Source organism: Hippocampus bargibanti, linkage group LG05, assembly GCF_051943395.1.
Source record: "Hippocampus bargibanti isolate YZ-2025 linkage group LG05, ASM5194339v1, whole genome shotgun sequence".
Lineage (NCBI taxonomy): Eukaryota > Metazoa > Chordata > Actinopteri > Syngnathiformes > Syngnathidae > Hippocampus > Hippocampus bargibanti.
Window position 1 is genome coordinate 10585664 of NC_142738.1, and position 144179 is coordinate 10729842.

At 40.2% G+C, this 144179-nt stretch overlaps 8 protein-coding genes across 10 annotated transcripts in view; 5 read left to right on the top strand and 3 right to left on the bottom strand.

Annotated features, from left to right (window-relative positions):
• Positions 1-6040, top strand: part of LOC148897876 (CD81 antigen-like) — a 17002-nt gene extending 10962 nt beyond the window's left edge. Inside the window, exons 3-8 of the mRNA XM_088997032.1 lie at positions 2797-2894; positions 3828-3902; positions 3984-4097; positions 4398-4496; positions 5381-5464; positions 5549-6040. Of these exons, the coding sequence (XP_088853158.1) occupies positions 2797-2894; positions 3828-3902; positions 3984-4097; positions 4398-4496; positions 5381-5464; positions 5549-5611 (533 nt within the window). The 3' untranslated portion in view covers positions 5612-6040. The remainder of the gene's footprint in view (positions 1-2796; positions 2895-3827; positions 3903-3983; positions 4098-4397; positions 4497-5380; positions 5465-5548) is intronic.
• Positions 6041-9778: 3738 nt separating this feature from the next.
• Positions 9779-36481, top strand: LOC148897877 (plakophilin-3-like). Of its 2 annotated transcripts, XM_088996418.1 has the most exons (14): positions 9779-9934; positions 13219-13396; positions 20224-20315; positions 20712-21433; positions 22377-22500; positions 23976-24180; positions 24966-25140; positions 26573-26690; positions 26773-26937; positions 27727-27909; positions 27999-28152; positions 31600-31795; positions 31939-32026; positions 35540-36481. In XM_088996418.1, exons 1-14 carry the CDS (start codon positions 9932-9934, stop codon positions 35579-35581), a joined length of 2445 nt encoding a protein of 814 aa, XP_088852544.1. In that variant the 5' UTR covers positions 9779-9931; the 3' UTR covers positions 35582-36481. The 2 variants fall into 2 exon arrangements, with proteins under 2 accessions (XP_088852544.1, XP_088852543.1); XM_088996417.1 differs by lacking the exon at positions 9779-9934 and having other exon boundaries at positions 13110-13396.
• On the bottom strand, positions 35895-46702 carry sigirr (single immunoglobulin and toll-interleukin 1 receptor (TIR) domain). Its single transcript, XM_088996419.1, has 10 exons — positions 46500-46702; positions 44901-45176; positions 43945-44152; positions 43736-43863; positions 42439-42579; positions 42226-42369; positions 40792-40894; positions 40555-40705; positions 40261-40438; positions 35895-38130 (listed from the first exon to the last, which is right to left on the bottom strand). Exons 1-10 carry the CDS (start codon positions 46567-46569, stop codon positions 37958-37960), a joined length of 1572 nt encoding a protein of 523 aa, XP_088852545.1. The 5' UTR covers positions 46570-46702; the 3' UTR covers positions 35895-37957.
• A 223-nt stretch (positions 46703-46925) lies between these two features.
• On the bottom strand, positions 46926-70732 carry LOC148897879 (anoctamin-9). 2 transcript variants are annotated; one of them, XM_088996864.1, is made up of 24 exons: positions 70367-70732; positions 68270-68344; positions 67749-67871; positions 66669-66805; positions 65873-65922; positions 65735-65793; positions 63060-63139; positions 61347-61481; positions 61161-61254; positions 61020-61080; positions 59484-59566; positions 59277-59381; positions 58151-58315; positions 58028-58064; positions 55476-55587; positions 55344-55401; positions 55169-55266; positions 54879-55075; positions 54645-54797; positions 51009-51156; positions 50792-50914; positions 50527-50620; positions 50031-50143; positions 46926-48527 (listed from the first exon to the last, which is right to left on the bottom strand). In XM_088996864.1, exons 1-24 carry the CDS (start codon positions 70385-70387, stop codon positions 48503-48505), a joined length of 2346 nt encoding a protein of 781 aa, XP_088852990.1. In that variant the 5' UTR covers positions 70388-70732; the 3' UTR covers positions 46926-48502. The 2 variants fall into 2 exon arrangements, with proteins under 2 accessions (XP_088852990.1, XP_088852989.1); XM_088996863.1 differs by having other exon boundaries at positions 67749-67877.
• Positions 70733-75528: 4796 nt separating this feature from the next.
• Positions 75529-103594, top strand: ano5a (anoctamin 5a). Its single transcript, XM_088996422.1, has 20 exons — positions 75529-75836; positions 78809-78870; positions 89064-89165; positions 90618-90689; positions 90762-91046; positions 91187-91306; positions 91428-91543; positions 91619-91753; positions 91843-91948; positions 92063-92123; positions 92869-93020; positions 94478-94555; positions 95366-95588; positions 95711-95889; positions 95973-96070; positions 96157-96287; positions 99834-100039; positions 100273-100466; positions 100628-100733; positions 102295-103594. The coding sequence occupies exons 1-20, from the start codon at positions 75773-75775 to the stop codon at positions 102517-102519; spliced, it is 2715 nt and encodes a 904-aa protein (XP_088852548.1). The 5' UTR covers positions 75529-75772; the 3' UTR covers positions 102520-103594.
• Positions 103595-110585: 6991 nt separating this feature from the next.
• On the top strand, positions 110586-128396 carry slc17a6a (solute carrier family 17 member 6a). Its single transcript, XM_088996423.1, has 12 exons — positions 110586-111025; positions 112129-112384; positions 112516-112634; positions 118496-118610; positions 121218-121305; positions 121489-121575; positions 124358-124500; positions 124590-124739; positions 125053-125185; positions 125267-125377; positions 126948-127075; positions 127708-128396. Exons 1-12 carry the CDS (start codon positions 110937-110939, stop codon positions 128035-128037), a joined length of 1749 nt encoding a protein of 582 aa, XP_088852549.1. The 5' UTR covers positions 110586-110936; the 3' UTR covers positions 128038-128396.
• An 8584-nt stretch (positions 128397-136980) lies between these two features.
• On the bottom strand, positions 136981-138354 carry fancf (FA complementation group F). Its single transcript, XM_088996424.1, has one exon. It carries the CDS (start codon positions 138352-138354, stop codon positions 137275-137277), a length of 1080 nt encoding a protein of 359 aa, XP_088852550.1. The 3' UTR covers positions 136981-137274.
• Positions 138355-138375: 21 nt separating this feature from the next.
• Positions 138376-144179, top strand: part of gas2a (growth arrest specific 2a) — a 26614-nt gene continuing 20810 nt past the window's right edge. The window contains exons 1-2 of the mRNA XM_088996426.1: positions 138376-138512; positions 139097-139231. The gene's annotated coding sequence lies outside the window, so the exon portion shown is untranslated. The remainder of the gene's footprint in view (positions 138513-139096; positions 139232-144179) is intronic.

Genomic DNA, 144179 nt, shown 5'->3' on the forward strand with positions numbered 1-144179 from the left:
ATCGATATATCCGATATCGATATAACGAGACTTTACTGTAATTCCTAAATTATATAGCTCGGGAGTTATATGAGCTCGAAATGAGGGTGGCTGTCCAAAATACAATGCGATATTGGTTTATATAGCGCTTTAACAACAGCTGAAGCTGGAATAAAGCGCTAACATGGTAAAGGGGGACATGCTGCCCCCTTGTGGAAAATAAAAAAACATGGCCAGAGGCCAAGGCCAGTGCTTTATCGGCACCTAAGCATGAAAAAAAAAAAAAAAAAAAAAAACAAATTCGGGAATGGCGCTCGATGTCATATTTTCAATTCCCAAATAAATTTGTGAATGGCAGTGAATGAGTTAATTGGGATAGTTAGTTTAAACGAATTGGGACACAGAATATATGACTACAAAGAAATTGTCTGCTGAGCTCTCCTATCATTCTTCATCTTATCAATACATCGTATCCAATTAATTGCATTCAATCTTATCGGTCTGGGGAAGGCGCCTAATTTGATAATTACCATATTTTCTGGTGTATAAGGCGCACCCAAAAGCCTTAATTTTCTTCCAAAGTTGACCCTGCGCCTTATACGCAGGTACGCCTTATTTGTGAAGTAATATTGAGCCACAACAGGTCTCGCAACTAAGATCAGCAGGCACACCTACATTTCGGCTACACGTCGTGCGTAACCCCACCGTCTACTGTAGCGCATTATGCCTTATATTTGGAAAACTTTTATATATTTATATATTATATTTGGATAACTATTTTCATTCATTGGCGGTGCGCCGCATAGTCCGGTGCGCCTATGTGTAAAAAGTTTGAAAATACACCACCACCTTATACACCGGAAAATGCAGTAATTCATTTAAGATTAATCAACAAATTGTTGAAACTTCACATCCAGAAATGTCAATTTGTAAACAATTTATGACCTGCAATTGACATCGATGCACCACATCCTGCTAATAACTCGATTTGTACCCTTTCCTGACGACTCTTTTACTTTTGTGTTCATTCCCATTCTACCTTATTACTATATAATTAACCAAATTATTTTAAGCACCTTAGATGGACAAGTGACTGAAGCTCTCACTAGTATGTGTTCTCATCCACTTTCACTGTAATATGTCTCTGTCAGGAAGGCCCTTGGAGAGAGGATGACTCTTTTTAATGATTAATCCTTGTCATAGATCAACAGATAATCCTTGGAAGACTGGAACCAATGCAAAAGACTGCAGGGACTTGACTTCGCAGCCTTTTTTTGTAAATAGTGGATGAGAGGAGAACAAGAGAGACATACAAGTGGGGCTTTTAGTGTTTTCTCACACCCTTACCCCGAACCCCACCCTCTATAGAAGTTACACAGAGAGACACAAAATAAATGAACTTCCCCGGTGCCATCTCAATGGCCTTCAAACCTCAAAGGGTGTTGTCATAGTAATGGAAGGCAGCGGCCGCTTTTGCCACATTGCTGGGTTACCAAGCCTGGTAGCTAAGTTCGCTAACCCCCACCCTAAAAAAAACAACAAGAAAACCCAGGATCATGAAAAAAGAGGAAGAGTTTCGAAAGAGGACTGATGGAGGTATATGGAAGGTTTGTACGTGTGCTGTTTGTGAGATTTTGCAGAGAAACTGAATCTGTCTATCTCTTTTTCGATCGCTGTCAGGATGCATTATTATGGAGGTTATTTTTCCAAAGCGTATGCCTAAAAGGATTTCATTCCTCGGGTGACGTTTCAGTGGAGGGCGAGAAAAGATGAAGGTCAAAAGGCCCTTAAAATTGATGAGTACTCTGATATGCTGTTGAATCTGCTGAACACTTTTTTGTGCCCTGAATCTTGCTTTTACCTCATGAATTATGATGTGTTGTCAGTGCATTTGGTATATAGCATTGAGATGAGTTTTTATTTTATTTTAAAAATACAATGGCAGCCCTGAGCAATGAAGTTTTTCCATTGCCAACCCCCCTCCACTTCTAACAATATGAAAGCTCAGAAAAAAGAACACATTAAAATGATGAGAGAAAACCTGAAGAAATATAAATATCTGAAAAGTAACATTTTAACGACAATTTAAAATCCACTATGAATTCGAGTGTGGCAGTAGTAATAGTCTAAATGCAAAGAACCAGGCATCAACTATTGTGCAGTGAAAAGATGCTGTGTGTTGCAGCACGTTTAGCTATTTGTTTCCATTTCTTTTGTACATTGGATTATTAGTAGTAGAGGTCATCGATTGGTGTGAATTCAGATGAGGTAAGCTCAAGCCCCCAATGACACTAAACAGGAAAAATAGTAGACAATAGTGGACGTATACTGTTATTTGTATTCACTAAATTTGTCTTGCTGCAAGACCACCTGTATTTTTCTGCCATACAAATCTGAGAATTTTATTGTCATAATCACTAGAGAATGGCAAGAAAGATTTTTATCTCTTATATACCGAGATGTGTTTATCTTTGCCGTGCTCAAGTCTCCTGTGCACGATGGATAAGGGAGGAGGTGAAAGGTCAGAGGGGTTTATTGTGCCGAGGGTCACTGAATGTGTCTGGAAGGCACTTCCTGACCCGAAGCTTTGCCCCCAACACGGGATCTGGGAGCTGTTTGTCTCCAGAATGTCAATAATAATGTGTCACCCAGGAGGGACCACGAAGGATATTCAGGAAGTCCATTACCAAAAAGTGCGTGGATAAATGAATAGGGAACATAAATGTTTTCCGTTGTTTTTGCTGCCCCCTGGTGGCGCTGGTAAAAAAAAAACATTGTCTTGTTTATTAACTCATGTTGATGTGTGTGTTTTGGCAGGTGTCTACATACTGATAGCTGTAGGCGCAGTGATGATGTTGGTGGGCTTCCTTGGCTGTTACGGTGCCATTCAGGAATCTCAGTGCCTTTTGGGAACGGTGAGAATAACATTGATTTTTACAAAATACAAATCACACTATAACGGAACAAAGCTTCTTGGGTTAAGCAATTAAGAATCCATATTATTCGTTTCCCTAGTCGGGCTCGTCTCTCTCTACTTGATTAGTGGACATTCCCCACATTTCAAAGAAAGTAACGTGTTGGTCGCTACGGTTTATCGATGTCCTATTTTTTCCGGTCACAACTTGCTCACTCACGTAACAAAAGGAAAACACTACAATGTAACGGGAGCACACCTGGGGTTTTGTTTTCTGAGAGCAAGAATTTTATAATATCCGACGATCTGTATGACAATGAAGGCGTCTGTGATTTTTGATTGGATGATTGAGTTGAAGGGGCGTGGTCAGGGATCTAGGAAAAACAACAGGAGCGTGTCTAAGCTAAACGGTTCATAAGTTTAAATAAATAAGTTTAAATGGCCTGGTGTCAAAATACGGTGTCTCAATAATAATATGTCAATATTTGTCAATAATAAACTCTTATTATTGTCGACGAAGGCCCGGTTAATATTCGCTGTTTTAAAATCTACTTTTTTAGGACACATCTTCAGGCATACATTTTGTTTTGCATTTTAAGGTCTTATAAAGCGTCTTTGAGTGCGATGAAAAGCGCTTTCAAATTAAATGTATTATTATTATTATTATTATTATTATGAACATGTTGCAAAACATGGGAAAGATAAACTAACCCCCGATCCCACCAAAAAATGCACTGAGCTTCTGATGATTTTTGCTGATTTGACGCTGCATTGTCACAGACAAGATCAAGCCAACAAAGAAACAGATCAAGACAAAGTAATGTACATCTGTCAAATGTTCTGACTGTAAAAACATACACATTGGGAAGGCCTTTGTCTCTTTTGTGTCGTCAATGAAAACTGTTGGATTGAAAATCTTTTTTTGTTGTTGCAGTTTTTCTTCTTTTTGGTCATCCTCTTTGCCTGTGAAGTGGCTGCAGCCATCTGGGGTTTTATGAACAGAGACACAGTGAGGACACCCAGCTACATTTGCAACAGTTGGCTATCGTATTAGTGATTCTGATTGACAATAACAACAAGTCGCTTGCAGATCTCCAAGGAATTGATCAACTTCTATGACTCAGCATACATCAAGGCTGTGGATGTTTCAGGCTCTCCCAGTAAAGACGCTGCAATTAAAGTTCTGGATGTTTTTCACACCACGGTTAGTCTAACAAAAGTTTGGTTTTATCTCTTGATAACTGCAATACTAAGTTTATGAGATACACAAATAAACAAAAGCAAGAAATGCATGTATTCGATCAGCTTTAAGAGACAACAATGTATTTATTTTTTGCTGTTGTTGTGAAGTGCGAACCTTGCTTGGCTACGGAGTAGGGACAAACCACAGAGAAAATACAACTTTAGTACCGGATGGAATCACGCAATTGTACCTAATTTTGTATCAAATTTGAGTGAATTTTAAAGAATATGTTGTGATTTGTGTTCTTGGCCTTGGCTTCAGCTCGACTGTTGCGGTAAAGGAGACGACACGGCACTCTTCAAGCAAGTTGTCGGCACTTTGTGTCCCAGAAAGTCTCCAGAAGATTTTCTGAAGTCTCAGGTAGTGAATGTTTCCATATTCTGTATCAATCATACAGAATCAGAATCAGAATCAGAATACCTTTATTCGTCCCGCAATGGGGAAATTTGCAGTCCACAGCAGCAATTGAAGAGGGATGGGGTTGGGGTGGGAGTGAAAGGATAGAAAACAAGATATTCTAAGCATAACAAAATAAAAATGTCAACTGTATACTGTGCAAATGTAGATGTGCAAAAACCGTTCTATAAACAAGACTGTACATAGTGCAGAATCAAGAGATGCATTTAGATATATTGCAACAACCCATATTTACAAGTGTCCAGTTTTTTTTTGTTTTTTGTTTTTTTTTTTGTTTTTTTTTTTTTCACATGTGATCATTGGGAATTGTGAAGCCTGACAGCAGTCGGTAGGAACGAGCGGCGGTACAATGACATTTGCATAGCGTTACTACCCTGTCTTGTAATCTAATTTTGCTCGACATACCTTAGCCCTTGTTTTTAACATGATTTATATTGCGTACATTATAATGTCACCGTTCTCTGTTAGTATTAATCGACACTGGGGATGCATTCATACCAGTATCAATGCCAATACTGCATACCGTGTACATCTGTGTAAGCTCTCAGTCGTACAGGAGTGGTCCATCGGTGAAAAGGTTTCTTCAGCCGTCATCTGTACTTCTTTGAAGGTGTCGGACATTTCGCTTCTCATCCAAGAGGCTTTGTCAGCGAACTAAAATTTTAGGCAATTAATGTCTGAATCCTACCTTTTACGCCAACAGAGTGTAGCGGGTTCAAGTTTATTTTATGATGAATAGTGGACCCACCCATAAAGGCCCTTCAGATTCATGTATTTGAGGTTTAAAATAAATACTAATTCTGATTTGATTTTTCTTCCCCAAACAGAGCTGTCACGACAAACTGATCGAGCTCTTTTCCGAGAAGCTTTATCTGATTGGTCTGGCCGCATTAGTGGTGGCCGTCATCATGGTGAGCTCACCCCCACTGCCGTCTCCCTGCATTCCAACGCAAAAGTAATGTGAGTCAAATGGGATTTTTCTTTGTTTCTGTTAGATCTTTGAGATGATCTTCACCATGGTGCTTTGCTGCGGGATCCATAACGCCCCAGTTTACTGAGCCCATCCAGTGATGAGCACCGTGACTCATTGATGGACTTACATTTTTTTTTTTTTTGCTGTTTCTCCTCTTTCCTATGACTAGAACACAGCATGGTGGATAGATCTGCTATCATTTTATTTTATACAAAAAATATATATAATTAGGATATTTTCTATTTATCATAGGGCATAACCACAACTTGCTAAATCTAAACTGTGTATATACAGTATTCTGTGGAATAGTTTACTGAATTCATGCCATTTTTATGGATGTATAAATTGTACATATGCACGTCTCATGTTGATTACGAGAGGCCATGTTTGATTGTGACATGTTGTGTTATACGATTGGACCAGCAGGGGTTCAACAGTCACTTGCGACTCTACTCTTATCACGCTTGCAGTGTTTTCTCAGTCAACTATGTTGAATAAACAATCTTCGTGCTGATGATGTGTGCAGATTGTTTGTCTTCTGTACCACAATGTGTGGGGTTTAAAGGACAACCGACACCATTTTTTTGTTTCCTAACTAACATCAGAAAAACTTTTTACAGCATCTAAAATACCCAAAACACGCAGGCTGATATTTTAGTTCAATGAAAAACACAAATAAAAATGATTTAAAGTGTCTCAAAACTCCTTCAAAATGAGCTCAGAAAGATTCAGTTTCAAAAGGTCCCGCCCCCTTGTTCGTGACGTCACGCCAAGATGCCTTGCCTTGCTCGAGAATCAAAACAATGGTTTCAGATTCGGAGAAGATGCTTTCTTGTTACTCATCCAGTTATCAATATGATTCAAATAGTTGCGAAGAGGAAAGCATACATGTTTGCAATCGATTAAAGAAGTCCTGTGTTATTTTGAGGGGTCTGGACTGAAATGTAGCGTCGCAGAAAATGCACAAGATGGCGCCCAAGCTCTGTTGGAAATGGGCTCATTTGTCTGCTGGGAATTTGTGTCAGCTAGTATCAAATAGTAGTCTTGGTGCAACACACAACGATTCACCATCGTGTTATTTATGTGTTTTCCTTTTAATTTCGCCATCTACACGAAGTTTTCTGACCAAACAAAGTACACAAAACGCATTGTGTGTCGCTTTCTCGGTCAGTGACGATACCTACCGTGACGTCACGGTAGGTATCGTCACCAACTCAAAAACAAGACATCCTGAATATTCAGTGCGAGTCTTAAAACGTAAAATATAGATATATGCGGTGGAATCTTTGTAAAATACGCTCAGTAGAAGTCATTTTACAAATTATGGACACAACTTGTCCGGAGGCATCGGTTGTCCTTTAATGGTAAGGATAGTCGCTTTAGTTCTAATGGTTCAGAATATTTACCTCCCTCTGTGCCATTTCCTCATTCTTTCCTTGCTTGCATTGTCCAGGTACTCTAAAAACAAGAGATGTGAAGCAGTCACTGCATGAAGATGAACTCATTAGCATTCTCAGGGAAAAACAAAAACTAATTTATCTCTGCAAGCAACTGGTTACTCGAAGTTGGTGTAATCCCTTACATCACCACGAGGAGGCAGACTTATCAACAGCTCTTCTCGAAATGATTACGCACCGTACGCTTCCCGTGACATCCAGAACTCAACCGACTTGTATTTCTGGCACAGACACACCCAGTTGACTTTTCTCGTCACTGAAACTCGCTGATGATGTCACACGTTCGAGTCTCTGCTGTGCACATGCACAGATAGACCCTCGGGGTGTTTCGGCATTTCCCCTGTGCCAAATGCTTCAACTACTTTCCCCCTTAGTTTATTAATATTTTGAAAAAGAAACTGCCTTCAACTTGCCACCAAAGGTGTTTTGACCATCGGATGGCTATTTATTTGTCCCTCGCTGTGCAGTCCAAACAACCCTTAGCCTTTTGAAACAGGGTACGCCGACTTTTGTATATCACTATAGATTCCATGCCATTTGCATTCTATCTTTATTTTATTTCTTTTTTTTAATTTAAGGTCGACCTATTTTATACTATTACTGAACTACAATAACATTAATAATGACTCTAAGCAACAACGACCTGGCCCTCTCCGTAACACGCAGGCAACGTCGACATAAGCCATCCTGTCGCCAGTTTATTCGCACTTTCAAAATAAAATAAAAGCAATGCAGTATAAACGTGTACCATTTTTAACATTCATCTGATTTCAGTTAAGCAAATACAATGGATGGGCAAGTGCACTCAATGTAATCATGGTGCAGAAGTTAATCTCATATTTCCCGTTATTGATCCTATCAGATCATATTCCCAGTATTATATGGGACAATGACGCCATATACTGTACTGTATTGTACATATACTACTGTAATGACCACGCTGGTCAGCAGAGGTCACCGCTGCATCTATTCCAAAATCTAAATAGTGCAGTACTTTTACCTGGATACTTTTCATAGTTAATAAACCCGCAGACAAAATGTTGAATTCTGGCTGAGAAAAGAAAATGCTAAGTTTCATTCAATATGAAACTGCTCACAATATCTGTGTCATTCAAATATTGTTGAAAATGTTGTGTGATATTTGGCAATATCTTCCTGACTAAAAATACTATGTTTGTGGTTTGATCCTTGTACTCTCTTGAAGCAAAAACACAATGTTATTATTTGTTGACACTGCTGTTCATAGTAATGCTCTTCCAGAGAATTGTCTGGCTGTGGGATGAGAGAGGATTACTACTACCTTATGATTTGCAAACGGAGAGCAGTTGCCTGGCGACCGTTGCAGATGTCAGGTTTTTACTGTTTGGTGCCAAGAAAAGTCCTCCCACATTTACCTGAGCTCCCCTACTTAAAAATAACTCCAACTTTTGTAATAAATCAGATCACAGTCATGGGGAGCTGGCTGCCAGAGATCATTCTTTTGAAACGATTACGTACTTTTACTTACTCGAAACGTAATTATTTTTATGTATAATCCCATGAATATTCCACACAAATATAAGAACTACGAATACGTGCTGTCGAAATATAGGCTGTTTCAGTTCTGTATACTTCTGCACACTAGATGGCAGTGTATGCCACGCAAGCAGATATGTAGATTTGACACAAAGAAGAACATCATGACAAAGCTGCATTGCTGTATTTGTTTTTGCCGAACAGAACATATTCCTTTATTACTTAATCTTTTTCTATGTCTAGTTTTGTAGCCGTTGAGGAAGGAACACACACGACTGAATGTGGAGACGTGTTTATTCCAACGGATAACAAGTGGACCTAACTCAAACAGCAAATGCAGTCAAATGCAGTCAAATGCAGTCAAACCCGCCCCCTCCCATACACCTGCTGGGTGAGATGCCTGGCCCTAGTGCCGCCATAGTTTGATATTTTTTTTTTTTTTACATTTTTCTGGCTCTAACTTTTAACATGGTGCATCGATGCTCTGTCAGGCGTTAGCATTGGGCATTAGCATTAAGCTAGCTCTCGTTTTATCGTACTTTTTCCCCTTTACATTTACTGAGGACATTTCCTGTATCGTCCACACTTACAAAGCGTGCTCACCAAGGACATAATGGTAATATAGTTCGGTATATAACAGGCTGTTGTGTAATGTTGTAATACTGTAGTGTTTTTTCTGAATATAAAGTTTGTCATATACATCTGTTGATCGACACTTATACCTGCGGTGCGTCACTTGTCCGGCGACAGATAGACAGTCGGATCGATCTTAAGAGAACCGACTTTGTGCAGACAGTTTTCGCCGCAAGTATACGAGCAGCTTGCAAAACAAGCTCATCACTCTTTCTCACCAATCGCGTTCTCCTGTTAACCCCAAACACGCCTCAGTTTGAGTAACCTAAAGTGACGAGATCGAGCTCGGTGAATTCCTGTCACTCACTCACTACATCTGAATGGAACATAAATCAGCTGAAAAGTGTTGTCCTGAGTCATTACTTGGATTGGTTTGGATTGGATTTGCCTTTATTAGTCTCGCAGTGGAGAAATTTACATCACAAATGGAACACCCTTCCCTCCCCAGGACTATAAATAAAAACCTCAGCATTCAGCAGAAACGAGCCTGAATCCCACCTGATTTATAAAAGACTTCCCATGTCTCGTAGGGAAGCGTCAAATTCATTTGGATCTCACTTCTCCTTTCTGTCACTGCACACTCCCCTGTGGTGTTCCGTTAACACACCCCACCGTGCTGTCGGTGACTCATCTTTTGTCTACAGGCCTGTCTAGTATTTACACGCAGCCAGAATTGAATTTTTTTTAGGGCGGTGACAGTTGACACAAACTCAACAATTAACATTTTGAAACATAACACATCTGATCACCCGCTTGAAAGAAGGTGCAACGCATTCGCAATCAGCTGAGCCTCAATAAGAATGGTAGGTCAGCTTTTAATCAATGAGCACCTACATCGGAATATGAATATCTATGTGTGTGTTTTGATTGCTGGGAATAATTGTTTTTCCCCCCTTTGTGATTTGAGAAAATGAATGCACACAATACATTTCTCCATTCGGCAATCTAAATGACTCTATTTTTTAAAAATATATGGTATTACATTTTTTTAATGTAGGATTATTAATCATATCTTACTAAATAATTATAAGTCATTGATTGCACCTTACATGGTGCTTTTATGCCTTTTTGATCTTTGTCGGCCATCATTAAGTCAATACTGGATCTGTCAGTTTTAATGAACACCTACAAATGACTTTCAGTTACTAGCACTTTTTTTACTGATGGATCGGGTGAAATTGCATGCTGCCATGTGGACTTGGTTTATCAAATATTGACAACTCAATTTTTTTCGGTCTACAATTTTTGTCAAAGGTGAAATTGAGTGAGTGAATTGACGTGTTTTGTAGAATTGTGATATTCCAAGCCGGCGCACAACTATTCAGGCATATGCAAACTTGCTCTTTGCTTGCTGTTTCGAACACTGACTCATCGTAACACACTCCAGATAAACGGTGGGTGTGGAGTCACCTAACGACTGCCACACCTTGTACCCTTTTGCTATTCACACGTCAGTTCAAATCCAAATTTGAAATCTGCAAAAATATATTGACATGAACCGCTACAGTTTTTGTCATGTACGTGCAGTATTTTGTACAGTCCGTGGAATATTTCAGACAGTAGTGAGAATCAAAGTGGATTGTACTGTGTTTAATCCACACATATGTCAATAAAAACAAGTAGACTTGGAAATATTTATAAAAGCAAAGCATCCTGGTGTTTGTTGATCAGAACTTTGAGGATGTAAAATTCACATGGGACTAATTTGAAAAGCCTGTTTGGCAGGAAAGTGGCTACTTCCTCACCTCCCCCCCACCCACACACATGCAAACACACAGACACAAAGTGTATCAAGCAAGCCACAATCCAACAATTGTTCCAAAACATATTAATTACAATTTGTCAAGGAGAATGGTGTAAAGAATTGAAATAGTCAATTGAATGTGATGTTTCCTTAAATAATCATGATCATGATGACGTCAATGTGTGCATTCCTACTGTGTGGATTCTTCATGACATGCATCCTGTCTATCCTTAAAACAAAAGTCGAGCAAGCAAGTTGCATTGATGACTATTCAGGATGGATAGTGTGGTGTGTCTAGTGGGCAAACCTTTTTGCTCATTTGATTTCGAATTTAGACAAACGGGCCAAGTAGTCATTGAAGAGGTTGTATTTTTTTTTTATTAATAATGAACCAATCATTTGATCCAATGAATACACAATTCAATACAATACATGATTTATATAGCGCTTTAACAACAGCTGAAGTTGGAACAAAGCGCCTAACACGGACAGTGATCATATACAGGAAATACACTTCATCCATATTTTCATTAATATTAAAGGACAACCGACACCATTTTTTTGTTTCCCAACTGACATCAGAAAACAGCAATAAAAATGACTTAAAACTACTTCAAAACGACCCCGGAAATGGTGAGTTTCAGAAGGTCCCGCCCCCTTGTTCGTGACGTCACGCCAGGACGTCTTGCCTTGCTCTAGAATCAAAACAATGGCTTCAGATTCGGAGAAGATGCTTTCTTGGTACTCATCCAGTTATGAATATGATTCAAATAGTTCTGAAGAGGAAAGCATAAATGTTTGAAATCGATTCCCAGAAAAATCACAAGTTGGCGCCCAAGCTCTGTTGGAAATGGGCTGATTTGTCTGCTGGGAATTTGTGTCACCTAGTATCAAATAGTAGTCTTGGTGCAACACACAATGATTCACCATCACGTTATTTATGTGTCAACACGGATCAACACGAAGTTTTCAGACCAAACAAAGTACCCAAAATTCATTGTGTGTCGCCTTCTCAGTCAGGGGCGTTCCAGACGTGACTGCACATCAGGCATTGTCGCCAACTTGAAAACAAGACTTTCTGAATATTCAGCGCAAGTCTTAAACGCAAAATATAGCTATATGACGTGGAATCTTTGTAAAATGCACTCAGTACAAGTCATTTGAAGTGATTTTACAAATTATGCACACAAGTTGTCCGGAGGCGTCGGTTGCTCTTTAAAAAAATCTATTTTGTGAAATATATGAATTTGAAACATTCAACACTGTTTCCCACCTTGATGGTTGGATGCAAAGTTGTTATTTTGTTGTATGAACACGATCACATGGGTACACGTACATTTTGTTTTTTAGTGGATGATATTTTTTCTGACGCCATGTCGCTAGCATAGATAAATGAACAAATACACAGAAAATGTTGGAAATAGATTTTTTTTAACAATTGATTGAAACTGGATAGTTTGGTTCTAACCAGCTTAACCCTCATATTATATTTAAAAAAAATCACATTGATTATGTTGTGTTAATTTTATCCATATGTAAAAATCCACATAACACAGTCAAATAACAATAGGTGACGTCAGCAAAAAAATATTTCCGAGATGTTATAAACATATTTGAAAAGAGAGACAACACATTTTCTATCCCATTGGGATATTTTAGAACTGTTTTGAAGAAAAGGAAAGGATATCAAGTGCTTTAGTCAACACAAAAATTGAAAACGGTAAAATTGACCCCATAACATAATGAGTGTTAAAAAAAGCACCCTATGAAAGAGAGAGATAAAATAATCTCTGTATTAAAAAAAACAATAATATGGTTGCTACTTTTCAGCAATAAATTTATCCTGGTTTTATTGCCGGTTTAGATATCTTACCCGGCAAAGTGAGGCAACTTACCCCGAGAGTGGGGCAACATGTTACAAACTGCATATTTAATCAATCATGAATGAATACAAATAGTTGATCTTTCATCTTGTACACATTTTAATTATTTATGACGTGTTGATTCCAAGAAATATATAAAAGTGTAAAAAGTGTGACATCAACCCCGGTCTCTCCTACTTTTGTCACCACTCTACGTATGTTGTCAAAGCTGTGATGTTATAGAAGCGTGGCACTCACCTGTTTGCGTACGTGCGTACGTGTGTTCGTACGTGCGTGTCAGGTAAGTGCACTCCTCGGTGCTGTGTGCTATAGCTCCGCCCCCTCCTAGTGTACCTCGGTCGAGTCGGGGAGCCTCAGTGCGCCTCCGCTGCCTCATTTTGCCAGCACCGCGCCAGGACGCGCTACTTTCTCTAACATGAGCACCGTGGCCTCTGAGAATGTCTTTCTGTCCGCCCTCCAGCCCAACAACTCGGTCACTACCTACGGCCTCCCGGCCGAGATCCATCTCGGAGGCGGCACCTCGAGCTCGGACGAGGTGTCGAGGGTTCGCCGGGTCCAGCAGCAGGTTCAAATGCGGCTGGCCGAGAAGTCCACTCTTCCGCGTCACAATGGCTCCGCTACTACCTCCGCCATGTCAGGTAAGACAACAACTAGTTCTCGCAAATTTACTGATTTTAATTAAAGCGTTAAAATGTCCACCTACCGGGAGATGTTTTTGTTTTTATTTTTAAACCCGTGTTGGAACGAACCGCAAAAAATGCTTGCAACAGGTGCCTAGCTGTTTTGTGCGAAACTGCTTACCGATAAAATAAAGTCAGATAAATCAATAACATACACAAAGAAATAGCATATGGCAGTCATAATTGTTTGTTTTTGAATACAATCAGTGTATCATTAGATGAGACACATAAGTGGAAAAAAGACAAATGTGTGTCTCTGTGTGAAGACGGTGAGGTAAACACAACTTGTATCTGCATGTTTTTCCCTTCAAATTATAAACGTTTCTTGGCTCTAGCCCCACCCAATGAAACCTTTTTCCTTATCCATAAACCAGCCTGAACACAATCATGAACCCATGTTACATAAACAACTCTATAAAGTAATTGATTTAGTCAATGTGGTTATATTATCATAATTAGAGTCACATCAATTTCATTTGCTGTATATTTGAGCCTAAATTACAACCCAATTTATTAACTGTCTTTCAAATGTGAAAAATATCCCTGATCAGTTAATAAATTTGTCTCAAGGAATATGGCGTTTACATACTATTTCGCAGATACTTAGAGGAGGAAATGGAAATAGATTAAAATAACATGCACTGTGATTTATCAAGATTGCGTCTGTTTTTAATAAGTTTCCATCGAAGGGGCAAAGTTAAAGAAATCAACATTTATTGAAAAATGGAATCACTTTCAAAATTCCAAACATATTATTACACAACGAAATATTCAAGCTCAATAATACCTACTTGTGTTAAATTCCGCCAAATCATAGTTGGATTGTCCTGACCGCGCGTTCAACAAACTCCTCACTGACGCCCTTACACGCACAAACAAAACACGTGTAAGCACACAAACATAAATGCAGTTGAAATTTGCATACTCGGCACGGCAGCCAATCAGAAGCCTGCTTCTTTCTTCCGGACTTTCGCAAGCGTTATAAAGTCGTGGATTTTCCAAAATAGATGCACAGAACCTGACCAGAAGAAAGATTCAAAAGAAGCTAACAACATATGTGACGCTAAAAAACGTAAATTTACATTAAACCGTGACTGTAAAGTGACTTATGAAAGGGGCTTAAAGAAGCAATGCAAACGTTGCATTGTGCACCGCAATGACAATCGACTACTGCAGCAAAATCTACAGCCATGCACATTTACCGTAAATTCAGCAAGGTAGCATTTGTAGTAGGTGCATTCTTGATTTTATAAAAAACTTTATACTTTGTTACAATGTTTTTTTTATGTGATTAGTTGTCTCTTTGTGCTTCAAGTTGTGAAAAAGGGGACAGGCAACTTTTCAGTTATCTGCTGTGTTGTTCGCTAACTTTTTGTCATGAGTTTTAGACACTGTTTGTACTATAATTTGGGCAAATTCGGCGGGCCGGATTAAAAAGCCTAACGGGCCGTATGTGGCCCGCGGGCCGTAGTTTGCCCATAGCTGCTCTAGCCACACCCAATGAAACCTTTTTCCTTATCCATAAACCAGCCTGAACACAATCATGAACCCATGTTACATAAACAACTCTATAAAGTAATTGATTTAGTCAATGTGGTTATATTATCATAATTAGAGTCACATCAATTTCATTTGCTGTATATTTGAGCCTAAATTACAAAGATTTAAAAATATGGATGAATAAACGAGTTTGACACCTCCCATCATAGAAGAAACCTAGCACACCAGAGACTTTAATAAATGTACAATTACAACATTTGGTACAGAGTGATATTTTACTCAACTAAAAAAGAACAAGTTGGTCTAATTTCATAAAATATCAATTGCTTTCCATAATCAGGGAAGAAATGGAAATGTCTCCTAAAAGCCCAATTTCAGAAGGCGTTTGACAGTGTCTACTTTGCATAAAATGTTGACTAAAAACGGAATGTGTGTGTTCAGGTTGTCTGTAGGCTGTTGCCACTCCAACCAGTTTCACGCAACCTACTGCTTTAGAAGGGTTAATGTGTAACAGGCTGGAACAAGTGTTGCTTTCATGGACGTTCCTGTGATAGCGGAGGTGAAAGTCTGGCTTTGGCTAAGGGTACGAGTTTGTGCTCAGACGCTAGAGGCGACAGTGTGACAGAGGGATGGACAAAGAGACACCTCGAAGGTGACAGTTTTATGGGCACCAGAAGTTGTTGATTAATGGGTACGCATGAGATGTCAAGAATCTTGTGCATGGTCACGTCATAACAGGGTGGTTACATAAACTGGGGGACTCCAATAGGGAAGTGCAAGATCATGAGTAGACTTCGCTAAACTGTGTATGATTTGTTCTATTTTGAATTGATAATCGGCAAAAATGTTATTTGGCATCTGAAGAATGAAAAGTTGACTCATTATTTTGTGATTTGTTTATTTCAACTGATGTAAACAATTCTCAATTTTTTTTTGTATTTTAATTGTATGCCCAGATCAAAAAATAACATGGAAAAAAGAGTCACAAGGCTGAATTGAGGTTATTGTGGTTTTCGAAATCAAACAAGATAACTAAAATTGAAAACAAAATATTTTCGGAGACAAAATAAAAGAGCTGACACAACATTTTCCATTGATAAAAGTAAATATAAAAGCACAGCTAAAATGTCCTTTGATTTCATGTTTGTCAGTGAGTTTCAGACATGATTTTTACAATTACGGTAAATTTTAAATGACTTTTTTTTCCATTTTATCCCCAATACTCCATAATCCGCATTCACAACAAAAAATATTTAATACTAGAAGTAATCAAAACTAAAACAAAGTATTTTCAGCACTATGAGCCGCACCTAAAAGAAAATATTTTTTGAAAAGGTGACCACGCGCCTCATAATCCGGTGCGCCTTATGTATGGGAAATGTTTTAAAATATGTCATTCATTGAAGGTGCCCCTTATAATGCGGTGCACCTTATGTATGGAAAAGGTTTTTAAAAATATGCCTTATATTCCTTTCATCACTTTGCTGCTGTGAAATGTAAATTTCTCCACTGTGAGACTAATAAAGGCATATCCAATCCATCCAATATTGCGCCTTATATTCCGGAAAACACAGTATATTGGGAAAATAACAAAAACCCACCCTAAAAACTAACTGAATATGGGGGTCGGGGTTAAAATGAAATCAAAACGATTATAATCACAAATCCAAAACTTTTATGACCCTGTACTGGATTAGACTTTGCTTCAGGTTTTTTTTTTGTCAATTAAATTTCCTATATCCAATGATCGAGAGCCATCGGTACTCTGTTTCGGTGAGTTCTCGGTATCAGTCTGTAAAAGAACTGGTATCGAAGGTCCTGAAAGATCACATAACTTTACCAATTGAGACTGGAAAGTTATCATTTCACATTTTTTTCGTTGATTATTTCATTCGTTCACATTCCGTCATTTGTTGCCTTCTGACCAAGAACGTCTGTTCTGCTCATGACGCTCTTTAAATTATTGGTTGTCCAACAATAGCTGAAGTTTCATCAGCCCTGCGGGCAACGACTGTGCGATGTCTTTGTGTACACTCGGAATATCTTCCTATTGACTGGAATGCAGCAGCTTGTTATATCTTCTTTTCTTCTGTTTTTGGTTAAAGCTGTTTCACTGGGTCAACTTTGAACTACTTTTTACTGCTCGATGCCAACCTGGCAACTCCGCACGGACGGCCTCTTCCAGTCACAGGTTGAGCAAATCATGCATCCACATTTGCAACGTGGACAAGATACAGCACATGTAAGCGGTGGCTGAGGAGACGCCTGTTCCGAAGAAAATAGGAGCGCGTGTGTTCAAAATAGGAATTTACAAGGAAAGTCCTCCCCTGCTTCCTGTACAGCAGTACAAGCTTCCTGTAAATATCAGTGTCCGAAGGAGGCTGCGTGCGGCATCCGTCATTGACGAGGGGAAGAAATGAAATATGAAATAAGTTTGAAATCGTGACTCGGTGCAATTTGTGTGCGCTGTCTCAGGCGTGCTTGGGCGTTGCCTGGGCAGGGGGCGGTTGTCATTCTTGTCTTTGCAGACCGGTTTGTCATGTGTTTGTATGCGTGTCCACTTGGCGTCACGCATGAAGCGACTCCGCATTTCACTTTTGTTCTCTGGTAACGAATCTAACTGACATATTTGGTCTGGACAAAAAGACGATAGGAAATGTCCCTGCGCAGCATTAACTCATTCGCTGCCATTCCCGAATTTATTCGGGTTTTGGATTTTCTTAGGGGTGCCGATAAAGCGCTGGTCAGACCTCTGGCAATGTTTTTTCCCTTCTATGAGGGGGCAGCATTTGCCTTTTGTCCATGTTATCGCTCTGTTACAGATGCAACTGTTGTTATATAATGTATATGTATGTATTGTCTAGTATTTTGTACAGCTGCCCCATTTCAAGGTCATATAACTCCAGGCACATATAATGTAGGAATTAACTATTTTTTTCTGATGAAAGAAAATAATCTAAGGTTTCTTATGCTGCATTGAATGTTTATGTAGTGCTAAAACTCAATATTCTGTGGGTCCTGCAATTCAAGTGACAATGACAAAAACCCTGGCACTGTAGTCGACACATTTTTGTACGTCTGGCACTGAATGCGTTAATGTTCTCATCCACCATGTAAATTCAGCCCAAATTAAACAGGGTTAAATACAAGTTAAATAATAATGATAATAATAATAATAATAATAATAATAATAATAATAATAATACATTTCATTTATAAGCGCCAAGTCACAGGATACCCCAAAGGTGACTTGAAAAAAAAAACTCTTGGAGGTTTCTGCTCCCTCTTACGGTTTCAAATGTGTAACTGTAAAGTATTTGGGAGCCTTTCACCACAAGTGAAGTTCTTCAATGCCAAAAAAAAACCCAAGCAGTCATGTCTTTATGAATCTTCCTTTGTGCATCAGGAGACAAAAGGGCCTCATATTCATTGATTGAGAGGTGTGTCCCAAGTCTTTTGTCAGTAAGTAGCATGCCCTCAAGGTGTTCGTGACAGCTGAATATTGCAGAACTAAATAGAATAGCACCTCTTTACAGTACCATGGAGGCTTTGCTATCCTCTATTGACCCATTTCTTTTGAACACAGAGCTGTTTTGTGTTGTGGAAAAAAAGACTGCTGAGAAAGCTGTGGGAGAGTGTTTGTGTTTTAGTTGTAAACTGTAAACAAATGTCAGAGCGATAAAGTTTTTGACTACCGCGCATGCACTTGAATCTTCAGGGATGGTGCTAAAGCCCCCTTATCATCAGGATTGCGGTATTTCTTGTTTTTATATGGATTCTGGCACACTGAAGTGGAGTCCTGACTGGATAAAAAGACTGCAACGCAAACAGTTTAGTAACTAACGACTCTCAAAGTAGGTCAATAAACTTTCACTTTGATACGTGGTTAATTTGCCTTTATTTTCGCCTGAGTCAAAACTATCAAGCCAAAACATGGATGTAGAATAAATTGCATATAGTTTATTGGATTTGATTGGATCTACCTTTATTAGTCTCACAGTGGAGAATTTTACATTTCACAGCAGTAAAGTTATGAAAGGAAGACGAAAGGAAAGAAAGAAGTAGAAAAACAAAATACAGGAGCTGCTGGAAAGGCAGCCACTCTCTCAGCGCTAGAAGTCTAAAGAACCACAGAAGAAAAGTTTATTGCTATGCAGATTGATGAATTGTTTTTGTTTGTTAAAAAAATGACACATGACGAGGGCCGTGAAAAATAAGTCACTGCATATAAACTCCTTCACTGCCAGACGTTGTGCAAAAATGTGTCCACTCCAGTGCCAGGGTTTTTGTTATTGTCACTCGAATTCCAGGACCCACAGAATATTAAGTTTTAGGACTACATAAACATTCAATGTAGCATAAGAAACCTTACACTCTGTTCTTTTATCAGAAAAAAAGTGTTAATTCCTAAATTATATGGGCCTGGAGTTATATGAGCTTCAAATGGAGGGCAGCTGTCCAAAATCAATGCAATACATATTGCTTTATATAGCGCTTTAACAACAGCTAAAGCTGGAACAAAGCGTTAACATGGAAAAAAGGGAAATGCTGCCCCCTGTGGGAAGGAAAACCATTGCTAGAGGCCATGTCCAGCGCTTTATCGTCACTCAAACAAGAAAAAGCAAAACCCAAACAAATTCAGGAATGGCGCTCTACATCATATTTTCAATTCCCCAAAAAAATCGTAAATGGCAGTGAATGACTTAAATCAGTTATAATGTGAAAAAAAAACCTCAAAGTTGTTTAGCCTTACTGCTGAGTCGGTATTACACATAGAGAAATGTAAAAAGAAAATGCATGAGTCCATTTTTTTATCCACAACCTCCTTTGACCTCTGAGTGGCCTCTGCAGAAAGAACGAGCTGAGTCATTTTTGATTTGCCTTACTACCCAAAAAAACGTGTGGAAGTTCTTCTGAACCGAAAGAGTGATGATGGTAAAGTTAAGTGCGTGGGAGAGCGCATTTTGGGAAAGGCCTTCCTTCTGTTGTTTTTGTTGTGTTTCTGCCTTGACCAATTGGAGAGCACTTTCATTGTGCTTTGTTGTCACAAAACGTTTCGCAGCAACCAAAAAGGGTGACAATGTCATCCTTAGTTTTAAGTCATAAATACGTATGTTTCAAATAGAAATGTGAAATGTCTTGTTCTCCATTTCCTTCTTCATCCATGTGCAAAGTTTTGGTGGAAGATTTAAGAAGCATGTCAAGTGGGTGCCATGCGCTCCTAGAACTGACATCACTGTGATACTGCATTACTGATTTGTTAATCATATTTGTTTTCCTTCCAGACTACGGTGGGTCTTCCACCATGAAATACCAGACGTACAATCCAGGTTACAGCTCCAAGTCATCCTACATGTTCTCAGGATCCAGGACAATGGTGAGTATTTCGCCCCTGGCTTGTCATCGTCTATTTTGGCATGGGTGAGCCATCCCTTTCCTGGCACGTGTGATATTTCACAGAGCGCCGTGAAAGAATCAATCCAGGGATTTCAAATCCAACCTCTAGATTCCAACTTCTTTTTCAAGAAGCTCACCGGGTTTGTTTGTCTTATCTCAATGCTGACCGGAAAATTTTGAGTATATTGAAGGTGTGACTCATTAATAACCTCTGCCTCATGGTTGTCACATCCCTTTACGATATTGGGAAACCGTTTATGATTCCCCTGCGTTGAGTGACGAATGCGCACTCTCCCATACATGCAGCGCACAGATCAGAATAAGTGACACTCCCTCATTGCTAAAGTCCGACATTTGCTCTCTGCTTCATCTCCAGGCGCCGCAGATCTCGCAGAGGTCTGGCTTTAGCTCGCTATCGGCCGGCCCAGACATGGCCCAGTACTCCAGGGTCAGCGTCGGCGGGGGACGCGGCGGCGGCGGTTATTACCGGGAAGATGTCCACATGGGCAATTATCAAGGCCACCAACCCGAAGTCGTCTCCTTGCATGCTATGAGACAGCAGACCATGCCGGCCAACGCCTGGATGGTGGACGGCAGCGACGGAGCCAGCATGGCCTCCGACCGCGACGCCGGCTTCAGCCGCCACTACGTTCAAAGCAACGGCTACACCGGCCAAGTCAGGCAAGCGGCGGGAACCATGACCTTTCCGGGGTCCATGCGTCGATCCCACAGCGGCACTATCCCACGTGGCCCGGAAATGGACATGGGGATGGTCCAGCAATGTTCCTACAAAGGCCCGGCGTACCGCACCATCAGCAGGATTAACAACCGAAACCGCATGAGCATGGGCTCTATGTCGGGGACCCTGCAGCGTCAGATGTCAACCGCGTCCAGCATGTTCGGAGGGGGAGTCGATAAGGTGGACTCGGGCTTCATCGGGCCAGGAATGTCCTCTGCTTCTCAGGGGAATCTAACCATGCAGCGGCGTCAAAGCACCATGTCCCGGGCCATGTCTGTCAAAAGCATGCAGAGCGTGGGCCGAGGAGTCGACATCTTCAACGGTCAAATGGGGATCGGAAGCATGGGAAACCTCAACGGGTAAGACGCTCGCTGTCGTTTATTACCATTCTTTCTGAAATTCTCATTTGTGAAGGTGTAAACGTTGTTCTACCTTTGAATTTTCTCCTGGTGGGGTTTTGTTGGGTACAAGACTGGATACAATTTTACACTGCGGTGATCACAGACTAATAATCCAAATTTGGACCAGTACTAAACTGTACTCTGTGGATGCTAACCGTGAGCAAATATGTTGTGGTTCCATCGTATCACGGGAATGCATTTGCAGATCTAAAAATGTTTTATGTTTTTTTTTAATGTTTGAGCAAGTAACAAATTGTGCAATCTTTTTTTTCCCCCATTTTTATGGAGTAACCTCTCAGCCAAAATGAGCCATTACCACGCTGGTTAGCCATGTTACCCGCCTCGACTCGATTGTGGCTATTTATTTTTTTATTCCAAGACTTTTTTTATATTAATATGTTGGTTGATTGTATTTCTCTCAAAAACTAGAAATAGTGAAGTTACTTCTTTGCCCTTTTCAGTTCTGCAATGTTCCATCAAAGTGGAAATAAAGTTGATGTTAGCAAAGCTAGTCAGCCATGTTTCTTTATATATAGATAAACATGGCTAACTATGTATTAGCCATATATTGATATACAGTATATATATTGTTTTTTTCTGGTGTGGGTTTTGTAATACTGTGAGTTAAGCGCGATGGATTGTGACCTGGCTTCATAGCTGTACGACTGGTTCTGGGTGCGGTAGCTCGCTTTTCACACATCCCACACAGTTCGGTTAGCCAAGTGGCTTTTGCAGACGTCTGTGAGATTTAGTAGCAATTCATCACACTAAACCAGGCAATAAGAAAACCCCAACATCTCTCCTGAGATTAATGTCACTTAACTGTTGTTAAAAAAAAGTTGTTTTATTTGTGCAACAACAGCTACTGTCTTGTCAAAGTTCCCCTGTATTTCTTGGTCAGGATCGAAACGTTGGACATGGCCAGAGCTGTCCAGTACCTGAGAGAACCGGACCCCGATTTGCAGGTCCTGGGTGCCGCTTACATTCAACACGAGTGTTATAACGACAGCGACGCTAAAAATGAGGTATGACAAACAGATGAGCCTCGTGGTTTGGAATGACTTTGGTTAATTTATGTAAAACATATTTTCGATGAACTCGAACCACAAACATTTATTTGGGCCCCATCGTGTTGGAAGTTTTTACTGGGAGCCTTCCATATATGACTGTTGTTGTCATTCTGGGTTATGTCTTAACAGTCAACATGAAGGTGTCAAATGGCAAACATACTTGGTGAAGCGAGAAATCATTTTTGAGCAGCGTCTGAGGTCCGCAATGTTAACGTTTAAAATAAATGGTTGGAGGTATTTCATTTCCTCGCTACTAATTTTTGCCCTTTCATCATTGAGATTTAAAAATGTATTTTAATTTCAGTAAATACTTCTACAGTCAATTTATTTTAATGCTTCAAACCTCTGCATCAGATACTGAAATACAACTCTCTCAAAGAGGACATGTTTTGGCATGTGAGGAAGGTATTTTGGAAGTCACCACTTTTATTGACTGTCGACATTCTGAGCCTACAGCTTAAACTGAATCTATCAGTCCGTGCTTTTTGTGTTTTTTTGTTCTTGAAAGTTTCCCTCCCCTTTTTTTGTAACATTAACCATGCTTAAATATGAAGTATTTAAAAACAACCAAATGTTCTGCAAATAGCTCGTCTTTGTTTTTGAAAGCATGAATGGAACAAAAAAAGCAAATCTTGTATTTGTTCTATACATTTTTGAACATAAATGACCAATTAATTGATTGTCAGATTTTTCTTTTTTCTGCCAAAGACGGGAAATGGCATCAGCCTCAAAATAAATTCATAAACAAATAAATAGATGCATAAATAAACACATAAATACATAAACAAACAAATACATAAACAGAGAAATAAACAAACAAATAAATAAACACATAAATAAATACATGCAGTAATAAATATAGATAAATATATAAACAAATAATTACAAAAACAAATACATAAATAAACAAATAAATAAAAACATAAATAGATACATACATAGACACATAAATAAACTGAAAAATAATTAAACTGATAAATAAATGAATAAATACATACATGCATACATACATACATACATACATACATACATACATACATACATACATACATACACACACATACATACATACATACATGCACGCGCACACACACGCACACACACACACGCACACACACATACACACACACATACATACATAAATAAACAAGTACATAAATACATAAATAAATTGAAAAATAAAGTGAAAAATAAACTGAAAAAATATAAATACATACATAAATAAAGGAATCAATAAATAACCATAAAAATAAAAACACAAATAAACACACAAATGAATAAAGAAATGAATAATTACATAAATATATTTACATGCGCTGGGGCCTAATTTTTACATATGTCGGGAATTTCAATATTTGAAGAACACAAATCTAGTTTTATTTCAGAAAATGACATGACAGTAACCCAAATTCCTGTCACCTGGTTTCAAGGTTCGCCAATCCAAAGGCATCAGCGAGCTGGTGAAGCTGTTCAACTCCGAGAATCAGGAAGTGCAGCGCTATGCCACCGGCGCCACGCGCAACCTCATCTATGAGAACATGGACAACAAGGTGGCCCTGATCGAGGAGGGCGGCATCCCACAGCTGGTGGAGGCACTCAAGGAGCATGACGACGAACTCCGAAAGAACATCACCGGTAGGAATTCACAGTCGGAGCGTGATGTGACATGCAGAGCTTAACTTGTTCAGTTATTTTTTTGGGGAGGGGGGCTCTTCTTCTCCAATTTGAACTCAAGTGAAGTAACCTGATATCTTGGATTCTTACAAACCAAGCCAGCGGATCCCTTCAGTACTGATTTTACAAGGAGCGAATTTAAGAGTCTGTCACTTAAAAGCAAATATGGCCTTCACCTCACCAAGAAGCATGTGAGGACATTTTCTCTCGCTGTGCGCTGCCAGCATACCTGCCACTCCCATTTATGGCCTTTTCACTTTTTTTGACGTGTACATAAGCTTAGTCAGTAAGACAACAGTGAAATGATTGCAACTGCGCTTGATTTCTCTGCCGGGCTTAATTCTTTGTCATCGCATGGATTAGATGTTCCTTTTTAAAGCCCTCATGGACTCAAAGTCAAATGCAGTCTTAGGCCCTGTTTTCTGTGACAAATGAAAAATCGATTTTCTCCTGCATTATAAAGCTTTTTCTTGACACTTTGAACATCCTCTCTATTGTGAGGCCCTAGACTGTTGTATTGATATGTGATTGATTGCACACGAAGGCATGAGATGGTTTGACGGGCTTTAATTCACAACCGCTATCTTCCGAGTTCGCTTGAATGTCTCAACTTCAAAATAAAAGCTCCTGGTGGAATTTGGAGTTGAACTAAATGTTATCCTCTGTCAAAAGAAAAAAAAATGGATCAAGCTGCAAAGTTCCGTAACATGAGCTCAAGCGCATTTGCTACCCGTGTGTTGGTGCAGGTATCTTGTGGAACCTTTCATCCAAAGACACTCTGAAGGAGAAACTGGCTCGAGAGGCTCTTCCGGATCTGACTGATAAGATTCTCATTCCTCTTTCGGGCAGCGAGGGCTCGGAAGGCATCAGGCAGTCGGCCTCCGAGGCAGAAATCTTCTACAACACTACCGGCTGCCTCAGGTATGTCACACTCGATATTTGTTTTGGTTTGTTTGGGATTTTTTTTTCTTTGAAAACGCGACTTCTGGCAAGCGATACAAGCGCACTTGTATCATTCATTGGGTTGCAAAAGTCTCGCGGCATTTGCAAGCCCTGCAATTATTTTAGTTCCGTTGTTTGTACGGCAAACTGGGTGTTGAAACGTTTCAGTGCTGCTTTCATTTATCTGATCTGTAGACATACAAAGGAGTATTAATGTCTCTGTAAAATGAAAATATGCTAGTATAAAGACATAAAATAGTGGGAATAAAGTTGTGTAGTTTTCATGTGACTGAAAGAAGTAAAGGGAAAATTTTGAATACCATTCAAAAGTAATATCCCTAAATACCCATTGAAAGCTTTCCTTATTAATAAGGATTTTTTTTAACTTCACAATACATATTGTGTCATTTTTTTTCCATCTCTCACGGAATAAATATTGCTTTCTATTAAAAAATTACGATTTTGAAATCTACACTAAAAATATGTTCAAAATAATACAAAAAAGTAATCAAAATTAACAAACCTGTTAAAAATTCTAAATCAACAGAAGTTAATTTATGAATGAAGTACAAAACGAACTGACAAAATGGGACGTGAACCTGACCTGAGAGGCACTAATGATCACACTGTTTGTCGTACTGCATTGTTATTGCCCCAAAGAATCTAAAAAGCATTTTTGTTAATGAAATAAAATAAAAAACAAAAATGTGTTAAAAAAACCAAAAGTAAAACTACATCTTGTGAAAAAAAGAGCAAATTACAGTGAAATGGGCTTCATTTTTGTCTTTGTCAATTACCTGTGTATAAGGCGCACCCAAAAGCCTTGATTTTCTTCAACATATGACCCTGCACCTTATACGCATGTACACCTTATATGTGTACTAATATTGAGCCACAATAGGCCCCCTGTAGAAGAAGTAGTGCGTAACCCGGCATCTACTGTAGCACCTTATAATGTGGTGTGCCTTATATTTTGAAAACTTGTATATATTTATATATTATATTTGGAAAACCTTTTTTTCATTCATTCACTTTGAGTCCGGTTGCACCTTATATATGGAAAGTTTTAAAAGACACCATTCATTGGGGGTGTGCCTTAAACAATCCGGTATTATAATACATGAGATTTCAGTTTGCTTCAATTTTATTTTTTCGGTATTGCTGAAGCTACACAAAGAGTGTGTTTGAGAATTATAGTTTATTACACAAAATTTAAGTGACACTTTTTTTAAATATATATATATAATGCACTTATGCCAAATAACTACTGCAAATATATTTTAAGAAACTACCAAAACGATACAACAGTACAAGCTAAACTAAAATGGAGCATAAAAAAATGTATGAAAACTCTGTTAAAGAGTAGCCTGTATCTCTTTTCATTATACCCTCTCCCTTTTGCATTTGGTAGGAATCTGAGCTCAGTGAATGAAAAGACTCGTCAGCAGATGAGACAAACTCACGGGCTGGTGGACTCTTTGGTGAGCTACATCAAGGCCTCGCTGGAGGAGAACAAGGCGGAGGACAAGGCGAGTGCACCACTCACAACCACTTCGGCCCTTCGTGGTCTGCATTTCTTGATATGTGTGTATCTCTGTCTCTCTCTCTCAGGGGGTGGAAAATGCAGTGTGTGTCTTGAGGAACCTCTCCTACCAGCTGTACAGCGAGATGCCGCCCTCGGCTCTGCTTCGCCTGGAGGGGCCGAGCCGAGCTGAAGCCTCTGGGAAGGGCGAGGCCATCGGCTGCTTCACACCTCAGAGCAAGAAGGCCAACAATGTACGCTCATGTGACTCTTTTGGATTTCAAAAAATGCCATGTAACCAGCAGAGCCTACAGGAAAACCATTTAATTTACCAACCAAATCGCTACTTTGTCTTGCTAATATTACCAGTAAAGGATGCAATTCTCAACAGTTTGTGTGGAAAAAAAAATATTGGATTGGATTAACCTTTATTAGTCTCGCAGTGGATACATTTACATTTCACAGCAGCAAAGTCATGAAAGTAATAGGAAAGGAAAGGAAGAAGTAGAAAAACAATACAGGAGCTGCTGGGAAGGCAGCCACTCTTGCGGCGCCATCTTGAAATCAAAAGAACAAAAAAACTAAATAACAAATAATATGACAACACAAAGACATTCACTTTCTGAACCCTTTGTTGTATGAAGCAGTCTAGATGAAAGAGGAGAGGCTCAAAGCGTCCTTTTCACCAGTGGATCAGGGACGTCATGGTGGAATGTGCACATCTGCTACAAACTACATGTTGAAAGCAAACACAAAGCTGTAGCATCGATTGACCAAAAGAGATTGTCTCACATCTCCTGTTCCACGTTAATCCACTTCAATTCCAAGCCGCGAGAGTTCCACAAAAAAAAAAATATACATATATATATATATATATATGTATATGTATATGTATATGTATATATATGTATGTCAGTTAGGAAACAAAAAATTGTGTCGGTTGTCCTTAAAGAGAGAAAGCACTTTATAAATTCTGGCCTTATTATGGGTATTGCAACTTTTTTCTTGTAATGTTCATGTTTGGTTTCTTCCTTTGGCCACAGAGCAGGAACCAGGACCTGTCCACGTTCACCGAGGTGGCCCGCGTGCCAAAGGGGATGGAGTGGCTTTGGCACCCTCAAATCGTGGCCTTGTACAACCGCGTGCTGCAGCAGTGTGAGATCAACTCAACCACGCGGGAGGCGGCGGCGGGAGCGCTTCAGAACATTACGGCCGGCGACAAGCGGGTCAGCGCTCGGGCGCCGAAAGACAACCGACCTCGTTTGAATGTTGTAACTTTTGACTCATCGAAGCCAACTGTCTGATTTTGTCTCAGTGGGCGTCAGTGCTGAGCCGCGTGGCCATGGACCAGGAGCGCATGTTGCCAGTTCTGCTGGACCTGTTCCGCACCAACAACGATCTGGAGCTCCGTTCCATCACGGGCTTCCTACGAAATTTGTCCCGCCACGCCAAGGATAAGAATCACATGGGTGAGCCTTTCTCTCACTATTTATCCCTGGTGATAATTCCGAGGATTATCTTTGTGCAAAAATGTGTCCACTCCAGTGCCAGGGTTTTTGTCATTTTCACTCAAATTGAGTTTCAGGACTACATAAACATTCAATACAGCGTTAGAAACCATAGACTCTCTTCTTTCATCAGAAAAAAAAGTTAATTCCTGAGTTCTGTAGGTATCTAAGCTTGAAATGTGGGCAGCTATACAAAATACAATACAATAAAATACATATTGATTAATATGGCGCTTTAACAACAGCTTAAGCTGGAACAAAGCATTAACATGGACTAAAGACAAATGCTGCCCCCTCGTGGAAGGGAAAAAACATCGCCAGAGGTCTGACCAGCGCTTTATCAACACCCCCGCAAGAAAAAACAAAACCCTAACAAATTCGGGAATGCCGCTCAACGTCACACTTTTCAATTCCAGAATAAATTTGGGAATGGCAGCGAATGAGTTAATAGGTATAAAATGATCATATCTTCTTCTTTTCCTTTCGGCTTTTCCCTATAAGGGGTCGCCACAGCAAATCAGTGTCCTCCATCTTTAGAGGTTTGATCCGCATGTTTGTTTTGGCCAAGCTTTTATGTCGGATGCCCTTCCTGACACAACCCTCTGTATTTATCCGGGCTTGGGACCGGCACAAGAAGACTTATGTCCCTTTGTGGCTACAGAACAAGCAACTTGCTCAGTAAAAGGCTCCCAAACACAAAATGGTCATTGTCACAATCAGCATTAAAAATAAAATGTGAAGACGAATCCAATTGAAATCAGATAGTCCTGCAGTCTGAAATCAGCCAAGATCTGCCAAAGAGAGAGAACTGAACATGCTGTCCCAAGTCTTTTGCTATGGAAATTGCCTTAAAATTCAAACTATAAGAACACTAAGCAGAGAGTGCAGTGTTAATGCAGACTGTGGTTGGTACGCAATGTTAGGTTTAAATGTGCACTGTTGCACTCACAATAAGTTAAGCTTAGCCACAACGAAACACTCGTGTCACGCTTGCAACTAGGGCAAAAATTGAAATTAACAGACGGGATTGCGAAGTAATTCCTCTTACTCACTGTCACTGACTCCAACATACGGCAACACTTGTGGCACTTTACGACATTGTGTCTTAGAATTTATTGTAGTACGCGATGTGGTCATCTACGCTATGCTTGTAGGCCGTAGGGTGTGGAAATACTGAACCAAACATGAGACCAATTTCACAGTCATTTCCAAAAGTAGAAACAGTGAAACAGGCAACTGCTTCATTTTTTTGAAGCCTTGCTACATGGCTCAGCATAATTTTTTTGTGATAGAACATACGGTAGACTTTAATTCGAATTTCATACAAAAAGTACAAAAAGTATCAGCAAATTAGAGTTTGAAAGCCTGGATTATTGGCAAAACTATCATCACGCTGAACTGTGTAAAGAGTAATCGATGCAAATTGACACTCTGAAAGGGTAATTCATCAATAAAAAAAAATTAGTAAGTACAAATTGGTCAAATCTTGGATTGCCATTCCAAGTGTAATTGCACATTCGAGACGATGGAAGCTCGTGTTTCTCCATCATTCCACTCATCTCCAATTTTTGTTCTATTTTCTTCTCGCATCCACCAAGTTACTTACAGTGATACCTTGGCTTACGAACTTAATTGGTTCCCAGACAGAGTGTGTAAACCGAAAAGTGTGTATCCCAAAAATTAATTTCCCATAGGATACCATTAAAATGAAAATAATCCGTTCCCAGGTCACCATAAAACAAAATTTTCTACTTTCTAATTTTCTAAGCCTTAAAGGACAACCGACGCCTCCGGTGTTCTGTTTAGCTGGGTTAATAGCTTTTTGCATCAAGTGTACAGATGGCTTGTGCCTGATTGCTGGGATATTTTAACATTGCAGTCTACACTCTGCCTTTGAACTATCAAAGTTGAAACTCTCTCACTGTCGTTTGCCTGTCTCTTCAATGTTTAAACCACCTCCCCTCACTGCTGCATTCTTGACCAATCACGTGGCTTTAACCGAAGACTGGGGGTGGGAATAGAGGACAAAAAAAGTCATCAGCCATTATCTTTTTGGATAACGGCTTCACTCTTTCTCTATCTGTAAACCCCAACCCCCGTCACTGCTGTGTTCTTGACCAATCACGTGGCTTTAACTGAAAACTGGGGGCGGGGAATAGTGGACAAAAACAGTCTTCTGCCATTTTGTTGTTAGAAGAACGGGCTCGTTCGCGAACGACACATCACTCTTTGAGGCAGCTCCGTGTGTATCCCGAAAAATAGTTTGTAAGGCAAGGTAAAATTTTCACAAATTTAACGTTCGTAAACCGAAAAGTTCGTAAGCCAAGAGGTTCATAAACCGAGGTATCACTGTATTTGAAGCCACCAATGTCGGGTTCAATTGCTTGCTTATTGTTGAAGCAGTTTAAGGAAACCTTAACCGTGTGTCTGCCCCCAGGTCTATCTTGCTAGCTATAGCTAGCGACCTAGATAATCAGCTGTATCTACCAAGCTAGATAGCTGACTAGCTAGCTATCTATTTGCTATGTATTTTCTATCTGTTAGTTATCTAGCTCATTAGCTATCTATTAGTTATCTAGCTATTTGCTATATAGCTAGCTACATATCTAACCTTTTGCTAGCTATTATATATATAGCTAGCTAGAGAGTTAGCTATCTAGCTGGCTATCAATTACCGTAGTTATCTACCTTGCTATCTATCTAGCTAGCTGTCTTTTTGCTATCTATTGGTTATATAGCTCGTTAGCTATCTATTAGCTATCTAGTTAGCTATTAGCTATATAGCTAACTTTTTGCTAGCTCTCTAACTAGCTATTAGCTATATAGCTAGCTAGAGAGATAGCTAGAGATCTGGCTATCTATTAGTTATCTAACTCGCCAGCTATCTAGGTAGCTATCTTTTCGCTATATAACTGCTGGCTATCTAGCTGTTAGCTATCCATTAGCTAGCTAGCTTTCTATTTGAGTTACTTCTGAGTTTAGTGTCCACTGTAGCTGTGGCTGCCGCTGCTCACCCACAGAAAAACTGATCCTGTGACTGTAACGTGACCTTGAGAGTTTTGAAAGGCGCTTATAAGTGAAATGTATTATTATTAAGAAGCGTGAATTGGATTGGAAATCTGTATCGTGTGAGTGTAAAATCATTGTCAGTGGCCTATGTCTTATTAGAATTGTTTGCTAAACAGTGTTCTTGTATTTCCTAAGTAAAAGACTAAACAACCAGTGAATAGACCTTGCCTATTTTGCCAACATGCTCCAATAATATTTTTTGTGTGTCTTGTCATTATTATTTCCACCTCTTATATCATTAATCTTGTTTGTGGTTTGATGCATCACGTATGAGTGTGAGGAATCATTGCTGACTCCCACTGGAAACTTGTGTCCATAAAACATTATTGTTCTTGACAGCCACAAAGGTAGTAAACAACCTGGTGACCAAGCTGCCCGTCGACGGCTACCAGAAGGAGCCTTCCAGTGACGTGGTGGTCAACATCTGCGGTGTTCTCAACAACTTGGTGACTTGCAGCTCGGTGGCCGCAAGAGACGTGTGTTTTTTTGACGGCCTGCCCAAACTGGTCGCCATCAAGAACACCAATGACTCCAGGTGAGGTCACAGTCAGTCCAACTGGCTGCGCAAAAAAGAGCACTGACATTCCATTTCCATTTGTGATGGACAAGAATGTTGAATAGACAAGTTTTGATATGTGCCATATGTGGTTTGTTACATTTGTTTTTGTTTTTTTGCAGTTCTGGAAAGATGAAAGCAGCCAAAGCAGCAGCCACAGTGCTCAGTAACATGTTCCAGTACAAGAAACTGCACAAAGACTACAAAAATGTATGGAAACTCTCTTTATCCACGTCTTATTTTATCACAAAAATTATGTTGAGTGAAACCCCAGTTGGACTTTGTCTAGCTAAACACACAAACCAAAATGAATGGCGCACTTTGTATATTTCAATCCAAGATGTACAGTGATACTTGGCTTAAAAAAAAAAAGAATTTTAGTGCCAATTCTCTGAAACATCAAACCACCCAAACATATAACTAATAACCAAATTCTGATTGTTTCTATACCAATCTTTCCCAAATACAGTGATACCTTGGCTTACGAACGTCTGTGTAAGCTCTCAGTCGTACAGGAGTGGTCCATCGATGAGAAGGTTTCTTCAGCCGTCATCTGTACAAAAGTGACTTTTGTACAGATGACGGCTGAAGAAACCTTCTCATCCTTGGCTTACGAACTTAATTGGTTCCCAGACAGTGTGTAAGGCGAAAAGTGTGTATCCTAAAAAATAATTTCCCATAGGGAACCATTGAAATGAGAACAATCCGTTCCCAGGTCCCCATAAAACATAATTTTCTACTTTCTAATTATATTATATAATTATAATAAATGTGCTATGGTATTATAATTAAAGAAATACACTGTACTGTATAATAAAGTAGTTTTATTTAACTTTGTGGTGGCCGTTGATGGTTTGATGGAATGGAGTGTCCCGTTTCCTCAGCATTAAACACTTGATGAGGAACGTAACCTTCTTCTTTCACCATCTTGAGGAATGATCCCTTGTAGGTGCTTTCGCTGTGATCATTTTATATAGTTCCTCATCAATTGTGTTCTGTTTAGCTGGGTTGATAGCTTTTTGCATCAAGTGTACAGATGGCTTGTGCGGGTTCTTTGTGGAGCCTGATTGATTGGATATTTTAACCTTGCAGTCTACACTCTGCCTTTGAACGATCAAAGTTGAAACTCACTCACTGTCGTCTGCCTGTCTCTTTAATGTTGAAACCACCTCCCCTCACTGCTGCGTTCTTGACCAATCACATGGCTTTAACCGAAGACTGGGGGCGGGGAATAGAGGACAAAAACAGTCATTTTGTTGTTAGAAGAACGGGCTCGTTCGCGAACGACACATCACTCATTGAGGCAGCTTCGTGTACAAAAATAGTTTGTATGCCAAGGTAAAATTTCCATAAATGTAACGTTCGTAAACTGAAAAGTTTGTAAGCCAAGGGGTTTGTCAACCGAGGTATCACTGTACTTTGTTTTGGAAACATTACGCTAATGCTAGAAGTCAATGTAAAATCCCATTGATCGGCTAGTAGAAAATTACCATTGACTTCAACGAATGGTAGTCGCTAAAAATGGTCAATTTTCACACACGAATGCATGAAGACCAAGTAATATAACAACTAGTCAAAGGCATATATTCATCAGAGTCTTTGAAAAACTATTTTATGTCTTGATATTACAGCAAACATGCTTTTTTCCTCCCCGCCACTCTTTGTCATATAATATGCCTATGTGGCACCACACTGCCCCTTGGAGCCCAAGTGCACCTCACAGGAGCAGGATTTAATATAAACTAATGATTTTTGGTATTATTTTCCTTTTTTATGTTTTACTTTTATATATATGTTTTATGTTTAATATAAAGTTAAGATTTGGTTGTTAAAGACCAAGATTTGAAATCTAAGTATAATCGTATTTCTTAATCTGGATTTTTTTTTTTTCATTCAAAAATAATTGTCAGATTTTTTGGTACTACTTAACTCATTCACTGCCAGACGTTGAATTCCAGGACCCACAGCATATTGAGTTTTAGGACTACATAAACATTCAATGCAGCGTAAGAAACCTTAGACTCTCTTCTTTCATCAGAAATAAAGTTAATTCCTAAATTATATAGGTCCGGAGTTATATGAGCTTGAAATGAGGGTGGCTGTCCAAAATACAATGCAATACATATTGGTTTATATAGCACTTGAAGCTGGAACAAAGCACTAACATGGAGAAAAGGAAATGCTGCCCCCCTTGTGAAAGGGGAAAAACATCGCCAGAGGCCATGGCCAGCGCTTTATCGGCACACAAATATGAGAAAAAAACCCGAACAAATTTGAGAATGGCGCTCGACATCATATTTTCACTTCCCGAATAAATTCGTGAATGAGTTAAAGACCAAGATTTGAAATCCACAAGTAATCGTGTTTCTTAATCCGGATTTTTTTCATTCAAAAAATAATTGTCTTTTTTTTCATAATCGATTAACCATATTTGAAGATAGTCCAGATATTGACTTTTATTCACTGTATTATTATGGCCACACCGCTCTTAAATTCAAAAACACGATTGGGGAAAACCCCTCGTGGCAATTGACTTGGAATGCGCCTTCATGGCTCCTTACCCATATTGACAACAGGAGGGTGAGGCAGGGTTTTCAGTGTAGGTCAGAAGTTGCTCATTTCAGAGACACTTGTTCCCAAACTGTACATTTTCAACCACTTTCAGTCACACATACACGTGCGTATCACCAGTGTTTGAAATAACGTCTGCCCGGAGGCCCGGGGCATACAACTTTTACGTCGGGCGTACAACTTTCAAAACGTCTCGGCCCGGATGGCCGACAACTTCTTCAAGAAAAATATAAAAAAAAAAATCAAACGTTTGTTCTATTCAATAAAGCAAAAGCTATAAGCAAACCACTAAAAACCACGTGGACTCCTCTTTCTAAGCGCCTTTCACAACTCTGAAATAAACTTTACAGTCACGGTATAGTCCGAAGCACGACACAGGCTTCTGTTTGGCTGCCGTACCGAGTATGCAAATTGCTAAGAACGTTCGTATGGCAATTTGCATACTCGGCACAGCAGCCAATCAGAAAGCCTGTTTCATGCTTCGGACTATACCGTGACTGTAAAGTGTACTTGAGAGCTTAGAAAGAAGAGTCCACCTGGCTTTTAGCAGACAATGTAACGCAAACATTGCATTGTGCACCATGACGACAAACGACAACTGGAGCAAAATCTTCAGCAAGCGATATTTACCATAAATCGAGCAAGGGTGCATTTGTGGTCGGTACTTCCTTAATTTAAAAAAATCATTGATACTTCGCAACAATGTTTTATTTTTTATTTTTTTTGCGATTAGTCATCTTATTGTGTTTCAAGTTGTGAAAAATGGGGCAGGCAACTTTATGGCCGGGCAGGCAACTTTTCAGAGTTGTCTGCCCTGGTGTCCGCTAACTTTTTATCATGAGTTTCAGACACTGGTATCACCTTCTGCAGCTTCCGATGTGCCCTACGCAACGGGTGCGGCATTTAAGCTTATGTGCAAATGAACAAGTCTTGACAGCACTAAAATGCCTGCGCTCAAATAAAATCTGCGCTGTCTTGTCGAAAAATAGAGTCGCATAATTTGATATACTTCATCCAAAGGCGGCGCCGTGTCAAGAATGATTTACGTCCCGACTACATCAAGGAATACCCGCGCAATCCGTTTGGCATATGCACAACTATTTGCAAGCATACCCCAATAACTCCCTTGCTATGTTTTGTTCAACATTACAGAAAGGCTTTACGAGACCAGACTTTGCAGACACGGCCATCTAAACAAAAAGGAAGGAAGGAAGGAAACATCAAGTAGAAGTTTACTTCTACTGTGCTGAGCGATCCTGCACGCCAATGGTGGAAGAGAGTGTCGCTCCTTTCTCCTATTCCAACATAGTCCAGGCTCCCTTTTTTTATCTGCCATGAAGTTTGTGATAAGAACGCGCTCCGTGGATGTCAGCCAAGGAGGAGTCGAGTATGCTGATTACTGTTAAGCAAATGTGAGCACTATATTTTAGTGTAGGGATGTTTTCTACAAGCCGATGTGAAAACAGTGTGAAACCATGATGACTTTTTAACCAACGTCTTATTTGTATATATTGCTTTAAGTTCTTTTTTTTTTTTTAAAAAGCATGTTTTATATACTGTAACCAAGGACTTTCTCATCATGCTGTCATTAGATATTTGGCTTGTCACTCACATTTTAAAAAAATATTGATGAATGAGAATCTATTGTAACTGAAAATATTAGAGATGCATTATGCTTTTTTTTTTGCTTGAGAAAGTTTGGGACATTGGTGTGCCTCGAAATGGTTGTTTCTTTTATTTAGTCAAGTATGCTATGCTACAAATGTAGGGTAATCTGTCATATTGTCTGGATGATGCTATTTTTTAAAAGGTGCGCGTGCGTGTGTGATTGAGAAACCATGCATGCGCTAAAGAATGCAGGAAGGTTTTCATGCGTATTTGTTTAGTCGCAGGTTTTTATCTTTTGTAAATGATCCATCTTATAGTTTGACACCTGTCAAGATATGGAGTCTTTGATACATTTGTTGTAAAAATGACCTGTCAACTTGTCAGGCCCTTTCAGCTCTGGTAACTGACGTCTGTTATACTGAAAATAAAAGTCAATTTGCTGTTCTGAGTACCATTTTGATTTAATAAAGAAATAGATCTGCCGAATGAGGTGTGTTTTTTTTTAGTTGGGGCTGTAATAAGCCTAAACGTCAGCCACTCCCTGTTTACATATTTTCTCTTGCTGAGACACGAACTATTCCAGCCCTACCCTGCCTCACCCTGCTTTCGGGCTCTCACTTCAACGTGGCTCGAAATGACTCGAAGAGCACAAGAAGGCAAACAGCCATTCTATTTTTAATCTAACCGTGCGGTCAATGGGGTCAAAGGTTGTGTTTATATCCCAAACTGGAGCTGAGCTCTGCAGCCTTATTCAGGATTTTTTGGACTGCTTTGCACTTTTGCTGCAGGCTGTCAATGTTTTTCTTATCTGTTATGAGTCTGCCCTCTGCTGGCTACAAAGTAACATCTTCAATTACAGTGAGACCTCAACATACGAACTTAATTGGTTCCCAGACAGAGTGTGTAAGGCGAAGTGTGTATCTCAAAAAAAAAAAAAAATCCCTCAGGAAACCATTAAAGTGGGAATAATCCATTCCCGGGTTTCCATAAAATTTACTTTTCAACTAAACTACACAAAACATACCTTATTCTATGTATAATAAATGTGCTATTGTATTGTAATGAAAGAAATACACTTCATTGTATCATAAAGTCACTTTATTTACATTTGTGATGGTCATTGATGGCTTGATGGAATGGCGTTGGAGGTCGAAGGGAATTGCTGTTTGGAAAGAGAGGCGCATTACATGAGGACTGTAATTAAAGAAATAAACTGTGCTGTAAAATAAAGTTTTATTTACGTTTTTGATGGTCGTTGATGACTTATGGAAGGAGAGTCACCTTCCATAAGGACTGTTGGTAACTTAACCTCTGTCGTGTGCTTCCGCCGAAGATCACTCCGCCAGCCGTGGTGGGTGTGTATTATGAAAATAGTGCTTATTATAAGTTTTAATTTTCATAAATTTGACGTTTGTAAGACAAAAAGTTTGTAAGTTGAGGTCTCACTGTACTGTCAATGAAAATTGTATTTTCAATACAGTATTTCCATCCACTTGTGAATTTTATGATCTGCTTATCCATCACGAGGGTCGCAAGATGTGTGTGAGCCTATCCCAGCTGTCTTCCGGAAGTCGGCGGGAGACACCCTGAACCGTTTGTCAGCCAATCACAAGGCACAAAGACCAACAACTTGCAATCACGCTTCGGGACAATTAATAGTGTTCCATTAACCTGCCATGTGTGATTTTGGAATGCGGGACAAAACTGGAATACCCGGGGAAAACCCACACGGGCAGGGGGAAGAACATTCAAACTCCACACAGGAAATCTGGAGCTGGATTCAAACCCTTAGTCCTCGACACTGTGAGGCCGATGTACAAATCAATCGAATTCATAAAATACAAACACGGCTTTTGAAACATCAAGTTACTAAATTTAAAGTAACATGAGGCCCATTTAGATTGAACCAGCGCACAAAAACATGACATACTAAAAGCACCGCTTGACTCTTGAAAATTGGGTTCAAATGTCCTCTTTTGTGACCAGGCAATAAAAATCAGAGCGTGCTCCATAGTTGCGTGCTCCCAGGTCTGACACGTCTATGTCGGGGTTTTTGGGTTGTCGCTCACTGCTGGATACAACGGGGAGGACCGGGGCCTTAGAGGTCATAGCTTTGTACACGGGGAGCCGCACGCCTACAAGACAATGAAACGTGACAATGAATCAATGAATGACAAGAAGATGACAATGACTATATATACAGTAAAGTCTCGTTATATCGATATCGGTTATATCGATAGTCCCGCTTATTACGATACTATTTCTATGCACGCAAGGAGAAAATTACATGCGCGCAGGGTCGGATATATCGATAGTCCCGGTTATATCGATATTTTACGGACTCCAGAGAATATCGATATAACGAGACTTTACTGTATATACAGTAAAGTCTCGTTATATCGATACTCAAGGGAGTCCGAAAAAATATCGATATAACCGGGACTATCGATATATCCGATCCTGCGCCGAACTGCATTAAACAAAAGCCGCTAAAAGAGGGCAGCCAAGCGCCATATAAGAAACGGAGCTGGCCATTAGCTCCCTTTTTTTTTGGGAGATGTTCCCCCAATGTTGCCTCAAAATGGCACATATAATTCTTTAATGATTGTAAACATGTATGCTTTAATCTTCAGAACTACAGTGTATTTGAAACATATTCATAACTGGATGTGTAACAAGAAAGCATATTATCCGAATCTGAAGCCATTGTTTGGATTCACAAGCAATGCAAGACGTCTTGGCGTGAAGTCATTTTCATTTGCATTTGAATAAAAAGTGACATCGGCTGTCCTTTAATACACAGTATGGAATGTTAATAATTTTCAAAATCATCGCGCTTCAGCAGACAAAACAAGAAACATTGTTGCAAAAAACGATTGCATTCATATACAGTACAGTGGGCATGTACATAACACAACAGGGAAACTGCAACGCTTACATCTTACTGTATTATGTATACAATTTTAAAAAGTCATCAATCTTCTTCTGCTTCCCATTTTTACCTTTTAACGCAAACATTTCAATCTCGTCTGCTACACACGAGCTAGCGTCTGAAAATGAAAATGGCTCTGCTACACGGGTGCTGGGCACGTAACCAAGTCACCTGACCAAGTCGACCAATGGCGCTACTGATGGCGTGACACGTAACCAAGACACGTGACCAAGGTGACCAATGGCGCGACCGATGGCGTGTCACGTGACAAAGTCACACGGCCAAGTCGACCAATAGCGCGACCGATGGCGGCTCATGTGAACAAGTCGACCAATGGCGCGACCGATGGCGGCTCACGTAACAAGACACGTGACCAAGTTGACCAATGGCGCGACGGATATATTGATGTAAACAACAAAAATGGCCGGCGGGGGATGAAAAGGAGCACCGTAATAACCGGATTATCGTAACAACCGGGTATCGTACTAAATGGTACTAATTATACTTAAAAAAACTAGAAATGTGCAAGGGAAATGAAAATAATATCGTAATAAGCGGTACTATCGATATAACCGATATCGATATAACGAGACTTTACTGTGTGTGTGTATATATATATATATATATATATATATATATGTATGTATATATTTCTGCATTTCTTGATTGATATGCCTTCTTTAAAGGACAACCGACACCATTTTTTGTTTCCCAACTGACATCAGAAAAACGTTTCATAGCATCTAAAATACCCAAAACACGCAGGCTAATATTTTTCGTCAACTGCAAAACAGTGTCCAGTGTCCTAAAACTACTTCAAAATGACCTCGGAGATGGAGAGTTTCAAAAGGTCCCGCCCCCTTGTTCGTGAAGTCACGCCAGGACGTCTTGCATTGATCTAGACTCAAAACAATGGCTTCAGATTCGGAGAAGATGCTTTCTTGTTACACATCCAGTTATAAATATGATTCAAATAATTCTGAAGAGGAAAGCATAAATGTTTGCAATCGATTAAAGAAGTCCTTCCGGATCAATTCGAGCCGTCAATGTAGCACCCAGAAAATGCAGAAGATGGCGCCCAAGCTGCGTTGGAACTGGGCTTTCTTTCGCTATTTTAACAGAAGAATGTCATATGTGGCGCGGATCACGTAGCAATATGCGCTAATGGTAATAGACTTGCGCTGTTGCTGACGCAGTGGAGTTCCAAAGTTGCGCCAGTGGCTGTCAAAATGCGTCAATGTCGCAAAGGCACGGCCCAGATGCATCCCCGCGAACCGTAACCCAAAATATTCAAAATGCTCCCACCATCTTATACAATGTAAAAGGCTCTTACCGAGGTCTCCAGCAGGGTCCGTGTCAGAGCGGCAGTCTAGATAGTCAAGGTCAAGGGTCAGCATGGGGTCTTCGTCATCCTGGAGGACCGTCTGGGGGTCTCCCTTCGGCTGGCTGCGGAAAACAACCCTGCGAGGCATGGCTAAGGACAACTCCTTCCAAAACGCCGAGGAGGGAGTCTGCGGACAGGACGACAGAGGCGCTACGACGTGGAACGCGTTTGGACTAAAATGATCTCATTGTGTGTGATGTGTCATCCCGTGATGATTTTTTTCACATATTTGTGTCTTCTTACCACAGAGTTGCGCCTCCATGTGAGTAAGGTGAGCGAGTGTTGCCGCTCACTGAGCTGCTGTCTAATTTCAGGCCTCATGCGCGTGAGCTGCCCTTCCAGCATGATGACGATGGGCCGCCGGCACAACTCCAACAGGTGCAGCAGGCCCCGCCTGACAAAAAACAACACATTGATGATGTCATGCGTGATGCATGATCGACAGGACAGCTCTGTTTTTTTTTTGTGGGGATATCTGACCTAAAGTCGCCGGTGCACCAGTCCTGCTCCAGGTAGGCGTGAGACAGCAACACGATGAGACGTCGGGAGCGACTCATGTTCATCAAAAGCTCTGCCGAAGGTTCTTGAGACGCAGTTGCAATGATGGCATTTTATTGTGACTTTTGGTTCAGCCAGCGATCATATTGTCAGACAGACTCCATTTATGTCGTCAAGGACCAGGTCGCTTTCAATATAATGTTTTCCTCTTCATCATTTAAATTGAAACACACATTTTATGCTGGGCAATTTTTGTCATATATTTACATTTTCGTGATAATTTTCAATATCCAAATGGAGAATGTATCCCCCCCCAAAAAAATTAATATTTGATAAGAGGGCAAATATTTTTTCACAGCAGCACCGGAATTCAACGTCACAACGCCCCCCCCCCCTTTCAGTATTATTTATTTACATATTTATTTATGCATCTATTTATTTATGTGGTAATTTATTTATCAATGTTTATTCACTTATTCACATATTTATTTCTTAGGTTTTACTTATTCATTATTATGTTCGTTTATTCATTTATTTATGCGCTTATTTATTCATCCATGTATTTATGTGGTAATTTATTTATCTATTTGTTTATTCATTTATTCATATTTATTTGTGTATTTATTTATGATCTTTATTCATTAATGTGTTATTTATTCATTCATTTATTTATCTATTTATTTATTTATGTGGTTATGTATCCATTTATTTATTTACTTATTCGTATATTTATGTATTTATGTTTTATTCATTTATTCATTTATCATTAAATAATTAACACATTACTTAATCAATTTGTTATCATGTATTTATTTGTTTATTCATTTATTTATTCATTTAGTCATTCATTCATTTATATATTTATTTATGTATTTATTTATCTATTTCGTAAATTTACGTATTCATATATTGATTTATTCATTCATTTATATATTTATGGATTTATTTATCTATTTTGTAGATTCGCGTATAAGACACTGATTTGCTGTGCCGACCCCTTGAAGGAAAATGCCGAAAGGAAAAGAAGAAGACGTATTCATATATTGATTTATTCGTTCATAGATTTATTCATTCATTCATTCGTTCGTTTATTTACTTATTTATTTATTCAATCATTTATGTGGTTATTTATTCACCTATTTGTTTATTCACATATGTATTTATTTATTATTAACGTCTATCAATTGATTTATTTATTATTTTTATTTTTTTATTGACGTGGCTATGTATTTATCTTAGTTTATTCACCTTTTCATATATTTATTTATGTTTAATTAATTTATTTATTTATGTGGTTATTTATTTACCTATTTGTTTATTCATGTATTCACATATTTATTAATTATTAAATAATTAACTGATTAATTCATTCATTTATTAATTTATTCAATAACATGAGTTGAAATCTGGTCTTACCTGAAGCAGGCATGATGTTGTTTTCGTTGAGATGCACTTTGTATGCATGTTTATTCTCCAGGTGAGGTTTCAGAATAAAGTTGACAAACTTCCTGTCATAGTCGTTGTTCACGTAGGAGATGTAGGCGTCGTACAACTTGCCATCTGACCAAAACACAAAGCAAGCGGCTAGGTGTCAACGTCCTCACGTGCGAGCAACTCTTTTGCACTCACCACCCATCTCGTAGTCTCCGTAAGAGTCGCGATACCACAGTTTGATGTTCAGGTGACACTTGGAGTAGATGATCGCGGCGACAGCCAGAAAGAGGAGGACGACAAAGGCTGCCGTGACGGCAGCAGTGTGGCTTGGGTTGTCTGTTAGTTTGGGAGGAAAAAATAAACAGATATTAAGCCTTTCGTGCACCCATAACCCCATAACATGATAAGATATCCACTGTAGTAACCGCTGTCCTTGGAAGGTTTAAATCACATGTGTCAAAGTCAAGGCCCGCGGGCCAAATCCGGCCCGCCACATCAATTTTTTCGGCTCGCGAAGGCAAATCAAACTTGTTAAATTCCATGATGATTGCTAAAATCTGAGCCAAAATGTCATATTTTTGGATGTCAACCACAATAAAAGTCATTATTCTTGACTTCAGATTTGAAAACGAGTTATTCATTAATTTGCTGTGTGCTCTATATGTAATATTTGAAGGGATTTAAACATTCTAATTTGTTCCCCAAATTCATAACGGCCCTCGAGAGGAAACCATAACTACAATGTGGCCCGCGGCAAAAAATGACTTTGACACCCCTGGTTTAAATAGTTGAATATGAATGATGATTAGCAGACTAACATTTCCTCTCGTCTTTCATCTAAAACTGCTTCATGTAATAAAGTGTTTGTCTTGTACTCGAAAAGTCGTTAAGATTGCACAACTGCCCATGTTTTGATGTTCCTGTTGTGTTTATTATTTTGCTTTGTGTTGACAATTATGTGAAGCGCTTCGTTACAGCTGCATCTGTTGTGAAAGCGCTACATAAAATAGGATTTATTGGATTGTCTGCCTGTCTTTATACACACTCACATGAGTGGAGTAAGTTTGTGTTATTTCTGGGTTGAGTGAACACTGGCGCGAATGGCTGCCGCTGCTCACCCACAGGAAAAAAAAAAATTGTATCCCGTAACTGTGAAGTGTCCTTGAGAGTTTTGAAAGGCGTTTAGAAATAAAATGTATTATTATTATTGTTGTTGTTGTAGTTGTTATTGTTGTTATTTTTGTTATTGTTGTTGTAGTAGTTGTAGTTATTATTACTATTACCATTATAAAATCAGTGCATTTTTAAAAAGCTTTGGATTCAATCCTACTTCATACTGAATTGTATAGTAATGGTCGCAAAAGTAGTCATCACAGCCATGAAAAGTCATTAAAATACCTGAAACTGATGAAAGCGGTGCGTTGAAATTCGAGGCAAGCGATATGTTGAGAGACTAAACTATGAAACCTGAGGATCACGATTATGTTTTTACTTGATTTCTGAAGGTTGAAGTCAGACGAAGAGTCTCTCACTGTGCAGCTGTACAGTCCAAAGTCTTCCAGGGCGTCAAGATGGACCGCCAGCACGCTGCTCACCACCAGCTGGTCCCCGGCTTGAAACCTAGCAAGAACAACAACCAAAATAAAAAATGGTCGTGATCTTTTTGGTCTCACACGGCATCTGAGAGTTGCTTCCAATTACCACAAAGACGTGTTTTGCAAAAGCAGCGAGTCTTTGCTCAAGGGATGGCCGTCTTTTGTCCACCGCAGCGAGGCGTCACATTGTTTATCAGTCGGGTCCCAGGAAAGCAGGACGGTGCAATTCAGATATACGATGGTTCCCACTTTCCCCCAGGTGGTGCTTAGAACTTCATTAGATGAGAACTCTGGATCCATGGAGCACTTGGATGCTGTGGAAAGACACCCAGAGACTATTTGGAGCGAAATTTGACACATTAATTATTGAATGACATCGCACGTACGGTTTAAGGATTTTGAAGAATTAACTAGTTACATTTGCTAATATTGCATTTGACATTTAATAAATCGGATGTACCTGTATCTTGTTTTGTATCTTTTCACCCCCACCCCCTTTCAAATTGCTGCTGTGCACTGCAGATTTCCCCATTGTGGGACGATTAAAGGCGTTGTGATTCTGATAGAACATAATCAGTCGGGACAAAAGAAGTAATCAGTTTAGCCTCAGGGAATCGTCCACTGCTCCCCCCAACCTTAGAGCAGGGACCGATCAAAGCAGAGGTCTGGCACCGCCACCTCTGTCCATTTGGGATATATATATATATATATATATATATATATATATATATATATATGAGCTATATATATAAATATATATATTATATATATATATATATATATATAGGGCCTGAGCTACCAGCAAATGTTAGTTTGCTGACGAAGCGTCTTGGATGAGGAGCAAAACGTCAAAAAACCTTCAAAGAAGTACAGATGACGGCTGAAGAAACTTTTTCATCGATAAAGTCATCATATATTAATTCTCATATATTAAATGATGACTTTATCAAGGTCTGCTTCACATTTTTTTTACAAACTCAAACAATAAATTAATCTATATGCGCAATTGTGTTGTATTTTTTTCATCCCTAATCACAGATGAGCAACATTAGGAACGCTTACCTTTAACTACAAGGCGCACAGTGAATGAAGCAGTATTGTTGCCAGGCTGCAAACAGGTGTAATTGCCTCCAGCGTCTACAGAGATGTTTGCAAACTCAAGGTAGTCACTCCCCCGCTGGGCACCAAACAGCTGGCAATCTTTCAGCCAAGTGAGCTGAGGCTGAGGGTCACCCTGGACGTGAGGAATTGACAGCAAGGAGCAGTTGAGCCGGTATGGTGGCTCCTGCTGCCCCGCATAGAGTACTTCTTCCTCAAAATGGTCTTCATCAACACAAGCTTCATGTTGATTAGCAAACACAGGAGAGAGTTACACACTGTCTTTCCTTCAGGCAGATACAGCAGTTCATTTTTATGTCATTATTACGTCATGTTTTTTCCGTTAAGTGCAATTAGATATGAGAGTGTTTTTGGCTTTTTTTCGACAAACTTTAGTTTTTGATAGTTTTAGTCGTTTTAAAAGCAGTTCAAAAAAGGTTAGTTATAATTATAAGATTTATTAAAACTGAAGAAGATCTATCATAAAAATAAAGAGATGAAACACAACAAATGAAATAATGTACAGGTAATAAATAGACAGGATAGTCATACTGATGTCATCAAATCGGAATATTCACTAGCAGACGTGCAAACGTGTCCACTCCATTGTCAGTTGAATTCCAGGACCCACAGAATATTGAGTTTTAGGACTACATCAACATTCCAATACAGCGTTAGAAACGTTACTCTCTTCTTTCATCAGAAAGAAAGGGTTAATTCCTAAATTATATGGGCCTGGAGTTATATAAGCTGGAAATGAGGGTGGCTGTCCAAAATACATTGCAATACATACATATTGCTTTATATAGCGCTTAAACAACAGCTGAAGCTGGAACAAAGCACTAACGTGGAAAAAGGGAAATGCTGCCCCAGAGGCCATGGCCAGCGCTTTATCGGCACACAAGCATGAAAAAAACAAAACCGGAAATGGCGCTCTACATCATAATTTCAATTCCCGGATAAATTGTGAATAGCAGGGAATGAGTAAACAATCAACCCTGAACTGCATATTAAGTCACAAAAAGGGATGTGTCACAATTTGAATATTTTAAAAATCATTCTGCTTTAGTATTATTTCATTAATTAGCCATAAAAAAACGTAAAATATTTTCTGTTGTGACATTCATGCAGTCAGAAGACATTGCAGCTGCTTTGAAATGTCACTGATTGCGGACCAGTTGGACAAGCTATGTTGCGCATGCGCAATTTCATCAAGCGATAGAGCCCAAATGCTCCAAATTACCGGCACGACTTGCCTTGACTGATTTCCCATAGATATTGTTTTGTTAAGGTCCTTTTCTGCTTTCTGTTCGGCAATTCACACACTAAATGTTAGTCAACCGCGTCCAAAGTCCGGATCTTGTCCACTTGTTGCCTGGCAACAACATGTGACTGCGAGACAACGAGCTTGACCCCGCGTACATGAATGATTCAACCCAAAAGGCGCAAATGACTTTAAATGGTGAACGTCGACATAAATAATACACTGAATGGCACTATACACGAAAATCTCTCCCAACTTCAACTGCGGCAAGCAAAATGTGTGATTTATGGCATCCTTACCAGGCGAGACGACAGAGTTAATCCACGAAAACGAGGTCACCAAAATAAAGGCGTTAAAAAAGGTTCTCATGTCGTCCCCTTTTCGGGAACTATTAAAATGTAAATATTTAGATTTCAGCCGTTTGTTTGTTACAGTGTGGTTTTTGCAGTAAACGTGTACGCAAGTACACTGGGCAGCCCTCGGACACCAGCACCTGGAGAGACATGGGAACTTCTTCCTATTGGCCGTGTCTTGTCACGTGGTCTTATCACCTGCTTTCCATAATAGGAAGTACTTTACGCACTCAAATGAAAAGGACACTTACATGGAATTTTTTTTCACACATTACAATAAGTCAGAGGTGTAAAAAGTACTCATGCATACGCTTTATCCAAGAAAATAATTTGTTTTATTAATTTATAGAACCCCTGGGGGTCCAGGTAAAAAAGCCAATGACACATCACTCTCACTCAACACAGTAAAGCAAACTTGGCAAAGTGTATAAATTAGACCCAAACTCAACGAAGTTTCTTTTTCTCAGACAAAAAAACAAAGTAAGCTGTTTCATGGGTTCGCCATACCACTTGTCATCAAAAGGTGACAGCTTTGTTGTAAAGCACACTTTTAGCCTCGGGAGCAATGAACATGAACAGGACTAGATGCTATGCATATGATTTTGAAAGTCATTTCACGTCCTTTTTCCGCTTCTGCTGAAGACGGAGGGCAGCCATATTGTGTTGCCACCGTTACTGAAAACTTGTGGCGGCACAAGTCCTGTGCCGCCACAAACTGTCACCCCCGAGCTGAAAACACTGTAATGTTATTAGTGCATGGTTTAAAATACATTCCCATATGGAGTAATGAGAGCTTCAACTTCACTCTTTGTATTGACAATAGAAATTATGAGTAGCCATTTTTTTTAAAACTTGATGGACTTTGCCTTCACAGATCTGACAATGTGTGGGTCGAACTGTTGAGTCACATTCACAGATAAACCTCACATCCTGACAGCTGAAATGTACATTTAGAGCTTGTACCAGACTTACTAGTATAACACTGTACAGTATGTTGCAGTGTTGCATTTTGAGGTGACATTAAAAAAAATGCATGCATGATAAGCTTCAATCCATATAAAGCGTAATTTGAACTGATTTTAATATATTGTTAATTGAGCTCTTACAATGATCGTTCTTCATTAACTTGTCACACAACCACAGCGTGGCAACAAATCACACATTATTTTAACCAATGACACAAACATTTATTCATTGTTCAGATGTCTGCCTTTCATTTGTTTATTGGACTGTTGCAGAGAAAGAAGTGTAGGCTGCTTACTAGATTCAAGTGCCCGGCATAACCAGAAGGCTTTTAATTAGGTCCGGGTCAGAAAGAGTTTCTATTCCAATAACACTGACAAGCAACTCTAAACATTGTTTTTTTATATAAAAACTCCAGGCAGAAGTAGAACATGCATTTGTTGTCAAAAATGTCCTTTGGAATCAACAATGGTCAAACTCAAGACAATCTTCTATTTCTGTGAGGATATGACATTTTCTGTAATTCATTATAAAACATGACGGTGCAAAACATTTCAAAGCCCTCTGTCAGTCTCTCGGCAATAATGGTGATTTTACCACAACGCTTTTCACGATATAAGGCAACATTGTCATACAATCAGTACAGACTGTACACCCAAAGTATAAATTATCATCAGATGAGGGCCACAAATGAGTCACACATTAATTCGAGAAAAAGAAAAAACATTCAGTGCAGAATAATGAAATACCAATCATGTCATTGAAGACAACAGCAAAATGAGTGACTGTACACGGTCTAAGAATATGTCCGTTCGTTTCATATGTGGGGAAACCACATCTCCATTATATCGATAGACAGTCGGAGCCCTCTATCAGAACACTTCGAGTTGATGAATGGCTTGGAAGTCGAGCCAACTCTAGTGTTGGGGACACTTTCAACGCACAAGGCAACACTGGGTTCACATTCTGTTTGCGCCAGCAACATGTCAGCGTTGGCTTTCTTCGAATGACCTGCGGAGAATTCAAGTGAACTTTACTTTAAGAGTCCCGGTCAGGGAAATGGTTGATGTTGACAAGTTTTCCAGCAAAAATATGGACAAAACAGATCAAGCGAGGTGAATGCCAGGTTCTGTCACAAATTGACACTATTTCATTTCTCAAAACAACAAACTCAAACATGTGTTTGTTCAAAGTTAACCGTTTCTCTCTCACTATTGACAATTTGACCGTTTCTCCCTCCCATCAGGTGAAAAGCCTAGGTGTCATTCTCGACAGCACACTATCTTTCCACTCCCATATAAATAACTCAACCCGGTCTGCGTACTTCCACCTACGCAATATCAATCGTCTTCGCCCATCTCTCACTCCTCACGCCACTGCTATCCTCGTTCAGTCTTGTCACCTCCCGGTTTGACTATTGCAATTCACTTCTCTTTGGTGTCCCTCTGAAACTTCTCCACAAACATCAACTCGTCCAGAATTCTTCAGCTCGGATCATCACCAGAACCTCATCCTTTCACCACATCACCCCCGTCCTCCAAGAGTTCCACTGGCTCCCAGTGAAACATAGAATCAACTTTTAAATTCTTCTTTATAAATTTAAAGCTATCGATAACCTTGCCCCCCCCCCCATACCTATCTGACCTTCTTCAAATTTCTATTCCCTCTCGTTCCCTCAGATCCTCTTCCTCCCTCCGCCTCTGTGTGCCCCTCCTACCCGTCTCAGCACGATGAGTGACAGAACCTTCAGCTGCTCTGCCCCCAAACTTTGGAACTTACTTTCTCCCAACATTCGTAACATCGATTCTCTTCCCACCTTCAAGTCCCATCTCAAAACCCACCTATTTAAAATTGCATTTTCTGTGTAGCTCTCTCTCTTGTTTCTATTTATAATTGTATTTTATTTATTGCATTGTATTTGTCATTATATTTTATTTATTATATTACCTATGCTTGTCTGTGACTGTAAAGTGTCCTTGAGAGCTTTGAAAAGCTTTAAAATGTAATGTATTATTATTATTATGCTATGCTTAATTTTATGCTTAGAATATCTTGTTTATGCTTAGAATATCTTGTTTTCTATCCTTTCACTCCCACCCCAACCCCATCCCTCCTCAATTGCTGCTGTGGACTGCAAATTTCCCCATTGCGGGACGAATAAAGGTATTCTGATTCTGATTCTGATATTATTATTATTATTATTATTAGTAGTAGTAGTAGTATTAGTACTATTAGTAGTAGTAGTAGTGCGGATCAAACCTCTCAAGATGGAGGACACTGATTTGCTGTGGCGCCCCCTTGATGGGAAAAGCCGAAAGGAAAAGAAGAGTAGTAGCAGTAGTAGTAGTAGTAGTAGTAGTATTTATTATTATTATGATGTAGTCAACTAATATTTTAATTTCCCGGAGGAACTTTCATTAAAATTTGAAAAATCCGCAATCCTGGAAAAATCTGGTGTGTTTTTATCTCTGTTTAAAACAAAACCCAAGAGAACCCGTCACTGCAAACTCTCACCTGAGCTCTTCTTTTAGTCTTTTGAGTTTATCAAAGAGACTGTCGTTCTTGACACGCATGGGGGCGGCAGGTACGAACCAGGCTGCGATAAATTTGCATATGACCACGATATGCTGCAAGTAGAAACATCAGTTTCTCAAGGGATGACGATATGATTCACCGTATTTCATACATGTTAAGTTTCAGATATCATAAATAGGGAGATTTTCGAACTCACGACTCTGTGGTGTGTGTTAAAATAATGTGAGTATTAGACATGTAAATTAGAAGTACATAAAACACAAAAATATTTTCATTGTTGAATTATACATTCAATTATTATAAAAATGTATTTTGTTCTTTACATTTTATTTTTTTCACATTACAAATGAACTGTCTGTATTGTGCCAATAGTTGCTTTATAAAGCGAGTATTGTGGTCAAAATCGGGAGTCTTCCGAGCAAATCGTGAGACGTAACATGTATGCCATATTTGGTCGCATTGAACTGAATCTTACCTCAAACAGGATAACAAATGCAAAGCGCACGGCTAAAATGAGCCAGAACTGTGGCTTAAGATCGTAGTCATTGCTGTCTCTGTAGTCTTTATAGCTGTGAAGAGGAGGGCTCATGTTACCTTATGTATCAATTTATTTTTTTGTGTGTTTGAGAATAAAAGCAAGCAAGAAAAAGGTATCTTGGAGAATATGTTTGCTCAATCTGTGATAACGGCTAAGGTATTGAATCGTCCATTCGTTAAATAAGTGAAAAATGTGAACTGACCTGCAGAAAGAGACATTCATTCCATTTGGAGTCACCATCTGAAGAGAGGAAAACTCATTGCGGATTTCCAGGTTATCCAAGGACACAGTGGAGAGAGTATTATTGATGTAGCCAACCATACAACTTGGGAGAAAGAGAAATTGGACAAATGACAATTTATAGTACAGGGCAGACCTGAATTCAGATATTTTCTTGAAGAACGATAAGCCATGCTCACTCGATATCGGTGGCCGTGGCGTTGGCGCAAGGTCCGTAGTGGTAACGGTAGACCAGTCGAGGGATAAAGTCTGAGGAGATGCCGATGACCAGCCCGTTTGCAATGACGGCTAAGACCCCGATCGCCTCCAACAAATCAATCCACACACCTGAGAAGCAAACATTTGAACAAGTACATAACATATCTCAGCAACATTTAAGGATCAACTTCCATGAGAGTACAGTGATACCTTGGCTTACAAACTTAATTGGTTCCCAGACAGAGTGTGTAAGGCGAAAAGTGTGTATCCCAAAAAATAATTTCCCATTGGAAACCATTAAAATAAGAATAATCCGTTCCAGGTCCCCATAAAACATCATTTTCTACTTTCTAATTTTCTAAGCCTTAAAACTACACAAAATATACCGTATTCTACGTATAATAAATGTGCTATGGTATTATAAAGAAATAAACTGTACTGTATAATAGTCATAGTCATTTTATTTACCTTTGTGATGGTTGTTGATGACTTGATGCAATGGAGTGGCCGGTTTCATCAGCATTAAACACTTGACGAGGAACGTAACCTTCTTCTTTTACCATCTTGAGGAATGATCCCTTGTTGGTGCTTTCTCTGTGATAATTTTATCTAGTTCCTCATCAATTGTGTTCTATTTAGCTGGGTTGATAGCTTTTTCTATCAAGTGTACAGGTGGCTTGTGCTGGTTGTTTGTGGAACCTAATTGATGGGATATTTTAACCTTGCAGTCTACACTTTGCCTTTGAAATATCAAGGTTGAAACTCTCACACTGTCGTCTGCCTGTCTCTAATGTTTAAACCACCACCCCTCACTGCTGCGTTCTTGACCAATCACGTGGCTTTAACCGAAGACTGGGGGCGGGGAATAGAGGACAAAAACAGTCGGCTGCCAGTTAGTTGTTAGAAGAACGGGTTCGTTCGCGAACGACGCATCACTCATTGAGGCAGCTCCGTGTACGGAAAGAGTTCGTATGCCAAGGTAAACTTCGTATGCCAAGGTAAATTTTTCATAAATTTAATGTTCGGAAACCGAAAAGTTTGTAATCCAAGGGGTTCGTAAACCGAGGTATCACTGTATTTTGATTTTGACCCATGTCGTTTTAGCTATGGCCACTAGGCGGTCCATTGAGCAAAACGGCATTTGTGTTGTAGTGTACGTACTTATCTTCAGAGGTTCTCAAACTTTTGACACTAAGTAGGACAAAAATATATACTAAGCACAAAACTGAAAGTGGAACTCATTACATAACCGGAAAACAAAGTGGTTCCCCACCCTAGAAAAGTTTCTAAGTTTATATTCTTAGTCTTACTTCCTTTCACGTGTCAAACAATAATAATAAACAGACCGTTTGACTTTACAATTGGTTATATCGGAAATAGCAAATGAGGCATTATAGATTTCAATGAAAAAAATGTGCCACATTCTGAAATGTGTTCTTTTGTTTGACAAAGATTTTATTTAGTTTAGCACTGTAAGGGAAAGAAGAAGATTGTAAGGGACTACTACTACTAACAAAAAATGCGTCAGAGGCAAAGATTTGGCCCAGTGAACACATTTCCAGCGTTAAAGTTGTTTAATGCCACTCACAACGAAATTTTATGTCAAAATACACTTTAAACAGAAAAAAATGCATTTTGAAAACAGCTACATGAACCTGGAATTCACACCACACACCTATTTTTAACTCATTCACCGCCATTCGCAAATTGAAAATATGACGTAGAGTGCCATTCCCGAATTTGTTCGGGTTTTGTTTTTTTCTTGCTTGTGTGCCGATAAAGCTCAAGCCATTGCCTCTGGCAATGTTTTTCCCTTCAACAAGGGTTAGCGCTTTGTTCCAGCTTCAGCTGTTGTTAAAGCCTTATATAAATCAATATGTATGTATTGTATTGTGTGCAGCCGCCCCCATTTCAAGCTCAGATACCTCCAGACTCACATAATTTAGAAATTAACTATTTTTTTCTGATTAAAGAAGAGAGTCTAAGGTTTATTACACGGCATTGAATGTTTATGTAGTCCTAAAACTCAATAGTCTTTGGGTCCTGGAATTCGAGTGACAATGACAAAAAGCCTGGCACCAGAGTGGACACATTTTCGCACGTCTGGCGGTGAATGAGTTAATATGCTTATATTTACAGTAAAGTCTCGTTATATCGATATCGGTTATATCGATAGTACCGCTTATTACGATACTATTTTCATTTCCCTTGCACATTTCTAGTCTTTTTATGTATAATTAGTACCGTTTAGTACGATACCCGGTTATTACAATAATCCGGTTATTACGGTGCTCCTTTTCATCCCCCGCCGGCCATTTTTGTTGTTTATATCGATATATCCGTCGCGCCATTGGTCAACTTGGTCACGTGTCTTGTTACGTGAGCCGCCATCGGTCGAGCCATTGGTCGACTTGGTCACATGAGCCGCCATCGGTCGCGCTATTGGTCGACTTGGCCGTGTGACTTTGTCACGTGACACGCCATCGGTCGCGCCATTGGTCAACTTGGTCACGTGTCTTGGTTACGTGTCACGCCATCAGTCGCGCCATTGGTCGACTTGGTCAGGTGACTTGGTTACGTGCCCAGCACCCGTGTAGCAGAGCCATTTTCATTTTCAGACGCTAGCTCGTGTGTAGCAGACGAGATTGAAGTGTTTGTGTTAAAAGGTAAAAATGGGAAGCAGAAGAAGATTGATGACTTTTTAAAATTGTATACATAATACAGTAAGATGTAAGCGTTGCAGTTTCCCTGTTGTGTTATGTACATGCCCACTGTACTGTATATGAATGCAATCGTTTTTTGCAACAATGTTTCTTGTTTTGTCTGCTGAAGCGCGATGATTTTGAAAATTATTAACATTCCATACTGTGTATTAAAGGACAGCCGATGTCACTTTTTATTCAAACGCAAATAAAAATGACTTCACGCCAAGACGTCTTGTATTGCTTGTGAATCCAAACAATGGCTTCAGATTCGGATAATATGCTTTCTTGTTACACATCCAGTTATGAATATGTTTCAAATACACTGTAGTTCTGAAGATTAAAGCATACATGTTTACAATCATTAAAGAATTATATGTGCCATTTTGAGGCAACATTGGGGGAACATGTCTCACCCCCAAAAAAAATGGAGCTAATGGCCAGCTCCGTTTCTTATATGGCGCTTGGCTGCCCTCTTTTGGCGGCTTTTGTTTAATGCAGTTCGGCGCAGGATCGGATATATCGATAGTCCCGGTTATATCTATATTTTTTCGGACTCCCTTGAATATCGATATAACGAGACTTTACTGTATATTATAAATATTATATATTTTATATTTATATAGTTGTGTCTTCTACTTCCTCCCTTTCATGATTGTGCTTCTTCTTCTCCATTGTGAGACATATAAAGGTTATCCTATCTTAATTAGCATAATGTTAATCATCATGTAAAATACAATAGACAAGCTAAGAGATAACATCTCTCGACCAGTACTAACATTTTAAAGAACAATAAATAATTTAACAAAATGTATTATATGTCTTGATAAAGTGAAAATGCTCTCAAATGGCTGGCAGTGAATGTGATGAAAAAAAAACGGTGAGCTCTCGTTTCTCCACCCGTGTCGCACTCACCGATATCATTGGTCTTCTTGGGAATCAGTCTGCGCTCGAGGGTGACCATCTTGATGGCATCCAGGCGAATCTCAATGATGTTATTGATGAGGGCCAGCAGCGGTGCGAGAGGAAATGCTGCCACAAAGATGGTGGTGAAGCTGAACTGGATCACTTGCATGGAGGGGGGAAAAGAAATCATTCGAGGAAAGCAGCCAGGTAACCTTTTTCTTTTTAATTTCAGACTCGACTAACCCATTTCTAGGAACTCTTTGAAGAGGCTGAACGAATCCACATCATTGAGGCGGTAGTTGTTCAGCCAGTCTCGCAGTTTGCAGTTATCGCACAGCTCAGCCCCGTGTTTTGCCTGAGATTCTTCTTTTAGGTAGCAGTGGGCGCATTTTCTCTGAAGCTTATGAGTCCTTCTCCTCTTTAGCCACTTGCCAAACCACCTTACGTCAACAGGAGGAAAGACGGACTGTTTTCGATACATCATTGGGAGAGCATGAAGTCTTATGATGGCTATGCAACTGCAGCGTACGTACGGGCCGGTGAACTCAAAGACATTGCTTATGGTTTGCTTCAGCACCATTATGATGGCCATTTGGATAAAGAGGTCCGTGAGACATCCGCTGGGGTGACACTGGATGGATGGATGGATTAAAAACAATAACAATAACAATATACAAACGAAATGATGGTCGCATCGCGCTGAATCACCTCTTCTAACCTCCATTTACTGGCAATCCGCACATAATGACCAGGATGACCATTTATCCTGGCGGGTCAAAATCGTGTTGTGAACATTGGTCATGGGAAATATGCTTTTCAACAAATTGTGGAGATTCTTACCTGCCGAGAAAAAAGGCTACGTAGAAAAGTGAGGAGAAATAGGTGAAGAATTGGAAGGTGAACATCTTGACGGTGAAACTCCTCTCTGTGGTAGCGAATGATCTGGTTTTCTCTGCCACAGAAACAATTCTTATTAGCAACTCGGTTCATCCTCTTGGGAAGTTCACCGCATGTGCTTATTTCCTGCTTCTTGACGCAGCGCCCACCGGGCGTCTCTACAGTCTGTACGAGAATGCCAGTGAGCTGTCCATTAAAAATCAATAAACAATGGCGACGAGTTTTGCGTAGTACTCGGAAAATAACGACGTCAGCGGTGTCAAACTTATTTTTGGCACGGGCCATATTGTATGTAGTTACAGTTTGCATTGGAGGGCCATTATGACTTTTGAAAAACCATGTACCAGTAAATATTTAATCACCTTGACATAATACATATACAGCTTACAACAAATTGATGAACACTCATAATAATAGTTTGAAAATCAAAAGTCAAGAATAATGACTGTTATTGTGGATTACATATGACAATTTGAAGTTTTGGTTTTGGAACTCGACATGCTTGATTTGCCTTTGCGGGCCAAATAAAATGATGTGGCGAACCGGATCTGGCCCCCGGGACTTGAATTTGACACCATTGCAATATTTCATCCATGGAATGTATTAAATTGCAAATGTTCCTAAAATGTGTGCCGTACACACTGTATTTCTGCCTTGATGGTGGACGGCTGTCTCACCGTATTCAACCCTTAAATGCATTTTTCGACTGTACGTGAAATCTTTTGTGCCTTTGTTGGGTCATACCATGCAACGGCAATTCATATTTTGAATCAGGGCTTGAGACTTGCTTGTGAAATGATGTGAGATCACAGTGCAGAACTGTAGATACCTCCCCCCCCACACCTGTTCTATGTATTCACGGAGTCATGTGGGGCTGGGGTTAATAGAAAATCGGCATGACAAGCCAAATTTTTACTATTGCTGGATTCAGTCCGGGCCACAGAGGATTGTGTCAGGAAGGGCATCCGACATAAAAGCTTGGCCAAAACAAACATGCGGATCAAACATCTAAAGATGGAGGACAGTAATGTGCTGTGGCGACCCCGTCAAGGGAAAAACCGAAAGGAAAAACGAAGAAGTCCGGGCCACCCGGCCGAATTTCAAAAGGATTAAGCATGGTCGTGAACTTGTAGTTTTCTGCTGTGTTAAGAGTTCTATAATTTCCGCTAACAGCTAAGTTTGTTGTTGTTTTGGAATTAGTTAAATGGGGAAATGAATCTTTGTTGTGGTAATAGCTGCAAAACGAGCAGTTAAATATTCGTCAACATAAAGTCAGTAGGCTGCGTGGTGCCTGGATTACAATGAGGGTGACACTCCAAGCTCATCAATTTTCAATTCATCCAAATTTCAAAAAGAAATTACCAGAGTGAAAAATATTTGGTGTTTTTGAATGACCAGCGCCATGTTGAGATTTTCGGCAAAAAATACACTCATTCACAAAACAATTCTATCACAATTATAATGAGCAGTTCTAATTGGATTCAGAACACTTGAAACAAAGCCACCACTGTGATTTAACAAGATTTTTTAAAAAAGTCATAGATAATGAGGCTTGAATTTCGTCATAGCCAAGGTGTCATCTCTAGTCTGCTTCAGCCCCAAACAAAGTTGGGCATCTTTTGAAGTACACAATGAGCTTCCTTTTTAGAGGTCACCTGTTGTTTCACGTGACCTATATGTTGTGGCCCAGTTCCGAAGTTCACGGTGAGTTAGTCATCTAATTGTTTGTTTCTGACCACACCTCGATGTCAAAACGTCACGTTGCTCACGGGCTCTCGTAAATGAATAAATATATAAATTCTTGGTCAAATCTATTTTCACATACATGATTTATTTTCACATACAGGTACACTGGATTAAAAAAAAGTTTGTTTGCCGCATGGTTCTTCCAAATGTGGGCCACGCATTCAGGTGACAAGTTGCAAGTGTTTCTTTCCTGTTTGACTGACAGGCACTCTACGTGGGCAGGAATTGATTTTCTAACAGATAGAGTGGAGCATTTTCCACATTCAAAACCGGACTGATGACTTTACAGTTCCATCAGGCTTAGTTTAAGTCCATCGCTCGCAAATCGTTTATAATATAATATATATTGCCATTGTTTTTGTTTTGCTGGCCGCTCTTGTTTTGCTCAATGCACGAATGCGTGTGAACCGAATTTGGCTCCCCTGCAGCTGTTCAAACCAGTCTGGACTGTCAATCAAATAAACAACTTTTCATGTCCTGAATACAATTATTTGTGAAAACCATACAATAACAAATATGACAGGGCAAAACATGGTGCGTAATGATTTGTTACAGCCATACAATTTGTTTTTACAAGTCACAAGAGCAACAGGAACTTAGCAAATATTAAAACATTTACCGGAGTAGCGGGATTACTTAAAAATAAATAAATAAATGAATAAAAGGACGGTGACTCAAGACTTTTGCACAGTCCCATAAACTCAATTTCTAGCAGCACGACTATTATTTGGACCTAAAGATTCACATACCTAATTCGCAGAGTTTCATAGCCACGCTCCTGTTGACCTGCAACCACACAAAAAATAAAAATAATCAACGTCACAAAAGACCCTATTAAATGGAAACAACGATGCATTCAAGACTTTTTGTACCCGAGTCATGACAGTGATGATCAGGTAATGAAGGACGGCACCCATCATCATGGCTATGCTGTTGGCGTGCGTGGTCATGAACTCCCATGACCCCTCAGCCAGTTGCACCGCCGCAATCACTCGGAACACCACCAGCGCGTGCGTCAGACCGATGATCACCAGTATCTGTGGGAAACTAATTATTTAGAACCCTTGAGCACCGGGAGCATACCACCACCGATCTGTGGTCGAGGTAAGATATTAAGCCCGAGTTCAAAATGTCAGGCATTGCATTCGGGTCGGGTCGTGCTGGGCGGGGCTTCTCTCTCACGGACTTCTTTTGGATTGGATTGGATTTGCCTTTATTAGTCTCGCAGTGGAGAAATTTACATTTCACAGCAGCAAAGTTATGAAAGAAATGAAAGTAGAAAAGCAAAACATAGGAGCTGCTGCATAGATTTTCTGTTTATAAAAATGTACACTAAAACAATGTGTGGATACTAAACTAAGGAAGACTTATTATAAAAAGAATGTGATTCTTTGTTTATTTTTCCAATTTATTTATGTAGATTGATTGTATTTCTGTGTTCTTGCCCTCTCTCGCTCTCTTAAAGTACCGCACTTCTTAAGGACGTACTATTGCTGCTGTGGTTTATGGCACAACCCGTCAAAATGATGGACACCCTTACATTTTCCGTCAACTCTTAAAAAACTCTGTCAATGATAGAAAATAGTTGGTTAATGTACCCTCTGTAGAAATATAAAAATGTAAATGTTTATACAGTCTTGTTTAATTTCGATGTCATTACAACGGCTTTAATTTGTTATTATAAATCCTCCTTAGTCCTCATAAATCAAGTTCAATCAAGTTAATGGGTTGGGCTCAGGTCGGGCTTTAATACCAGCTGGTCGGGTCAGGCTGGAATTTTTGGGTCCAATCTTACCTCTGATCTGTGGGTCATTTAGTAGCGGGTCCCACAGAGCAAGCAAAGAAAAAATATTATTGCTCATCATTTTTTTTAAAACATTAAAATATTATATAAACAAAAAATATATATAATGGATAACTATACTGCCTATGAAAAACACCACAAACAATTTTATACTTATCACAAATTGACATGTATGACAAAACTAAAGTACCTACCATAATTATGACACATATCAAAACCAGCGTGCTGCGCAGATAGGAGTGCTTAAATTTTTTTGGTTCACAATCAACATTGTTAACAATCTCCAAGATGAGCTCCTCCTAAAAAAAGATGTAAACAATGAGAAACAAAAACAACCGAGAGTTCGCCTGTAACTGCAAAAAAAAAAGGATTAATTCGTAAAGAGGGATAATTAATTATACCTCCTCCTCACACCAATCAGACACCTTCCATTCACACACAAAAGAAGTTCGATGTCTTTTCCAGAACTCTAAAAAGAGTGTGGCTGTAAAGAGAAAACAGAAAATCAACAGTGACTTAGTGAACCAAAGTAATTTAGCACTTTTGGTATTATTTTGTATCATTAGCACAATTATCTTTGTTCTGGCTAAACCTCACGAAGGTGCGTGCTAGCAGGGCTATCGCTGCTCTCTTTTTACCAGAGGCAGAATAAATCCTTGACTGGTTGCCAACCAATTACAAGGCAGATCCTCTCTAGACAAACAACCATTCACACACTCTGTGTTCACACCTACTTTCTGACAATTTGAGCCTTCAGTGAATCTAATTTGCATGTTTTGGGATGTAACGTGGAAGGAAACCAATGAATGCGGAGCTCATGCAAAGGAAGAACATGCAAATATCATATATCAAGACCATAGCCGGAATGCAAACCGTCAATCTCACAACTGTGTGAACTACACGTGTACAATTCTGATCATTAAGATTTGGGATTATAATTTGTCACAAATTCTTCATTGGGCTACAGTCGGGTTGAGGGAAATATTTGTGGGCAGGTCACACTTTAAAATGAATAGTCATCTGTCCTGCAAAGAAAGAAGATAAAAGACAACATCCCCGCTGCACTCTTTTACCCTATACGCATTCTTTATCTTTCTAGCTCACCCCACCCTTTTATGTACTGTCATGTGGCGCCTTTGCTACTTTGGAAGACTGCGCTTCCTCCTCCTTGTAGGGTACTTCACACAGAGCTGTTTAAATAAAGGTAGATCAACAGTCATTGGCTAAATCAATATTACACCGCTTGACTACGCATCAAGAAAAACAGTGAACAAACCCACGAAAAAAAGAAGCATTCTCTACAGGCTTTCACACTATTCTGTGATCCATTCTAATCATAATCATACATTTCATTTATACTATCATGTCCTCATTAAACTCTCAAGGTTACTTTACAGTAACAGGATAGGTTTTGTTCTGTAGGTGAGCAGCGGCAGCCACACGTGCCAGCGTTCACTCAACCCGGAAGCAACTCAGATAGAAAGCTAGTGAGGTGGCTAATAGATAGCTAGCTAGCCATCTAGATATATAGATAGCTAGAATGCTAATAGATAGCTAGCCAGCCAAACAGAGAGCTAATAGATAGCTAATAGATAGCAAATACAGTCGATAGCCAGCTAGGTAGCTAGCTAGAAAGCTAGCTAAACTGTCAGAATTTATGATGTAACAGGAACCCTAATCATGTATTCATTTCTTTTCCAACAGCCATTGATTTTCATTTAGCAGCATTTCTCTTGGTTGCACTGCTTCCTTCTAGTATGCAAATCTTCTTAGAGCCAACTTCGATGAGCAATTAAAGAATACATGCCTTTGAGTACCACATTGAAATCTCACTGGCAGGTTCGAGACTACATACTTCAGCTACGGGTAATTTGCCGATGCAGTTCAGTTGGGTTGTTTAAATGACACTTTATCAAGGAAAATGACGCTCGACTTACCCCATACTGCCATTACCATGGCAAACAGCACTGTGCCTTCGTTGTCGAAAAGCAGGCTCACCTATGGACATGTGAAACCAAGTGTAAGCCTCAAGAGATTTGGAAAAAACAAAACATTGACAGGCCAACGCACCGACCTACCTTGGCATAGGTACACGTGTCGGACAACAGCCACACTTTACACCGCTTGTCACAAAGAGGGCACATGACCACATCGGTGTCGCAGACCTCCTTTCTACAAGACAACAAACAAGCGCTTGGATTCTTCACAGAGACCCACAATTGCTGCTGCCGTAAAAGATAGAATATACTGGAGTCGAATCTTACATGAGGGGCGACGTATTGAAGAAGGCGAGGCCATAGAGGAAGACAATGACACCGATGGCAGCGGGAGTAATCAGCATGTATGTGTACCAACCTAACCAAAGGTAGTATAGGGCTACCTTCTCTCCAAAATAGTTCCTATGAACACAAAGTGTCTTTATCAAAAGTGTTTCCTCATCTTTATTCACTCATTCACTGCCATTCACAAATTTATCCGGGAATTGAAAATATGACGTAGAGCACCATTCCCGAATTTGTTCGGGTTTTGTTTTTTCTTGTTTGGGTGCCGATAAAGCGCTGGCCAAGGCCTCTGGCAATGTTTTTTCTTTTCCACTACGAGCAGCATTCCACTTTTTTCCAAGTTAGCCCTTTGTTCCAGCTTGAGCTGTTGTTAAAGCCTGATATGAACCTATATATATGTATGATCTTATAAAAAGAGTTGTCTGATCTTGAAATGGGGCCGGCTGTCCAAAATACTATTGCATTGTATTTTGGACAGCCGGCCCCATTTCAGGATCAGACAACTCGAGACCCATATAACTTCGGAAGTAACTCTTTTTTTCTGATGAAAGAAGGGGTCTAAGGTTTCTTACGCTGCATTGAATGTTTATGTAGTCCTCAACCTCAATATTCTGTGGCTCCTGCAATTTGAGTGAAAATGACAAAAACCCTGGCACTGGAGTGTACACGTTTTTGCACATCGTCTTTCAGTGAATAAGTTAAACTTGTGGACGTGAACTATCAGCAAGGTAGTAAAATACACCTGGTTTTATCCATCTCAGGGGGTGGCCATTTTGCCACTTGCTGTTGACTGAAAATGTCATCTCCGTTGGTCTAGTAGCGACAGTTTATTGCTTAGCTTTATTGGTCCTTACCTGAGCAACTAAGATGTCATTTTCAGTCGACAGAAAGTGGCAAAATGGCCGTTGCCTGAAATGTCTCAAAACCGGTGGATCTTAACTCTTCTTCTTCTTAACTCATATTGTATATTTCATAAACACAACATGATTCAGAACACTGTGTTGAAGTGTGAAGTGAAGGCACATAAAACGTATTGCAAAGAATAGTTTTGGGTTGATGTCCCCTTTGAGCCGAAACACATTTTACGTAAGAAAAATGTCACGACACATCAGCAGACAAAAATGTCATAAAAGAATGAATACTTAATTCATGATTTTCTTGTCTCAACAATCTCACAAATGGACTTCCTCGGCATGAAATCACAAAAGCTAGTAATCTGTTGCATGAATGGCAACAAGTGGACACACTCCAATTAAAACAAAGTGGATAGAACAAGACACACCAGTTTGTGAGCGTGAGATTTTATACAATTCAGGTCACATTTCTATGCTTATCTGTGAATGTAAAGTGTCCTTGAGAGCTTTGAAAGGCGCTTGAAAATAAAATGTATTATTATTATTATTATTATTATTATTATTATTATTATTATTATTATTATTATTATAAAGTCATGATGTAATAACATCATTACTTGTTTTACCTGTTGTCTTGTCTTTTTTTTGTGAAGTGAAATCAATCTTCTAAGGGCATTAGTGCTTTTTTGGATTAATTTCTTTAAACAATGTATGCGTCATATACATCACGACACCCACGCCTGAACCACTTCACAGAAGAAAAAAAAATCTCAACAAAACAGCTACGGATTCTTGACGTGTGAACATGCAGAAGCGTGCGGAGAGGTGTTGCAATTCCAACCTCACGGCAGTAATGGGTTGCCCTTGGAAACAAGCGGTCCATCGAGCCCAGCTCTCCGTTAGTTCTCGCTGTTTCTTTTTCTGCAGCGGTAAAGCAAATTGATCAACAGAATGTGAGCACACTGCAAAGATGACATCATCTATAAACACTAGAATGAATTTTTATTATTTTTTATAGTCATTTTCAAATAATATGATCATTAACGGGAAAGATAACAATTTAATATTGCCATTTGTCAATGTCACTCGAATTCCAGGACTCACAGAATATTGAGTTTTAGGACTACCCCCACATATACTGGCAGTTCGGCACCCACAAGTTAAAACTTTTGCTGATATTTTTTTTAGTTAACAAAAAATATAGAGGATATCATAGCCCGCACCTTTTTTGCGGGGAAAATTTTATATTGAATGTTTTTAAAGACAAATTGACATGAGTATTTTGAAAAATATTAGTTGAAAAGATATACTGTCTTTTTTTTAACCTAGAAACAATAAATGCCATTTGAGCGATAGCAGAAAATCATTCTAAAACAAAAGGAAATTCCGCAGGGCATGTCTTTCCTCAATCAAATTGTACGAAAATGCAGCAGCAGAAATGAGCACTGTAATGAGCAATTACAATGCTTCCACTTCGTCTGCAATGAAGCTTGTGAGAAGAAAAACAAGATGACACGAAAAGACACAGGGATTGTGACGAAGAAGAAAAAAAAAAAAATCAAACTCACACCTGAATGCTTCGATGACTCACTGTCATGAAACATCACTTAATGGGGCTCACAAAGCCTCAGTTGGCGCCAGTCTATTGTTTGTAAAGACCTTTGTCGAGTTATGTTTCGCACATCTCCACAGTATTGTAAAACAAATTAATAACCTGTGACATGCTGATATTAACAGCTGCTAACAGTGTTGCAAGCACTCCCTTTCTGTTGTGTCAAACTGGATCAATCACGTGAACCGCCTTTCTTTCTCTTTTCGCACACTTTCTCTGGAAATGTTTTCTACTAAAGCAACTAATGAAGACGAAGATGACTCCAAACCCTTCAAACTGCCAATGGATTCATGTTGTTGCACTATCACGGCCTCGGTGACAAACAATTTGAAGTCATTTCAGTTTAGATATATATTGTGTAAGCATGTTTTGTTCAAAGGCCAAAGGAGGAACTGGTCTGTCTTAAAAAGTGGGGGTAGCTTCAATTCTGCCTACTGGACAGTTTCAGCTGGTCATTTTTTTATTTATAAAATCCCTCATTGTTTTAAGACATTTGATTTAAAAAAAATGATATAAATAACAGTTTCAGAAGACTATGAATGTTTGTTTTTGTTAACTAGAGTGCACAGCTATTCTTGTGTTCTTTTGTCTTACATTAATTAATCTAAACTCATTGCCATTAACAAATTAATCGGGAATTGAAAATATGACGTAGAGCACCATTTCCGAATTTGTTCGGGTTTTGTTTTTTCTTGTTTGGTTGCCGTTAAGCGCTGGCCATTGCCTCTGGCAATGTTTTTTTCCCTTCCACAAGGGGGGAGCATTTCCCTTTTTTCCATTTTAGCGATTTCCTCCAGCCTCAGCTGTTATTACAGCGCTAGATCAGGGGTCAGTAACCTTTTTGACTAAGAGAGCCATAAAAGTAAAATATTTAGAAATGTTTTTCAGTGAGAGTCACACACACACGCATGCGCACGCAAACACGCGCGTGTGGCCACTTTTCAACAAAATGTCAGAATGTATTATTTAAAATAACTTTGTGATAATACTCACCATTAACATGAATGGTTTTCCGTTCCTCGTGATTGGTTAAAATCCAGGCAAACAATCGGAATGAAATTCAACTTGCCGGTCCAGAGGCGAAGTTACTGCTAGCTAGCCTGCACACGGCTGATTAGCTTCCACACTTGCTTTCTGCTGTCTCTCACAAAAGTATATTGATGCTAACGTTAGCATCAATCGTTAGCTTGTCAAAGTGCCACTGACATGTTTCATTGATGGTATATTTTCATTGCAAATTAGAATCAGAACCATTTCTCTCCACAATGGCAAATCCTTCGGTTTATTCAACCCGAAGAGTATATATTTTTTAATAGTCTGGTTTATTTAAAGGGCGAGTTTACCTGTTTCAACAACATCCAGCATCATCCAATTAAAATTGCGCTTTCCGCCAACCTAGGTCAGTAACGTCCATTCAAAATTGCGCTTCCGCCAACTGCAGCCCAAACAGGAAATGAATAGCGAAAACGCGAGAAGATGTAATAAATATTGTCGGTGAGCCAGGTGCAATCATCAAAAGAGCCATATATGGCTCGCGAGCCATAGGTTCCCGGCACCCGCGCTAGACAAACCAATATGTATGTATTCAATTGTATTTTGGACAGCCGCCCTCATTTCAAGATCAGATAACTACAGACACATACAATTTAGGAATTACTCTTTTTTTCTGTCAAGAGAAGAGAGTATAAGGGTTTTTTATGCTGCGTTGAATGTTTATGTAGTCCTAAAACTCAATATTCTGTGGCTCCTGGAATTCAAGTGACAATTACAAAAACCCCGGCACCGGAGTGGACACATTTCTGCACATATGTATCTGGCAGTGAATGAGTTCATGTTACAGCTGTGTGTGTTGCAGTCCACTGACGTTATTTTTTTGCATGCCTAAAGAGTCGTAAAAAACTTACCTCATGGAGGCAGAACCTTGCCTCAAAGACCTTCATCTTCATAAGCTCTCGCAAACCCTCTGGCAAGATTGACAAAGACGTCAACATACACTTTCCCTATTTTCAAAGAAAATTGGCTGTGTGATAAAAGAATCTTACCTCCTGAACTGATCGGCGTGTGGTTCAAGATAAAATCGACAACTCTTATCCTAAAGGAAGAACAGTCATCATTTCAACAACAACAAAAAAAGATTGTAATATTGAAGGGTCCTAAAGTTGTTCAATATGGAATTTAAACAAAATGTCTGAGGGCGGAGGAAACGATTTTTTAAAGTGTAATCAAGGCTACTATGACACACACACGTACGCACAGGTATAAATAAGAGTTTGCAAGTGCAAGTTTTTTCTTAATCCCATAATCACTTACATGGTTCACTTTTTCAGGAGCCATTCTGACAGACAATTTACAACTTCTACCCCACCCACACAAATACCTGGAATATGTGACGTGCAGTTTTTTTTGCACTTCATTGAAGCAACAGAGGGGGCCTAAGTCACACTTAGTCATGAAAGTCATCTCCCATGAAGCAAACTAGATCCATCTTTTTTAATCAACAGTGCAGTGGTTTGAATCGGGAAAAGGAAATAAATTGGGGAGTGAAGGGGGGGGGGGGGGGGGGGCGAATTGAGTTACCACTGTAACTATACTTCCTAAGAGAAAAAACACGTCATCGACGGCCAGCCAGCATCCTGGAATGTTGAACCGCATTCTCATTTCAGCAACAAATAAGCTCTTTGTGTCACGAGAATATTGTCACAACAGACTTATCTCGTCTATGCAGGCTTTACGGTGGCAACAGTGCATCTCCAATGCGAGTACATTCAATACATTTGTTATGAAAGATAGAAAATCCACACATGCTCAGTTCACATTGAGAACGGGAGAGTGTTTTACCTGGTGCTGAGAGGCACATTGTTCTGGTCTGAACTCCAGTTACAGGCGTCAGAAACTTTGAGGAGATACCTGTACTTCTCAAAAATCTCTACTGGAGCTTGCATGCCAAAGAAGACCAGGTTATCGTCGATAATTTTCTGTTCAAGGTGAGACATGAAAATTGTCACCAAACTGTAATTCCCCCACTCACTCCATGAAAAGGTTTCTTTAGCCGTCATCAATACTTCTTTGAAGGTGTTGGACTATTTGCTCCTCATCCAAAGAACTTCGTCAGCAAACTATAGTTGTGCTGGTAACTCCTACCCTAATACAAAATTCCTACTTATTTCAAACCGATAAATACTTTAAGACAAAAGATAGGCTGCCAAATGAAAAACAAAGTAATACAGTTTATTCTATGATTGTAAAAATGAAGATTGTAAAGAGCAATACACTGGGGAAACTAAACAAATGCTCAAAAGAAGACTATCAACATCGCAGGGGCGATGCTAGTGGGCCTCAATCTGCAGTACATCTGCACCTAAAAGCTAACAATCACTCATTTGACGACAGAGAGGTTAAAATCTTAGCGAAAGAAAATAGATGGTTTGAAAGGGGGGTAAAAGAAGCTATTTTTGTAAAACAGCAAAACCCTTCACAAAATCGCCACGGTGGTGTGAGGTTTAATTGAGCCTGAGCTTAGAACAGATTTCTTAGGTCGTTACAACGATGGCCTAGTCATGCCGATGAGGTGATACCAGAGCTATTGGGGCAATCAGAGCCAGGCATAGAACATTAAAGGTAATCAGACAGGACAAAAGAAGTAATCAGATTAGCCTTAAGGAGTAGGCTACTGCTCCCCCAACCTTAGAGCAGAGACCTATCAGGGCAGAGGTCTGGCACCACCACCTCTGTCCATTAGGGATATATATATATAGGGCCAGAGTTACCAGCACAACTTTAGTTTGCTGACGAAGCTCTTCGGATGAGGAGCGAAACGCCAGACACCTTCAAATTAGTACAGATGATGGCTGAAGAAACATTTTCATCGATTTACCACTCCTGTACGACTGAGCGCTGACCCAGACGTCCCGCACTTACTGTGACTTTGAAATTCTTTTTTTTCAGCTCCTCAATAAATTCATTTTGCTTCTTGATGGACTCCCGATCCAGGTGCTCTCTCGTTTTCGCAACCAGTACATAGTCATGTGACAGCGGGTTATACTGCAGCTCAAAAACAATGGAACATGATTCAAATCCTTGTCATTTCAGAGACACTTTTTATCACGACAACAATCAGTAACTTGTTCATTGTGGTGGGATGACAGAGAGTGATATACAACACACAACCTGCATCCAAAAAAAAGAAAACAGGTTTTGAATGACACTGTCAATCAACAAAATTGAACAACTAAAGTGCAATGTGGTTGCTGTTGGCAATGGCGCAGAACTGCTGTTTCTTCATTATGTAGTCAAATTGAGTCATAAAAACAACATTATCTACCCAAGGTATAAAGACAGCTCTTGTTTTGGATCTCCCAATGGAGTATCATTGTAAAATGGCACAAAACACTATAAGCGGATCTGTGATATAATATATTGAGAGGCAAGCTGAAACTTACCAAAGGAGGAAGTGACATCTGCTCATTACCATTCTCTCTCACAACTCCCATTAACTCCAGTAGCTCTATGCTGTGCTGTGGAACACATCAACAAGCAATGCATTACAGTATTTAGTTGCCATTTTTTTTCTTTTCAACACCACAATAGCTGAGTGAATCGTGATGGTCTTGGTTAATAGAATAAGACAGAGGAAGGTGATAAGAATCAGTAAAAGAATTACTACCTATACAATAATCTAGCTAAAAATCTCATGTAGGTGCATTTGTGCCAGAGCGAAAGAGACGGCCGTTGTTGATAACTCCGCTGCGGCCATTCTGACTCACCGCCGTCAGTGGACGAGGTTAATCTTACGTGACTGAGGCGCATGCGGTGGCATGTGCGTTGTGAGTGTCGCGCTGTGTTATTCACAGACACATTTCACACAACACTGCATGTGGCAGGCCATGATTGTGCAGGAACATGATGACAACATAATAGCACACTAGCTTCACAACACTCAGATCCAACATATTGAACGTGACCGTTTCAATCGGTGTACTGGTGGTTTGTGGGGCTGCACAATTAATTAGAATCACAAACTGTCTTTCAAATTATTGTCATTCATGGTTCACTTGCACTTGAAAATGAATTTGATTTGATTGTTTCTGTCAAAAAAGACACAAAAAGGAGAACCTTATAAAAAAAATCCCATATTAAATTACAATTACAATATTGAGGGGGAAAAACCAATGCAATAAAATTATTTTCTTTCATCTTTCAAGCACGAGTGATTAATAATCTAATAATGTAATGATTAATAATGTAATCTAAATTGTCATTACAAATGTGAGTTCAGGGTAGAGTGAACGCTGGCACGTGTGACTCCCGCTGCTCACCCACAGAAAAAAAAACTTATCCTGTGACTGTAAAGTCACCTCGAGAGTTTTGAAAGGTGATTATAATTTAAATGTATTATTATTATTATTATTATCTGTATAGTTTGGAATGGCCCACACTTTAGACACCAACTACAGTGCTGAATGGTAGTATTTTTCGTTTGTCATAGTAGTTGTAGAATCAGTGTTGGTGGTATTGGTATTTGGAATCAGTGCAAAAAATATATAGAAAACGTAACTTTTATCGCTGATTATATTTTATACATTTTCCGATTAATTATATATATTTTTAATTAATTTGATCATCAAGTAGTGGTCAATTAATCACTGTGAGCTCTCCTGTGTGCACCATCGGGCAACCACATTATTTCACTTATTTTTATTTTCTCTCTTGGAAATATTTGTTTTAAAAACTCGATTGTGTTATGTGTTCACAGTCACATTAATGTTGGAAAAAATGTAACTTTTTATCTATCAAAATCCCAAAATTTGAGTGGAGTGATACAGACTTTTTATCTCGACTGTACTCTACATATTGGTCAATGGTTGTTCATCATGGTTATTTTATTGAGTTATTGTTGGTCGTGTAAATGGCAACAATGCCGTTCACTGCATTGGTGAGAGATAACTAAAAATTCAACTGATATAGTCTGTGCATCATAAAATCTGTTAATCAACAATTGGGACACAGTACTTATAGATAAAACTTTGACCTAAAAATATCAGCCTCAGTGTGCTCAGTTTTGATTGACACGGTCAGAGGTACCAACTTGATGTTGATTATTGTGGTGGCAGTATGCAGTGGTGGAGAACCGCAAACTCAAACCTTACGAGACATTCAAACATTTTTATCACGTCTAGTACTTAAAACCGGACGCTAAGCACAAACAAAGTATTGATAAAAGCATTTTGGTACGAAGCAGTGCAGTTCTACACCCACAACAACCTATTCACAGTCTCAGTCAAAAAAATGAGCGGCATGATCATTAAAGGGAAGGCTGTCAAATGTTTTTCTCGTGCTAGATCTCCATGTAATAGTGATGTGAAACCATCCCAGTGGGCATTTTGACCAGATGACCAAACAGTTATGTATCATGAGAACCGCATGCATGTGTTTGTCTGTGTTGAATGCATGGATGCATTGCGACTAAGCAACGTAATACCATCCGATTGTGTGTGACGTATCCTGAAAACAAGGAATGCTTAAGTATGTTTTCTTACCTGCCTCCTGTGTCCCGTCATGGTTGTCCGGTAGCAAACGGATGACAAGACACAGACAACAACAGAAAAATAGACAATCCCCAAAACCTCCTCGGCGGGATTTCCCCGTCCTTCCGTGGCCTGCTCCGAGTTCCTGTGACCGGGCGAGTAACTTCCGTAGTCCTCCTCTATTACAAACGTGTTGCAGCAAGGAATGTAGGAGCGACTCCACCTGTTGCTTACGTTGTCACGACTGAAGCGTTCACCTTTCCTGCGTTTCAGCGTGGAGCGAACGGTTTAAACACAAGTCCCGCGAACGACCGTCGTGGGGTGTAAATCTCCAAGCAGAGGAGCTGTGCTTACTGGTGTCGATGAGGTCCTCTCAGGTGCGATGGAATGGATTGATTGTTACCGCCTCCTCAAGTGATGCAGAGTGACGCATGTTGGCCACTAGGTGGCAGCAAAAGTGGGGGGGAAAGGAGAGAGAGAGAGAGAGAGAGGGAGAGAGAGAGAGAGAGAGAGAGAGAGAGAGAGAGAGAGAGAGAGAGAGAGAGAGAGAGAGAGAGAGAGAGAGAGAGAATAATAAAAAAACACAAGTGCCCTTCAAAGCTCTCAAAGACACATTACAATCACAAAACAGGAAAACAAATAAAACCAGATACAATTATAAAAAGAACAACACCTAAAACTAGAGAAAAAGATGGAGAGAGAGTGAGAAATGGAGAGAGAGAATGGTTTTTCAAACTTTTGCTTTTATTATTTGCAAACACCCTCCTTCTCTTCCCAATAAGTTACATAATGGATAAAAAAGAAGAATATAACTCGACAGGGATGAGCAACTGATGCACAATCTGAGTTGCCCTTTCATCAAATCCCACAAAAAATGTTCATGAAAAATGTTGGGAAAGAGAGGAGAAAATCACACAAAAACAGAAAAAAAATTATAAACGTGGAAAAAAATATTCTGGTAAAAAAAATCTGAATATGCGAATTCGAACTGTGCCCGATTGTGAATACAGTGAGACCTCAACTTGCAAACACCTTATCTTACAAACTTTTCATCTTACAAACGTCAAATTTATAAAAATTAAACCTTATAATAAGCACTATTTTCATAATACACACCCACCACGGCTGGCGGAGTGATCTTCGGCGGAAGCACATGACCGAACAGCACAAGAGGTTAAGTTACCAACAGTCCTTATGGAAGGTGACTCTCCTTCCATAAGCCATCAACGACCAACAAAAAGGTAAATAAAACTTTATTTTACAGCACAGTTTATTTCTTTAATTACAGTCCTCATGTAATGCGCCTCTCTTTCCAAACAGCAATTCTCTTTGACCTTCGACCTCCAACGCCATTCCATCAAGCCATAAATGACCATCACAAATGTAAATAAAGTGACTTTATGATACAGTGCAGTGTATTTCTTTCATTACAATACAATAGCAGCACATTTTTTATACATAGAATAAGGTATGTTGTGTGTAGTTTTAAGGCTTATTTAGTTGAAAAGTATATTTTATGGAAACCCGGGAACGGATTATTCCCATTTTAATGGTTTCCTATGGGAAATTCATTTTTGAGATACACACTTTTCGCCTTACACACTCAGTCTGGGAACCAATTAAATTCGTAAATTGAGTATGTATGTAGTTGACTTTAGTTTGAAGTTGTAATATCACTTCCTGCCACGAGATGGCAGACATGTTGTAATTGTGCTGAGACAAAGACACTACCCTATACTCCAAGAATAGGCTTATTGTAGACAGTATTTTTGTTGGGGGGGGGGGGGGGGGATGATATGCAGGGCCAACATAGTAGCCAAATAATAAAACATTTGTTTGACAAAAATGGAACAAAATAGTTCTGATACTTGTTTACTTTTCTGCCATTCTGGAATGTCAATTTGAAGTACAGTATGAGCATTAGAAAGCCTAGTCCCACAATGGGGAAATTTGCACTTATTTACTTTTCTGCCATTTAGGAATGTCAATTTGAAATATCAGAATCAGAAAGCCTTTAATAGTCCCACAATGGGGAAATTTGTCATCTACCGCAGCAAAAAATGAATGGGGTAAGGGGGCGAGGGGGTTCGGTGAAAAGATAAAAACAAAGTATTCTATGCATAATAGAAATGTCAGAAGACTGAAATGAATGTGGGCCTACGTGGACCCTGGTAGCACTGATGGAAATTTTTGGCTGCCTCCAGCATTGAGCCCATCCTGATATAAGATGAAATTTTGTTTTAAATGTGAATAAATCTGTTCTTGTTCACACAAAATATTCACGGTTTGTTTTCCATTTTGTTATTGAAGCATTGGTGAATCAAATTGTGAACACAAACCAAAGGCATATATCAAACAGTGATTTTCTCTCACCTTTCACTTCCCTTGTGATAATATGGTACATTTATACTCCCCCACCCCCTGATAAGCTCCAGAGGGTAAAAATTAATACAATGTAGCTTGCGGTTAAAAGGAATATTACACCCGTGCTCTGAAGCCTTCAAGTTTCACACATGCCACTTGACTTTCAGTTGCCTCCGCAGATTTTCTATTGGTTGAGGTCACACCATGACCTTCATAATCCTTTGTTGTCTGGTAGTATGTTGTGTGTCATTGTACCCTTTGTAGAAAAGCACCCCCAAAGCTCATCCCAAAAAAAACGTGGGGATGTTGTTCTATGGCTCATACTTACATTCACTCATTTTCCAAACATGACAAATCAAGATTAGTCCAAAAACATTTGGGCGCATCTAACCACTGCACTTTCTCCAGAGCCTTTTCTGTCATTTAGATATTCATGTCTGAACGGAAACCGGGCCTCCTCATGTGCTTGTAAATGTGCATTAAGTAATATTTCACAACAACCACTGGGACTATGTGAAGGAGGGTGTATATTGAGAGTTTTCATTCAACCTAAAATAGTGCTAAACCAGGGGTGTCAAAGTCAGTTTTTGCCGCGGGCCACATTGTAGTTATGGTTTCCTCTCGAGGGCCGTTATGAATTTGGGGAACCCATTAGAATGTTTAAATCCCTTCAACTATTACATATAGAGCACACAGAAAATTAATGAATAACTCGTTTTCAAATCTGAAGTCAAGAATAATGACTTTTATTGTGGTTGACATCCAAAAATATGAAATTTTGGCTCAGATTTTAGCAATCATCATGGAATTTAACAAGTTTGATTTGCTTTCGCGGGCCGAAAAAAATGATGTGGTGAGCCGGATTTGGCCTGCGGGCCTTGACTTTGACACCTGTGTGCTAAACATTTGGACAGGTCTTGTCATTTGTACGTAGTATGAACAAGTGTACTCTAATTTGGATGTTTCACTTTGAACTTGTATTTACAGTGATATCCTGGATTACATAGTGTGTATTCCCAATTTGCAGTTTGCCGGATTAAAATCAAAGGTGGTCCCACATGTCTTGTCATTACTGGCAACTGTATCATTAGACATTGGCAATGCACACTCAAGAAGTACCATATGTTGGAGAGACTGGACAATATGAGACTGAAGAAAAAGTGGTTAGGGGAAATGAGTAGCTGTATTTCTGTGCATGCTGCCACACCCCGCAGAGGAACCCAAAATAATTATATGAGTACAGTGCCGTGGAGGCCACATAAAGGACAGCAAGAGGGACCTGATGCTAAAATTAACCCTCCCCCAAAAAATACATGGGTGATGGCAAGGGAAGCTTTTTGGGAGAGACTTCCCTGAACTGGAGCATGAGGTGCAAGAGTGGAATTGAGGTGAAACAATGTGAAATGTAACAGAAAATATTCATGCACAAAACCTACAATATAAAATTTCCTTGTTTCTTACATTTTGGAGACGTGCTCCGCAGCCACATTTGAGACAGCCCCAGAGTTGAAATCGACGCAACTGTTTGACGCAAAGTGGCTCACAAAATGAGCCAGCACTGCAAGAATGTAAATTTTTGCATCGCCATAAGGTTGGAAGGATCCAGATGTTTCCTTATGTTTACTGTAACCGTATCATCAAAATGTTGCAATTGAAACTGATGCTCAAAACATCAAGAAACATTAATTAATTATATCCTGTCAAATAATCGGGATTCTGTAAAAGTTTAATTTTATTCTTAAATGTGCCATCATAGAACCCCCAATTAATTTATTGGATGCACATATGATCTATTTTAAGAATGGTATGCAATTTAAATGTGTGCCTGGGTCAATAAATGTTTGGAAAGTAACATAAACATAGAAAAGCTCAACAGATTTGTAGTCATCCATTTTTTTATTTATTTTGGGGTTACTGTCCTTCGGCTCACATCGATTGGCTTGAGTAAAATCATAAAAAAAAATAAAGTATGAAAACAACTATTAAATCAGAAAGCATGTAATATTCCCATAGTGGTGACATTTGCAAAAGATGAAGCAAGTGGACTTTCTAAATTTGACAAAATAGTTACATAATTACTGGTAATTTTTCACATTTTATTTTTTTTCTGAAAGTTTGTAAGCCATTGATCAAGACTTGGGATATCTGACAAACGTTAGTGAGCCAACCATGTAACATTTTACATTCACACCGCACCAAATAAAATCAAGTGCCATTATTATTATTATTATTATTTTTTTATTATTATTATCATCATCATCATCACTATCTTTGTGACTACTTTATTTCCTGTATATGATAGTTGTCCATATTAAGCACTTTGTTAAAGCTTCAGCTGTTTTTAAAGCACTATATAAATCAATATGGATTGTATCATCATTGTTATTATTACACTTTATATTCTCACAATTAACGTAACATTCCATCCCTGTTATGCATTATACTTTCCAACACTATCTCAAAAACGTAGAACGTTCAATAACGTTAAAAATCGTCATGTCGTCAAATTGTACAAACGATTGTGACGTAACATCTTTCCATCAACGTTTATGAAACTACGAGTGGGTGTGAATATGCAATATCATAAAGCAGATAGAATTACAAACATTACGCGTGGTTGCATCGTAGAGAAACATCATTACATCAAACAATATTTCGTCCACTTGATCCAGGTGCAGTTTGATCAAGGTTGTTGTATTTAACTGATCCGAGGAATTTTAGTCAGCTTCCGGTTAGCCAACTTTGCGCGAATTACGTGAGCTTCGGTATCATGTCCAATTTTCAAGACGGCGCTCGGCTTCTCGGCGAGTTCTTATAATTGGCTCGAAACTGGGCGTCCCTCCCCTCCCGGAGCGCCCTCAGTGCAGTTGGGGGGACGTAAATTGGCAGGCGTCTATCAGTGGGTGGAGTGATCCCCGAGAACAAGGCTGCTGAGTTACCCGTGAAAGGCAGGCAGGAAGGCGAAGGACCCCGAGGAAGGTCGTCGTTGGGTTTGGGCCACTTTCAGCTACATGTGGATTTACACGCTCCATTTGGCCAATAAAAATACTCGACATGAACCGAATACCGGGCAGACGTGGAGGGGGTAACTTAATAGAGATGAGACAATTTGGCAATGGTAAGTACGTAGTTTCAACATTAGCACTTTATGAATTGCATATACAGTAACTCGTAAGTTCATGTTAGACAGCCTTCACACCCCCTGAATTTTTTTTTGACGCTGGGATATTTTCTAAGGTTCTAAATATTGTTAACATGTTTGATATTGACATTGTGATGGCTGAACTATATCAAGAGTGCTGACAAAAATCTCATGAAGTCACCCACCTGCCTCCCCTCCCACCACAGGCACGACTGTCACCTTTACCTTCCAGGCTCTCCCCAGCTCCTCTCTGAGCCCTTGGTATTTCTCGATTTTCTTCTTTCTGATGTTTCCATCACTCGGGACCGCTACATCCACGACAAATCGCATATCGCATATATATATATATATATATATATATATATATATATATATATATATATATATATATATATATATATATATATATATATATATTATTGGCTTCATATATATATATTGGCTTCATACATATACATTGGCTTCATATAATAATATATATTGGCTTTATACATATACATTGGCTTTGAAGCCAATGGCAAGCCACTAACGCAAATGTCCATCAAATATATATATATATATATATATATATATATATATATATATATATATATATATATATATATATATATATATATATATATATATATATATATATATATATATATATATATATATATATATATACACAGTTCCATTTGGGCTACTGTTCAGAGTTAATGGCTTGGGGGAAGAAGCTGTTTAAATGTCTGCTGGATTTGGTGTGCATGGATCGGTAGCGCCTGCCTGAGGGGAGTAGCTGGAAAAGGTGGTGGGCAGGGTGCGGAGGGTCCAGTAGGATTTTCCGCGCCCTAGTTTGGATTCTGGCAGCGTGCAAGTCCTCGAGAGTGGGTAGGGTGGTGCCAATGATTTTTTTTCTGCCAATTGCACAAATAATAACATTGATTATGTAATAAATATTGAAAAACCTGTTAATGACATTCTGCAGCGCCTCCTTTGTGGCTTTGACAAAACTTTGTTGGCTGCCTCCTATTCCACTAGTGGCCTGTTGGCAGTCTCAAGGTGGAAAAGGTTTTCGTCACATTCCCCAGAAAAGGGGGTGAAGAAGAGTTCAATGCTCCCTTCAAATCTGCATATTATCTGAAATGCAGTGTTGACAAAATTCACATTTTATCTTTCCATAAAATAACTTAGAACTTTTATGTGTTGCATGTTTTTAACATTAAGTCATCAACACTATAAAATGTGTGTCCTAAGTATAGCCACCTCGCCAGTATGTTGTGATGTGAGTGAAAAGACAGTTCGACAGCTGCCCCTTTTACCGGAGACAATGTAGTACTTTTTGTTGAGTTGAGTTTTGTGTTTATTTTCATGCATGTCTACTTACAATTTGGATCCAGCTTTGCCATGTGTGAATGAGCGGTTGTAATAACAACTGTAGACCACTATGGTTCCAAATCCAAACACCAAAATCAAATTAAAAAGAAAAACATTAATGTGCTTGGTGGGCAGAATGTCAGTTGGACTGAGATAGGAGACATTGTCATGTAAAAGTATGCGTATGACTACCAACTCCACATCTTAAACAGTTTATCTGAACTTGTTCATCTTTTTGATTCGTGTCAATGCAAAGATCCAGAGAGTTCCACTTTTTGGTTCGGAAAAAAAAGAAATAAAATGGTGGGTTATATAAGATTGTAGGGGTGAAAAACTCATTGTAAGTCTATGTACAGGAATTTGTTTGGATAAAATTCATTTGGTGGGCAAGGAAAGACAAGTGAATGTTGAGTCTGTCAAATGTCACTGTTTCTTTCAATTTTGTCACGTCACTGCATCCCACCAAACTGTCTCGGCCATGTTCTGTGGCTGGTGGGAGCCCTTGTACAAAAATAGACCATGCACAACACTGGCTGCTTTATACCTTTTTGCAGCTACTACCAGATGCGGGCCGTGCATGTCACTCGTAGGCCTTCAGTAGTGCTATGTCTGAATCAATCCACAGCTGCCAATGTAAAAATGTGCAGTGTGATTTACTACATGTCCTGTACTGTACTAGAGTGTACGGTTAGCCAGGAAATAACTTGTGAAGAAAGATATACTGTCATAAAACTGTTTGAATTTTTACCATCAACGTGTGGATTCATGATATGGGGTCGGAATATGCCCTTTCACACCACAGAGAAGATAATTGATGAAGGATGGCAAAGCATTAATAATAACCTAATAACATCGCAATATTATTTACTATTTTTGCTAGTCCGACCTTTCTTTATGATGTCCAACTTTTTTTCAACAGTCCATCTTGAAAATGGCTTTAACAGTAAATCTGCAACCAAATCCATTTCTTCTCCTTCAGCCATTGTGGGTTGACAAAACCGCGCCTGAATCGACACAACAATATATTTGCTTATGCCACTCGCTACAGATTCAGTGTGCTAGCTCTGGCCAGTATATTATCATCCTATGATTGGCTAGAGACTAGCCAATCACGTGACTAGCCAGCCAATCATAGTTTGCAAAAACTCTGACGTTGACCAACACCTGCAAGAAGGCGGTGTTACCACTTTTGGATTACCAACGCAAAGTCTGATTGGTTAAAGCAACAGTTTGATCGACAGTTGATGCGACAGGGACCGGAGAACTGATTGTGAAGGCGTCCAGGTAGATTTCTGACCCTGGTAACAAATGATTGCTGAAATGTGATTGGTTAAATGCTCACATACGAAAACAACGGGAAAAGTAACGGAATGAATTATTTAATAAGGATTCATGGACAAAATATAATTAACATCAGTCTGTGATTCAGATATTTTTAGGCCAGCAGAGAGAAGGCTTTGCGGACCGTCAAGGCCTGCAAAGCACTACTAATATGCATCTCACACTTTTTATGTGCAAATAAATCATGATTGATTCTGAAAACTAAGTCTGACATTTGTCATTTTTGTGCATCTTGTGTTGCTGTCTTGCAGATGATGTAAAAGGCAACCGCCGACAGTCGTCCAACCCAGGATCCCGACGTAGACTATCAGAGGTAAGGACGACATGCATCCTCAAAAGTATACATCGTTAAAATTATTGACCAGATGATGACGTTGCAGTTAGTCAGGAATTGACTTGATTGTTTTTTTTTTTTTCTTGGGGATTAATTCCATGCTTTGGGGAAGACTTGTTCGAGTATGACTGTACCCAAATGTTAAATTGGTGAAGGATGACTGAAGAAAAAAACGTGTGGACAGACTTTCTCTTCCAAATCGCACATCTGGTCATGTGGTAATGTGACCTCTTCCCCCCTTTTCAAAGTGTCATGATGTGTATGCGGAGACGTGTGAGTCTCAACACCAGTATGGCTGGCCTCTTCTGACCACAGTGACAAAGTTCAGGTGTACACTGGCACTTTAGAGCCGATCAGTTCTTTGACGAGGGTAAAACGGGCGCGCAGATGCATGCCGCTGCAGTGTGTGCAAAATATACCAAAAAGTGACGTCGGTTGTCCTTTAAAGGACAACCGACGTCACTTTTTTGTTTCCTAACTGACAAACACCAATGCAAAACACCAATAAAAATGACTTAGTGTCCAAAATCTGCAAAAAAACTGAGCTGCGAATTGGGCATTTTCATAAAGTCCCACGTCACGCCAAGACGTCTTGCATTGCCGGAAAATCAAAACAATGGCTTCAGATTCAGAGAATATGCTTTCTTGTTACACATCCAGTTATGAATATGATTCAAATACGTTTGAAGAGGAAAGCAATGTTTGCAATCGATTAAAGAATGTATTCCGTGCCATTTTGAGGCAACATTGGGGAGAAATGTATCACCAAAAAAGAGGCAGAAAATGGCGACCAAGCTCCGTGTGAGGAATTAATCAGCCCGTTTCCACAGGCTTATAAATTCCTTACACGGAGCTTGGTCGCCCTCTTCTGGCTCTTTTTGGTGCAACATGACGTTTTCAGACCAAACAAGTACAGCAAAATATATTGACGTGATGGAAGGACTGCTACAATGTGTCCTTTTTTCGGTCAGGGGCGTTCCTTCAGTGACGTCACATATGGACTCGTCACAAACTCAAAAACAACACTTCCGGAATATTCAGCGCGAGTCTTAAAACGTAAAATGTAGCTATATGCGGTGGAATCTTTGTAAAATACGCTCAGTAGAAGTCATTTGAAGCCATTTTACAAATTATGGACACAACTTGTCCGGAGACGTCGGTTGTCCTCTAAGGGTAAATGCTAAAAATCAGAATCAGAATCATCTTTATTGCCAAGTATGTACAACACACAAGGAATTTGTTTCCGGTAGAACACGCTGCACTAGTATCGTTGTCAAAAAAACTGCTAAGTGGCACTATACAGTTCCATTTTGGCTACTGTTGAAAGAGTTCAAAGAGTTAATGGCTTGGGGGAAGAAGCTGTTTAAATGTCTGCTGGATTTGGTGCGCATGGATCGGTAGCGCCTGCCTGAGGGGAGTAGCTGGAAAAGGTGGTGGGCAGGGTGCGGAGGGTCCAGTAGGATTTTCCGCGCCCTAGTTTGTACACGGATTGACTTGCACTTGAGTATGTTTATTTGTTTTTTTAGCATTTGGCCTATATTAACTCATTCACTGCCAGACGTACAAAAATGAGTCCACTCCAGAGCCAGTGCTTTTGTCATTGTCACTAAATTCCAGGACCCACAGAATATTGAGTTTTAGGACTACATAAACATTCAATATAGTGTTTCAATATATATATATATATATATATACATTTGCAATGGAATTAAAATGTTGTTATTAATATGTTAAAATGTATTTGCCCGTCCGAAATGTGTAAACAACAGCGGCAAGACCGGGCCTCTCTAACTTTTGTGTACATTTTGATCAAGCTTGGATTTATAGTTACTCTTAAGTTCAAGTTGTGTAACTTTTGTTTCCATTTTGATCAAGTTTGGATTCACAGTTACTCTGTTAAGTTCAAGTTTTGTTACTTTAAGGCTGACTCTCACGGTCAACTCGGTTCCTCCACAGTTCTGGAAAAAACGGACGCTGTTCCTGAAGTTTCGTTCGAGGGTATGGCATGGTAAAAACATGCTTTTGATGTGATGCAATTTGATGCCTACTGTCAGGCTGCCGCCGCAATTAGGGCTTTGGAAAATGTACTGTCTCAGAATTAAAATCAATGTGCATATCTGTTATTGGAAAGTGTAAATTGTCTGCTGCATGTTTTTCACTCCTGAAGAGTCATGGAAACATTTTGGAGTGATGCAACATGAAAGTTCATTAAAACCGCTTTTGTTCTCACCTTCAATAACTCTGCTTCACTAAACCGAAAGAGGCAATTGGAGCATGAGGTGTGTGTTCTTTGCATTGATTCACCTCAGCGTTACAATGTGTTACCAATCAAGACATGTTAGAAATCTCCCAAGAGCCTGGAGGGAGAATGTGTTCCAATTAGTGGATAGCACAAAACCCTTAAGGTTTGAAAGCAAAAGCAAAATGTCAAGAAAAGCCGACTAGAACACTCATAGTGTATTTGTCTTTATTCAGTGGGACTTTAAATGGTGGCAGGTGCTTGCTGATACCCAATTAACTCATTCAATGCCAGACAATATGCAAAAATGTGTCCACTCCAGTGCCAGCGGTCATTTTCACACAAATTGTAGTACCCACAGAATATCGAGTTTTACTACTACATATACATTCAATGCAGCGTAAGACACCATCAGAAAAAAAACGTTAATTCCTAAGTTACATGTATCTGGAGTTATCTGAACTTGAAATAGGAGTGGCTGTACAAAATACAATACAATACATACATATTGATTTATATCGCGCCCTAACAACAGCTGAAGCTGGAACAAAGCGTTAACATGGACAAAAGGCTAATGCTGTGCCCCTTCATGGGAAGGAAAAACATTGCCAGAGGTCTGACCAGCGATTTATCGGCACGCCTGCAAGAAAAACCAAAAAACGGTAACAAATTCAGGAAGGGCTCTCCACGTCACCTTTCATCGCGGATAAATTTGGGAATGGCAGTGAACGAGTTAATGTGATTGTAATCTGAACAAAAGTGCATTCACATTGGGTGAAAATTATCACACTATTTCATTTATTTACTCTTGATTTCTCATTTTAAGATTTTCAATAAAGGAGGATGATTGAGCTAAATGGAGTCAAATTTGTACATAATTTATATCGAATTTTTAAAAAATGCATTGTTCCTGTTGAATTTCTGTCTTAATTGTATTTATGTATCAAAACCATTAACTGCTGCATCACAATTAAAAATATTAGTATGACATTTCCCCTCTCGTGAAATGACTAACTTACCGCGCTAGTTACACCATGTTTTACACATACCACCTACGTAATAAGAGTAGAAAGCAGACAAGAAAAGGAAGCGAGACATCACCCAGTAGTTTGGGGTTAGTGGTGGATGAAGGGAACTCGAATCGCTCCATTTGGCAGAGGCGGCCCTAAACAGAAGCACTGATTTTCATAGGACTAAAATCTGTAATTACAGCAAATTAGAGACTTTTTTTTGCGCTTGTGAAGGAAGGCCGCCGCCCTCGTATGGTCAGCACAAAGTAACTCAATCCAAGAGCTCATGTGGGAATTCGGTATTTATTTCGGATGAGGCGGCGGTTAAAAAGGGTTAAACATTTGGACTTGGAGGCTTTGTAAGCAAATTAGTATCCAACCCCCCACAATTGATTGATTGCTTTTATACTTTGGAATTGCCAGACTGCCACGTTAGAACCATCATCAACCTCTTTAGACCACATTATTCATGATTTAACTGCATTGTTTTCACACCATCTTATGACATCCGTGGCCGTTATTGAATTAGCTTGCTAGCAGGCGGCACTTCCTAGCTTGAGAAATCAAATTTTTTAACCCAACTAACTTTATTGCATTTTATTTCTCTTTGCTGGGGTCGCGTGAGGGCTTGCACGGAGATACTCTGGTGCAGTGATATTTGAGGCCAGCAATGCTTTTCAGTGCTCGTCTTCATTCAGTGGTAAGCTGGCTTTTTGACCGATGTATCATAGCCAAAAAAAGGGAGGCGGGCTATGAAAGTAAAGTGCATTCTCTACTCAGAGCGCAGACAGAGAAGGCCCACTATTTCTTTTTTGACATGGTGGTAGTAGTGGGCGTTGTCTTGTACTAAACGTATTTTGTCGCTGCGGTGATGTTAAGTAGATTATGATTATGTTTAGCTGCCTGAACAGCTAAAGAAGCACCAGCCGTTAGCAGACAGGCTGTCCTGTTCTCTTTCTTGGTGTGTTCCTTTGCCAATTTGGATTGGATTGGAATAGCCTTTATTAGTCTCGCAGTGGAGGAATTTACATTTCACAGCAGCAAAGTGATGACAGGAAAAGAAAGAAGTAGACCTGTCGCTCTGACGTCTGTGGTCATGAAGTCCTTTGAACGCCTCGTGCTGAACCACCTAAAGAACATCACCGGACCTCTGCTAGATCCTCTTCAGTTTGCCTACCGGGCAAACAGGTCTGTGGAGGATGCAGTCAACATCGGACTGCACCACATCCTCGAACACCTTGACAACACAGGAACCTACGCAAGGATCCTGTTTGTGGACTACAGCTCTGCGTTCAATACCATCATCCCAGAACTCCTCATCCCCAAACTTCTCCAGCTTGGTGTGTCCCCCACGATCTGCCAGTGGACCCTCAGCTTCCTGACAGGACAGACACAACAGGTCAGACTGGGAAATATATCATCCACAACACGAACCACGAGCACTGGAGCCCCGCAGGGATGTGTCCTCTCTCCATTGCTCTTCTCTCTCTACACAAACGACTGCACCTCAACGCACCCAGCTGTCAAATTCATAAAGTTCGCAGACGACACCACGGTCATCGGTCTCATCAAAGACGGCGACGAGTCTGCGTACCGACAACAAGTGGAGCAGCTGGAGCTGTGGTGCAGCCGTCACAACCTGGAGCTGAACACACTCAAGACAGTTGAGATGATCGTGGACTTCAGGAAACATCCATCACCACAGCTACCCCTCACACTATCCAACTGCATTGTGTCAACCGTTGAGACCTTCAAGTTTCTGGGAATCACAGTCTCCCAGGACATGAAGTGGGAGGTCAACACCAACTCTATTCTGAAAAAGGCCCAACAGAGAATGTACTTCCTGAGGCTGCTAAAGAAGCATGGCCTGCCACAGGAGGTGCTGCAACATTTCTACACGGCTGTCATCGAATCCATCCTGTGTTCTTCCATCACCGTTTGGTTCGGGGCCGCCACAAAAATGGACAAAATCCGACTTCAACGGACAGTTAGGACGGCGGAAAAAGTCATTGGCACCGCCCTACCCACTCTCGAGGACTTGCACACTGCAAGAATCCGAACAAGGGCGCGGAAAATCCTACTGGATCCTACGCACCCTGCCCACCACCTTTTCCAACTACTCCCCTCAGGCAGGCGCTACCGATCCATGCGCACCAAATCCAGCAGACATTTAAACAGCTTCTTCCCCCAAGCCATTAACTCTTTGAACTCTTCAACAGTAGCCAAAATGGAACTGTATAGTGCCACTTACCAGTTTTTTTGACGACGATACTAGTGCAGCGTGTTCTACCGGAAACACATTCCTTGTATGTTCTACATACTTGGCAATAAAGATGATTCTGATTCTGATTAACGAAAAGAGATTCTCACATCTCCAGTCCCGCTTAAATCCGCTTCAATTCCAAGCCGCGATAGTTCCACATACGCATCGGCGCTCTTTGCTAACGCTTCCTTCATAGCCAGCAGTTTGTTGGGCTATTATTCATAGCTAGTATTTACACACGCCGTATTAGAGCTGATTTCAGCCCTAGCAACTGCATGAATTATAGGAGAGGAATGTCAAAACACACATTAGCATATATATATATATATATATATATATATATATATATATATATATATATATATATATATATATATATATATATATATTTTGGCATATGGGAGACGAGGGTTCGAATCCCACTTGTGGCAGAGAAAATGAGCACAATGACATCATCCAGTGTGGGTCCTTGGGCAAGACATGCCGGCTCAGACGTCGCCCGGCCAAACAAGGTCTGCGTCAGGTGCTGGGGAACCAGAGCACCCTGATGAAAAATGGGCTACTGGAACAAAGCGGAGATGGACGAGATGCGATAACATGGCTCTGTTGGAATGCTAATACTCAAGCAACCCTAGTCAGAGGGGTTACATGCGGAGAATGGGGGCTGAATGGTTACTTCGAAACCCACAGTCACGGTTGACCACGAAACAACTAGTAGCTCAGTGTTCCAATATCCACAAACGGCAATTGCTATCACAACTTGAGATTGATGAGGTACAACACAAATTCCGAGGTGAAGGGCCCCAGGCTGCCACATCACAGGAAGAGGTTCAACCAGAGATTGGGAGGCAAGCCCCAATGAATAATGAGATTGGGAAGCCAGCCCCAATAAATGAAATACTGAGCGAGGCAGCAAATGACCTGAGAGATAAGATCATGGCAAGAATGAAAACTGGGCAACGAAGGCACTGATTACAACGGCTATGTGAAGTACCACCTGAAAGTCTCATGGAAACTGTGAATGCAGCACTGAGAACGATCCCGACCGGAACGATCACGGAAACCAATGAGCTGATATACACCTCAGCATCAGTGATCCTAGACATGCTTGGCTACAAGAGCAACCATGAGAGCCACGAGATTCATTACCCACCATGGAAAAGACGGTTGGAGGCCAAGATCAAGGCGGCTCGGAAAGATGTGAGTCAATTGACGGAGACCCAGAGAGGTGTGAATAAAAGGCCAATACCCAAGAGGTACATGCAGATAACCATACCTGAAGCACTCGAAACTGCCAAACAAAGGCTCCAGGCCTTGGCCAGTCGCCTAAAGAGGTACACGAAAGAGAATGAGGCCAGAAGAATAAACAGGCTGTTCGCAACACAACCTGCGAAAGTGTACGCTTAGTGGCAGGGTTCTAACAGCAGAGCAGACCCTCCAAGGCTGGAAACTGAAAGATACTGGAAAGGCATATGGGAGAAGGAGGTCGCACATAACAGCAGTGCACAATGGCTGGTGACTCTGAAAGAGGAGCACAGCAACCTCCCTGAACAGAACCCAGTTACCATCACAGCGGCAGATATACAAGGAAGAGTCTCAGGTATGAAAAACTGGACGGCACCAGGCCCGGATATGGTCCACACCTACTGGCTAAAGAAACTCACAGCTCTCCACGAGCGCCTAGCAGCACAAATGAACCAGCTGCTGATGGATGGATGGACTCACCCAGGATGGCTAACCGAATGGCGAACAATCCTGATCATGAAGAATTCCTCAAAGGGTGCAGTTCCTTCCAACTATCGGCCATGTTTCCACAACATGGAAGCTCATGTCAGGCATCATTGCGGCTAAGATAAGTGGACACATGGATCAATACATGAGCAAAGCACAGAAAGGCATTAGTAGAGATACTAGAGGTGCCAAACATCAGCTGCTGGTTGACAGAACAGTCGCTCAAGACTGCAGGTCCCGACATACCAACCTGTGCACAGCCTGGATTTATTACAAGAAAGCATATGACTCGATGCCACACACATGGATCAATGAATGCTTGGAGTTGTATAAGGTCAACAGGACCCTGAGAGCCTTCGTTGCAAACTCGATGAGGATGTGGAAAACCACACTTGAAGCCAATGGCAAGCCACTAACGCAAGTGTCCATCAAATGTGGCATATACCAAGGTGATGCACTCTCCCCACTGCTGTTCTGCATAGGACTGAACCCCCTCAGCCAGATAATCGCCAAGACAGGCTATGGATACTGCCTCAGAAATGGAGCTACGATCAGTCACCTCCTCTACATGGATGACATCAAGCTGTATGCTAAGAGCGAAAGGGACATAGACTCCCTGATCCACACAACCAGGATCTACAGCAGTGATATCGGAATGTCATTCGGGCTGGAGAAATGTAGTCGGATGGTGACTAAGAGGGGCAAGGTAGTCCACACTGAAGGGGTCTCACTCACTGAAGGAACAATAGCAGACATTGAAAACAGCTACAAGTACCTCGGTATACCACAGGCCAATGGCAACCTCGAATTAGCAACAAGGAAAGCGGCTACGACCAAATACCTCCAGCGGGTGAGGCAAGTCCTCAGAAGCCAGCTCAATGGCAAGAACAAGACCCGGGCAATAAACAGCTATGCCCTGCCAGTGATCAGATACCCTGCAGGAATAATAAGGTGGCCAAAGGAAGAGATTCAGACCACGGATGTTAAGACCCGAAAACTCCTCACCATGCACGGAGGGTTCCATCCCAAGTCCAGCACCCTGAGACTGTACACAAGCCGTAAGGAAGGAGGCCGGGGACTAGTGAGTGTGAGAGCCACTGTCCAGGATGAAACATCCAAGCTCCATGAATACATCAAAGAGAAGGCTCCAACGGATGATGTACTCAGAGAATGTCTCAGTCAATGGGGAACAGAGGATGAGGTGCTGGAAGAGGGAAAATCATGGGAGGAAAAGCCCCTACACGGGATGTACCACCGAACCATAGCAGAAGTGGCTGATCTCAAGAAGTCCTATCAGTGGCTTGAGAGGGCTGGCCTAAAGGACAGCACAGAGGCACTCATCCTGGCTGCCCAAGAGCAGGCCCTGAACACCAGAGCCATAGAGGCAGGGATATACCACACCAGACAAGACCCAAGGTGTAGGTTGTGCAAAGAGGCACCTGAGACAATCCAACACGTAACTGCAGGGTGTAAGATGCTGGCAGGGAAAGCCTACATGGAGCGCCATAACCAGGTGGCTGGCATAGTCTACCGAAACATCTGTGCGGAGTATGGACTGGAAACCCCAAGGTCAAAATGGGAAACACCTCCCAAGGTGGTGGAGAATGACCGAGCAAAAATCCTGTGGGACTTCCAGATACAGACTGACAAGATGGTAATGGCCAACCAACCAGATATCGTGGTAATAGATAAAGGGGAAAGGAAAGCCGTTGTCGTGGATGTAGCGGTCCCGAGTGATGGGAACATCAGAAAGAAGGAACATGAGAAAATCGAGAAATACCAAGGGCTCAGAGAGGAGCTGGAGAGAGCCTGGAAGGTAAAGGTGACAGTCGTGCCTGTGGTGGTCGGAGCACTTGGGGCAGTGACCCCCAAACTCGACGAGTGGTTGCAACAGATCCCGGGAACAACATCGGATATCTCGGTCCAGAAAAGCGCAGTGCTGGGAACAGCACGGATACTGCGCAGAACCCTCAAGCTTCCTGGCCTCTGGTAGAGGACCCGAGCTGAAATGGGGACAGACACCACCCATGGTGGGTGAGACGAGGATTTTTATACAGTAAAGTCTCGTTATATCGATATTCAAGGGAATCCGAAAAATAGCGATATAACCGGGACTATCGATATATCCGACCCTGTTTGCATGTAATTTTCTCAGTGCGTGCATAGAAATAGTATCGATATAACCGGGACTATCGATATATCCAATATCGATATAACGAGACTTTACTATATATATATATATATATATATATGCTAATCAGCCTGTTAAATATTTATTACACATGAGTGGTGGCTAAAGATTTGTGCATGGTATTGTAGATAAGTGTGATGCGGTGGGCCTTCTTTCTGACTGACACAGTGTCCTCTTGAGTTGCTGTTAACTCATTCACTGCCAGACATGCTAAAATATGTCCACTCCAGTGCCAGGGTTTTTGTCATTGTCAGTTGAATTCCATGACCCACAGAATATTGAGTTTTAGGACTACATAAACATTCAATGCAGCGTAAGAAACTTGAGACTTTCTTCTTTCATCAGAAAAATTTGTTTATTCCTAAATTATATGGGGCTGCTGGAGTTAGATGAGCATGAAATGAGTGTGTCTGTTCAAAATACAATTCAATACATACATATTGTTTTTTATAGCGCTTCAACAGCTGAAGCTGGAACCAAGTGCTAACATGGAAAGAAGGGAAATGCTGCCCCCTAGGGCAAAAGAAAAAAAAAACATTGCCATAGGCAATGGTCAGCGCTTTATCGGGACCGAAGCATGAAAAAGCAAATACGGGAATGCCGCACTGCGTCATATTTTCAATTCCCTAATTAATTTGTGAATGGCAGCGAATGAGTTAATGGTGCTCCCAAGACAAGTGACGCACGCTAACACTGATTACTGTGCAGGTTGTGACCGATGCTATTTCTTTGTCTTAGATTGAGAAACAGCAGCAGAGCAAAGACTCTGTGTTCTTCCGCGATGGAGTACGCAGGATTGATTTTGTCCTGTCCTACACTGACGAAAGTGATGCTAAATGGGTAAGAAACAAGTCCACACCTGTTTGTTTTTTTCTCTACCAATCTTATGTTGGTTTGAAACTGGCTTGTGAAGATAAAGTGGATCGCAAAATAGATAGATGGATGTGAGAACCGGTTCTTATAGGATGTCTCCTGACCCCGGTTGGAGTCAGCGGTGGCATACTCTAGATCAGGGGTGTCAAACTCATTTTTTGCCGTGGGTCACATTGTAGTTAGTTTCCTCTCGAGGGGCGTTAAGAATTTGGGGAAGCAATTAAAATGTTTCATCTTTTCTACAAATTACAAACAGAATGAGCAACCAATTAATGAACTAGTTTTCAAATTTGAAGTCAAGAATAATGACTGTTATTGTGTTTTACATATGATAATTTGAAATTTTTGTTTGGACTTTAGAAAGCATGTTTGATTTGCTTTGGCGGGCTGAATAAAATGATGTGATCAGCCAGATTTGGCCCCCGAGCCTTGATTTTGACGCCTTGCTCAATTTTACCGCAACAGGAGACACAGGTGCTCTCCCGCGATTAAAAGTTATCGCCGAGACGATTTCACAGACTGCAAAGTTTGTGGCAAGCGTTGTTCAGCTGATGACTTTTAGAAGTTAGCTGTAGTGTGTTTGAGTTGACATGTTAGCAATGCGATACGTTGAATTCGGTTTAGGAGTTCAGCCCATTTCCAACGGAGCTTGGGCGCCATCTTGTGCATTTTCTGGGACGCTACATTTCAGTCCAGATGCCTCAAAATGACACGGAATGACTTCTTTAATCGATTGCAAACATTTATGCTTTCCTCTTCAGAACTATATTAATCATATTGATCACTGGATGAGTAACAAGAAAGCATCTTCTCCGAATCTGAAGCCATTGTTTTGATTCTCGAGCAAGGAAAGACGTCTTTAAGTGACGTCACGAACAAGGGGGCGTCAGTTAGGAAACAAAACAAAATGGTGTCTGTTGTCCTTTAAGGGTTTTGGGTGCGCTCAATGGATTGGAAAATGCAGTACATACGGAGTTCATGTATTGTATGAAAAAACAAAAATGTGTGCTATTAATAAACACTTTTTTCGATTAAGTGCTTATATTAGTTGTACTAACAACAAAGTTCAGTTCTTCTGAACTATACTTAGCCAGTGATTGTTTTGCATCTCGTGTACGCCATACGAGAATCACTTTGCTAAATAAAGCGCACTTTTTCCCTCATAACGGTGATACCGTATATATTGTAAATGTTGAATCGTCTCAGGATCTTGTTTCGAATATTGTTTTGGATCCACATTTTGAAATCAAATCGAGGAATTAAATGCTTTGTTGAATCTTTTCATTTTCTTTATGTTGATAGTTGCAAAAAAGACTTTTAAAATGTTGATTAGACGGCTTATTATAAAAGTGGATATTTTTTTTTTCCACTAAGACAACTGAATACAATACTACCGTTTTTTTCCACTTCCACCAATAGGGAAAAAAGAGGCAGTTGTACGAGGCCCACCTAAGGAAAGTCGGCTTGGAGCTGGAAACGGAAGATAAATCTGTAAGTGTTGATGCTCATTGATTTAATAACGTCTCGAATGAAACCCTGGAAAGCAAATTCACTGCATTTCAGGAATCGGAAGATGGAAACACCTATTTTGTGAAGATCCACGCTCCCTTCGATGTGTTAGCCACCTACGCAGACGTGCTGAAAATTAAGCTGCCTTTCAAGGCCAATGACTTACGAAAGAAACTTCCCATTTCCATGAAATGTCTGGCCGGCCCTTTTCGTCTTCCGGAAAACATCATGAATCCTCAGCCCGACTACTTCACTGCTACTTTCAACAAGAACAATGCAGATTTTTTCATCATTGATGACAAGGAGACATTTTTTATCCCTTCCACTCGCAACAGGATTGTAAGTAGGTTTTGATGCAAATCTTCAGAGCACAAAGAGACTAATAATGCACACCCCCTTCTTCCCAACACAATCTACAAAGAAAAAAAGAAATGGGAAAGAATATATTCCTTTGATTCAGACTCTCTCTCTTCGATAAGGTATACTACATCCTCTCCCGATGTCCCTATGTGGAAGACGAACGTCTCGATAAAGACAAAAAAGGAATCAAGAGGATGCTCAACAGCGGCACCTACACGGCAGCGTTTCCATTGCACGACGTGAGAGATCCTTTTGCTGAATGTAGTGAGAAATACAACAAATATTGGTCAACATTGGATTAAAAAAGAGTGAAAAACTGAAATCATTCCTATCTTGTCCTGTGTGTGTGTACGTATGCAGTGCAGATACTGGGTCAAATCAAATGATGCTAATTGTGAAAGCGACCGCTATAATCTCTACCAATACTGGGCCAAATTTTCATGTTTCTTCAAAGTGCAGCCACTCAACCTCATAAGGTAATAAAATGACACAAATGTCAATGTCTGTTTCATGTGCGGTCTTCGTGTAGAAAAAAAATGTCCTTTATACAGGAAGTACTACGGGGAGAGGATTGGCCTCTATTTCGCCTGGCTGGGGTTCTACACTGAGATGCTGTTTTTTGCCGCAATTGTAGGGACCTTTTGTTTCTTTTACGGATTGTCCACATACAAAGACAATGAATGGAGGTGAGTTGGGTGAAAGAGTACATTATGCCGATGACGCTTTGTCTGAACAATCATACTGATCGTTGACTGGGAATTCCTATTGTCCTTAGTAAGGAAATCTGCAGTGAAGAAATCGGAGGCAATATTGTCATGTGTCCGCTGTGTGACAATCGATGCAGCTACTGGAAACTCAACATAACATGCAACGCTTCATGGGTGAGATGTCCGTATTTTGTAATCAGTGCTCGGCTCTGAAGTGATGATTAGTGAACTGCTATATTTGCCCTCTCAGCGATTTCTTACCATTCTCAAACTTGTCTTTTCTTTCAGCAATCACACCTGTTTGACAATCAGGGAACTTTGTTTTTTGCTGTATTCATGGGGGTATGGGGTGAGTCCATTCAGGTTTTTATCTTTTTTAATTTTTGTTGCAGCATCACCGAGTAGCTTACAAACTTTGACAGTAGTCATGAGTACAGGAGGGGTGATCTTTAAATCAGTAGTGCTTAACTCATTCAGTGCCATTCACAAATATATTCGGGAATTGAAAATATGACAGGGCACCATATTTTGTTTTTTCATGCTTGGTTGCCGATAAAGTTGCCTCTGGCAATGTTTTTTTCTTCTACACAAGGGGACAGAATTTCCCTTTTTTCCATGTTCGAGCTTTGTTCCAGCTTCAGCTGTTAAAGCGCTATACAAATCAACGTGTATGTGTTGTGTTGTATTTTGTACAGCTGCCCCCATTTCAAGCTCAGCTAACTGCAGACTCATATAATTTAGGAATTAACTCTTTTTTTCTGATAAAATAAGAGAGTATGGTTTCTTATGCTGCTTTGGATGTTTATGTAGTCCTAAAACGCAATATTCAGTGGTTCCTGCAATTTCATTGAAAACGACAAAAACCATGCCACTGAAGTGGACACATTTTTACACATCGTCTGGCAGTGAATGAGTTAAGTACTTAAATCACTGCTCATCTAATTGACAGTAAAAATTATTAATATACATAATTTAACCAGTTTTTTTTAAAGCTACTAGGATAGAAAGCTGACAAAATGTAGTTATGTTCGTGATGGTAAGTGGAGAAAGCCTCTTCGTCCCCTCGAATGACATATTTCTGATTTATTATACAGTGACATTGTTTCTGGAGCTCTGGAAGAGGCGTCAGGCTCGTCTCGCATACGAGTGGGATCTGGTGGACATTGAGGAGGAGCAGCAGCGACTGCAGATACGACCCGAATATGAGATCAAATGCACTAGTCGCAAACTGAATCCCATCACTCAGGTGTTTATGTACTTATGGAGTATGAAATAATGTCATTGTTATACACGCTTTAAGTAGCCCGCAAATGATCACACAGTGGTGTCTTGAGCAATGACCTAACTCTGGGTTTTTCAAAATTTTGGCCATCGTTCAGATAATTTAGTGAAATGAGAACTTTATGGTCTTCCATAAATCCAATTTATGTCACAATGTACAGCAGTATGGAAAAACGTGAATAATTGTGCTCCCAGGTGATGTTTTCTGTCAAAGTAAGCAAAACTTGGAGGATTGCACATTGCATATATAAACAACAATATGTGTGTGTGTGTGTGTGTGTGTGTGTGTGTGTGTGTGTGTGTGTGTGTGTGTGTGTGTGTGTGTGTGTGTATATATATATATATATATATATATATATATATATATATATATATATATATGTGTGTGTGTGTGTGTGTGTGTGTGTGTGTGTGTGTGTGTGTGTGTGTGTGTATATATATATATAGAGAGAGAGAGAGAGAGACAGATATATATATAGAGATAGATATAAAAAAAGAGATAGATAGATAGATAGATAGATAGATATACTCCCCTACATACGAACATTCGAGTTACGAACAATGGTACATATGAACATTTTATAGTAACGTGGTATTCTCTCCCGTTGTACATGTACATATCTTCCTAGAGCATATATTTTATTTAATGTTTATTTTTCAGTACAAACCAATACAGGTTACTTATACAAGCCTTAAACACACATATATCAACCTAAAACATTTATATAAGATTTAAATATACATTCCATACAAAATATAGCACTGAAGCAACTTATGAACAAATTCACCTTACAAACGACCGTTCGTAACATATCTTGTTTGTAATTTGGGGAGTGTCTTTATCTATAAGACTTATAGACATTCCATACAAAATATAGCACTGAAGGAACTTACGAACGAATTCACCTTACAAACGACCGTCCGTAACGTATCTCGTTCATAAATTGGGGAGCGTCTGTATTTATAATTTGGAATGATAGAGAAAAATAGTTGGACTCACGATTGAAAAAGTGTATGGTTCAAATTTGCCTTGACCACATAGTGCCCACCTTTAGGAAGCAGAGTTGTTTTTTGAGAGGAGTACACCTGACCTAGTGGGGAAATTATTTCTGTGCTGGGTCGCCGTATTATTCTGGGTAAGGGTGGTTGCCGAAAATGGATTGTCAGTATAATGTGGGAGAGATTTTCTTGTGGCGTACATTACTGAAAAAAAGACACCGGCGCAAGTTTCCTTCTGCTCAATTACCATATATGTATGTGATCATTTGGCCTACATGCAAATAATTGGTCCAATTTGATTTGTCTGAAATCTCTAATGAAGGGTAATTAAAAGGAATCTTGTGAAGTTGCTTTTCAAGCTATAACAAAAGTGTGACCAAACCTTTTTTTTTTTTGTTCACGCTTTGCTTGCTCATGGAATAGGAAGTGGAGCCTAACTTACCCATAACAACAGTCAAGTGTGCACGTATAGTTGTGTCTGCAGCCACTGTCCTGTTGTGGGTGAGCATTCGATCTCCATACTATCTTTTAAATGTATTTGTCCTGTGATATTCTACAAATTTAGGGCACCCTACAGTTGACATCTTATGCTATTGAGTTACAGGGTGCTTGGAATTGTTAACTCATTCACTGCCATTTACGAATTTATTTGGGAATTGAAAATATGACGTAGAGCGTCATTCCTGAATTTGTTCGGGTTTTGTTTTTCATGCTTAGGTGCCGATAAAGCGGTGGCCATGGCCTCTGGCAATGTTTTTTTATGATCCAAAAGGGGGCAGCATTTCACTTCTTTCCGTTTTAGCGCTTGTTCAAGCGCTATAAAAAAACTATGTATGTATTGGATTGTATTTTGTACAGACACCCTCATTTCAAGCTCATAACTCCAGCAGCCCCATACCATTTAGGAATTAACATTTTTTTCCGATGAAAGAAGAGAGTCTAAGGTTTCTTACGCTGCGTTGAATGTTTACGTAGTCCTAAACCTCAATATTCTGTGGGTCCTGGAATTCGAGTGACAATGACAAAAACCCCGGCACTGGAGTGGACACATTTTTGCACGTCTGGCAGTGAATGAGTTAAAGTTAAACAATAGGATTCAGTGGGACTGATTTGATATGTTGCACCTATGTTTAACTTCCTTCAAAGAGATTGACCAAAGATTGGGCATTTTCATGCATCGTTCCAGCTGCCAGCTCGCTCTGCTTACTTCTCTACTAGCCTTGCAGCAGCACTCGTTGTGGTGTGGTGTTTCACGTTCGTTTTTCTATCATAGAAGTCAATTTTTCATGTTGGCTTATGTTTCTTCCAAAGATCGGTCTGACCATTTCCTGCATTGTTGGAGTTATTGCGTACCGCCTGGCGGTGTACGCCGCCTTCTCCAGCGTTATGAAAGAATACGCTCACCTGAACAAGGTGGCTTCCTCAATCACTCCGCAGCTGGCCACGTCTGTCACCGCCTCCTGCATCAACTTTGTCATCATCATGCTTTTAAATGTGATGTATGAAAAAGTGGCTGTTTGGATAACTGATCTCGGTAAGCGCATGACCGAAATCGCTTAGTCATGTCTTGGGTGATCGATTAGGATTGATTCAAATGTGTCATTCATTTTGTTTTGATATATGAAGTCTTATGTTTTTCACCTATTGTTGACACAGAAATTCCAAAGACCCACGTGGAATATGAGAACAAGCTGACAATGAAGATGTTCCTTTTCCAATTTGTCAACTACTACTCCTCCTGCTTCTATGTGGCTTTCTTTAAGGGCAAGTTTGTTGGCTATCCCGGAGGTTATTTGTACATGTTTGGCCAGAGAACCAAACTCAGGAACGAAGAGGTGGATAGAAACCAGTATTGATTCAATTTTAGCTTCATTCTGTTCAAAGGAGGCTATGATTTAATTCCTATGTTTGCGTTCAGTGTGACCCCGGTGGCTGTTTGATTGAGTTGACCACGCAGCTGGTGGTCGTGATGACTGGTAAGCAGGTGTGGGGAAACATCCAGGAGTCCGTGGCCCCGTGAGTTTGCCAAAATAATTACGCTACTTTAGTATAAACGCTATGCATTGACATTGCCTGTACTCATTGGTCTACTTGTCTGACAGGTGGTTAAAGAACTGGTGGCGCAGCAGAAAAAATCCCCGCCAACCGGAGAATGTTTACACCCGCTGGGAGCAAGATTACAACTTGCTGGTGGTTGGCCACCTGGAACTCTTCTACGAATACCTAGAAATGGGTAAAATAACCTTCCCATAACCACTTCAATACATCTGATTAGTAATTATAATAATAAATAATAATACATTTCATGTATAAGCGCCTTTCAAAACTCTCAAGGGCACCTTACAGTCACAGGATGAGTTTTTCTGTGGGCGAGCGGCGGCAGCCACACACGCCAGTGTTCACTAAACCCGGAATAACTCAAATAGATAGCTAATAGCGACCTAGCTAGCTAGCTAGATAGCCTACAACTAGATAGCTGACATCTAGCTAGCTAGATTGCTAATAGCTAGCTGTATAGCTAATAACTAGCTGTACAGCTAATATTTAGCTGGACAGCTAATAGCTAGGTGGATAGCTAATACTTAGCTAGATTGCTAATAGCTAGCTAGCTAAAAGATAACAAATAAATAGCTAGCTAGGTAGCCAGCTAGATAACCAGCTAGATAGCCAGCTGGTTAGATAGCCAGATAGCCAGCTTCATTGATAGCTGAATAGCTAATTATTGTACAGTGATACCTTGGTTTACGAGCCCCTTGGCTTACGAACTTTTCGGTTTACGAACGTTACATTTATGTAACTCATTGCTGCCACAATGAGTGATGTGTCGTTCGCGAACGAGCCCATTCTCCTAACAAGAAAATGGTGGCCGACTGTTTTGTCCTCTATTCCCCGCCCCCACGCCAAGCCACTCCATTCCATCAACCACCATCGCAAAGGTAAAGAAAATGACTTGATTCTACAGTACAATTTATTTCTTTAATTATAATACCATAGCACATTTATTATACATAAAATAAGGTATATTTTGTGTAGTTTTAAGGCTTAGAAAATTAGAAAGTACAACGTTATGTTTTATGGGGACCAAGGAACAGACTATTCTCATTTTAATGGTTTTCTATGGGAAATTAATTTTTGGGATACACACTTTTTGCCTGACACACTCTGGGAACCAATTAAGTTCGTAAACCGAGGTATCACTGTATTTATAATGATCATATGATGTACACTTGCAAAACCTATTGAGCCAGTAATTAGCAATGTTAATTACTGTGCTCTTCTAGCATCATACCTAGTTTATTTTAAATTGCAATGTCATTGAACATGACAAATCATTGCACAGTAAAAATATTGTGGCTGAATAATCATGGACATGTTTGAAGACACCTCAGAACAAGTTGTGTCCATAATTGTAAAATCACTTCAAATGACTTCTACTGAGTGCATTTTACAAAGATTCCACCGCATATAGCTATATTTTACGTTTTAAGAGTCGCCCTGAATATTCAGGAAGTCTTGTTTTTGAGTTGATGACGATGCTGGAGTGACGTCACGTCTGGAACGCCCCTGACCGAGAAAGCGATACACAATGCATTTTAGGTACTTTTTTTCATCTGAAAACACTGTGTTGATCACGAAATTAGAAGGAAAACTACATGAATAACGTGATGTTGAATCGTTGTGTGGCAGCCAATTGCGGTAACACGCATAAAGATTTCATATAAATTTTTTATTCACATAAAAAAATCCCAGCCATTTCCAACGGACCAGTGCCGAAGGACAACGAGGAGCTAACCGGTGTGAGTGATGGATAACTCCTCTCGAGGCTGATCATCCAGCTCGTAAATTATTTTGTTGAACGTATATAAGTAAAGTGGAGCTCTTCCAAGCCAAAGATGATGACATTCTTCAGAACGGGGACTGAGCTCTTTGGTGTAGCCGAAAGGACGCTTTGATGAGAGTCAAACCTGGTACGTATTTATGCCCCCCGCGTGACATGCGCAACACAAGCATCGGACGTGACAGTATTATTCCGACATTCAGTCTTTTCTTTGAATCGAACACGAATGCTGTTCTTGACCCCATGATTAAATTCTAAATAACTGGATAAGTAACAAGAAAGGCTCTTTTTCCGAATCTGAACTCTCTGAAGCCATTGTTTTGATTCTGGAGCAAGGCAGTTTGAGAAGAAGTATCCTGACTAGACGTCACGAACAAGGGGGCGGGACTTTCTGAATCTGCCAGTTGTGGCAGTTTTGGGCAACGTTAAGTCATTTTTATTGGTGTTTTGCGTTTGACTAAAAATATCAGCATGCGTGTTTTGGGTATTTTCGATGCTATAAAACGTTTTTTCTAATGTCAGTTAGGAAACAAAAAAATGGTGTCGGTTGTCCATTTTAGGAAACAAAAAATGATGTCTGTTGATGACTGCCTTGCTCCAGAATCAACAACCGACACCATTTTTTTTAATTTCCTAACTGACATCAGAAAAACGTTTTATAGCATCTAAAACACCCAAAACACGCAGGCTGATATTTTTAGTCAATACAAAACGCCCATAAAAATGAAAGTGTCCCAAAACTGCTTCACAATGACCTCGGAAATGGCGAGTTTCAGAAGGTCCCGCCTCCTTGTTCGTGACATCACGCCAGCATACTCCAGACACAAAACAATGGCTTAAGGGAGTTCAGATTCGGAGAAGATGCTTTCTTGTTACTCAGCAGTTATGAATGATTCGATAGTTCTTAAGAGGAAAGCATACATTTTTGCAATCGATTAAAGAAGTCCTCCCGTATCAATTTGAGCCGTCTGGACTGCAATGTAGCTCCCAGAAAATGCACAAGATGGCGAACAACCTCCGTTGGAAATGGGCTGATTTTTCTGCTCGGAATTTGTGTCCACTTTTATGGTGTTACCGCAATTGTTAGTGTTGGTGCGACACACAATGATTCACCATCGCGTTATTTGTTTTTTCCTTCTAATTTCGCCAGCAACACGAAGTTATCAGACCAAACACAGTATCCAAAATGTATGTTGCTTTCTCGGTCAGGGGCGTTCCTGACGTTACATCACGTCAGGCATCGTCATCAACTCGAAAACCAGACTTCCTGAATACTCAGCGGCCAGCCTTAAAATGTAAAATATAGCTGTATGCAGTGGAATCTTTGTAAGATGCGCTCAGTAGAAGTCATTTGAAGTGATTTTACAAATTATGGACACATCTTGTGTGTCGGTTGTCCTTTAAATCACTGTCAACAGTTGTCCTTTTCATCATTATATTGTGAACCTGAAATAATTCCACCTATTTTCTGGTCTTAAAACTTCAGCTTTTGCAAATGTACTGCATCCTTGATTTTGACTTAGATGAACATGTATCAGACGTGCACACACGTGAATTTCATTTTGGGTCCACAAGGGCATGTTGTCTGAATGTATTCACAAATGCATTTACTCCCTGTTTAATTGAATACAGTGCCGATATAATTGCAGGAAGCTCTCATCTTATTTTGCATCATGAAAGTCAAGGAATCAACCGACATGCACACGATCTGTCACTGGCAATGCTAAATTATTTTTATTCAATGAAGAATAATTTTGGGACCCATATGTGAAATGGGAAATGTCTTCCAGCTGATGGCCTTTCATGTTGGGAGGTACTGGGCGGGTCTGTGTGCCCGTTTCATGTTCCTGGGGATAAACCAATCCAGCCTGCCCTAGAGAATTCCATCCTGCAGATGGTGCTGTTTCTTCCCTAAATGTTCATTCTTCTTTATTCACCCAGTGGTCCAGTTTGGTTTCATCACTCTGTTTGTGGCCTCCTTCCCCTTGGCTCCCCTGTTGGCTCTCTTCAACAACATCATTGAGGTCAGAGTGGATGCCTGGAAACTCACCACCCAGTTCCGGCGTCCTGTGGCATCCAAAACTCACAGTATCGGAGCCTGGGAGGAAATCCTCAATGGGATCGCCATCCTCTCTGTTGTTTCCAATGTAAGAGGTGGACTCCAAACTGCCCCAACGCCCGCTGAGTATCTGCCCAGTTTCGCACTGATGACGTACAAAGACGCTTTAAAAAAAGCAAAAACAAAAATCCTGTCTCATAGATGTGGGTCTAATGCTTGCCAAAATTCATCCTGTATGGTGACACTGATTTTTGATTGACATGGCAAACCAGCTCCCCACGTCTCATGTTGCTTTGTTGGTGCTTTCTTGCCTTTTTGCAGGCATTCATTGTGGCCTACACCTCTGAAATGATCCCCCGGCTGGTCTATATGTATGGTTACCAGCCAGATGGAACGATGAGAGGTTACATCAACAACAGCTTATCTGTGTTCAATATCAAAGACATGCCGCCGGCCCATATGCCAGACAACGACGAAATTCCCCCCTGGTTCAACAGCGCCATCACAACCTGCAGGTCTGTGTGCATGTCTTGGGGGTCTCAAATAATCACAAGTAAAGGGCTACAAAGAGTATCTTTGTTTTTCTTGCGGATGTTTTATCTGCACTTTTGCTATAACAATACATATTTTTGAACTCAGCTGACTCAATGCTAATGCTAACTCACCGATCATACAGGTACCATGACTACCGCTACCCTCCTGGCCATGAGAATCAGTACGCCCACACATTGCAGTATTGGCATATTTTTGCTGCCAAACTGATCTTCATTATCGTCATGGAGGTAAACCATTCTATGGGATCTAATTGTCAAAATTAAGGATTATATATATATATATATATATATATATATATATATATATATATATATATATATATATATATATATATATATATATATATATATATATATATATATATATATATACACACACACACAGTGAAGTCTCGTTATATCGATATCAGTTATATCGATAGTACTGCTTATTACAATACTATTTCTATTTACATGCCGCAGGATCGGATATATCGATAGTCCGGTTATATGGATATTTTTTCCGACTCCCGAGAATATTGATATAACGAGACTTTACTTATATATATTATCGTATTTTAGATGCTATAAAACGTTTTTCTATTATTAATAATAACAATAATAATAATAATAATAATAATAATAATAATAATAATAATAATACATTTCATTTGTAAGTGCCTTTCAAAACTCTCAAGGACACTTTACAGTCACAGGATATTTTTTCTGCGGGTGAGGAGCGGCAGCCAGACGCGCCAGTGTTCACTCAACCCGGAAGTAACAAAGTAAAAAACAAAAACCAAATAACAAATAATATGACAACACAAAGACACAGTCATTCATTCTTCAGCACTTTCTTTGCACACTTTCTTTGTGACATGAAGCAGTTCTAGATGAAAGAGGAGAGGATCAAAGCGTCCTTTTCAGCGGTGGATCAGGGAACTCATGGTGGAACGTGCACGTCTACTACAAGCTAAATAATAATAATGATACGTTTGACTTCCAAGCACCCTTCAAAACTCTCAAGGTCACTCCACAGTCACAGGACATTTCCTCTGCGGGTGAGCAGCGGCAGCCACACGTGCCAGCGCTCACTCAACCCGGAAGTACCACAAAGTAAAATAAATAAATAAATAAAAATAATTAACAAATAATATGACAACACAAAGACACATATATTCAATCTTCAGCACTTTCTGCACCTTCTTTGTGACATGAAGCAGTTCGAGATGAAAGAGGAAAGGATTGGATTGGATATGCCTTTATTAGTGTCAGAGTGTCCTTTTCAGCCGTGGATCAGGGACGTCATGGTGGAATGTGCACGTCTACTTCAAGTTTTCGTACCGTATTTTCCATATATATAAGATGCACCGTAGTATAAGGTTCACCTTCAATGAATGATAAACATTTTCCAAATATATATTTTCTTGTTTGGGTGCCAATAATACTGCTGTTCCATTATTTAACAACCGTTTCATGCATGCACTGTTGTAACCGCTTTCTCTGAAAGGGTAAAATATTAAAGATACAAATTACAGACAGAGCATAATGATTGTTTTACAAGACTTAGTCCTTTAGTATTTACTTTACAACTGGAGGGGAACCATTTAAATTTTCTCGGTCATATTTGTTAGGTGGTGAGTTACTAAAAAATAAAACGTTAACATTTTGTAATATATGTATTTATTCTGTTTTGTTTTGTGAGGGAGTAACATTGCTCCTTCAATTTAAAATTCATCCAGTGTGTCTCCATTGGCAATTTTTCATTTGTCTTCTAATCTTGTCATAACTGTGCCTCCTTTCTATGCAGCATGTTGTCTTCCTGGTCAAGTTCTCTTTGGCCTGGCTGATTCCTGATATTCCGGAGGATGTGAAGGATTGCATCAGGAGAGAACGCTACCTGGTCCATCAGTACCTGCACGAGTACGAAATTAAGAGGCTGACGAGCGAACTCAGCGCAAACCTGGATAGTACCTCCACGGATAGGATCCAACCATCTTTGTCCACGCATGAAGTGGTTTCGGAGAATCTCTAGCACAGAGAACCTGCTGCTCAGGCAATAAGATTTTGATGGCAGTGATGTCGACACATCTACTTTATTCATGTTGATCCTGGTTCCTGGTGTTGACATTTAAAGGACAACCGACGCCTCTGGACAAGTTGTGTCCATAATTTGTAAAATCACTTCAAATTACTTCGACAGAGCGTATTTTACAAAGATTCCACCGCATATAGCTATATTTTATGTTTTAAGACTCACACGGAATATTCAGTAAATAGTCTTGTTTTTGAGTTGGTGACGATTCCAGACGTGACGTCACATCTGGAACGCCCCTGACAGAGAAAGCGACACACAATGCATTTTAGGTACTTTGTTTGGTCTGAAAACTTCGTGTTGATGGTGAAATTAGAAGGAAAACACATAACGCGATGGTGAATCGTTGTGTGTTGCACCAAAACTACTATTTGATACTAGTGGACACAAATTCCTAGCAGACAAATCAGCCCATTTCCAACGGCGCTTGGGCGCCATCTTGTGCATTTTCTGGGACGCTGCATTGGAGTCTTGACGGCTCGAATTGAGACTGAAGGACTTCTTTAATCGATTGCAAACATTTATGCTTTCCTCTTCAGAACTATTTGAATTATATTCATAACTGGATGAGTAACAAAAAAGCATCTTCTCCAAATCCAAAGATTGTAGAGAAAAGGAAAGACGTCCTCGCGTGACGTCACGAACAACGGGGCGGGACCTTTTGAAACTCTCCATCTCCGAGGTCATTTTGAAGTACTTTTGGGACACTTTAACTCAAACGTTTTTTCAGATGTCAGTTAGGAAACAAAAAAATGGTGTCGGTTGTACTTTAAGTTGTCATATATATATATATATACACACACACACAGTAAAGTCTCGTTATATCGATATTCAAGGGAGTCCGAAAAAATATCGATATAACCGGGACTGTCGATATATCCGACCCTGTTTGCATGTAATTTTCTCCGTGCGTGCATAGAAATAGTATCGATATAACCGGGACTATCGATATATCCGATATCGATATAACGAGACTTTACTGTATATATAAAATATACACACACACACACACACACACACACACACACACACACACACACACACACACACACACACACACACACACACACACACACACACACACACACACAGCTTTTATAAAGGAGCTAGAGGTGTCCTCCGTCCTCAGCTATCCTGCTAAGCATGCTGAAAACCTAGAACACTTGAATATCATTGCCTTGTATTTATGACGTTTAATTTTATGCTGTAAATGTAACGGTGAAAATGGTCATATTTGTATTGTCAGGAAAAGGAAAGACAAGCTAAGCCTTTCAGAGCTATTTATTGTACTAGCCGCTATCAGTAGCTTAAGAGTCGCCTTAATTATTTTTATCCTTTGAAATGTCAGTTACCCCATCATGTGTAGTTTGAGTGAACAAATCTGATGTTACGTGCCACGCAATGTTGACTATTTCATTCTCTTCCTGCTATTAGAATTTCTGCAGTCTCTGAACATTGCTTATTATAATATGGACCGGTGACATCCCATAGGTTTACGTACAATTGAGAAATGTTTTAATATATATCTAATGTTAAATTTACATTTACAGTAAAGTCTCGTTATATCGATATCGGATATATCGATAGTCCCGGTTATATCGATACTATTTCTATGCACGCATGGAGAAAATTACATGCAAACAGGGTCGGATATATCGATAGTCCCGGTTATATCAATATTTTTTCGGACTCCCTTGAATATCGATATAACGAGACTTTACTGTATTTTGTCCACACAATTTTTAGGGTGATTGCCTCCCCCCACTATCTGTCTGACACAACCCCCCCCCCCCCCCACCATCTGTCTGACCTACTTCAAATCTCCATTCCCTCTCGGGCCCTCAGATCCTCATCCTCCCTCCACCTCTGTATGCCCTCTGCCCGTCTCACCACGATGGGGTGCAGAGCTTTCAGCCGCTCTGCTCCCAAACTCTGGAACTCACTTCCACCCAACATCCGTAATATCGACTCCCTTTCTACTTTCAAATCTCACCTCAAAACCCACCTGTTTAAACTTGCTTTCATGGTCTCATTTAATCTGCTTTTTTATTATTTATTGTTTTATTCATGGTTTTATTGTTTTATGTATTGTTGTTTTTATTGTAAAGTGTCCTTGGGTGCTCTGAAAGGCGCTTGTAAATTAAATGTCATCATTATTATTATTATTTATTAATATTATTAGCAGTAGGTAACGTACTTAATAATGGTCTACAGTTGTCACATCCTGATTGGCGTCAGGTGCGCACCCCTCCCCTCCCTGCTCCTCCGGGCTCGCACACCTGATCCCAATCCCACTGATTGTGCCCAACAGGGTGACTTTTATTGTCAGAAGGCACAATCAGTGGGATTGGGATCAGGTGTGCGAGCCCGGAGGAGCAGGGAGGGGAGGGGTGCGCACCTGACGCCAATGAGGATGTGACAACAGTAATGAAATAATTATATGTAATGTAACAACTTTGCTATCACGTACTTTAAAATTGTCTGCAGTAATGAAATATATGCAATGTCACTTTTTGTTTCTCTTTTCCTTCAAATCAATAGATATTGTGCATGTGTGCCCATGGGAAATTATCCAAGATGTATGTCTGCGGCTTATCGCTCAATATTGTATTTGTGTCATAGTCTTCCATACCACTAGGGAGCAGCAGCTAGCTAATCGCCTTATAGTGGAAACAAGCAAAGTTCGCGGCGCCAATCACACGATACGAGGCAATGGCGCTATGCAGCCATTCACGGTATTGACAGTAATTGCACCTGTTCACTTGCTACATCACAACAGTGCGCCGGCGACAAGTGACGCTAACGCCAATACAATACATAATGATTTATATAGCGCTTTAACAACAGCTGTAGCTGTAACCAAGCACTTAATATGGACAGCTATCATATACAGGAAATAAAGCAGTCATAAAGATAGTTGAAAGCAACAGAGAGTGAAACAAATATAAAGTTGGAATCATGCTGAGTCAAATGCCAGAGTACAAGTGAGTTTTGAGAAGGGTTTGAAAGATTGGTAGCAAGGGGGCTTGCCGAATGTTCAGAATGTTTTATCATGGCAAAGCGACCGGGCTGTGAATGCCATACGTTGACTCCCCAAACGAAAATAAGAACTGCGGTTGGAATTGCTGTCGCCGTCTGTGCAAATAGAAGAACAAGCATTGAAACAGTTTAAATGGGTGAAATGTTTTCTTTTTGTGTGGGGATGGTCTGCTCTGCAATACATGCAGCAAAGCAAAAGTTGTTAGTCAATTTTCAAATGGAAAAATATGGAATATAAATCGAATCGAAATTGGACAACATCAAGTAACACATTAAGCAAAAATAATAATAATTTGAATTATACAAAGGCTCAAGATGGGAAGGGATTGATACAATATTATGGGTATCCAAAATTGAAAATTAAACACAGAAAATACCTGGAAATGTATGGAAACATGGGACACTTTTTGTACGGCATAGTCCTATCTATAACACAGCCCTTACTCCCCCAAAAAAGACACCTACTTTTATACCTTATTACTAATGAGCTCTTCAACATTTCTCAAGACCAAAACATGACATGTGACTTGTAGTTCCAAAAAATCTGCTTCTTTAACCACTGTGATTAAGAAGGTGGTTTAACAATAACGGGTCATCAAGGCTTAACAGCTGCTTGGTGTTGAGAAATGAAAGCCCTGACTCAGTGAAGAGTTTCCATTTTAATGAGCTCGTGTTTACCAACATGCTTGTTAAATGAAAATCCAGATGCCCACCTTCTAAGCTCTCGTTCGCTCCATTACATAAAGCAGCTGGAAGGTAATACATATTTTGTATTTTTTACTTATAATAGCACAATGCACTTGATGAGAAATGACTCATGAAGCTATTGCATGCCAGTCTTGCGGTTGACATGACAATGCATCCAGTCATGAGTGTTTTAACGTGGCATCATGTGAAAATCCCAGTCGTTTTTTTAAGCTTACAGATACTCCCCAATTTACGAACGAGATACATTCCAAGCGGTTGTTCGAAAAAAATGAAAAATTGAATTTGTTCGTAAGTTGCATCACTTATATATTTTGTATGGAATGTACAGTGATACCTCGGTTTACGAACCCCTTGGCTTACGAACTTTTCGGTTTACGAACGTTAAATTTATGAAAATTTTACCTTGGTATACGAACTATTTTTTCGGGATACACACGGAGCTGCCACAATGAGTGATGTTTCGTTCGCGAACGAGCCCGTTCTCCTAACAAGAAAATGGTGGCCGACTGTTTTGCTCCTCTATTCCCTGCCCACAGTCGTCGGTTAAAGCTGTGATTCGTCAAGAACGCAGCAGTGAGGGAGGAGGGGGGAGGTTACAGACAGAGAGTGAATGAGGCCATTCTCCAAAAAAGAAAATGGCGGCCGACATTTTTTTTGTCCTGTATTCCCCGCCCCCAGTCTTCAGTTAAAGCCACGTGATTGGTCAAGAACACAGCAGTGGGCGACTGCAAGGTCAAAATTCCCATCAATCAGGCTCCACAAATAGCCCGCACAAGCAATCTGTACACTGTGTGCAAAAAGCTATCAACCCAGCTAAACAACACAATTGATGAGGAACTAGGTAAAATTATCGCAGAGAAAGCACCTACAAGGGATCATTCCTCAAGATGGTGAATGAAGAAGGTTACGTTCCTCATCAAGTGTTTAATGCTGATGAATCCGGCGACTCCATTGCATCAAGCCATCAACGACCATCACAAAGGTAAATAAAACCACTTTATTATATAGTACAGTTTATTTCTTTAATTATAATACCATAGCACAGTTATTATACATAAAATAAGGCATATTTTGTGTAGTTTTAAGGCTTAGAAAATTAGAAAGTAGAAAATTATGTTTTATGGGGACCTGGGAACGGGTTATTCTCATTTTAATGGTTTCCTATGGGAAATTAATTTTTGGGATACACACTTCGCCTTACACTGTCTGGGAACCAATTAAGTTCGTAAGCCAAGGTATCACTGTTTAAGGCTTATATAATTATGTTTAAGGTTTATAGAAGTATGTTTAAGGCTTGTATAAATAACCTGTATTGGTTTGTACTGAAAAATAAACATTTAATAAAATATGATAATAAAGACATGTACATATACAACTGGAGAGAATACTACATATGTTACGACAAAAAATGTATGCAACGCTGTTTGTAACGAAAATGTTTGTAAGTAAGGTAGCCTCTGTATTTTAATTCCCTAAGAGTTCCTCTACAATGTACAGGAACTCTGTGTACATAACCAATCTTTAACTTAAAGGACAACCGACTCCTCCGGACAAGTTGCGTCCATAATTTGTCAAATCACTTCAAATGACTTCTACTGAGCGCATTTTACATTGATTCTACCGCATATAGCTATATTTTACGTTTTAAGACTCGTGCTGAATATTCAGGAAGTCTTGTTTTCAAGTTTGTGACGATTCCTGACGTGACGTCACGTCGCCTCAAAATGAGACGGAAGGACTTCTTTCATTGATTGCAAACATTTAAGCTTTCCTCTTCAGAACTATTTGAATCATATTCATAAATGGATGAGTAACAAGAAAGCATCTCCGAATCTGAAGCCATTGATTTGATTCTAGATCAAGACAAGACGTCCTGGCGTGATGTCACGAACAAGGGGGCGGGACCTTCTGAAACTCCATCTCCGAGGTCATTTTGAAGTACTTTTGGGACACTTTAACTCATTTTTATTGGTGTTTTGCATTTCACTAAAAATATCAGCCTGCGTGTTTTGGGTATTTTAGATGCTATAAAACGTTTTTCTGATGTCAGTTAGGAAACAAAAAAATGGTGTCGGTTGTCCTTTAAGTATTTAAATTGTGAAATATTTAATTCAATCATTTAGTCTGCTAATTTTGCAAGAACTATATTTTTTCTTTTTTCAGTTATAAACATGTTCTCTAGCCTTTTGTCCATTTTTATACTTTTACCGGGTGAATCTGTTTACTTGACCACTGCTATCCAATCATTTCATTCTGTTTTTCCCTTTATTCTAATTAATATCATTTGTTGTAATGTTCCAAATTAAAGTCCAGCTGAATCGATGTTTGCATAAATAATGTAACTGTCCACTGTGCTGCTTTGCTAAGGACATTGGCAAGCGTGAGCATTCACACAACAGATGGACCGAGAGGATGCCGCTTCCTCATCAGTGTTTGCTCGGAAAAGTGGGTGTGGTTAACACCCAACGATATTGGCAATGCTCTTCTCACCTGACATACAAAATCATATTGGAAACATGCACATATACTGTATGTGTTGTCTGTGCAAAACCTTACAATGTCTGTGATAAGCCTTTCACCAACAGTGGTCACTTCAAATATGTAAGCAAAATGATTTACTGAAAACATATTTTTATGTTGCACATTGCAGCCTACCATCTGGCACATACCACAAACTGCCACTGATAACACCGCTTTGATACACGATTGTGCAATTGCAAAGCATTGGAAAGTCACTGCTCTATTCCACTACCCGAACCCCTGGAGCATCAACCTGACACTTTCACCTCAAGCTGCTGCCCTTACACACCACCACTGCAAGATGATCACCATCACTTGAATTCACGGTGACCCCGAGAATGCCTGCACCCACAATAAAGCTGATGACAACATTTAGGCTGCTATTTTTGAACATGTATTCTCATCCTTGTGTCAACCGACGGGCCATCATTGGGTAGACTGCAATACTGAGCATCCATTGCAAGAGCTTTGTCAAAAACGAGGCCTGGAAATATAGTACAACGACGGGGGTGTCTGTTAACTAATGACATAATGATGCTTTAGTAAAATAAAGTAACATGGCAGCTCGAAACATTCTAATGACTGACCTGTTATGAATTTGGGAAGCCATTTGAATGTTTCATCCCCTCCCCCGTCCTACATATAGAGCGCACAACTAATTAGTGAATAACTAGTTTTCAAATTTGAAGTCAAGAATAACGACTTGTGGTTTACATGGGACCATTTTACATTTTGATTTGGACTATTAGCAAGCATGGAATTTCACAAGTTTGATTTGCTTTCTTGGGCCGAATAAAATGTGGTGGGCCAGATTTGGCCCCCAAGCCTTGTGACACCACTGTAGATGATATATGGAAAACTCAATGTCCGCATACAAACTCTATTCCCCAGCTATTAAGGCCTTTGGCCTCCAGTCGTGTTTCCCCTCTTCCATAAGACATTTGTACTCAACAGGATGGTATTGTAGAACACAAACAAATGTTATGTCCTCATAGCGTGCTAAAATGGAAGACTTGTAGTAGCAGTAGCCGTTGTCTCTTCCTCTACAAGAAAACCGACGTGGATTAATGGTGACTGGGAGTTATCAGGTTTCCTGCTGCCATCTAGTGGCAGTGCTCTGAAGTCCACTTTTCTCAAAATTGTCATTGAATTTCTCCGTGATAAAAAAACACACAGTGAAATATGTTGTTGCTGATTTAAGGGTGTCTATAATGGAGTAAAGGTTGTCTCCCACAGGAATTAGATGCACGTTTGATAAAAATGATTATTTTAAACAGAATTTTGTCACGGTGTTTGTGATTTGGCATGGCGGATTAACCTTTTTTGACGATTTTTTTCATGAAAATTATGACTTGATTATTAGTTCGCATTTACCCCAATTTATGATTGATATATTTTTAATAAAAACACATACGACATGAATTTTGATGAGTTTGGGTCGCATTCGATATCATTACAATTACAGTGATTCCATCGCGAAAATTATAATATAGCCTCGTTTTGTTTCGTTTTTTTTTTACTGGAACAAGGCTTTGGTTTTTTTTCGACATGTGCAAAGCTTTGGGGTTTGCCTTCTGCTGCGATTCGTGTCTCTCGGGCCACCTAAGTGAAAAGGGGGAGAAGTAGCCCACCGAATTGGTCACGAGTGGGCGGGTCTGCGGCTGCACACAGGTGGAGCGCCCCCTCTCTCTCCGTGGTACTGAAACATTCTCTCACTATAGATTCGGGTCTCCCCACCGATGCCGAACCCCCCCTCCACGAGCCCCCACCACCTTGAAAACTTAACGCGCTCGTCTCTCTACATCGGCCAGTAGAATTTAAAAATGGCTGTGCGTGGATTAAGGGACTGCGCAAGGCAAAAACGGACTTACAAGAGCGACGCTTTGTGACAGTGGACGCAGTCTTGGCACTCTTCGTCTTTTCCTTGTTCAGGCATTATTGGATCCCCAGGATATCAAGGCGTTGTTTCTTTTTTTGGGGGGAAGCATAAGGAAAACTCGAATTATTTGGATTATACTCACAATATGAACACACATCAATTGTGTTTCTTACACTAGAGTAGTCGTGCAGATCATTTTTGGGAGGAGGAAATGGAGCCCGGGCGCAATGAGGGAGCTGTTCCAAAGACTAAAGAGGGACTGAAACAAATTGCGGGAAAGGCCCTTGGAAGTCTGTACAGGTAAGGCGATTTTTTTGTAATCATTTTTGCATGTTTTAAACGAAGCTAAATTATTTCTTGTTCGGAATAATATGGTTAATTAAGCACATTTCATTCAATGTTACTCAGAAATAAAAAAAAATCCAAGCGGGAATTATTATATATGGGATGAATGTCAGGATACAGAGAGAGAGAGCACAGGCGAATATTTAAGGATCACATATTTCCCATGAGGACGAGAGCTCCCCTCAACCCCCCGCCCCTTCCACGAGCAGCTGTGCGTCCTTCTTAAAATAAATTAATAATAAATGAAACAAGCAGTCGTGACACAAAGTCTGCCATGATATCTATTAAAATTTGGATCCGTTTGGATCAATGCAAAATCGATGCCAGTCAAATCAATTGACTTTCTATTTTTTTAATGTTTAGGACATCACAGGCTTTCTGATTTGGATTCGTTATTTTAACGAATTTTGTGAAGAGTAAAAACAAAAATTACGAAAAATACAATGATGATCATAAAAATAAGCGTTTTACTATTGTATTTCACAACAATCACATTTTTAGGAGGAAAAAAATGATTTCGAAGCGTCATTAGCTTCCGATCTGGAAAAAAACGTGACGAGGAGGTGTTAAAAAATAGCTGCGGGCCCACTTTTTTCTCAAGGCCTTCACATTAACATATGAGATATTTAAAAATATTTTTTATTTTACTCTAACAGCAATAGAATCACACCTTTAACACCATGCATATGAGAGTTTGATTTTTAAAAGATGACAACCTATATAAAAATAACCGCGGAGAGGCTGTTTTTGCTGCAATGCGGTATGAAGGTTGCCCGTTGCTTTTGGGGAAATGAGTAGAATTCGCTTTAAAATACAGTTACCATGTTGCTAATCAAAAATTCACTATATGCACATTCTGTCTTTAAATATCAGGAATTCCTGCAATGTGAATGTGAATAATTGCGCATTTTATTATGGGATTTGCCACATCCTTGATGTATTATTATTATTATTATTATTATTATTATTATTATTATTATTATTATTATTATTATTATTATTATTATTATTATTATTATGTTTTAATTTCTCTTGAACGCCCCGTGCCATGCACGTAGGAGGTTGGAGAAGCGGCAGCAGACGGGCGAGGCCATCGAGCTGACCGAGGATGGACGGCCCCGAGCCGAACAGGGCCGCAGGGGGCCCCCGTGCGACTGCACGTGTTTCGGACTCCCCCGCAGGTACATCATCGCCATGCTGAGTGGCATGGGCTTCTGCATCTCCTTCGGCATCCGCTGCAACCTGGGCGTGGCCATCGTCAGTATGGTCAACAACAGCACCATCCACCAGAATGGCAAGATCATCATTAAAGAGGTAACACCCCCTTTATTCCAATACCCCACAACCCCTACCCGCCCCCCTCTGAGTTCGAGCACTCTCTGCATGGAATCCATTCTTCGTTTATTACTTTGATTTTTCATTTTCTTTTTTCTTTTTTGGGACAGAAAGCCAAATTTAACTGGGACCCAGAGACGGTGGGGATGATTCACGGATCCTTCTTCTGGGGTTATATCGTCACCCAAATTCCAGGAGGATACATTTCTTCCAGACTGGCCGCTAACAGGTCTTGCATTGATCAATTTTGGTCTTTCATTGATCCATTTTGTGATATTATTCTGCTTGCATGGTATTTCATGACACAATGTGTCTATACACATGTATGTACATACACACAGGCATGCATACATACAAGTACATGCAGACATAATTAGCCTGTGACTGAAAAGTGACCTTGAGGGTTTTGAAAGGCGCTTATGAATGGAATGCATTATTATTATTATTATTATTATTATTATTATTATTATTATTATTATTATTATTATTATTCGGGGGTTCCCAATTTTTGTGTTTAGTGAGGTGATGTGATCTATTAGGTAGCTAACTGGCTATCCAACTATCGAGCTGGGTATCTAGCTAGCTGTCTATTAGCCATCTATATAGCTAGCTATCTAGCGAGCAATCTATTAGCTTGCTAGCTAGCGTTCTATCTATTTGAGTTACTTCCGGGTTGAGTGGACGCTGGCGCATGTGGCGCTGCTGCTCACCCACAGAAAAACTGATCCTGTGAATGTAAAGTGACCTTGACAGTTTTGAAAGGCGCTTAAAAATGAAATGGATTATTATTATTATTATTTCGAGTATATATACAATACTGTTTTTATTGGGGGACGGCAATTAGAAACATCCTTATTTTTGAAAGAAAAGCACATCTTTGAAGGTTACTTGACAAATACAGTTATGTCAAGGGCTACTTCTTCGGTATAGTGATTAAGTCATTCACCGCCAGACGTGCAAAAATGTGGAAAGAAGGGAAATGCTGCCCCGTTGTGGAAAAGAAAAAATATTGCCTAAGGTCTGGCCAGTGCTTTATCGGCACCCGAGCAAGAAAAAAAACTAACCCTGAACAAATTTGGGAATGGCGCTCTGTCATATTTTCAATTCCCGAATAAATTCGTGAATGGCAGTGAATGAGTTCATCTAAAAAGTGCTACCAGTTTGATGCACACTTCTGAAATACTGTACCAAATTTGCAGAAATCACCTTGAGCTATATTTCTGTATGAAAAACTAACGATATTCATCGGTGTGAAGACACTGGTGAGCTAATTTTAGTTAGATTGAGCATTAAAAAAACAGCTAACCAAACTGCTTTACATTAGCGCTGCCATATACCATATGTTGAATATTGTGATATTATTCCAATATTTCGGATGTACTTAAAGAAGTGAGATTTTTAGAAAGAAATGGATGTGTTGTATTAAGTTCATCCTGTCTAGTTAATATCTAATTTAAAACTGATTCTTTTCTTACAGACAGTGTTTTTCAGGTATACAATTGCCTTACATGTTTCGGCGTACACTCTGGACACTCTGACAAAGGTGGAAGTATACGACGAAACATGTCAGGTAATTGAACACCTAAAAAACACTGTCTGTAAGAAAGGAATCTGTTTTAAAAAAGAAATGAATTTTTCGTGCAGCAAGTTAATCAGATAAATTGTATTTTCAAATTATTTTCACTTACATTTATTATTTTTAAGTTATTACTTTTAGTACTGCTTGTCCATACTTAAAATTGCATCTGATTGGTCAAACTCAGACAGAAACTAACAATTCCATTCAAAAATATACATTTTCCACACACCTTTGCGATATAAATATTGTACTTGCAAATGCTATTGTGATGATGACATTTAAAAAAAATATATATATATATTGTGCACCCCTGATTTACATCAGTGCCGTAAATAGGTCGGTTATAGCACAAATCACATCACAGTAATAGAATTTGTGACTCCTAATCATTTGAACGGTGACATCAATACTTTCCCACTGCATGTCTTTTCATGTTAAACATGAAATTATCTGCAAAACCCCATCTTGTATAAATACATTTGGCTACATTTTGGATTTGAATGCCCTACAAGCTTGGTTGACAATCTGCCTATCGCTGCAGATGTACTTGCATTGGTATGGAGCCATACTGCATACTGAAAGCTGTTGCGATAAGAGTGCTGTGCCTTATTGTATGGATAAAATTTTAGAAACTATGGAGAGCGGATTGAATAATTGCACATTCATGGTTGCATACTTCAGGTGTACCTAAATCTGTGTTCTTCTATTTAAAACCGAGCCAATTTCAACCATCTCTGATTTGAAACAATAGAAAATGTCAGCCATGTGTGTGTGTGTGTCTTGAAGAGCCCCCAGTTGATAAAAGTGAGGATTTTGCTGATGCCCAGCAGGCGTGTCTCCACCCTCCCTCAATGTTAATGAGCTCCCATGGGATACACCATGTCTAATCCTTTATGTTCACATGTAGGCATGGTTACCCACCCAGCCAAAGCCCGGTGTGAAATGTGGCTGTGACTAATAATTATGGCTTGCTTCCGAAATGTGGCGGATGATTTCTACAACTGTTCAATAGGGAGAATTGCAGAGAATAAGGGAGAGGGCATGAGAGGAAAATATAAACGATAGGACCAAGAGTGGGATTGGCAGCAAGAAGCAAATTTTAGGACGGTACAAAACAAATTAGTCTCTATGAGTGATGGTACAGATGCTCCTCAACTTACAAACAAGATACGTTCCGAACGGTCGTTCGTAAGGTGAATTTGTTTGTAAATTGCTTCAGTGCTATATTTTGGATGGAATGTATGTTTAAGGTTGATATAAGTATGTTTAAAGGACAACCGACGTCACTTTTTTGTTTTTTAACTGACATCAGAAAAACGTTTTTATAGCATCAAAAAGACCCAAAACACGCATTATGATATTTTTGTTCAAATGCAAAACACCAATAAAAATGACTTAAAGTGTCCAAAATCTGCAAAAAATTGAGCTGCGAATTGGGCATTTTCAGAAAGTCCCGCCCCCAGTTCGTCACGTCACGCCAAGACGTCTTGCATTGCTGGAGAATCAAACAATGGCTTCAGATTCGGAGAATATGCTTTCTTGTTACATATTCAGTTATGAATATGATAAGAAGAAATCATACATGTTTGCAATCGATTAAATAATTAATTCCGTGTCATTTTGAGGCATCAGGGATGGGAAATGTCGCACCCAAGGGAGGCAGAAAATGGCGACAAAGCCGTGTATGGAATTAGTCAGCCCGTTTCAACAGGCTGTGAGAGGCGTTCCTTTAGTGACGTCACGTACGGACTTGTCACCAACTCAAAAACAAGACTTCCTGAATATTCAGCGCGAGTCTTAAAACGTAAAATATAGCTACATGCGGTGGAGTCTTTGTAAAATACACTCAGTAGAAGTCATTTGAAGCCATTTTACAAATTATGGACACAACTTGTCCGGAGACGTCGGTTGTCCTTTAAGGCTTGTGTCAGTAACCTGTACAGGCTTGTACTGAAAAATAAACATTTAATAAAATATATGCTCTATAAAGATATGTACATGTACAACTGGAGAGAATACTACATATGTTACTACAAAAATGTACGTATGTACTGTTGTTTGTAACTTGAATGTTCGTAAGTAGGGAAGCGTCTGTAATGCCCAATAATGTGAATATGAACAATCTGATGTGCAGTTGATAACTATGCACAGATATCAGCACAGCTAGTCCGACGTATATTTAAAAGAACAGTCAGTACAGACTTCAAATAATACACAGCAGTGGAGAAAAAGCAAACGAAAAGATGAATATTGTGGCATGTTGCAGAGGAGCAACTGCTTGAATCGCATCACGTTGCCAAAGAAAGCTGAGCTCACAGACACCTTCTGCTTCAAACACCTTTTTTTTATCCTCTTTCCTCTCCTATTGTATGTGTATGAGTGTGTGTGTGTGTGTGTGTGTGTGTGTGTGTGTGTGTGTGTGTGTGTGTGTTAACATCCAATTAAGATTGATTTTGATGCTTTAAATACGGCATCGGTGTGTTTTGTTATTTCAGTGTGTTGTGTGGGGTACGAAGCGCTGCACTGTGTGTAAAATGAGCAAAGCAGAGAAATAACATGACATTAACTCATTTACCACCATTCACAATTTTATTCGGGAATTGAAAATATGACATAGAGTGCCATTCCCAAATTTGTTGGGGTTTTGTTTTTTCATGGGTGCCGATCAAGCGCTGGCCATGGCCTCTGGCAACGTTTTTTCTTTTCCACAAGGGGTCAGCATTTCCCTCTTTTCCATGTTAGCGCTTTGATCCACCTTCAGCTGTTCTTAAAGTGCTATATAAACCAATATACAGTGATACCTTGGCTTACGAACTTAATTGATTCCCAGACAGAGTGTGTAAGGCGAAAAGTGTGTCCCAAAAAATAATTTCCCATAGGAAACGATTAAATTGAGAATAATCCATTCCCAGGTCCCCATAAAACATAATTTTCTACTTCCTAATTTTCTAAGCCTTAAGACTACACAAAATATACCTTATTTTATGTATAATAAATGTGCTATGGTATTATCATTAAAGAAATAAACGGTACAGTATAATAAAGTCATTTTATTTACCTTTGTGATGGTCGTTGATGGCTTGATGGAATGGAGTGGCTGGTTTCATCAGCATTAAACATTTGATGAGGAACGTAACCTTCTTTGACCATCTTGAGGAATGATACCTTGTGGGTGCTTTCTTTGTAATCATTTTATCTAGTTCCTCATCAATTGTGTTCTGTTTAGCTGGGTTGATAGCTGTTTGCATCAAGTGTACAGATGGCTTGTGCGGGTTATTTGTGGCGCCTGATTGATGGGATATTTTAACCTTCCAGTCTACACTCTGCTTTTGAACTATTAAAGTTGAAACGAGTCCAAATTTCACTGTTTTCTATCCATTTTCTCACCATTTCACTATTGTTTTTTTGTTTCAAGCTCTGTCGTCTCCCTTGTGTGTCTCTGTGTGTGTGTGTGTGTGTGTGTGTGTTTTCTCACTCTCTGTCGTCTGCCTGTCTCTGTAATGTTTAAGACCCCCCTCTTACTGCTGCGTTCTTGACCAATCACGTGGCTTTAACCGAAGACGCCATTTTGTTTTTGGGAGAACGGTCTCACTCTCTCTCTGTCTGTAACCCCCCTCCCTCACTGCTGCGTTCTTGACCAATCACGTGGCTTTAACCGAAGACTGGGGGCGGGGAATAGAGGACAAAACAGTCGGCCACCATTTTCTTGCCAGGAGAACGGGCTCGTTCGCGAACAACACATCTCTCATTGTGGCAGCTCCGTGTGTATCCCGAAAAATAGTTTGTATGCCAAGGTAAGATTTTCATAAATGTAACGTTCGTAAACCGAAAAGTTCGTAAGCAAAGGGGTTCGTAAACTGAGGTATCATTGTATATGTATTGCACTGTATTTTGGACATCCACCCTCATTTCAAGCTAGGATAACTCCAGACCCATATAATTTATGAATTAACTGTTTTTTTCCTGATGAAAGAAGTCAGTTTAAAGTTTCTTATGCTGCATTGGATGTTTATGTAGTCATAAAACTCAATATTCTAATTTAAAACAGATTATTTTCTCACAGACAGTGTATTGTAGGTGTTCAAATACCTGACATGTTTCGGCGTATACTTCCGGCTTTGTCAGGTATTTGAACATCTACAATACACTGTCTGTAAGAAAGGAATCTGTTTTAAATTAGATATCAAGTAGACAGGATGAACTTAATACAACTATAACTCAATACTCTGTGGGTCCTGGAATTCCAGTGACAATGACAAAAACCGTAGCACTAAAGTGGACACATATTTGCACGTCTGGCAGTGAATGAGTTAATTTAGCTCCATCATTCAATGTGTCGACTGTAGTTGAAAATGTAAAATAATCACAGTCTTGAGTGAAATGAACATAAATGAATAGAATCAAACACAAGAAAAAGACATTTATATCATTTTCACTTCGAGTTGTCCACTGTATTCTGCGGATTTTGATGCGCTCCATCGTGTTTATTCATTTGTGCCTCGTATGTGCAGAGTTTTCGGGGCTGCAATTGTGCTGACATCCACCCTGAACATGTTCATTCCCTCGGCGGCCCGGGTGCACTACGGATTCGTCATCTTTGTGAGGATATTACAAGGCTTGGTTGAGGTACTGTTTCATATATTAACCTTAAAGGACAACCGACGTCTCCAGACAAGTTGTGTCCATAATTTGTAAAATCACTTCAAATGACTTCTACAAATAGTCTACGGCACATAGCTATATTTTATGTTTTAAGGCTCGGGCTGAATATTCAGGAAGTCTTGTTTTCGAGTTGATGACGATGCCTGACGTGACGTCACGTCTGGAATGCTCCTGACCGAGACAGCGACACACAATGCATTTTGGGTGCTTTGTTTGGTCTGACAACTTCATGTTGATCCGTGTTGATGGCGAAATTAGAAGGAAAAAACATAAATAACGCCATGGTGAATCGTTGGGTGTTGCACCAAGACTACTATTTGATACTAGTTGACACAAATTCCCAGCAGACAAATCAGCCCATTTCCAAAGGAGCCTGGGCGCCATCTTGTGCATTTTCTGGGACGTTACATTGGAGTCCTGACGGTTCGAATTGATAGGGGAGGACTTCTTTAATCGATTGCAAACATTTATGCTTTCCTCTTCAGAACTATTTGAATCATATTCATCACTGGATGAGTAACAAGAAAGCATCTTCTCCGAATCTGAAGCAATTGTTTTGATTCTCGAGCAAGGCAAGACGTCTTGGCGTGACGTCACGAACTGGGGGCGGGACTTTCTGAAAATCCCCAATTCGCAGCTCAATTTTTTGTAGTTTTAGCACACTTTAAGCCAATTTTATTGGTGTTTTGCATTTGAATAAAAATATCAGCCTGCGTGTTTTGGGTATTTTAGATGCTATAAAACGTTTTTTTTTTATGTCAGTTAGGAAACAAAAAAAAAAAACAAAAAAAAAACAAAAAACGGTTGTTCTTTAAGTACTGTTTATCATATGGTCTCTTTTCTCCCTCATCAAAGTGTCCTGACATTTCCTATTTAATCGCCTTTTGTATCCATTTACGGAGCAATCCTTTCCATCGTGGTTGCTAGAGTGGGCAACAAAAAGTGAATCGGCAGGGCTTATGTGGTGTACTCCCAACAAATGCTCACACAGAACAAAAGAGCTCTGGACAAAAAAAAAAAACACACTTATCGCACACGACTATCGAGCTGAATAGCAGGATTCATTTGCTATTATAAAACCGAAGGTTATGTTGTTTTGTTTGGCTCAGCACTGTCACCTCAATGGCGCTTCGTGGCCATGAGAGAGGGCATAGCTGTGCACTGCCCAGCATCCACTTATTACTGCAAATTAAACATTAGCATTTGGGCCTGTCTCCCTTTGCAAGCCTCAGCAATTTGTGTCTATCAATAGTTGATTGTATGCCAATTAGTGGCTAATGAAGATTTAATGATGATTTTTTTTTCCCTACCTTGCCTCCATCCAGTGGAAGTCTGCATGAATTTGTACGGACTCACACTTCACCTATTAGTCTCCATTAGAGAGGTCAGCTACAACCATGTCACACTTGTTCTTATCAGATCAAATTTGTCACCGGCACACTGACCACTGGACTGCAGCCGGTATCTGTACAAGTAGTGTAAATCAATGTTGTTTATATTGGGGTGCTTAGCATGAAAAATAGTGGAATTAGGTGGAAATTTGATTGATTAAAGTGACTTAACTCATCTACTGCCATTCACGAATTTATTCGAGAATTGAAAATATGACATAGGCATAGGCATTCCCGAAATTGTTTGGGTTTTGTCTTTTTCTTGTTTGGGTGCCGATAAAGCGTTGGCCATGGCTTCTGGCAATGTTTTTGCCTTCCACAAGGGGGCAGCCTTTTTCTTTTTGCCATGTTAGCACTTTGTTCCAGCTTCAGCTGTTGTTAAAGCACTATATAAACCAATGTGTATGTATTGCATTGTATGTTGGACAGCCGCCCTCATTTCAAGCTCATATAACTCCAGACCCATATAATTTAGGAACAAACTCTTTTTTTCTGATGAAAGAAGAGATTCTAAGGTTTCTTATGCTGCATTGAATGTTTATGTAGTCCTAAAACTAAATATTCTGTGGGTCCTGGAATTCAACTGACAATGACAAAAAACCCTGGCACTGGAGTGGACACATTTTTGCACGTCTGGCAGTGAATGAGTTAATTGTAAAATTTTTGCAAGATAATCCTTGCTATTCAGCCTATTCAAGTTTAACAATCAGTCAATAAATGAAGATACTTCAAAGAGCCTGAAAAGTGAATTCAGATTTTTTTTTCTAAATACAAAAATATGTTTGCCGATATTGCAACTGCAAAAAACAGGCACACTGTTGAGGAGAAACTGTTTTTCACTACTGCAGTTTTATATTTTTTCCATCAGAGGCTTAACACAGATTTAAAAAAAGATGCCGCATGAAGTGTCATCCATTTGTCAAGATCATAGAAATGGTATTTGATTGACAGATCTAATTGACGGACTGTTGCAGCTCATTCAAGTGATGTCCCCTGACAGTGGCATTCATCATTATGACGCCTATCTTTCTATATATCCTTGAAGATTATTTTTTTAATCATTCAGGTTTAGCTAGGTGGTGAACAACTCTGAAAAAAAAATTATCTTCTAGGGACTTTCAAGAAATACTTGACTGACAGTGTGTTTGAAAACTGAGCGCATTAATGTTTCCATTCGCAGGGCGTGACTTATCCAGCATGTCATGGAATCTGGAGCAAATGGGCCCCTCCTCTGGAAAGGAGTCGTCTGGCTACCATCTCTTTCTGTGGTACTTGATAAAGCACAATTAGCATGTCTGAAGACGAATTCCTACCTATAACATACTTTATAACAGTAAAATAAACGTTTGTAAGAGCAACTGGAGATAAAAAAAATTGTCACAGGAAGTTTGCTTTGGAATAAAGCGGCCAAGAATGATATTCTGCTGGTTCATAGGATTTGTCCTGTGCAGGATCCTACGCTGGTGCTGTCATAGCCATGCCTCTGGCTGGAATCTTGGTGCAGTACACAGGGTGGTCATCAGTCTTCTATGTGTACGGTCAGTCCACTTGTCATCTCAATAGTCAACTTATACTCCTTAGTTACGGGAACATAAGCAACTATTTCAGGTGATCACTCAGGCACCCGTGATCCTAAAAGAAAAATCCAACTATAGAATGGGGTACACACTTGATTGGTCACCAGCCAATCAGAAGGCATTACTCCAACGTCAAGGAGCTTCAATTGGAACAGTTGTGTCATATTCAGATTCCTTATACTGTACAGTGAAATGATGATTCAGTGTCATCAAATTTGACAACTGAATACAGCCAAAATGAGAACAAAACCATTTCAAAGCTGACCTTCTCTGCTACCCTAAAGTCTTTGCAAACAAGGATTTGTAGTTAGCTGTGGAAATAATGATAGGATTCTGCAACAGGTTTATAAATCACTGAATGATATAGGTTCTGAACACATTAAATTAATGCTTATTGATTATAGTGTACAGCCAGAAGGGCTCAATCGTCTGCCGTCCCAGGTCAACTGATGGAGCCTAGATTTCAAAGCAAACATGGTGAGGAGCTATTTGGCTGTTATGTTGTACGCAAAGTGAAACAGTTGCCAATGGAAGAGAGGTCAGCCCCAAGTATGAATGACTAATATGAATTCTGACAGCACCACATACTTAATACAAAGAATATGAAATATGGCTTGAGGAGCCCGAGATGAGAAGAAAGAAGTGTCAGCGCAGAGCGCCGATGCATTTGTGGAACTGTCGCGGATTGGAATTGAAGCGGATTGACGAGGGACAGGAGATGTGAGACAGTGACTTTTCGTCAATGGATGCTACAGCTTCAGGTTTGCGTTCAACATTTAGCTTATAGTAGACGTAATGTAGCCACAAGGGGGCACAAGCCACTGTCTTATTATGCCGTTGTTCCAGATGACTGGAAAACTACAGGGAACATAATCAGAGAGACAGGTCGGAAAGTACTTGGCGTATTGAGTGGAAGAAAGGTAGATAAGGAGACTTGGTGATGGAATGGGGAGGTGCAGGTGTGTATACAGAGAAAGAGGTTAGCAAAGAAGAAGCGAGACACTGAGAGCACGGACGAGAGTAGACAGCAGTACAAGGAGATGCAGCGCACGGTTAAAGTAAAGGTGGCAAAGGCCAGATAAGAGGCCTATGATGACTTGTATGCTAGGCTGGACAGCAAGGAAGGCGAGACTGATCTTTACAGGCTGGCGAGACAGAGAGACAAATATGGTAAGGACCTGCAGCAGGTTAGGGTGATTAAGGATAGAGATGTGCCAGTAGTGTGATGGCAAGATGGAAAGAGTACTTAAGAATTGATGAACGAGGAAAATGAGAAGGAACACAGAGTCGAAGATGTGACTGTTGTGGACCAAGACGTAGGAAACATTAGCAAGGATGAAGTGAGGAGGGCGCTGAAGAGGATGAAAGGTGGAAAGACCATCGGGCCTGATGATTTACCAATCGAGTTATGGAAGTGTCTTGGAGAGGTGGCGGTGGTGTTCCTGACTGGGTTATTCAACAAGATCTTAGATGGTGAACAGATGCCTGAAGAATGGAGACAAAGTGTACTCGTGCCCATTTTTAAGAACAAATGAGATGTTCAGAGTTGGACTAACTACAGAGGAATTAAGTTGATGAGCCATACAATGAAACTATGGGAAAAGAGTAGTTGAAGCTAGACAAAGAGCAGAAGTGAACATTTGTGAGCCGCAGTATAGCTTCATGCCCCCCAAAAAAAAGAGTACGACAGATGCAGTGTTTGCTTTAAGAATGCTGCTAGAGAAGTACAGAGAAGGTCAGAAGGAATTGCATTATGTCTTTGTAGATCTGGAGAAAGAGTATGACAGGGTGCCCAGAGAAGAGCTGTGGTATCGCATAAGGAAGTCTGGAGTGAAAGAAAAGTATGTCAGTGCAAGACATGAATGATGACTGTAAGGCAGTTGTGAGGTGTGCTGTCAGTGTGACGGAGGAATTCAAGGTGGAGGTGGGACTCCACCAGCGGTCAGCTCTGAGCCCCTTCTTATTCACGATGGTGATGGGCAGGTTGACAGACGATGTTATCCAAGAATCTCCTTGGACCATGATGTTTGCAAATGACATTGAGATCTGTAACGAGAGCAGGGAACAGTTGGCGGAGAAACTAGAGATGTGGAGGTATGCCCTGGAAAGGAGAGGATTTGAAGATCAGTCGCGGCAAGACAGAATATATATGTGAGTGTGAATGAGAGGGATCCAAGTGCAAGAGTGATGCTACAGGGAGAATAGATAAAGAAGGTGGATGATTTTAAGTACTTGGGGTCAACTGTCCAGAGCAATGGAGAGTGTGGAAAAGAGGTGAACAAGCGTGTCGAGGCAGGCTGGAACGGCTGGAGACAAATGTCAGGTGTGATGTGTGATAGAAGGGTTTCAGCTAGAATGAAAGGAAAAGTGTATAAAACGGTGGTGAGACCAGCCATGATGTGTGGACTGGAGACAGTGACACTGAAGAAAAGACAGGAAGCAGAGATGGAGGTAGCAGAGCTGAAGATGTTGAGGTTTGCGTTGGGAGTGACCAGGTTTGATAGGATCAGGAATGAAGTACATTAGAGGGACAACTCATATTAGAGGCTTTGTCGAGAAAGTCAGAGAGGCCAGACTGAGATGGTTGGGACATGTCCAGTGGAGAGTGACTATATCGGGAGAAGTGCTTTGCTGCTGTGAAATGTAAATTTCTCCATTGCGAGACTATTAAAGGCTAATCCAATCCAATCCAAGGAGGTTGTTGGGGTGCAATGGAGAATTCTCAACATTTCAATCCCCACAGGTACTTTTGGTTTAATCTGGTACATGTTCTGGATCTTGGTGTCCTACGAGAGCCCGGCCGAGCACCCGACAATCACAGAAGAGGAGCGTCGTTATATTGAGGAGAGCATCGGCGAAAGTGCCCAGCTGATGGGTGCCATGGAGGTCACTTCTCCATCTCAGTTCAACAGTTTGTGTCACGCCACATGCAGAATCCGATTAAGCCATCTTTTTTATTTATTATCTCAAATCAGAAATTCAAGACCCCATGGAGGAAGTTCTTCACCTCGATGCCTGTCTATGCAATTATTGTGGCAAACTTCTGTAGGAGCTGGACCTTTTATCTGCTGCTCATCAGTCAGCCTGCATATTTTGAAGAGGTGTTTGGCTTTGAAATAAGCAAGGTAAGCATCGCAACGCAGAACCAATGATTTAAGACTCACTCACCTCCACTGAAACAAATTTTGGACTTGAAATGCTTGCGAGATTTGTGGTGTCCTAATCAGTGACTGTCTTGTCGTTCAATGGATCTCGTCTCCCTCATGCAAGACAAGAATGAACCATGCTTGTCTGGCAGTTGTGATTTAGGTTGAGGAGAAGCGTGTGATTGATGAGAGTGATATGCGACCCAGACATTAGACCCAAGCACATCCACTCTCACACAGACACAAAGACACACACTGAAAGAATCATCTTTCCTTCACATTTGTCACTCAGGTTGGAATGGTGTCAGCGCTCCCCCACCTGGTCATGACCATCATCGTGCCCTTAGGAGGCCAATTAGCTGACTACTTGCGTACGCACAACATCATGTCCACCACGACGGTGCGCAAAATAATGAACTGCGGAGGTGAGTCGGTTTACGTGTGCCCAAAAGGGAAGTGATGACAGCATGCATCCGTTCACCCATTTGTTGTCTGGATGGTTTTAGGATTTGGTATGGAGGCCACCCTCCTCCTGGTGGTGGGTTATTCTCACAGTAAGGGGATAGCCATCTCCTTCTTGGTGCTGGCGGTGGGATTTAGTGGATTTGCAATATCAGGTGAGGCTTCAAATTAGTTTATTTTGTAGGCAGAGGTGGTGAATGTATTAACTCCCCAAGTTGAGTAGATAGACAGCTTTAGTTGTAGAAGGGAAGTTTCAGTTTAATTACTGCTAGCTCAACTCAATCCAACTGTCTTTGTCTTGGAATACTATAACACACAGGTGTCAAAGTCAAGGCCCGAGGGCCAAAGCTGGCCCACCACATCATTTTATTCGGCCTGCGAAAGCAAATCAAACTAGTGAAATTCCATGATGCTGGCTAAAGTCCGAACCAAAATTTCAAATTGTCCCCTGTAAACTAGAATCAGTCATTATGTCCTTGAGAGTTTTGAAAGGCGCTTATATCGATGAGAAGGTTTCTTCAGCCGTCATCTGTACAAAAGTGAAGGTTTCGGACGTTTCGCCTCCTATCCAAGAGGCTTCGTCAGCGAACTAAAGTCTGACTGGTCGTATCGGCCCCATTTATATATCCCTAATGTCCAGACCTGGTGGCGCCGGACACAGCTATGATAGGTCCCTACTCTCAGGTTGGGGGGGGGCGCGGGACACCCCCCTGTGGCCCCACTGATTGTTCCTACATTCCTGACTAACGATTGGCCTATTACACCCACTCCCCCCGGTATCACCTCATCAGCATAACGACCCTCATCAGCATTGCGAAAGTTGCCTAACCTGTTTTGCCTGAGCAGGCTATTGTATGAACGATCCAAATTGAACCTCACACCACCAGACCGGTTTAATGAAGCAGAACCGGTCTGGTGGTGTGAGGTTCAATTTGGATCGTTCATACAATAGCCTGCTCAGGCAAAACAGGTTAGGCAACTTTCGCAATGCTGATGAGGGTCGTTATGCTGATGAGGTGATACCGGGGGGAGTGGGTGTAATAGGCCCTATCATAGCTGTGTCCGGCGCCACCAGGTCTGGACATTAGGGATATATAAATGGGGCCGATACGACCAGTCAGACTTTAGTTCGCTGACGAAGCCTCTTGGATAGGAGGCGAAACGTCCGAAACCTTCACTTTTGTACAGATGACGGCTGAAGAAACCTTCTCATCGATGGACCACTCCTGTACGACTGAGAGCTTACACAGACGAAAGGCCCTTATAAATGAAATGTATTATTATTATTATTATTATTATTATTATTATTACTATTATTATTCATCAACTTATTCACTGCCATTCACAGATTTATTCGGGAATTGAAAATATGACGTAAAGCACCATTCCCAAATTTGTTCAGGTTTTGTTTTTTCATGCTTGGGTGCCGATAAAGCGCTGGCCAGACCTTAGGCAATATTTTTTCTTTTCCACAAAGGGGCAACATTTCCCTTCTTTCCACTCGAGTGGACACATTTTTGCACGTCTGGCAGTGAATGAGTTAATTTTTTGTGTGCTTTATATGTCATATATGGAGGGGATTAAACATTCTGATGGATTCCTCAAATTCATAACAGCCCCGAGATGAAACCATAACGACTAAAAAATGAGTTTCACACCCTTGCGATAAGAGTACTTCCCAGCCTCCACTGGTCCAAAAATCTCAAAACAAATTTCTGTTTGCAGGTTTCAACGTCAATCATTTAGACATTGCTCCACGCTACGCCAGCATCCTCATGGGCATTTCCAATGGGGTGGGCACCCTGTCAGGGATGGTCTGCCCTCTCATCGTGGGAGCCATGACAAAGAATAAGGTGAGGTAGCAAGTAAGCAACTTCAGACGGGTTCATGTTTTGTGACAAGGAAGTTTGTGTTAACAGCTTTGAAGTCAAGATGTTTGGAAAATTCTATTGATATTGACCAAAAAAAAATAAAAATACACATTACATGATTGCCTTTAATGAAGTAACTAACTATTAAATTCTTGCAGGGTTGGAATATGGCAACTATAGGTAACATCCGACTTACGACCGGGTTCCGTTCCGACCAAACGGTCGAAAGTCAAAATGGTCATAAGTCGAAATCCATTAAAAATGTTGAATAGAGACTCAGTCGTAAATGACTTGCAAATGATCTGATTCGGACGGCACGGAGGCGGGCGGGCGTGGGTTTGGGCCCCCTGAGTTCTAACGGTTGCCCTTTCCCCGGCCTTACCCCGCTCTCCACGCCGACGCCCGGCCCGAAATTGTTGTACGTGTTGCCGGACTGCTAGCACGTTGCAGCGCCAGGCGTATAATTAAAATTTTAAAAATAGGGTCTGGCGTTTGTGGTCATAGGGACGGGTGGTCGTAAGTCATGACGGTCGTAAGTCGGATGTTACCTGTATTAAATCAGCTCTGCCGGCCTGTAAATCGTGACAAGGTCTAACCACTATTTCTGGTCCCAGACGAGGGAAGAGTGGCAGTACGTCTTCCTGATTGCTTCTCTGGTGCATTACGGAGGCGTGGTGTTCTACGGTATCTTCGCCTCGGGGGAAAAACAGCCGTGGGCCGACCCTGAGGAGACCAGCGATGAGAAGTGCGGCTTCATTGACGAAGACGAGTTGGCCGAAGAAACGGGTGACATCACGCAGGCTTACGGCGCCATGGGCGTCCCCGCGAAAAGCTACGGAGCCACCGAACAGCTCAATGGAGGATGGGTGCAGGACTGGGATAAGACGGAGGAGTACGTTCAGGAACCGGCCGGAAAGATGTACTCGGAGCGAGGCTATTCTTGAGAGGACATATGTCCAATTTCCATCCCAAATTGCACAATCGAACATTATAGATAGATGAATTCATTCTGTGTATTCTAGTTGTACGGCAGTTGTAGTTTCTAACAACTGCCGTACTAAAGGGGAGCCCGTGTTAGCTTCTCACACACTTCTCCTCCCATCTGCAGTCAGTGTGGGGATTTAGCAAAGGAAGTCGCTTGTGTTTTAGTCTTAGCTACCCAAACCTCATCAGTTTACTTGAACAACATGAGCCAGATGATATTGGAGCAGACCATCACACAAGGTCTCTCTCTCTCTCTGTGTATCCTCTCTCTTTATCTCTCTCTTTCTCTGTATCCTCTCTCTCTCTCTCTCTCTCTCTCTCTATCCTCCCTCTCTGGTTCTCTCTCTCTCTGCCTCTATCTCTGTCTGTCTGTCTCTCTCTCTCTCTTTGGCTGTCTGTCTCTCTGTCAATCTCTCTCTCCTCTTACTTCCTCTCTCTCTCTCCCCTTCTATCTCACTCACTGTCTGTCTCTCTCTGTCTTTCTGTCTCTCTCTCATCCCCCTCTCGCTCCACCTCTCTCTCACTCTGTGTGTGTGTCTCTCTCTCTACCTCTCTCTCTTCCCATCTTGCTCCCTCTCTGTCTATCTGTCTCTCTCTCTCTCTCACTTTCTCTCTCTCTCTGACTCTCCTATTGCACTGAAACTACCATAACGATTATAAAAGACAAAAAAAAGCTGATTATGTTGTATTCTATGTCCTGTATATAACCGTATACTGTTTCTGTGAGACTTGTGGATTTGGGTCGTTGATCTGTGTTTAACCTTGATATAAAAAGGCCATATTTTTCATGGACAGCACCTTTTCAGGGAGATGTCTGCTTGCAAAAAAAAGTCTCCTGCCCCAGCGAGACCTATAATACACTCTCAAAGACAAATTAGGGCGAGTGAACCTTAGGATTGTAGTGTCTTTGTTGCATGACTTTGCGCCAATCAATGTTGAGATGCAGCGTTGTCCTCATTCATCCGCCCGCCATGATCGAAGAGAATCAACTTTGCGCAACGAGATGGAGAGTGGAGACAAATCAGAAGCCTTTCAGAAGGCGGTTGCTCATTCAAGTTTGGTGTGCACTGCAATAAATCCTGTGTAATGGCTGCTATTCACCACCACCTGGTTTTGTAAACACTGGCTTGCTGTATCAAACTGTTATTGTTTTGGAGTCATGTGGTGATTGATGATAAGACGTGTGTTTTTAACAATTTTACTCATATGCAAGAATTCGGCTTTTACTGCTCCTGGTGCCGACTTTTGACAGTGAGGAATGCAGTCCTGTATGTGGATGACTCCTTTGGTGTTTCTTGCTTGTTCTCAGTCAAGCGACTTTATGAACACGAGTGGACAACTGTTGTTCTTGAAATGCTCTTCCATTTGAATTTCTTCGCGGCTTTGTTTCACCATTTAGTGTCTGCAAGGATGTTTAAAATATATGAATATTTAAGAATGTTTTCAGACCAAAAGATATTATGGCGTCGAGCCTGAAGTCAATGTATACACAGATAAATGTGAGTTTATGGATACAAATATTGTGCTTAACAAAGAGGTATGTTGATGTTGAAAAGTGCTATCAAAATTTTATATATATATATATATATATGTAAAAACACACATGTTTTTGTCATCATCTTTTCATCCCTTACGGAGCCAAAGCGATTCTTAGTGTTTAGCAGCCAAACCTTCTCTACTCAGTATGTGGTGCTCCTATTTTCTCCACATTTTTAATTTGTAAATCAATAGTGGAAGTCTCTCGAGTCCAAAGCAAAGTATTGGATTCTGTAGCTTGGTAATTGGTAGACGAAGAAACAGTAATGTTAAAAGAATGACTGTTAGTTTACACTCGGGCAAGAATCGTGCAATGAGGATGCATATGGCGACGCTCCATCACTGATTTTACGCCATAATATGGCGTAAAATCAGTGATACGCCATTCATTGGGGGTGTGCCTTAAACTATTTTAACAAATAATATAGGGTACATTTTACTGTCTACCTTGTAGTTCGGAAAAGATGGTGCAGGAAAAAAATGTGTTTATTGTTGTTGTTTTTTTAAATCTGTATAGCTAATAATTGCTAACCACATTCGTTGTGCTGCAGTTAAGTAAATCAATAACGATAAAGGGCATTGTATTACATTGGTGCAGTGCGTGTGGACATCCAATAAAGGGTGGCACATCTTCTACACCTCAGCATGTCCTCCACACCTCTGAGGTCAGTCATGCTACACACAGTAAAATTAAATCTAGTCACGGGACTGACAAATCAATACCTTCAGAGTACAATGACGGATTACATAAAATGGTATTGGCAACATGGCGAAGTCACGTTTGCAGATTTTTGCCACTTTTGGAGGACAAGCAAATCAAAGCAATATGATATTTAAGAGTGTAATTTTATTTGCAAACACATTTGTAAACCATTAACTACCATGTAATGAAACAGCAAATGACTGCAGTTCTTTCAATCATAAGCGCCCAGCTATGGAAGTTTAGTGGTAAATTTTTTAAGAGCTTTTGTTTATTCTATACGCAATCAATTTGCTGTAATTTATACATAAAATTGTGTACATGTGTTCATTTTTATCTACACACTCGAATGTGAATGAACGGGTGTCGATGTGCAATTGACCTGGCAACTCCACCTCACTGGAGAACCTAAAAAGGAAACCCCATAATCGAAGATGGATGGTCGTCCTTTGTGTTCAGCCTCAAGTAAGAGCAGCCTCGACTTTGGGCCCTAGCGAGTGATTACTGCAGTTGCTTTGCCAGGTGGTGAATTATTCAGAGTAAAAAATGGCGCCGATCCATTCACATGCTTCACTGTGAGCGACTCTCCCTTCCCTGGAGCAACAGGGATTTGCTGGTTTCATGAACGGAACATTCCTTTGCCAGGCCAAAATATTATGGATGCACAATCGAATGAAAGTAAGTAAAACAAAGATAATAATGATGAATTTTGACTGAATAATGTGTTCATTATTATGGTTCCTGGCTAGTCTTTAATTAACTCATTCACTGCCAGACATATGTGAAAATGTATCCACTCCAGTGCCAGGGTTTTTGTCATTGTCACTCGAATTCCAGGATCCACAGAATATTGAATTTTAGGACTACATAAACATTCAATACAGTGTTAGAAACCTTAGACTCTCTTCTTTTATCAGAAAAAAAAACAAGTTAATTCCTAAATTATGTCTCTCTCCAGTTGTACATGTGCGTATCTTTATATAGCATATATTTTAACAAATGTTTATTTTTCAGTACAAACCAATACAGGTTACTTGTACAAGCGTTAAACATACTTACATACTGTAAGCCTTAAAGGACAACCGACACCATTTTTCTTGTTTCCTAACTGACATCAGAAAAACGTTTTATAGCATCTAAAATACCCAAAACACGCATGCTGATATTTTTTGTCAAATGCAAAACACCAATAAAAATGACTTAAAGTGTCCCAAACTTCTTCAAAATGACCTCAGAAAGTTTCTGTTTCAGAAGGTCCCACCCCCTTGTTCGTGACGTCACGCCAGGACGTCTTGCCTTGCTCGAGAATCAAAACAATGGCTTCAGATTCGGAGAAGATGCTTTCTTGTTACTCATCCAGTTATGAATATGATTCAAATAGTTCTGAAGAGGAAAGCATAAATGTTTGCAATCGATTAAAGAAGTACTTCCGTATCAATTGAATAGTAGTCTTGGTGCAACACACAACGATTCACCATCGCGTTATTTACGTTTGCCTTCTAATTTCGCCATCAACACAGATCAACACGAAGTTTTCTGACGAAACAAAGTACCCAAAATGCATTGTGTCGCTTTCTCGGTCAATGACAATACCTACGTGACGTCACGGTAGGTATCGTCATCAACTCGCAAACAAGACATCCTGAATATTCAGCGCGAGTCTTAAAACGTAAAATATCGCTATATGCCGTGGAATCTTTGTAAAATACACTCAGTGGAAGTCATTTGAAGTGATTTTACAAATTATGGACACAACTTGTCCGGAGGCGTCGGTTGTCCTTTAAACAGGCATTCCATGCAAAATATAGCACTGAAGCTACTTACGAACAAATTCATCTTGCGAACGAGCATTTGGAATGTATCTGAAGGTAAGTTGGGGATAATCTGTACTTGGAGGTATTTTCGACGCTGGACTGTACCAAATATTTATACTCTCATACATTACAACACTGATATTGAAAAGACTGCTTCGAGTGTAGTTCAAATTTGAGAAACCCTTTACATTATGATGCAGTTCATTTAAACAGCATCTGATTCAATTTTACACCAAGCAAGATGTTTATTTTTCCATGAGCTTGACAGGAGGAACATTTATGCCGTGGGTGGGGTCCAAGTAGATCTTTGCCCTCGATGGATATAGCTCAAGTCATGTTCATGTTTACTGAGCTAACTGATCACACGAAACAGCTCGATGCAAGCTGCAAGCAACTACAATAAATCTCAGTTCCTCCTTGGATAATCGCCTCGTCGGCCGAGGAGAAGTAAGAGGAAGAGGAGGAGGGTAAAAAGCATCTACACTCGCAACCACCCACCTTCTCGGTGCACGTGTTAATTTGACAGAAACCCCAATTGTGTCATCAGTCATGTGGAACGTGTTTTTCCTCCTGCCACACCAGTCCCTGCAGTCACGGCTGTTGCACCGGTGACAAGCTTGTTTGGAATATGCTGCTTTTTGATTGGACTAAATTTAGAGTCTGGGTTTTGACTCATAGCAGGGAGCAGCTTGGCTGTACATAGCCAGCATCACGTTCATGTCAAAGAGTGAACGGGCGAGCGCAGAGGAGACGATGGACTGTGGTCGGTGTGGGGCAGGTGCAGTTTGGCTCCTCGGGGACTGTAATGGGATGAGGCTCGGGCCGAAAGAGTGTTTGATGACGGGCTTGCGCTCTCTCCAGGGAGCCCGCCTGCATGCAATTATCCATCCGGCCGTGCTCCCTTTGCCAAATTGTACCCTCCCACCCTTCCTCATTGCCGCCTACATAGCCATTCATTTTCTAATAATCCTCCATCAAGTCGCTGGCTGTAATTAGAAGGCCAAATTCCAAATGTGGCAATGGAGTAATTGGTGTTTTATGAGCCTATCACGTGGCATTGCCCCCACCTCAGAGCAATTGAATTGTACACCCCTTCCCATTAATAAAACTGTTATGGGTGCTGGCTTGGAGGCTCAATCAATCCCTCTTACATACATTAGCGTGACTCGCATATATGTGCTCAAGATTATTTTATCAAGGATGTAAGCTTGAAAAGTCATTCTTCAATCCAAATTTTGCCCTTGCAAGAAAAGAGAATCTAATGTGTCAGCTGCAAAGAGGTACCAGGCTCATTTTAACTCATTCACAAATTTATTCGGGTTTTGTTGTTTTTCCATGCTTGGGTGCCGATAAAGTGCTGGCCATGACCTTTGGCAATGTTTTTCTTATACACAAGGGGGCAGCATTTCCCTTTTTTCCATGTTAGTGCTTTGTTCCAGTTTCATCTGTTGTTAAAGCGCTATATAAACTAATATGGATGTATTGTATTTTGGACAGCTACCCTTATTTCAAGCTCATATATCTCCAGTCCCATACAATTGAGGAATTAACTCTTTTTTTTCTGATGAAAGAAGAGTGAATGTTTATTTAGTTAGAAACCTCAATATTCTGTGGATCCTGGAATTCAAGCGATAATGACAAAACCTTGGCACTGGAATGGACATATTTTTGCACGTCTGGCAGTGAATGAGTTAAGCTGTTATCTGTATTTACTCTCTCACCCCACTCAAACATTCATAGAAAAGTGACGGTTACATATCTAGAGCTGACTTGTTTCCGAGAATTGCGCCATGGCTCACAACGTGTAGTTTGTATGTAAACTCAGCGATCACAAGTTAATCCCACTCCCTTCCCCCATTGTAACATTAATAGCTCTCACCTTTGTAGAGTGATGGTATTGGTTTCAGCAAGACAAAAGGATAAGAGGCTGATAAGATTTTTACAGCGTAGCCTTTGTGCCAGTGACACATTTCCGATCTCAATCTTGATAAAAGGTGCAGATATTGCAAATGAATATTTGAAGCAAATGGTTTGTGTACCATGAAAAGGGGACATTTGTCAGGCTAAACAGAAAAAAAAATGACTAAACAGAAAAACTAACGACTGGCCTATTTGCCGTTAGTCAGAAATGTAGGAACAATCAGCGGGGACACAGGGAGTGGTCCTCTGCTCCCCCCAACCTGAGAGTAGGGACCTATCATAGCTGTGTCCGGCGCCGCCATATCTGGACATTAGGGATATATAAATAGGGCCGATACGACCAGTCAGACATTAGTTCGCTGACGAAGCCTCTTGGATAGAAGGCGAAACGTCCGACATCTTCAAAAAGTACAGATGACGGCTGAAGAAACCTTCATCGATGGACCACTCCTGTACGACTGAGAGCTTACACAGACGTATCGAAATATTTAGTACTGGAGTTTAAATTTTTGTTGACACGAAAAGTAAAACAAATAAATAAATAAACAAACAAACTAATAAATAAAACATCTCGATGAACTAATAACATATTTAACATCCAGTAAGTGTTGAAAGTCCCTGGGTCGAATTAATTTTGTTTGACTGTGAGGTTTTCCTTACCGTAAACATGAGTTGCATCTCAGTGGATCTTTTGGAAGATAGATATGGCCCTGAAAAAACGGACAAAAACATTTTAATTACAGTCAAATAATGAGTCACATTATTTGGCTGAATCTAATGACAATAAATCAAGGCCAAGAGAATACTTTTCATTGCAATCCAAGTGTGCATCAACTGTGTTTCTGCAAGCATAGCACAAGTTAGTCTGACGGAGCACTTTTCATAAATACACCTCAAAAAGGCTCATGTTCATTCTTGAGTCACTTGGAGGGGAAAACAAACAACATAAGACGTATGCTATGATCATCAGCGTGGGACACAGGTGTGAAGCGTAGCCCCCCCTCACACCCACCTCTGTGATCTGTCACTGCCGGCCGGGGCCAGACGAGGCCAACGCTGGAGTGGCTCAAGCACGTGCCAAGGGAGGGCTCTAATCCCTCACCGCCCCCACCCACAACCAAACAGCCCCTATTCAAACCACCAGATGAGGGCTGGAGTAGACCTTTAATGAATGCTATCCCTCGCCATGCACAACAGACGCCCTCCACTTGGGGTTTGGTGTTGCCTGCCACATGCTGTCAAATAACCACAGAAGGGGGGGGGGGGGGGGGTAGTAAGACCATTTCTCTGAGGACGCTTCATGACGAATAAATCAAATAAGAACCAGTATGTCCTCCTTTTAAATTAACTGCTGCAAACTATAAACACAATCAGCAAGAGGGGAAATTATCCACTGTAATATTCAAGCTCATAGGATAGGAAAATAATCAAATTGAGGCACTGACGGTGTAGTGGTACACTTGCATGATATGTTTATGGGCAGTGCGGGATCGGTTCTCACTCAATGATGGTTGCTTGTCTCTATATGTGGCCTGCGACTGATTGCCGACCAGTTTGTGGTATAGTCTGCTTTTAGTCCAAGGTTGGGATAGGCTCCAGCACCACCCCACAACCGATTCAGGATAAGCACTGTTGGAAATAGATGGATGGATCATTGCATTGTACATCACACCGTGCATAGGTATACAAAGTAGATTTAACTGTGACATTCAACATTTTCAAAAATGTTTCATTTGTGTACACACGCTTCCCAACTTAGGAACGATATACGTTCCGAATGGTCATTCGTAAGGTGAATTCTTTCAGTGCTATATTTTAGATGGCATGTAAGTTTAAGGGTTATATAATTACGTTTAAGGGTTATATAAGTATGTTTAAGGCTTGCATAAATAACCTGTATCGGTTTGTACTGAAAAATAAACATGTAATAAAATATATGCTATATCAAGATATATACATGTATAATTGAAGAGAATACTACATATGTTACTACAAAATGTTCGTATGTACCGTTGTTCGTAACTCGAATGTTCGTAAGTAGGGAAGCATCTGTAATGTGTAAAACAATTCCCAATTCCCCCATCTGTCACCAGGGGGTGTTGACATGTCGTTAACCCGGCTTGCGTAGTTCCACTTTTTAGAAATGCTAACTAAATAACTCACCTAACATGGTCGAACATTGTTTATTACTGTATACATGATACAACCATTTGCCTAGAATAAATTTCATCACTATGGCCACAATCCTGCTGTGCATCTTATGTGTAAAGCTGTGTAAAGCAAAAAAAATATCATAAGAGGCCCAAACATTAAATATTAACTCTGCTTAGAAATGTGAACATTTCCAATGACTTGCAGAATAACGAATTGCTTTTGGTGCGCTGCCTCCACGTGATGAAAATCCAATGAGATCATTTACATGTTTTTACAACAGAGGAGCAGGTGAGACCATTTTAATCATGGTCGCTTCCCCTTTTGTCAGTCGCATATGTTACTCCCGCCCTGGAAATAAATTGGTTGTGTACACGCGAGCTGTTACTCGGTGACCCTTGTCTGCTTGTCTGTCACTGCGTGAATTGCTTTCACGGAGTGTTAAACGAGCCATGGCTGTGTTGGTGTTTGCATGCACACCATGTCACGGTCTCTAATCCACGGTGCAGCGCACACCAGTTATTGTGCAGCCTTTGACCGAACACACAGGATGTGCCTAATTGATCCCTTGCCACAGAAGAGCTGCGCCCTATCGGCAGTCATGTGTGAGTTAGTATTCAAGTCATCTGACTGGCTCGGTCCAATCACGCTTGCGTTTCACAACTATGTCAGAGATTTCCACACACATTTTAATAATTGTGAATGATGCTGTTAGTTAAACAACATTTCAGATGTGCAACATCTTACATTACATTTTTTAATCCTACAATAGACATACAGTACGTGTATTTGCTTTAAAATCCTAACAAAAAGTTCAAGGAGCACCAAGAGTAGTTTCATTGAATCCTTGACCTCTGCACTCTGAAGTAGACATACTGTGTCGCCTATTTTGAATACTACAGCAAAGTTCATTTTATGTGCAGACGAAGTAGAATGAGCATATGAGGATTTTTTTTTAAATCTAGTTTATTTCCCCCATTCTCAAATCAAATCAGGACTTTGTTCCTTTGATTTAACAATAATTTTACATTGGAGAAACCAAAACAATTCTGAGTAATTTCAATGAGATTTTAGAATCAATGTGGAGTTGATGCTGAATTTGACATTTTTGAAACTCCATCAAGCTTCAATTGACAATTGCGTATTTCTGTTAGGAGATCTCCCCACACACTTAGTCCTCTGACATCAAAGTCTCCATCCGATATCCTCAAATCATTCAGTTCTTTTTCTACAGTGGTCCTTAGAGTGGGACAAGCCTCGAACAAGCTCAGAAAACGTTCAGTCACTTCTTGAAAAGACACTTTGGTACTTGTGCTGCTTTGCGCCCATTCACCATCATCGACGGAGTACTCCATCTCTGCAGCCCACTTTTTAAGAACAGCACAGTACATGTCTCTGAATTTAATATGTTCTCTTGCCAGGTTCTGAAGAATAGATGTAGGCAGTGTGAAGCACATGCCTTCCAGCAGGCTGTGATTTTGCTGGAGCCAATCCTGGAGAAAATCCACTGAAGCAATGTGTGCATGTGTGTTGTCTCCAGTAAGCAAAACAGCAGCGAGGACCAGATAAAAATGTTCTGCTCCGTTGCATCTTTTGAGGACTGAGTCAAGAAAACACCACACCTGACGGGGTTCACCGCCTTGGCTCAGCAGGGTGTGAAGGCTTTTTGTCAAAAAGATGCCCTGCACCTCTGCACTTGCTTCTGACTGACATGTGAGTGGGCTCAATATTTTATGAGCAGATTTGCATTGAATGATGCGACCGCATAGTCCTGTGGAATCCGGGTATTCTCCTGGTTTGACATGCACTGGTTTTGTGTTGTCAAAGAGTATCTTCATAATGGAAAGGGGCAGATTAGGGTTGTTCAGCAGCCCTGTCAGCAACAAGTGCTGGCATTGTGACAGGTCCAAAAAAGAGAGGTCAGTGTAGTCAGCAAAGACAGCTCGTAAACGTCTATTAGTGTGCTGCAGTTGACTATCCACAATTCCCTTAATTTTATGGTTTTGGTGGTATTTGGAGAAAATGTGCTCGCAGTAGCAGGCCCAGTGAAAAGCCCGAGTGAGAGACTGTCGGTCCCACAGACGCACGTCACTGCTCCGCGCCGCCACTGCCAGCAACTCGATCGTACTCGACAAGTTCTTCAGCGTCGCCTCCATGCGGCGCTCTCAGCGGTCACAAGAACACAACGAAGCCGCGTCGGTGTCCTGTCCTCCCACGGAGGACGGCAGAAATATCCCCAAAATGTTCTCCTTGGGACGACCAACGCTGTGCCTCCGAAGCAGCACGCTAGCCGGCTAGCTACCATTATAGCATAGTGAGTTCGAACGTCACGTAACTTTCACACATTTAAAACAAACCCGCAATTGAATACGCGTGTATATGTTAAATATACATCATTAGTTTACATTTTGACTGAAAAACCACTAAACTCACGTTCCATTCGCCCTTTTAGCCTCTAACTTGTTTTGTATGTGCCGCTCGAACTGCCGTGCGCATGCGCAAAGGGGAGACATGTGTAAACGTCCTCCAAAATAAAACCGACTTCAATCCTTTATTGTTACCGTATTTTAGTTTTCCTGTTTAGTGTTCTTACTTCTCAACTCAGTAACCAACACCGAACTTTGATGCATTTGAATCTACTTGCTTTTGTTTGCTTAAAGATTTATTTTGTTTGAAATAAAAGTAAAAACAAGTTATTCGTGATAACGGAACCGGGGAATACGGTGCGTCATTTGTTCAATTAAAATACTTTTTATTTTTGTCGAGCTGTTCCATTATACAGTATATGTAATCCAGAATAATGAGGGAGCATGTTAGTGAGAGGAGGTGGAGAGATCAAACCTCCCCTCCCATCAACTGTGTGACTATGTCCATTAATGTGTGTGCCTCTCGGTCCAGTCTGGAGTTGGGTTCTGCAGCATAACCTGGAGGAGGGTGCACGGCAGTGAAAAGCATGAAAAGTGGGAACAGGCAGCTCAGAGGACGAGCGAGAGAGAGAGAGCAAGGTGCGCACCTCGCAACTGACTAACGAGGGTGAGCATTGATAACAAGACTGTGCACTTCATGTATTGTTTGCATTAACTCTTGTTCCCATATTAATGTTTAATGGAAGTGGAAGTTTGTTACCAGATGACAGCTAAAAACCAATAATCCTGTTGAGATTAATACAGATGGTTTTAATTAGGTGGTGGACTGTTTGATTTGTGTCATAAATCATCAGCCCCAAACCCCGTAAACTGAAGGATTGAATATCTGATCTGGCTTTTTTTGTCAACACTGTTGGATGAATAGAGGTTTAACTGTGATGTCATTTTCTCTTGTAAAATGTCGCAGCAGATTAAATTAGAAATGTATTAAACTGGATTCATGCACAGCAGGAAAATATTTGTGGTGCAAGAATTTCCATATCAACATGTCTATATTTTTTTACAACAGGTTGACTGACCAAAATCGTATTTATTGACAGTTTATATGAAGCATGTGGTTTAATAAAGGCCTGATGTAGCCTGTTTGGAAATGAATGAACACAGGATGAATTTGCACATGATCACACATGAGGAGATTAGGTTTTATGGCTGGCCGATGATTTTGTTTTTCAAGTTATGCAGAAATAAATACAGAGGTGATACAGTTCGATCGACGGTACGCATGTTTATGTAGAAACACTGTGAACTTTTGCTCCAGTTGAAATGGACAAATCATGCTGTAGATTTCTCATGGGATCCTAGTAAATGGCATGCAGAAAGCGTAAGAACAGCAGAGCCATTCTCGATTTTATTCATTTATTTATTTAATTTTGTAATTGATTCAGTTGCTGCAATTCGCATCCGCTTTTATTTACTGGAGCAATCTGAGGCTAGATACCGTATGTCATAAGGCTTCAATGGCAGTCATCAGGCCTATCAGTCTGAGGAATGTTTACATTGATATCTTTGTATATTTGAGCATTAGTGTGCTTTTGCTCCTAATCCCGAGTCAACATCTGAATCTAGAACCGGACGCTGGGAACTGGGAACTGTAGCTGACGGGTTTAGTCGGACATATGCGCACAAAAAGTCCAACTTGGTGGCAAAGTTCAGTATGTTTTTTGACCTGCACTTGAGGAGGTCAGGCAGCAGTGTGGTGCTAGGCCAGAACAATTGGTTGTTTCTTTGACAGATATTTCCTGAAGAAAATGTGGGTTAAAACTCAATGAGATGTTGGGTCACATTTCCACAGAACAATGCAGCTTTTGAGCTCAATGTAGAATAATCAAACAAGCTATGTCAAATGATGTCGGTGAGTGCGGTCAGTAGCATTTTTATATGGTGGTTCATCAACCGCTGATATTATCTGCTTCAACTCAAAATTTCTCCACCAATGGCAATGTTCGCAATAGTGTAGACTCAGATAGAACAATTGGCGAATAAGCAAGCTACACGCAATTCAATCTATAACATTGTTACCATTTTAGTGTATATGAAAGAGAACCTTCTCATGATGATGGGAAAATTTGCCATGTGTTGTGAAAACTGCTTCCTACGGTAATTGGATTGTTTTAGCCTTTATTGGTCTCACATTGGAGAAATTTACATTCCACAGCAGTAAAGTGATGAAAGTAAGAGGAGAGGAAAGGAAGAAGTAGAAAAACAAAATACTGTACAGAGCTGCTGGAAACGCAGCCACTCTCACGGCACCATTTTGAAGTCAAAAAAACAAAATAATATGACAATAAATAAATAATATGATAATATGACACAAAGACACAGTCATTCAATCTTCAGCACCTTCTGCACCCTCTCTGTTGTATGAAGCAGTTCTAGATGAATGATGAGAGGATCAAAGTGTCAAAGTTTTCACTAGTGGATCAGAGACGCCATGGTGAAATGTGCACGTCTGCTACAAGCTAAATGTTGAAGGCAAACACGAAGCTGTAGCATCCATTGACCAAAAGAGATCTCCTGTGCCACGTAAATCCGCTTTAATTCCAAGCCGCGACAGTTCCACATATAATGCTTATAAATGCAGAACATCTACTCTGTTGTACCTGTCAGGTTTGCAGTATAAAGAAGCATTAATGAATGCCAAATCACACATCAATTCTCAGCAGCAGTGCTTTTTATTTTCTGAAATTTGAATTTATTTTCATTTCAGTTTGGGAGCGAAGCTTTGACGAGCAGATATTGTTTCAATAAATCTAACAGATACACTGTAGCTGAAAAGACGATGACAACTGGGAAATAGTTGGCCCGGCGGACATTTTAAATGGAATACCTTCAATCGAGCATTGGCATATAGTCAAGAGCAAATCTTCTCCCCTCAACCAGATGTCTGTATCTCTATATCTGTGGCTCGGCTGAACCCGAACCATCACCGCATATTTCAAGATTTATGATTGTAAATGATTTAATGATTAGAATTCATGACTTGAACATTTGTATCGCGTCATCTGCTGAATTGAGTGGGCAACTGCCACACTTGCCCCACTGACTGAGACACCATCCAATGCAAAAGCAACCTGAGTGTCTTACAATGGTCTTGTTTGAATCAACCTGTGAGACATGAGAATTTGTCCAACTGCCCCCATTTGTTTTACCATCCTGCTCCTCGGTGTTGGTGGGAATGTAGCACCTACGTGATGCTCCTGACCGCCTTCTGAGTTTAGGATACAAAAATGGGCCATGGTGAGCTTGTCTCCAGGATGAAAATATGACCTTGTCGTCAATATCGAAATGTCCACTGTGTGATTCGATGTCATCCAATTCCAAAGGGAGGCAATGGACACATTGTTAGAATGGAGGTTTTCATTCCTTCTTTGAAAAAGTTTCTGTTCAGCTTTGCATATAAAACCATTTACTATTTTCAAGGACTAGTATGTGTTGGTATAAATGAAATGTATTATTATTATTATTATTATTATTATTATTATTATTATTATTATTATTATGTTAATAGTAATACTCATTCTGCATGGATTATGGCTGATCTTCACAACAACAATATAAAGGACTGTAATATGATAGTTTTATGATGTTTTTTTCTTAAATGTCATTTTTACAAAAATCGAATCAATTCCAGTTTTAGTTGCATGTCAACCCTTTGGTATTGCCTGTTTTTCATCAAAAAGTGGTCAAAAAATGTGGCACTTCATCTACAGTAAATCAGAGTAACAGACAAAAACTGTTTTCTTTAAAGGACAACCGACGTCTCTGGACAAGTTGTGTCCATAATTTGTAAAATGGCTTCAAATGACTTCCACTGAGCGTATTTTAATAAGATTCCACCGCAATTAGCTCTATTTTACGTTTTAAGTCTCGCGCTGAATATTCAGGAAGTCTTGCTTTTGAGTTCGTGACGAGTCTGTACGTGACGTCATGAAAGGAACGCCCCTGACCGAAAAAAAGACGCATTGTAGCGCTCCTTCCATCACGTCAATGTATTTTGCTGTACTTGTTTGGTCTGGGGACCTCGTGTTGCACCCAAAAGCCGCCAGAAGAGGGCGTCCAAGCGCCATATAAGGAATTTATCAGCCTGTGGAAACGGAGGTGGCCACAGGAGGTCGCCATTTTGTGCCTCTTTTTCGATGAGACATTTCCCCTCAATGTTGCCTCATAATGCCACGGAATAAATTCTTTAATCGATTGCAAACATGTATGCTTTCCTCTTCAGAACTATTTGAATCATATTCATAACTGGATGTGTAACAAGAAACCATATTCTCCGAATCTGAAGCCATTGTTTTGTTTCTCCAGCAATGCAAGACGTCTTGGCGTGACGCCACGAACTGGGGCTGGGTCTTTCTGAAAATGCCCAATTCGCAGCTCAATTTTTTGCAGATTTTGGACACTTTAAGTCATTTTTATTGGTGTTTTGCATTTGAACAAAAATATCATACTGCGTGTTTTGGGTATTTTTGATGCTATAAAACGTTTTTCTGATGTCAGTTAGGAAACAAAAAAGTGACGTCGGTTGTCCTTTAAAGTAGTAGTTCACAATTCACTTTTCATGTTTCCCGTTTCACTTTTCACTCAACAATATTTGCGTCAGTATAATTGTTTCTTGACATGCCCCATTACCGCTTAATCAATTTCAAAAGTAATCGAATCATATTATTTGAGTATTTTTAATGACCAAATTTTAATTCATTGAGATAATTAAATCAAGCAACTGACGTCAGGTTTTTTTAAAATGGCAGACCTTTTGGTGCCACGGCAGTCAAAACACAGGGAAATTACGCACTCAGGAAAATACTCCAAACGCAAATAGGAATATATCCAAAATTATTTGGTGTCTTATTTTACAATAAAGAAATGCATTTTTCAATGTCATCTTGTCTACACAGCCACATTACCTCCTCATCCATGCCAGAAGTCGTAGTGGTGGAATTCACAACTTGAAGCCGTTGCGCCTGTGGAATAGAATGCAAAAGAATTTCATCACTTGGCAAAGGTGGACATTGGAAGGCTGTGTTTAGTCAATGAAATCCCATGACGGGTGCTCAGGAGCAGTTAAATCTGGCTTTGAATATTGATGGCAAATACAGTCTCTCGTCAGGCCTCATTAATAAGACCCGCTGACTTGTTGAGTCTGCACTCGTGACTTAAACTACACATGGTGGACTGAATGAGACACTATTTGTTTTCATGATGTCTGAAACTCAACAGTATTGGTGTGCTTCTTATTGATATCAGTAGATGTTCTGTAAACCACACCACTATTTCACCCTTTGGACAAAACCAAACTCTGTTCCTTGTGGGGATTACATGCCGGAATGTCAGCTGTTAGAACACAACTTCATACACATAAATCACATGTTAAAACATTGTTGTTCAGGTTTCTTTTAGGTTACACATCATTTCAGAGAAAAAAATAGTGAGCTGAAAACAAAAGTACAAATGCATGCTTCCATGTGGCTTACTGGTCATTGCATTAGGCACACTCTAATGGGAGGCAGTCATATGATTGTCTTGGCCATTTACACTCACTGTCAGTGTAGCATCCC

Excerpts from the sequence above, each read along its gene's own strand:
- LOC148897877 (XM_088996417.1), top strand. The coding sequence starts at position 13,174 with ATGAGCACCGTGGCCTCTGAGAATGTCTTTCTGTCCGCCCTCCAGCCC. Across the intron at positions 13,397-20,223 it reads TACTACCTCCGCCATGTCAG|ACTACGGTGGGTCTTCCACC; the intron begins GTAAGACAACAA and ends TTTTCCTTCCAG. Across the intron at positions 27,910-27,998 it reads TTACGGCCGGCGACAAGCGG|TGGGCGTCAGTGCTGAGCCG; the intron begins GTCAGCGCTCGG and ends ATTTTGTCTCAG.
- sigirr (XM_088996419.1), bottom strand. The coding sequence starts at position 46,569 with ATGAGAACCTTTTTTAACGCCTTTATTTTGGTGACCTCGTTTTCGTGG. Across the intron at positions 43,864-43,944 it reads TTGCAAAACACGTCTTTGTG|GTTTCAAGCCGGGGACCAGC; the intron begins GTAATTGGAAGC and ends TGTTCTTGCTAG. Across the intron at positions 40,439-40,554 it reads CATGGAGGCGCAACTCTGTG|ACTCCCTCCTCGGCGTTTTG; the intron begins GTAAGAAGACAC and ends TCCTGTCCGCAG.
- LOC148897879 (XM_088996863.1), bottom strand. The coding sequence starts at position 70,387 with ATGACGGGACACAGGAGGCAG. Across the intron at positions 55,402-55,475 it reads GTAGCCTTTTTTCTCGGCAG|GATAAATGGTCATCCTGGTC; the intron begins GTAAGAATCTCC and ends TTGACCCGCCAG. Across the intron at positions 50,144-50,526 it reads CATTTGTTATCCTGTTTGAG|CATATCGTGGTCATATGCAA; the intron begins GTAAGATTCAGT and ends TTCTACTTGCAG.
- ano5a (XM_088996422.1), top strand. The coding sequence starts at position 75,773 with ATGAACCGAATACCGGGCAGACGTGGAGGGGGTAACTTAATAGAGATG. Across the intron at positions 78,871-89,063 it reads CCCGACGTAGACTATCAGAG|ATTGAGAAACAGCAGCAGAG; the intron begins GTAAGGACGACA and ends TCTTTGTCTTAG. Across the intron at positions 96,288-99,833 it reads CTACGAATACCTAGAAATGG|TGGTCCAGTTTGGTTTCATC; the intron begins GTAAAATAACCT and ends TTATTCACCCAG.
- slc17a6a (XM_088996423.1), top strand. The coding sequence starts at position 110,937 with ATGGAGCCCGGGCGCAATGAGGGAGCTGTTCCAAAGACTAAAGAGGGA. Across the intron at positions 125,186-125,266 it reads CAAAATAATGAACTGCGGAG|GATTTGGTATGGAGGCCACC; the intron begins GTGAGTCGGTTT and ends GGATGGTTTTAG. Across the intron at positions 125,378-126,947 it reads TAGTGGATTTGCAATATCAG|GTTTCAACGTCAATCATTTA; the intron begins GTGAGGCTTCAA and ends TTCTGTTTGCAG.
- fancf (XM_088996424.1), bottom strand. The coding sequence starts at position 138,354 with ATGGAGGCGACGCTGAAGAACTTGTCGAGTACGATCGAGTTGCTGGCA.